General features: G+C 41.9%; 1 protein-coding gene across 11 annotated transcripts; it reads left to right on the plus strand.

Annotated features, from left to right (window-relative positions):
* The first annotated feature begins 14,523 nt into the window (after positions 1-14,523).
* On the plus strand, positions 14,524-98,784 carry CD44 (CD44 molecule (IN blood group)). 11 transcript variants are annotated; one of them, XM_063093595.1, is made up of 18 exons: positions 14,524-14,739; positions 47,425-47,590; positions 52,215-52,348; positions 58,368-58,436; positions 61,506-61,739; positions 67,946-68,071; positions 69,317-69,442; positions 71,981-72,094; positions 72,500-72,616; positions 75,301-75,429; positions 76,882-77,007; positions 79,889-79,990; positions 81,763-81,852; positions 82,735-82,926; positions 85,679-85,750; positions 89,687-89,758; positions 91,855-91,933; positions 97,886-98,784. In XM_063093595.1, the coding sequence occupies exons 1-18, from the start codon at positions 14,673-14,675 to the stop codon at positions 98,088-98,090; spliced, it is 2,220 nt and encodes a 739-aa protein (XP_062949665.1). In that variant the 5' UTR covers positions 14,524-14,672; the 3' UTR covers positions 98,091-98,784. The 11 variants fall into 11 exon arrangements, with proteins under 11 accessions (XP_062949665.1, XP_062949667.1, XP_062949669.1 ...); XM_063093597.1 differs by lacking the exon at positions 81,763-81,852; XM_063093599.1 differs by lacking the exon at positions 76,882-77,007.
* Positions 98,785-129,042: the final 30,258 nt, after the last annotated feature.

Raw genomic sequence — 129,042 nt, forward strand, 5'->3', positions numbered from 1 at the left:
CGTTTAAACTTGAAGCAGACACTGAAGTCAGGAGCACAAGTTCATCCCTCGGAGAAGGGCAACTTTGGCACTGACTCCAGACAGCTTGGATCCTGGAGCTCCATGTAGCACTGAGGTTTTCTGGAGCTTGCCCAAGATGCTGGTGACATCACCGAGGCAGGGCAGAGAAGCCATGGGCAGGACAAGGGAGCGGTAGAGGCGTACTGTACACACCATAACTTTTCTAGAGGAAATGAGATGCAAATGAGCAAAGGGCAGGAAGACAGAAACAAATGCTGACATGTTGGATGGTAAGAGACTGTCTCAGAAGATTAAGACAGAAAAAGGCTGTGCAATTAGCCATTTTCCTGAGTCCAAGGAGGCCCTCACTGTAGTAGAATGAACAGGGCTTTGGCATGAGACTGGGTTCCTTAGCTGGCTCCACTGCTTGCTGTCTGTGTGAGTGTGGGCAAGCCACTTAACCTCTGTGATACCCATATTCTTCATCTTTAAGTGACACTATCCATTCCTCCAGCACAGAATTGAGTGAAATGTCCTGAGAAAACCCTTCTCCAAATGCCTGTTGATGAATGGCACTTGTGGCGTCCTTCATTGGGCTCTCTGAAACCACCCTTAGTGTAGGCTTAGCCTCCAACTCTGCTCCAGACAGCACAGCATTTCCTATGCCCTCCAGGCCCGCTCTGTGGGATGGCTCCCTGTCACTCTCCCTTCCTTTCCAGCAAGGGACCCGAGAAGCCTGCCACTGCTTCCCTGAAGGAAGAGAAAGACCAAAGCGGGGATGCCCTGAGGGCTGCATCCGCTCTGCTCTGAGTTTCCAGATTGCGTGTGGTGAGTGTGGAAACACATAACAGGCCTGAATCAGGTCGCCAGGAGCTGACACTCCGTGGGTGGGGGAAGAGAAAGGGACATACCCAGGCTGAGGAGGAGGCGGGCAGCAGCAAGACCCAAGGTGGGGAGTAGAGAGTGAATTTAAACCAAGAAAAGAAAAGGGCGTAGATGTGGTTAGTGGGAGGGGCACCAGGTCAAGAGACAGAAATGAAGGGAAGATGAAGAGAGGCTGAGAAAGGAGGAAGTGAGGACAGGGGACAAGAGAAAGGGAGAAAGGCAGGAGATGAGACGGTGGAAATGTCACTGGTGGTTGATTTACCTGTGGGGATATGTGACCGCTGCCCCACAGGGAAAGTCCTCCACCCATGAACAAGGGCAAGCAAGGACTTGGATGGTGCCATCATTGGGACAGCCTCCTCTGGACCAGGAATGGGGACAGCGGTTGCTTCTGAGAAGGCCAGACTTAGGTACGATTGGGACTAATGCCAAATCTGTCTTTCTGGGTTCACCCTACAGTTTTTCCTGAGTGCTCAGAGTTCTCATGCCCTCTCCCATAGCCACCATCCCTGGGCCAAACTTGATGGTGAGGAAAGAGCTAAACCCATTGACCCAAAGGCAAGCAAGGCTTTTAAAGTTCAGATGGTAGCCTTTGGGTACCTGTTAGCTGGTGGAGGAGGGGGCCAGTAGGAGCTTCTCTGAAGGACACTGCGTGGTGGCCCTGCCTCCCACTGCCCAGGCTGTGTCATCCTTCCTACCATCACTTTTCAGTGACCCACTGTGCGGCTCACAACATTTGTGCTGTGGGCTGGGTGCATGTTTGGGACAGATCATATGTGTAAGCACTAGCTAGTTTATTGGTAGGGAGAAGGTCACTGGGCATATTTCCAAGGAGCTTTGTCTCTGCTGAAAAAGGGACATTTCCCCAGCACTGGGGTGAGGAGGAGGACCTCCTTTCCAGTTCTCCTGTAGGAGAATGGGCCCAGCTAGTGTGTGGTGGAGACCACCTGCACCAGGGTGTTCCTTTGAGATGATGTCAGGGCTACTTAACATGCACATGCCTGTGCACTTAATACACCAGTATGTTTACTGTATCTTCATATGTTTTTAAAATAAGATTATTTGATTCAAAAGTAATACATACATTTTTATAAAACCTCTAATGAAAGAAATTTTTAATTACCAATAGTGTAACAATAATATTGTGGTTATGTTATTTTTAAAGAGCCCTGTATTAGTCTGTTTTATGTTGCTATAACAGAATACCTGAGACTGGGTAATTTATAAAGAACAGAAGTTTATTTGGCTTACAGTTCTGGGATAGCTGAGTCTGGTGCAGGCCTCCAATCATGGTGGAAAGTGGCAGGCAGTTGGTGGGTATAAGCAGATCACATGGCAAAAGGAAGAAAGAAATAGCAGAGAGGAGGTGCCAGAGTCTTTTAAACAACCAGCTCTTGCGGGAGCTAATAGAGCAAGAACTCACTCAGAACCCCCTCCCCCAGGGAGAGCATTAATCCATTCATGAAGGATCTGCCTGAAAGACTCAAACAGCTTCCAACACTGCCACATTGGGGATCAGATTTTGTCATGAGTTTTGGAGGGGACAACACATCCAAATTCCGTCAGGCCCTTATGTTTTAGAAATACATACTAAAATGTTTACAGATAAAAAGATAAGATGTCTGGGATTTGTTTCAAAATAACCCAGTGATGCAGAAGGAAGTAGGAGGTGCAGATAAATAAAAATGGGCCATGAATTGGTAATTGTTGAAGCTAGGTGATGGCTACATGGAAATTCATTATAATTTTCCTTCCACCTGTACATATATTTATGATTGAAATTTTCCATAATTAATAGTTTTTTTAAAAAGAAGATTTCCATCTTCCTTTTGTGCCATATGTATCCTTCCATCAAACCTTCACTTATTTTAGAAAAAAATCACCAATAAATTCACCCCATATTTTTCTAGTTTTTTTCCTGTACATAGATATACATAGAGAGAGAGAAATTATACTCCAATTGGGATTTGTAAAAATGTGTTGAAAATAAGACCTATTTGTTTAGCTGATGTGAATACTTTGCACATTCTGTTTCAGGAATTTCAAAATTATGTTTTGCACTAACTTATTGAGATACTTTTCAGAACAGGGAGTGTCTTTGGTCAAATAATTTTGGGAAAAGCTACATACCATGACCCCCTCTTGGAAACTTACAATACATATTGGTGCTGGATTGTTAACTACTGGAGACAGGGACTGTGTGGGCTTGTTCACCACTGATCCACAGCACCTAGCACCATGCCTGGCACTAGAAAACACTCAACAAATGGCTGATAGGTGGAAAAATAAGGAAAAGATCTGCACTAAAGAAACCTGTTAACCTATGTTCAACCTAGTGTTTCCCAAACATAGTTGTCTTTGAAAACCTCTTATTGAGGAACGCTCATATATTAACATCCTCTGGAATTAGTATTTTGGAAAATGGGTCTCAAGGCATTTTATAAGTAGTATTAAAACTAGTCTCACAAGGTCCCAGTGAGCTGGCAGAGAAAGGCACAGGTTTATAGACCAGAACTACACATTCTGTTTCCCTGCCTGTAAACTGTAACCAAGGTCCCAAATGGCTGATCTTGGAATCAAACTCACGCTGGCAGCCCACTCTCTTATTGCCCCAACCCTCTCCTGATGTCTTCTGTTGGACTTAACTATTGTTGCTCAGGTGGAAGATGAAGAAGGAGGGTGAACAGGACCTCTTGGAAGGTGTAGGCATGCACAGTGATGGAGCTAAGTGTCTCCTTTCTTGTCATTGTTTGTGGCATGGTAGATGTAGTGGGCCTTGGGAATAAGTCAAGAAACAGATGCAGACCCAGACATTGACTTGAGCAACCCCACAGTAGGAAAAGGAATAGAGTGAAAGATTCAGAGGAGGAGCCAGGGATGGAGAGAGAACTCAACTCCTTGTTCTCCTGCTCCGGGACTCACAGCTGGACTACATTTCCCAGCTTTCCTTGCAGCTTAGTGTGGCAGTGAGTGGTTCTAGCCAATGGAATGTGAGTGGAAGTGATGGGCCTCGTACCAGGCCTGGCCCATAGAAACCTCACGAAGAGAACTCCATGCCCTTTTCTCCTTCCACCAACTGAATGGAAATGGCTCCAGTGAACTTGGAAGTCATGTTGAAAATTGCAGAGTCTCCATCAGCCTGGACTCTCTATCTCTCCCCACCACCCTCTCTACCCAAAAACCCTGATGAGTGTCACATGACCCCAAAATAAATATGAATGTGTTTAGGCCATTATAAATTGTTGAGTCAATTTATTAGTAGATAAAATTAGACCAAAGTACAGAAAGATAAACCCATCTGAAAGGTGGGATACAAGATGGGCCAGGACAGTATCTATAAAGAGAAGAAAAGATAGAATTAAAGGAAGGGTGGTCAACAGTAACAATAACTACCATTTCTTAGACACTGCTATATTCCAAACCCTATGTTAATATAAATAGATGCATTACTACATTATATATTTTAATTCTCAAAAATAATTATGTAGAGAATTAAGTGAGGAACTTAAGCCAAAAGAGGTTGAGTGAACTGCTCAGGGATACACGGCAAATAAATAATGCTCTTTGGCTTCATCATGTTGCATTCAGAATAAGTCTAAAGAGCCAGTTAAAGGGACTTTAAGAATGATGGATAGGGTTGAGCCAGGGAAAGGGGAGGGTTTAATGAGCTTGGGATGGGGAGGATTGAGGTGGAGGGTGACCATCTAACAAAATTCTATTCACCCATCAAGACCTGGCTCAGGTACCCCCTACTCTTAAAGCCTTTCTGAACTATACTAGTCAACATCGCCACTCTTGGAACTCCTTTATTATTTACTACTCCATACACAGTGCATTACAAACTTCCCTGAAGTATTACTGGACCTACTTTAGGGTTGACTTATGTGTTAGATTTTTACTGCTTACTCGCATTACATTCTCTATCTTTAGGCAAATGGGAGGATTACCCTTCCCCAGTCCTCTTGCAATTAGGTGAGGTCATATGACAGTTTTTGCCAATGGGTTGGGAACAGAAGTGACATATGTTATTTCTGAGCCAAAGCATTTATTTAATCACTGGAATGAAGCCTTCTACTCTTCTCTTTTGCTGCTGCAGCAACTGTGTTAAGATGGAGGTGCCTGCCATAAGACTAAAACCCCCTAAATCAGGGAGCTACTGCATAGAAGATGGTTGCTTTGGAATATTGCCTGGACTCACAGCCAACTTCGCATGGCAAGAAGTCACCTGGATGACTGTGTTAAACCATTGAGATTTTGCTGATGTTGTTATTGCGGCATAATCCAGACTATACTGACTAATACAACTTAATTCTCCAAATATTGATCATTGATGTCAAATATTAATCATTAGATATACCCTTTCCTCTCCTGCAGACATCATGCACATTATCAATCCATCAATGAATTTTTACCCATTGAGCTGTAAGGCCTCAAAATCTTTCTCATCATAGTGACTGAAGCAGTCACTACTAATTGACCAGATCTGGAAAATTAGGGGAAACCCATTAGTCATTCCATTACAGTCAGCATAAAATCCAAACTTCTTACCATGGCCTGCAGGGCTACATGAGAGCTGGGCTTTACTCTCCTCTTCAGTCTCATTTCCTACTATTTGCTTTCTTGTTCACTCTGCTCCAGCCACTTTAACCTTTTCTGTTCATCAAACACATCAAGAACACTCCCACTGCAAGCCTTTGCATTTACTGTGTCCTTTTTTTTTTTTTTAAAAAAAAAGCTCTTCTCTCATATTTGTACAAGTTTGGCTCCAATCTCACCTCTTCAGACAGACCTTCCCTGACCACCTTATTAAAGTCACCCTGTACCGCCCTCCCACTTCCTCAATGATAATAACATGCTATTCTGTCTTTTTATGCTGTTGTGTTCCTAGTACTCAGGGTAGTACCTGGAACTTAGACATGTTTACCAAATATTTCTTGAACTAATAAAGGTGATTGATCTGCCAAATTAATCTAGACCATAATCTCTTTGAGGAGAGAGGGCAGGTCCTGTTTATCTTTGGCTTTTCCTCAATGCTTAGTTCTTGTAGTGTATACAGGTGTCCATTAAATTCTTGTCTGATAATGAGAAGACTTTTGTTTTCCTTCATATCATGATGAATTCACGTCTGTGCCTTTTGTCCTTCTTTCACCTTCATACACTCTCTCAAGACGTCTCTTCCTTCTTCCTTCCTCCCTCCCCACATCCTCTCCTAATAAAGTTCAGTTCAGCATGTCTCTTTCTCACCCACGCCATGCCTTCTAGAGCAGCAGGCTTGTGCAGCTGGAGACCAGTATCCAGCAATCAAATGGGTTTTGGCCTGGCTTCCCATCCATGTTCTGTACCTATTCCCTTTCTGCAGGAGTTGATGCTGAACCTAGTCAGGACTTGGCTGGACCGTTATGCTTGCACATTGGAGCCCAAAAGTTTTACCTTTTGGGTGTTTTGAAGAGAAGCAACTGCTATCACCTGCCAGTTGAAAGGTTTTACCTTTGACATAGACTATGAGGCATGTTCAGGCAGAAAGGGGCTTTCTGGGAAAAGCCTGGGAAGACAGGACTCAGAAGACCTGCCACTTGTTTGGATCACCATACAACAGGGGGCAAATCATCAGGGATGTCAAGTTTCTGTCACAGTGAAGGAGAGATAATTACATTCTTTGGGTACAATGGGATGATGTGGAGGAGAGGTTGTAGGTGAGCCCAAGTGGTGAAAAGAGCATGGAACTTAGAATCAGTAGACCTGAGATTCAGAGTCCAAGTCCTGAATTCAAGATCCAGTAATAGGCTCATCTACCATCCATTTGATCCTCTGTTTACTCTTTTGTGTGGGTTTTTTGTTTGTTTTGGCAGCTGGCCAGTTCGGGGATCCAAACCCATGACCTTGGTGTTATAAGACCGCACTCTAACCAGCTGTGCTAACTGGCCAGCTCTATGTTTACTCTTTTGTAAAATGGAGTGATGTCCTCCTATATTCATCAAGTCTCTTTGGTTGCAAGGAATGGAAACCAGCTTAAGCTAACATAAGCAGAATAAAAGGGATTTATCGTAAGGACACAAAAGTGCCTCACAGAAACCAAGGGCAAGAATGCAGTCAGGTATCAAGAGTGGACTAGAACCTGGAACCTGAGAAGTGTCAGAACTCAAGAAGTATTTTCTGCTTTTCTCTGAGCTTCTGCCTTATTCTTCTCTTGCCTCTCCATGCACATGAAGATATATGGCTATCCCACCACAGCTTCCAAATTTGTGTCTTACACTTTAAGCCACAATCTAATCCCAAATTTCAAGAACAAAGACTCTGATTAGCTGGGCTTGCATGAGGTTTCTACCACTGGATCCAATCAGCCATGGGCATGGGAGGTGGGGGTCACATATAAAATTAAGGCTGCCAGGAGCTACTTTTCAGGATCTGGATGTAATATTTAGAGAAAGAACTATAATTTGTGGGTCGGCCCAATAATCCAAAAAATGTCTTGTGTGGAGTATAGTCACTGAAGAAACTCTTAGATGCTATAAATAGAGAATGGTGTTTGTTTCTAGTCAGAACGTACAGCTATCTCACGTTGATACTATAAGGAATCAAGGCATAGTCCTATGCAAATCTAAAATTGTCTGGTGAGTAAAATCAAAGCCTGAGTCTATGCTTTCAAAGTTGCTTTATTCTCAAGTTGCAATTTTTCAAAGAGCTGTGAGAATCAACCTTCTCCATCCTCTACCTTAGCAACCCCATTCTCACCTCCCCAACTCCAACAAAAGCTTCCAAAAGAGCTCTTCTTTCTTAAAAGAAACTGACTAGAATACAATTCAGAGAGAGTAATTAATTAGAATTCCATGGATTTAGTATTTTTGCTAGAACAAAAATCAGGAAGGGATCAAAATTTTCTATTTCTATATCCTATAATGACAGGAAAGATTTGCTAAGTAAAATTAAAATGAGACTTTGGACAAGTCACCTAAACTTTCTAAGCCTCAGTTTCTTTATCTGTAAAATAGAAATTAACTTTTCATAGAATTATTGTTACAAATGACATTAGGGTTGACATGTAGTAAATACTGGCTGTTAGCTATAATGTTCAAAATAATTGTGGTTATGGTGATAGTCGTGGTAATGCTAGTGGTAGTGGTGGTGGTGGTGATGATAGTAGTGTTCAAGGTAGTAACGATGGTTGTGGTAGAGATGATGGTGGTGATGGTGGTGGTGATGATGGTGGTGGTGATGGTGATGATGGTGGTGGTGATGGTGGTGGTGATGGTAATGATGGTGGTGACTATGGTGGTAATGATAATGGTCATGGTGATGGTGGTAATAATGGTGGTGGTGGTGATGATGGTGGTGGTGATGGTGATGATGGTGGTGGTGATGGTGATGATGGTGGTGATGATGGTGGTGGTGATGATGGTGGTGATGATGATGGTGGTGATGATGGTAGTGATGGTGATGATGGTGATGATGGTGGTGGTGATGATGGTGGTGGTGATGATGGTGGTGGTGATGATGATGGTGGTGATGATAGTGGTGGTGATGGTGATGATGGTGGTGGTGATGATGGTGATGATTGTAGTAATGATGGTGGTGGTGGTGGTGGTGGTGGTGATGGTGGTGATGATAATGATGGTGGTGGTGATGATAGTGATGATTGTGGTGGTGATGGTGGTGATGATGGTGGTGATGGTGGTGGTGATGATGGTGATGATTGTGGTAATGATGGTGGTGGTGATGGTGGTGATGATGGTGGTGATGGTGGTGGTGATGATGGTGATGATGGTAGTAATGATGATGGTGGTGGTGGTGTTGGTAATGGTTGCAGTGGTGGAGTGGAGATGATTAATTATGACAGAACCAAGAATGCGTAAATTCTGCTCAGCACATAGAAGTCACATAGTTAAAATGAATGAAGAGAAGAAACAATTTCAGACAACCGAATGGTATTCATCATCATTTACACACCAACCATGGATGTGACCAGCACAAATCATACTTAAATGCTCATTAAAGCAGATCCCTTAAAGCCTTCCAATATATGTTTAACCATCTACTTGGAATGAAGTGAGGAGAAGATAAATACATGAGAATTTTATTTACTACATATACTTAAAAATACAATTGTATTTCTTTTAAATAATAGTGCATAGACTTCTACTTGTCTTCCTTCCAATTAGCTTGCTTTATAATATCACACACCATTAATTCAGATTTTATCCTCAAATATTCACATTTCTAAATTTGTTACCATCCAGCTGTAGGATTTGGTCCTATCTGTGTACTATTTTAACCTCCACAGGTCTGCATAAAACCCACTTTGTGACTAACATGGACATGTCTAGAATCTAGAGGCACCTGTCCCCGGGCATTTCCAGGGTGCGACAGCCACACCGGCTACTTTATTTGCCATAATTTGAAAACCTTCCTAATCCTAAAGGCTCAGGTCTGTCATCACACTTGATTAGCTTGAGACTAGCCATTCAGGGTTATTTATTTATTTTGTGTGTTTGTATGTTTTTTAAATTTTATTTTATCAATATACAATGTAGCTGATTTTCATGTCCCTTTACCGAATCCTCCCTCCCCTGTCCCTCTCCCTCCTCCAGCCCATCAACATCATATCCATTCACTTGCCTTAACACGTTCAAGGAATTGTGATTGTTGTGTCTTCTTTCCCACCCCCACCATTTGTTTGTGTATTTATTTATTTATTTATAGCTCCCACAAATAAGTGAGAACATGTGGTATTTCTTTTTCTGTGCCTGACTTATTCCGCTTAATATAATTTTTTCTAAGTCCATCCACATTGCTGCAAACATAGTATTTCATTCCTTTTTATAGCAGAGTAGTATTCCATTGTGTAGATATACCACATTTTCCATATCCACTCATCTGACGATGGACATTTGGGCTGGTTCCAACTCTTGGCTATTGTAAAGAGTGCTGCGATGAACATTGGGGAACAGGTATACCTTTGACATGATGATTTCCATTCCTCTGGGTATATTCCCAGCAGTGGGATAGCTGGGTCGTATGGCAGATCTATCTGCAATTGTTTGAGGAACCTCCATACCATTTTCCATAAAGGCTGCACCATTTTGCAGTCCCACCAACAGTGTATGAGAGTTCCTTTTTCTCCACAACCTTGCCAGCATTTGTCATTCTCAGTCTTTTGGATATTAGCCATCCTAACTGGAGTGAGATGGTATCTCAGTGTGGTTTTGATTTGCATTTATTTATCACGAAGATTGCTTCTCAGTTACTTGTTAATTTAGACTTTTTCATGACAGCTTTTTTCACTGCTGCTCATTTGCATATGTAGAATTCACATTATAAGTACGAACTAAGAATGGATTTCTTTAAGAGTTAGATTGAACTGGAATGACATTTTTTCTTTACCTTGACAAATTGCTCTTTTGCTAGGAAGCAGCTCCATGAAAAAAAAATGTTGAATATTGTCCTTTTAAAAGAATCTGTGACCCGCTGTGTTTATGATCTAGAATTCCATGATTTAGCCCCAGATCTCCCGGCCTTTCTCTTCATACTCCTGCTCACATTTGGTTTAAATCTGACTTTTCTTTGCTTAAGCAGAAGAATTGTTATTATTAAGAAGATTTATTACTGCTAGCCAGAAGCCATCAGGCCCCAATATTTCAGCAAAATCCTAGTCTGCCAGAGTGGGCAATGCTGAGGCTCTAGTCACCCAGATATGACACTCCTGCTTGCATTTATTTAGAAACTGTTGCATTGTCTAAGTGTTTCCACCTATTACTCATGTGATTCCTGAGACACCCCTACATGCCATGATGGGAGGGAGAAGAATGCCATTCACTCATGCATTCATGTCATACATATTTCTGGAGTACGGTACATATGCCAGAGACTGGGACATGTCAGGTACCGAGAGCTATGTACTCATGCCCAAGACAGCCGTACCCCTGTTCTCAGGTAGCTTAGAAGTTGGGGGGTCATGGAGGCAGACATCTCATGAGGTAGGCACCCCAGCAAAGGGTCTTGATGCCTTCTTTCACTTACTGCTCATAACAAACTATGGGAAAGGTCTTATTACCCTCATTTTGTAGCTGGGATAACTGAAACTCCCAGAGGTTAAGTCACCCGGCTGATAAGGGGAGAGCCTCTGTTCATACTCATAGGTCAGACTTGGTCTTTCTCAGTTCAAGGCTGCTGATTGCATTCTGGACTCGAATAGTGTGATCTCATGTCAGCCCAGATCAACTCAAGCTCCCTTTGCCAGTTTCCCACATCCCATGGTTTGGCTTAGAAAGGTAGCTGGTACAACACACAACCGATATTGAGCATCTAAAATTAATCACTTTAAGGATTTTAACCTTTACAGAGGTTCAAGTGAGAGTACAGAAAAGGCTTTGTGTGACCAATGGTGTGGCTGGGGCGTGTCTGGAGTAGAAAGAAGATGAAGGGAGAGCTCAGAGAGGTGCTCCAGGAATTCCCGAAAGGCCAGTAAGTCACCAGGCCAGTTATTTGAAATGAATCATTGATGGCATGGGGGTAGATAACCTCAGTCCCTCCCTCAACTATCAGGAAGCAGGCAGACAAAATATTTCCCCCCGGGAGAGTAATTCTAATTACAATCCCTAGAATTTGCATGCCATTCTACAGTTTTCAAAGCACTTTCAAACCCATTTCCCGCCTCCCATTGGCAGTACTGTCTACTGCACTAATGCAGAAAGAACCAGGATTTGAAATGACTTAGTTCGGTGGTTTTTATATATTTTTTTAAGAGTAAAATCCTTTGTCAAAATGAAATCTCATGCAGTACTCTAGTATATGAAGCGGATGCAAATGGAAATTCTGTGGTTGGGATGGAGATGGGGAAGGCAGAGGCACAGCCCACACTTAAGCCCTTGCTCTGACCTCTGTGTTTCTCAGGGATCTTCAAGGAACCTCCAGGCTCCATGAAATACAGTAAGACAAACTTGTTCCTAGTGAAAACCCACTTCACTCCTCTCCTCCAAGAAAAGAAATTTGAAATCCGAGGTAACATGAGGTGTTCGAGGCCAACCTGTGTCCAGTGTTCTTGACCATGACACTCTCCAGAGCTGGTTTCTCACGTGGTTAGGGCCAGAAGCTCTACCTGGGAACTAGTTTGCTGCCAGTTGTTTCAGGAAAGTGTCCTCTTGGTCACAGACAACAGCAGGGACAACTCTTCCTTGCTACTGGCAGCATTTTCAAAGTGCCTGCTCTTCAGGTGGGGGCTCAGAGGCACTATCTTCATTTCAGACAGGCAACCCCTTGAGTGGCAGGCCAGCCATTGAGTGATTGGGGAGTAGGTCCAAACATTGATTTTTTCAGCCCCAAACACTCTCCTTGAAAATGCAAAAGGTGCAGCCTATACCCAAACGGGATCTTCCCAACTGAAAAACAACACTGGACTAGCTAAGTAGTGGTGGTTGCACTATATTGTGAAGACCACTGAATCGTACACTTTAAAATGGGTGAAATGATAAATTTTATATTATGTGCATTTTAATATAATAATAATAATTTTTCAAACTTACATTGGCTTCTTATTTCTTACAGGATCCAGTTTAGACTCAGTATAGTTTACAACCTAGCCCCTGCCCACCTCTCCAGCCTCACATCTTGCTGTCCCTCTCGCAACCTCGTCATCTGATCTAACGCTCAAGGCAAACTGCTCTCCATTCTCTGAACAAGCCATGTTCTTTCACTTTTCTACACTCACACACAATTTTGCTTTAGTAATAATGGCAAACACTTACATATAGTGCTTACTATATGCATATATAAGTATGTATACACATGTATCTAGTCACTAATATACGCAGGACTTTCAAGTCACTTAATTCTCACCAGTTCTATGAAGTAGATACTATTATTAAGTTCATTTTGTACTTGAAGGAATCAAGGGACATAAAGACTAACTGCCTTAGTCAAGGTCACACAGCTAGTAAGTAGCCAAGACAGGGGTTATACCTAAGTGTTCTGGCTCCTGAATCCTTGCTATTCATCCCTACAGAGTACTGACCGCCTGTGGATAACTTGTCCCTGCAATTTCATGTAAAGAATTCTTCGTTCTCCTCCAAGACTGGTTCAAATATCACCTCCCTGTGAAGTCTCCCTTGTGTTCCCTAGGAAAGAGTTTGACTCCCTTCTCTAGGACTGAACACACACATTTTGCAGCACATTTTATGTTGTGTGGTAACATCCTGCTTGGGAATCTGATTCCTTACAAAGTGTGAAGCCCTGAACAGGGCTGGCACTTATTATCTTAACACCCTCGGTCACTCACTACATGTTTGATGAATGAATGAGTGGGTGGATGGCTGGGTGTATTTCTCTCAATTTTTAAATGTCTTTCAGTGAATAACAAAATCTTATCCTCCCTCAGGAATTCTGGCATGGTTCCTCAGGGTCTTGCCATAGCCACTGACAACTACTTTCATTTTCTGTGTATCTCATCAGGCAAGAAATCCATTCAGATTTATTTTCAGTAGTTCACATTAAAAACAAATACTGCTTCCCATTTCCAAGTACTAAGTCATAGTATATTACAGAGAGATATGGAATTATTACTCAAAGTATGGTTTTTCATACTCAGAACATCTCCACTGTAGATGATTACAATCTCCTCCCCTCTTTGAGATTTACTGGGTGGTATAGATGGGGAAAAGCAGATTAATGCTTGCATTGAAAGGAATATACTTGGAAGCAAGCAAGAATGAATGAATGTGTGAGTGGATGAGAGGATGCAGGGAATGATGAGTGGATATGTCGAGGATGGATAGGTGGGAGATGAGTGGATACATTAAGGAACAGACATATGGGTGGATGGGTGCAGAAGAGGACAGTGGACGGATGTGGGTGTCTAAAGAGATGTGAAAAAGGATGTATGGAGTGATGGATGAAAAGTTGTACGGGAGGAAGAACGGAAGAATAGATGGTTGGATAAATGGGTAGATGAAAGGACGTGTGGCTGGATAATGGATGAATGGGAAGATGGATGGACTTGAGTGGATAATGGATGGAGAGGAGGATGAATGAGTGTGTGGGTGGGTACATGGACTAGAGGGACCAGCCTGGGGCTGCTGGCCATCGTGAGCTTTCCCTAAGCAGCCCTGACAAGAAGCAAAAGTCCACCTGAGCCCTGCGGACTCGACTTCTCCTTCAGCAGGAAGAACGAGCAATCCCTGCCTCCCCCGGGAAGAACCACCGGCTCCCCCTCCCCACCCCGGAGGGCGGGAAAGCACCACCAGCCAGTGCGGGACCCCGCGCCTGTCCCAGCTCCTCTCCCGGGACACCAGCTGCCTGTGACGCCCAGAGAATCATTCCCCAGCCGGATTCAGAGGGAAACTTAGCGCGAAAGGAGAAGCCTGAAGCTGATCCCAAAGGGGCGAGGTTTTAGGACTCGGTCACCCGCGGTCCTGAGGCCGCTCTCCCGGCGCGGGCGGGTGGGCGCTGGACTCGCGGGCACCCCCCGGGTCGTCCCGGCCCCGCGCGGGCAGCCCCGGTGACCGTCCCCCACGGAGCACGGCGCGGGGGCGGCGGGCAGCGCAGAGGAAGGGCTGGTACGTCTTTAAACCTCTGCCTGCTGCTTAGTCACAGCCCCTCTCTTGGGTGTGTCCTTCGCTCGCTGGCTCCCTCCCTCCCTCTTAGGTCACTCTTTCAACCCCTCGAATAAAAACTGCAGCCAACTTCCGAGGCGGCCTCATTGCCCGGCGGACCCCAGCCTGTGACAGGTTCGGCCCGCCCTCGTCGCCCCGTCCTCCGTCGGCCCCCGCCCCGCCGCTCTCTCGGTTCGCTGTGACACCATGGACAAGTTGTGGTGGCGCGCAGCTTGGGGACTCTGCCTAGTGCATCTGAGCCTGGCGCAGATCGGTGAGTGCTCGCCGCAACCGGGCCAGCGGGAGGGGGTGCCAGGAGTGCCCAGGACTGGCCCCCCCAGTCCCCTTCCCCAGGCTGAGTCGGCCCCGGGGGACTGGAGTCAAGTGGGCGGCCAGCGACTTGGATTGGATTCGGGAAAGCAGGGCTAGGATTCGCGCTAAACTGTTGGTCGGCGGGAGGCACCGTTTTGTTGAAAGGAAAAGAGAAAGAGAAGAAAGTTTGCTGGTCAGGGTGCCTGCGCGCAGTTTTGGGTGAGGTCGCTAGAGCTGGAGCACATGGCAGAAAGTAACTGTACTCCTGGATGAGCGCAGCCGGCGTCTGGTCTAACAGGCTCCGGTGCCCAAGGGCTCTCCAAGCCCCACCGCGCTGTGGCGGGGCAGGGCGGGGACAGGGGCAGGGACTGGGGCAGGAGTTAGGGCAGGAGCTGAGGCTGAGATGGGGTAGGCGCTGGTGGCAAGGTGGCTACAGAGGTGCTCACAGTTGCATGTGTGAGAGCTGGTGACAATGAGCTTTCCAGAAAGGGGTCCTAGGACCTCGCAGCTCCCCACTGAGTTTGGGTTCCAAAGTGCACAGTGTGTGCCAGTCACTAACCACCTGAGCACTTGTGGGAACTTCCACCAGCTCTGTGGGGAGGTCCTGGTCTCCATGAGGTTGCAGCCTGGGGCGCGAACTGGGCCAGCTGCTCGATCCTTGCAAGCTCCCGTTTCTGCCAATCAGTTTGGGAAACTCCAAACAGTAATGTGGCTCCTATTCCCCTCCTGGCAGCCTCAGAGAGGGGAGCAGAGTCTGGATACCTGGGTAACCTCAGGGACCCTGGACCTGGGGCTCTAAAATCCTATCCAAACAGGGTCGGTGCCTTTAGGTGGCTGTGGAGGGGAGGGGCTGTGTGTGAGGTATTCTAGTGTGGCTCAGCTCCAAGTGTTCCCTTTCTTTGTCTGTATGTGTACAGATAATTACATGGCCGATTTGCTTATCGCGAGCAAAATTAATTTTTCTTTTAAGAAGTGCCAGCTGGGTCATTAAGACAGCTCAGCCTACGGTTAATTCTACTCAGCAGGTATTTATTAAACCCAGTTCTGGGAGGTACCAAGAAAGTAAAACACACAGTCCTACCTGGGTATTTTAGACTGAGGATAGGTGGGGAGCTGGGGATCTAGGGTTTAGACCTCTGAAGCAGAAATTATAATAATAATAGCAATAACAGCACTAGTTACCATTTGTGGCACACTGTCACTGTGCCAGGTGCGATGTTAAATCCTTTACAAGTGTTGTGTCATTTTACCCTCGCTATGGCCTAGTGAGAAGTGTCCTGTTATTCCACCTGTTTTACAGGAGGGAAGCTGAGGCTCAGAGAGGTTAAGTGACTTGCCGGGAGTGGTGCTGGATGGTAACCCAGCCAGGTCCATTGAGTTCCAAAGCCTGGGCTTAGTCAGAATATGTCACAGGCTTAGTCAGAATATGTCACACTGTGTAAGACGGACAAACTCAGAAAGGATTTCGGGGAAGGAAGGGTTGTGATAGACCAGAGGCCGGAGAGGTGGCTTCTGAAGGTAACAGGAGCTTGAACTGGCCTTTGAAAGGCAAAAAATGAGAAGAGGGACACTTGAGGGCAGAAAGAGCTTGGGCCTGGCCGTGGTGGTTTCCCTGTGGCCTCTAAAGGGAAGTTTATTTGTATGTTACCTACCTGTTACTCTTCTGCTTTGTCTCTGAGGATTCTGATTCCTGACTCCTTCCAACTTATCTCCCTGTTTCTTCTAAGGGGCCCCACCCCCAAATATGCAGTGCTGCCCTGACCTTTGGGTTCTCCTGGAGACAAGCAGGGTCACTGCTGCCTCATCCACAGTCCCTTTGAGCAGCGTCATTTGGAGGCAGCGCAATGGAGTGCCCGTAGCAATAACTGCCTGGGCCCCAGCTTTCATGTGCTTGTAAAGTTGTTTGGAAACAACTGAGGCTTAGAAAGGAGACATGACTTCACAGAGGGCTTGCGGCTGGGCAGGCAGAGGGGCAAGGAGGAAAGGAAGGGAAAGGAGAGTCACGCTGTGACCCCATTCTGGGGAGTGGTGGGTTCCAGAAGCCCATGAGGAAACAGAAAGGAACAATGCTTGGGGGGGGGGGGGGAGAAAGTGTCCAATCTTTGTATCAGAAAGCAAAAAGTAGAGAAATGGCCACATGTAATTAAGCAATATTGGATCCAGAAACTCTGAGCTGGAGAACAAGTATCACGAATTAGGTGTCCTGTGTGGGAGGCAGCAAGTGGCTGTAGGTGGCGGGTAGGGGAGATGAGCCCTCAGTGGCCACACATCTCCTTTTCTCTGTGGGCGAGAGGTCGTTGCTAGGGAACTGCACCCTGGTGTTGAGAAAGAAGGGTGCATCTGACAGCCCTGGGGCTTGAGGGCGGCATGTACCTTTCTGCTCGCCCCTCCCAGCACTCCAGACTCCGCCCCTTGCTGGGAGTTAGAGCTTTGGCTATGTTTTCCCACGTGAAGAAGCGAGGAATCAAAGCTCCATCCCTGCTGAGGTTAGCATCAATTAATTCAGTTATTCCCCAGCTACACATTAGACATCTACTTCCTGCAAAGGCATAGTGACAACTGCGTGTGTTGGAAGCTGGCAGCCAGCAGGAAAAGATTCCGTTTTCTTCCAGATTACCCCACACAGGAGGCCATGCTGGACAGCATGAAATTCCTAGTTTATGACAGATTCCCTTCCATTCATTCAAGAAATATTTCCTGACTCAATGCCATCGACTAAGAGACGGGGACTTTAAGGATCATTTAGAAAAAACCCTTTTTTTTTCCCAAAGGAGGAAACAGACTTTGAAAGAGAGTGACTTCCCCTCTCCGAGACTTGTTAGGGCATTATGGCAGGGCAGTTTTCATACATTTGGCCTCTGATATACCCCTATCACAGAAGACTGTAGGAGCCCCACTCCCACCCCTGCTGTGGGTGGGGAGGGTGCTGTCTCCTGGTAATGACATTTGCTTCACGCCTTAAATACTATCTTACACACTCATTATAATTTTATATTTTACTCCACGGTCAATTTAATGTTTGAATTTAATGTAAAAATATTTTTTATGTGTATATATATATATGTATCTTACTATAAAGCATAAAGCAAAGTTGATGCTTGAGAAAGATTCTCTGTATCGTCCTGGGGCTTCTAGCACCTTCTGGAACATCACAGGATGGTTAGGAACACCTTAGTTTTAAAAGCCTGACACTCTGCGTATGTAGTCCTGTGTAAAGCAGGATCCTAATGCCCTTGGAAATATACTTGCTGATCACTGACTCCATGCTAAGCACTAACTAAACCAGAAGGTTGGCTGCATGCTAGGTGCTAACTAAACCAGACAGGTTATCTTATATAAGCCTCACAACAGCACTATGCATTTAGTACTCTCTTAAGTCCATTTTCTAGATAAAGAAATTGAGGGTCAGGGAGACAGTTTGATTTGCCCAAGGACCCAGGAATTGGGGTTCCCCCACTGTCTCACATCCCCCTGTGTTAGACTCCAGCACCTGTGCTCCTTCCATTCATTCCTTTGCCTCTAGAGGACTCTGGAAATCGCATGTGGTTCTCCTCTCCTCCCCGTTCCCTGTGGCCAGCACAGGTGAAGCCCAGCATGAGTGGCTCCTTTCCCTGCCCACTGGCAAGCTGTGGACTCTTGGCTGCCCTGCCCTGCCCTGATCTGACTCTCTCCAGGCTTGGCCACAGCTGTCAAAGATGCCAACATATTTATTTGTTACTGAAACAAGTCAATTCCCTTATCAGAGTCCAGCTGCCTTTCTAGACATGCTCTCATTTGCAGGCTTGGAGAAAAGGGAGAGGCTGCTGCTCCCTTCTTCTAAGAGACAAGTCAGGGCAATGCCCTCTGCCTGAAAGTTAAGACAGGGGCCCTGCAGAGGCTCTCATGCTGACCCTGCAAGAACTCAGATGCATTGACCCAGACAACCCCCTCGTCACACGCTCCTTAGCAGGTCATGTGTGCTCCCATGGAGGGAAAATCTTGAGGACCCCATGAAAGGCTGTCATAGTTCTCTACAAAAGTCAAGAATCTTGAACTGAAACCCAGTATGCAGCTCCAGGTGACACATGGCCACGCAAAGGGAGTTTGGGATCAGCCAGCGGTGTTAGAGCCTTGCAGGCTGGGATCCCCTGATGGAGAGGAGGTGGTGGGAGGTGACCCGGACCTCTCCAGCAGTCCATCATGACAGGAGCTGGAGCTGGGGACAACATACCCGCTGCAGTTGTGTCTCTCCAGCACCTCCATTTTAGCCGGCTCTACCCATACCCTGAAAAGGAAGTGGTTCTTGTGAAAGCATGAGCCAAAGCAGGTGGCAGATGCTGCCAGCCACAGTGTAGTTTTCAAAGGGGATGTTTTCTACCTCAGAGAGAAATTCTGCGGGGTTGCACAGCAGGAAGCTGATGACTCAATTTTTTGTGTGTCCTTGATCGAATGGGTGTGGAACAAGCATTCTTAGAATGACCAGGGTAAGCTTAAATTGAACGCCACACTCTTCACTCACCTAGCAGGTTGACATTTTTCTTAAAAGGCGTACTGTACTCCCCTGGCCAGCAAGGGTCTGGGAAGACAGCCCAATATGCCAGAGTTAGGGAAGGGGTGTTCTCTAAAGCATGTGGTTCTGGAGTCTGGCTTGGCGTGGATACAGTGATTGTGTGACACAGATTTTCCCAGAGAGTCCAGATCCCAACTATGCAAATACTCTACTAATTGACTCATAGTATATATTTTAACTACAGTCGTCCCTCGGTTTTTTTTGGGGGGGTTGGTTCAAGGACCCCCATGCATACCAAAATCCTGAGGTACTCAAAGTTCCACAGTCAGCCACATGGAACGCACGGAGGTAAAAAGTCAGGTTCTGCATCCCCAAATTTCTGTATTTTCGATCTGAGGTTGGTTGAAAAAAATCCATGTATAAGCAGGCCTGCACAATTCAAATCCATGTTGTTTAAGAGTCAACTGTAAATGCTTATGTACTTGTATACAAATAAACACATGGCTTTATGTGTTAGAAGTCAAACACACTGTAAGGCGTTTTCATAAAGAAATTCACATCTTTACCACTTAATCAGTCTAGTCTGATTAAATCGATGTTTGGTTCAGAAAATGTGTGCTTTAGAGAGAAATATTTAATATTCCTCTGCTGTCGATTTTTTGCTCACCCCAGTGTGTGAAGTACCAGGACAAGTCACATATCTGCTTCTCGTTTGCTAGAAGTGGCCATATACACGCTGCTGGTGCAGCTATATGTACATATGCATCTGCACATATATATGTGTGTGCTGGGGATTGGGGGTGCCAAGGAGTGCTAAAGACTTTCACACCCCTCAAAGGGGAAAATAGCCACAGCAAAACAAAACCCAACCTATCTTCTCTTATCTGTCTGTCTTCTGCAGTCCGGCACTGTGGGAGCCCCTGACATCAGGGACCTTATCTCTCTCTCTATATATATATATCTTTTTTTTTTTTTTTTTGTGGTCCCAGATGCCAGTGCTGCCAAGTTGTGACTAGTAACTGTTGAACTGAAATGAATGTATAGAATGCCTAGAATATGGAAGCTTGCTGGCCTGCCAGCCAGTATACCTAAGATGTGAATACGTTTGTGTGTATGATAACAGCAGTGATGGCTGTGTCACTTGGGGCAGGGCCGAGAAGGGCTCTTGGCTGGCCAACTGCCCATCACAGGGCTCATGCATGGTCTGCCCAAAGAGGGAGCTCAGCCATCAGTTTGTGGCTTTGGTGGCTGATTGCTGTGGCTTGGGATGTCTGTTTAAGGACAGGTTTACCACATAATTGGATCAAGAAGGGAGTGATAGCCAGGTGGAACAATAACACAAAAATTTAAGCCTTAAAATAAAGCACTCCCCAGCAGCAAGCCCACCCCCTCCAGCCCACATGCCTACTTCTGGAAGATGGTAGCACTGGGAGAGTAGAAGCATCTCACAGGAGATTCCTGCCTTCTCTGTGTGTAATTATCAAGCTGCTATCCTCCCCATTGCTATTGCATCCTTGAAAGTGCAGGTCCGTGGGGAAGACTGGTATCCAACAGAAAGCCACACTGGCAACGGTAAACCGTGTCTCCTCTCCACAGAGCTTGTCAAGTCTGAAATTACCCATGACTGGTGTAGGTCCCGCCTTCCCAAGGACTGTCTGTCCAGCGAGACTTGAGAGACAGGGAGACAAACACAGAATGAGGGGATAGGTGTTGTGGGGGGGGGGAGGACAGAAACTCACAGAGCAAGATCTCCATAAGTTTGGGGTGCACTGGCTGCCTGGGTGTGTCCTCCTGAGGCGAATGTCCCTCCTAAGTGCAAGTGTGGGCAGACAAATCACAGGTGGGTGGGGAGGAGCTGAGTCACCAAGGAGGTGATTTGCAAAACTCAGGTCCCAAAAACCGTTCTCAAGTCTTCAGCTTTTGAGAGTAAAGGTTAATTGCAAAACTCTAGGGAGGAGAGAGATTATTCCCACAGACCAGTACTTTTGAGCATTTGCTACGGTGTCATCACAAGTCTCCTTTGCCAGTGCCTCAAGTTCATGTTTGTCTTAGAGCTCTTGTTTTGCAACTCTTTGTAGCTGGTATGTTTCTGAGATGCCATCAGCACTAATAGTGATAATAGGACACTCGGAGTGCTGTGTGCCTGAACCATCCTCATCGTTTCCTGCATACCAATTTGTTAATCTGTACACCCACCTCATGAAGGTGGTGCTATTATTATCCCTCTTTTACATAAAAGGAAACTGAGGCATAGAGCATTTAAGTAACTTGTCCAAGGCCACACAGCTGTTAAATGAGGGAGCTGGGATTCAAACCCAGATGATCTAGCTACAGAGTTCCTGCTCTTACTGACAGTGCTTCTCTTGGTATAGTAAGATGTCAGGGCACCCCAGAAACCCAAATGATTACAGCTGGTAGTACTGTGGTTGTTTGCAAAAACTTCTTTTGGGAATCTGGTTGTGGGTGGGGCCAAAATGTCTATAAAGCTGGTTTTGCCTTTCCTTTTTAAACACAATGTCAGAAGAGGGGGCTGAAATTGCAAACATAAAGGAGAAAGAAGCTGTCATGGAAACTTCTTCCCATTCATGCTCTGAGCAGCTCATTCATTCAATCCCTGAATAGAGAAGTTCTACTCTCTTCTATGTGACGGGAAGTTAGAGAGTGCTAGGGCTGAAGTTAAGGCTGGTGAACTGAGTTGTTTGTTCATTATCGCTTTGTTATTTGTCACCTGGATGAAAGGTGAAGGTTGCTGATTGGTATTTCTCTGTCATCTAGGACTCTGACTCATGTGTGGACAAAGCTGGGAAGTGAGCCAATCAGATAACAGCAAAACATTTGCCCTCAGCTTAAGAGTCCTTGGTTCGGGACCTTCTCTCTACCAGGCAGGACTGATGAGGGACGGAGGGCCATCTGAGAAAGGAGGCAGGCAGAAGTCAGGCTACACACATCCATGGCACAAGGAATTTAGGCAAAGCTAGAACTGTGCTGTAGCCCATCTTCCCAGCTCTAGCCCAAACCAGATGACCAGGCTTCTGTTTGGCCCAGCAGGTGGCCATTACATCAATGAGAAAGAGAGTTTCCTTTGGGTAGCCCTGGCTGAGAAACAAGCCACCCAGGAAGGAAGGAGGCAAAGTCCCCTGGGGACATCTGACTCAGTTTACAGGCGGGGACCCAGGCCTCTGGTCTGGAGACAGGGACACATCCCATATTCCCCAACTATTTCAATGTCAGTGCATCACTTTGTACTTAAGCAGGTCTGCAGTGCCTTCCAGAAGGACTCACACACCAATCATAGAACCAGACAGCATCTTTTTCTGCCTCATCTCCAAGATATCAGAGCGATGTCAGTAAAGCCTCTTCAAAAGTGTTTACCATTATGCACAGTAAGATGCCAGGGAGAAACGAACAATTTCATGCAGCCAATACCTAGTCTCCTGCCTTTGACTTAGAAGGTAGTTTCTTCCCAGGCCCCTGGCCCTAGTCTTTGTACACTCCAAAAGTATTTAATGTGTATTTACTATATGCTGGTCACAAATGTTGCCATTGCTGAGTGTGTCCAGTCCAAAAAGCAGAGGCCAACAGAGCAGAGCACCATTGTGTAGCCTACAGGAGATCAGCTGATGTCACCGAGTCAGCCCTGTAGCCACCCATGAGTCACAGGGCCCACACCTGCCTGAGAGGGGAGGAAAAGGGTTCAGGTAACCCACAAGAGTGCTGGTCGTGCAGATGAGGATAAAAGTTTGGAGAAGAAAGCTCCTACCCAGAAGTTTGTCTTTGTGATGGATGCTCTATAGTAGAGCTAGTTGTCTTCACAACATCAGCCTTGGAGGTCTGGTACATCACTTTAGACTCCCCTATGTGACTTTCATTTGCTCTTATTGTTTACTAATTTTTCTCTCTAACAATTCATAAAGATCTCACAAACATATCTCCATTTAAAAAGAGGAAGTTTAAGGGATGCCTCTGAGCTGTGTAATGGCTATCTGTTCTCTTCGCATATAAGCTCCATAGAGAAAAGCCCATGACTTATGTACATTTTTATATCTACTATAGCCCCCAGCTGTCAGCACAGATCCCCAATTATAGTAGTTGCTCAATAACTACTTGAATGGCTGGCTGAATAAATTAAATTTCTATACTTGGCCAGCAAAGCCATCTCCACCATATATTTTTTGTGATTTTTATAGTTTCTGGCCTATCCTTTTTCATCTTTTTTTTTTTTTTTGGCCTATACAAATCTTTTTCTCTCTCTCTCTCTATTACCTCTTGTAATGATGCTCAAACCCTCTTAAAATTTCTTTTCTCTGCACTCTTTCTGGTTTGAATGGATTTTTCTTGAGGTTTGAAATGTCAGGCAAGGCAGGGGAAGTTTAGAGCTCATTAGGTTTTATCCAGTAGAAAAGGGATCTGCATTTGTTATAGGTCTGGCTGCCTCTATGCCTCAACCATTAATTCCAAATCTAGCCTCATATATAAAAACCCCCAAGCCTCAAAATCATGCTCTCAGCAATACTTGAGAAAAGATGTCAGCTTTTTGTTCACTACCTTAAGAGAAAACATGGGAGATTGTTTCTTTCAGTCAATGGTTTAAAAACCTTCCAGACTAAAGATCACCTTCATATGATTAGATGTTTAGTGTGGCATAATGGGAATGAAAAGGTTTGGCTTTGGAGGGTAACGTAAAAGGTGTAGGGGCTGAGAAACAAGGCAGACTTCCAGTTGATTTTCTTCTTTGCCACGAAGAGCAGTTGCACAAGTTAAGTGCCTAGAACAATGTTTAGCACATAATGTCTAAAGCTAAATGTCTAGCACATAAAGGTGCTATGAGAATAGAAATGATTGTTATATTTTAGTTCCTCTCTATTACTGATTTGCTATGTACTGCTGACCAAATCATTTCACCCCTATTTGCCTCCATTTTTCCATATGTAAAATGAGAGGTTTGGTTTCTAGTGGATTTATAAAGTCCTTTCCAAACCTCATGTTCTATAAATCCACCACTCTCTGGGCCTACGAATACCTGAGCCTCATAAAACTTAATGGAAAGAAAAACCCAAAACGACTATAATATAGTGTCAAAAAAATGTGATGCCTGGTTTGTACTAAATGTCAGAAGTAAATTACTAATCCATGCCAGAAACAAGCATATGGACCCAATTATGTTATAAACTCCAGTGGGCAAGAGTGACTCCTAGGGACAAGGTGCTTTGCCCATAGGACTCCAACAAGTCTTCTCGACCATGGAATGGGCTTGGGGGGTGGACAGATGAAGAAGCTGGACCAGAGAAGCTAGCAACATGTCGCAGTCACACAGCTAAAACGATAGGAGGCCAGTCCTGATCCCTTCAGGATCTGAATGTTATGCTCTTTATTTTGAACTGTACTTTAAAAAGCATTGCTTCAAGTGGCCAGAGAAGCCAACCCTAGAGAAAAGGTTGTGTCCTTCACTCAAAGCTTCATGAGCATCTTGGATTTCTCAGACTTCCTCAAGGAACTCCTGAAACATGAAACCATGGTATGCAGCCAAAGAAGTACTTAGAGGGTGAGCTCTAGTGGCCTGTGGAAAGCAACTGTGATAGCTACGGGAATCGGAAAAAAAAAAAAAAAAAAGAAAGAAAGAAAAAAAGAAAAACAGAACATATGTACACACACACACACACACACACACACACACACACACACACACACACACACACACACACAAACCCAAACTCAGTCAGGGCAGAGTAAGGCAGGCCTGTAAGATGGGTGTTGCTTCTACTGAGAGCTTTCCAGACTCTCACTAAGATTTTTTTTTTTCATAAAACCAGAGAAAATCTTGCTTGCGTGGGGTGGGGGGGGGGGGGGAGGAAGTCCCAAAGACTACGGTACTTAGAAGTTTGTCAAAGTGGGTCAGAGGCTAAATCCCCTGTCTGGGTGCTGGCCTTCTACCAGTCACTGAAAGTCCTTAGTCAGGTCACAGCCCATTCTGGTTGTGCCCATGTCATACCCATCTGGAATCCACTGACCATGAGTTGACATAAAATCCCAGATGGGTTCAGGTATCATGTCATATGCAGTGCCCTCAATCATTGCTGAAATATGGCTCAGGCATCTGTATCTGCAGCTAATCATACAGGGACAGTATCTAAGAGAAGTGGGAACCCACATGTAACCAGAAGAGGTTTAGCATTTCTGCTTCTTCGTCACAGGATGACTGTGGCAATGTCCTTTCCTCATTGGTTGCTTCTCTTTCCCTAGTTATAAAAAGATGACAAATTGACCAATTCAATTCATTAAAATGTATTGTGCAGTTGGCACTATAGAAAGAAGCAAAGGAAGTAATAGATGTAGTTTCTGTCCTCGGAGAGCTTACAGTTTGGTGGAAGAAAAGCTAAACAGGTGAAGGAATTATACAGAGGGCATATGACCAAGTGTAGAAGATCAGGAAAAACAGACATCTCTGTTTGCTGCAATTATATGGGAAGACTTCAGGGAAATCGAGAACGAGATGAGTGTGAAAAAGAAGATGGACAGAGAGAGGAGAGAGGAGAGAAACCCAGAGAAGAGTAAAGCATGAGCCAGAAGCTTAAAGCAGGGGAAGTAACTGTGGCTTGGTTGGGGTCAGAAGAGGGGTCAGCCGGCCTGGATGAGGAGTCCAGCTTGAAAACAGTGAGGGACAAGGTTATGCAGATTCCAGGCGATCAATTAACACTGGCACTGTCTAAAGACCCAATTCTTCTGCCCCAGAGACTCAGAAGAAGCCCTCGTGACTCACCCTCTCAGACAATGCTAGGCAGAGTTCAGAAGCAGGCTGGCTCCAGTATTGAGAGAGAACTTTGGCAATGTTTCCTGGGTTGGAGAGTGGCACATTAAATTAAGTGAATCCCAGACGAGCCCTATAGCAGCAATAGGAAATAGCTTTCAGCTCATGTGACATTTCCTATTGATTACTAGAGGCTACCCAGAGTGCTTTGCTAAGAAGCCAAACCCTGGCTCAGCTACAAAGAGTGCCGTGATCCATTAGTGATGTCTGCCGTGGGCACCATATGGAGGATCTGACCCTGTATATCACATGGATATCGCTGTGTTCTGATAGTTGGGTTTAGAATCTTCTGGGAGTTTAGCCATTCCTGAATCTAGCCAGCTAGCCACACCATAGACTCCACCTCCTTCCAGAACAGTATAAAAGCAGTCTCTTACCCAGAGGACAGAGTTTAGTTGCTTGAGCCTTCTGTTATGATTCATTCCCATTCTCTTTTCCCATTACCCAAATGCAGTTAGATGCTGGGAGCCAGGAATCTCCTCTGTTTGAACAAGGGCCAGACTTCCTGGCAAAGGGCCCCTTCTCCACATCAGCTTCGCCATCTGCAAACTGAGAAGACAAAAGTGATGCCTCACCCATGGGGGTGATAGGAGGAATAACTAGCTAATGTGAGTAAAGCCTTTGAAGATGAAAGGGTTGTATGCACACGTTAATTACAACTTTTATCAGCCCTGGAGCCTCTGCATTCTCAGCTGCTGCTGGGAGCTGTTCTGTGCCTCCCAAATGCAAACAGGAGCAGCATTCCATGGACTGGCCCCACAGGTCCTGCTTATAGCATCCAAGTCCAAAGGCTGGATTCTGAAGGCAGGCTGGCCAGCCCACTCTGGGCCACTCAAGTTTCCTACTGCTCATCCCCAGGGGAAAAAGTAGGCTCACTACCTGAGCAGGTAAGATAAGATAGAACCAAGGTATAAACAAAAGGCTCTATCAAGAGTCTACTAGAAATAGCCCCTGGGTAAGATTAGGACACTCTGCTCTAATTCCCACCCTGTGAAAGCCTAATTGTTTGACCTTGGGCTATTGGCTTTATCTGTCTACTACTTCAATATACTATGTGAACCACCAGGTGATAGTAATCCCTCTGCCTCCCCTAGACCTCTCCACCTTTGCTTGCTGGTGCGAAAGTGTTTTGTGCTGGTAGGCAGAAGCACGTGATATAAAATTACAAGGTCCTATTATTGCCTGAGGTAACTTTCACCTTTATCTGTGTCTCCTGTTGCTGGTGACCCCAATCATTGAAACTGTATTCTTCGGAATGCTCACCAGTCTCCTCGGAGCTGCCATCCCCTCCTTATCTAGGAGGGCCCAGTATTGGTCAGGCTTCTTTGGTTGTGCCGTTTCCTGAGGCATGCAAATGCATTCAGCTGGCGGGGGACTGGGTCCAAGAGGGGTCTTAATGCCCTTGCTGGAGTAACTCAATAAAAGTGCTAGGGACAGGAGTGGGGTGGTTATCAGATGCTTTGCTAAGGCAGATGGGTTGGCTTAGAAGGTGCAGCCTGAGCTGGGCCCATGCAGGACCACCAAAGTATGGCTCCAGAGAGGAGAAAGAGAGAAAAGACCTAAAGTGGGAAGTTATCACAGGCTAGTGACAAAAAGCCAAAGATGATGGCATGTCAGAATGGAAAAGGGTGTTAGGAATTAAGTAGCCCACTTGTTTTATTGGACAGATAAGGGAAGGAAGCTTCAAGTACTGCAAATGACTTGCCTAAGGTCACACAACTAGTTAGTAGCAAAACCCTGGTCTTCTGATTTGTCCAGCACCCTTTACATTTCCCCTTCGAGACAATGGAGGAGAGGACACTAAATAAAAGGACAGTGGACTGGTCAGGACAAGAAGACTTGGAGTGCAAAAAGAGAGTAAGACCAAGGGTCCTGGTTTTTTAGAGGCACAATGGTGCAGGTGTTTGCCCTTGGTTCTTGTTCCCCATGCACTGTCTTGCCTGTGAGTATTTGGTATTTGTCTTGATCCTTTTGACTTAATGAATATTTAGAAACCAGAAGGCCCAGAGCAACCAGCCCTGGCCTTTGCCCAGCCTCTCTGCACAATTCTACAAGTGGAGTCAACAATCAATGGTTTTCAAGTGATTCAACTGTTCACTCCACACAAATTAAATGAACACCAATATGTGCTCTCCTCTGCTAAGCATTGGGGATACAACTTTAAACAAGAGAAGCACAGTGTCCTCTTTCATGGAAGACAGAAGTAAACAACTAATAGCGCCCCTATTTAATTATACTAGTGCCCAGGTTTTTTCCTCCAACTTTTCACTCTGCCACTGCCAGCGTCTTCCCGCAGTTTATCCCTGCTCATGTTCTGAAACTGGCTCTGATGTTTCCAGTCATCCTATGAAAACAATCTATATCCAGCAGCAGGGGAAGGAATGCTTATTCACAAACATCGCTTCTTAATATGCAGGAATGGCTTTTCCAGAAGTCCCAAAGGGTGTCTATCCACCTGGTAGAGTTGTGGCTTGAGACTCTAGCGGGGCTACAGAAAAAAGGCAAAGCCAAGCCCTTGTGTTCCTGAGCCACACCCTTAACCTTTTGAGAAGACACACCTCATGGGTAGAGTTCACACAGGGGACACACAACAGTTTGAGGCTTAGATGGTCTGTGACTTATACTCAATTATAATAGCTACAACTTTATCCTTTCCTCTCCCTCACAAAAGGGGATTATATTAGGTAATAACCTTAATTCTGTAATAATTTACAAGAAATAGTCTTTTCCACACTTGAGCACTTTATTATTAGAAACTCATTACGTGCAGCCCATCTCAGTGCTGTTGGAGCTGCACCATGCATGAGGACCACTGCTCTGTAGTGATCCATTAAAAAAGACTTACAATGCCCTGATGACACCCAAAGGAAATGACCAGCTTCCCTTTTCTACTCTACTCCTAGAGTGTTTTAATGTGTGCAAAGTGTTTTTAGCTCCATTATCTAATCCAGCCCTCACATTAACTTCGTGGTTAGGATTATTTCCTCCTGTACGGGAGGGAAGTTTGATGTCTTTGTCAAGGTCACTAAAAGTCAAGGTCATAGATAATTAGTGCCAGTTTATTATTTGAACCTTAGTTTTCTACTCCCAGAGCGGATGTCCATGTATCACACTATATTGGCTCTCAGTGGACCTGATTTGTTTCAAGGAGTCTGGAATTGACTGCTGAATTTTATATTAATAATTATTCTTTCATAGGCAGGAAAAGGCCTTTCTAATAGTTTCATTGAGTCCAAAGCTCAAGGGTTCAACATCTCAGCTTTTTAATAAAACCAAAGATGGATAGGAGGGTTTTCTGGGCCAGTCCCCTGATTCCATGCCATTAGCCCAAGAATCTAACATCATAGAGGAAGGCTTTGGGATTTTTTATTTGTTTATTTGTTTTCATTTCTTTCTTTAATCACCTTTATAATTAAAGAATTTATAATCATGGCATCCAGGGATATTTAAAGATGGACCCCAAGTATGTGATTATTTCTCACAAAGGAAGGAGGCTGATTGTTTTTGGTATCTAATGATGGAAGAGCTAGAGAAAATGGATTCTATTAAACCAAAATGATTTATGCTTTATTTTGAGGGTGAATCTGACTGTGAGCCTTGTCCATCATTAGACTGGCTGGCTGGTTCTTAATAGATCCTTCAGTTCTCAGATGAAGCGGCATCTTCTCGGGGAGGCTCACCTTGGGAACAGCGAAGGCCTTGGAGAGCAAAGGCTTCCCTTTAGACTAAACTCTTGCTTCCCACAGCATCTCGCATTTCTGTTATAACATTTGTCATGCTGTGTTGTTGACCTGTTTAATGTCTGCCTTCCCCATTGAACCATAACCTCCATTGGGATAGTGACCTTATCTGCCTTATTCAATGCCTTGATCCCGGTGCTCAGCACAGCGCCCAACACATAGAGGCACTGAATGAAACCTGTTGAATGACTGAGGTTGGTCCTGGGAGTCTCTTTTCTGAAGACCTGTATCCACTTCAGTGTTGGGGTGGTTTTAGTGGGATTGTGGCTTCCCACGGTGGATTCAGACTGTGAGTTCCAAATTCAACTTTTTAAAAACTGTGCCTATCGATCTGTCTCTCTGTCTCTCTGTCTGTCTTCTATGACCTGTCTCTATCTATTTATATCTGTCATCTATCTATATCTGTTTATATCTACCTGTCACCTATCTATTATCTGTTTCTATTGGAGTAAAGACAAGTGCTTAAAAAATGAAAGAGGGTCGGCAAGAGGCCACATCTTCCCTCACTCTGTCCTTTCTCTTTGTGTCTGTGTGCCACCCCAATTCCCTCACCCCCTTCCTTAGCTGACGTCATTTAAGAAACAGTCTCTTTCCTGATTTCCTGCAAGGGCACCACCGGGGAAGCTGAATATATGCGACATCGGACCACTCAGGATGGATTTGAGAGACAGCAGGGAGGCATTTTCCTTTTAGAGATGGAGCAGCTGGGGCAAAGTTTGGGGAAGCAAGCCTTGGAAACTCCAGACTCCTTTTTGCTGGGGGCAGAGGGAGGGACTCCTTGTGGCTCCCTTCTGGGACTTGTGTGGGGAAGTTCCCTCTCCTTTCATACAAGTATCATCAGATAATCCCCAGGCTTCCTTTGGGACTGTTTCTCCTGGTATAGGAAAGAGCCCTGTTATCTTTTTGAGCTTCCTGTTCTTTATATTGTTTAGAAAGCTAAAGTCAACAGCCACTTTTGTATTTTGCATTGTTTACATTGTTAAAAACTTTGGAGAATTCATTTGCTTTCTTTACCAGATGAGCTTTCCAGACCCCCTGGACTCTCTTCAAATAGGCTGGCAAGGAATATTCTCAAAGCCAGGTTTCCCATCTTCTTCTAAAGGCTAGAATTGAGAATGTATACTCCAACCCACATAGTTGGGTCTTGGGGCTGTCACAGATGCATGACGGGGATTTGAGTCTGGGGTCCTGGGTGCTCAGAAATCAATGTGTGTCTTGGAGTTAGAGCTGTGTGTTAAGTCCTGCCACTCACTAATTATATGGATATAAGCAATTTACTTTTTTTTAAAAAAATAGAGTTTTAATACCTACAGCTTAGGATTGTGTAAGGACTGATGTGATCTTGTACATGAAGCCCTTGATAAAATGACTGGCATAGAGGAAGCGCTCAACTGTAAGTTATTTATGATCATTGTTATGATTAGACCTGTGACCTCTTCCTTCACCATTAAGCCCTCACTGTGCTCCTGCCACACTTGAGAAATGCTTCCAGCAGCCTTTGGAAGAGTTTCATTCCATTTCTGGGCAAAACATTAACTAATGAAATCTCATTTAATTTGGCGAGGAGGGCACAGCAGAGAGCTGACGCCACGTATGTGCTTACTGGAAGGACTCAGGGCTGACCGGATGAGGCAGCATGGGATGTTCTGGGAACCTTGCTTATTGCTGGAGCTGGTGAAAGCGATCAAGGGAATGCACTCCGGGTCCTGTCTTTACTTGCACAATTACAGTCAGTCTCCCAGGCTGCTTGTCTCAGCAGGACCCACCTCTCCTGCCCTCTGTCCTGGCATTGGTGTTGGAGCCGGAGGAAGAGATAGAGTTTTCCTCCCTCTCAGATGGAAGTGTTTCTGTACAGTGCTGTTCCCTGGCCTCAGAGGACAGAAGGACCCACAGAGACAGTTTAACACAGTAGCTTCCTTCTCATTCTGGAAATTTTGGAGTTTTTCAGAGCCCACTTCCTCCCCAGAAGCCTAAGCTTGGAATTTCTTGATTGCAGATGGGGAGCTAGCTTCTGAGTGTATAAAGTGCCCACCCACCAGTCGTTGGGGTGTTCAATTCTCTCATCCCCCCAAATAGCTTTAATTACCTTTAACTGCTTAGTTCTGCTCTCCTCTTAGGAAAGCGAGATCTGGCCACTCCCGGCCACACCTCTGAAGTGAGTAAGGCCTTTCACTTTTTAATAGGAGTGTTTGCATTTGTCTCGGGCCCTCACCTTGCTTTTAATTTCAAGAGAGTGTGGCATCGGACTGTCATTGAACAGATTATTAAAGCACGAACGATTTGTTCATGTTGTAAACACATTGTGAATTAAAACCTGAGTCCCCTCAGTATCAGGGAGAGCAGAGGCCAGTCATCCAAGATTTTAGCTTCCTGTGGAAGAAGAAAAGATTGACATTTAATAACTAGCTATGTCCAGTCTCTGTGCTCGTGCATAAATAGACTGTGGTCCAGTCTCTGTGTTGGTGCTTTACATATATTTATTATCTAACTCCCATCCACTTCTGTTTGAGGTAGGCAGCGAATATCTACAAAATAAGCGAATGACTGAATTTCATCAGAGCCACCTTGTGGGCTGAGAAACTGAGGCTCGTAAAGGGAAATCACTTGCCTAAAGTGGCTCAGCTCATGTGATGGGGCTGGAATTCAACTCATAGCCCCCTCTCTCTTTACACACTACACCTCAAGTTCCTATTCAGCTTTATGGGGTTTATCCTGTTCTTCCATCTCCAGAATTGGAAGCATTGAAAATTCAAGCCTTCTCCTTTTCCTAAGAATTTGGATTTTTTCTGGCTTCTTAAGAATTAAGGGGCTCCAGACAATTCAGAACTGTTGGGAGACATCTTCAGGAAAGGAGCGGGTGGGAACTTCCCTCTCCCAACTCTTCCCAAGGGCAGTGGGGCCCCCAAGACCACCAAAGATCAGGGAGCCAGGCGGGGGTGTGTCCGGACTTCCCACTGTTCAGGCTGCTCAGCAGCTCCTCAGGAGAAGATTGTCTCACCAGGCGAGGATTGTCTCAGGACTGAAGAATGGTTTGAATTGGCCCACAATGCCGAAATTCACTGCAGGGAGCGCTGGGGCTGTTTGCAGTGATTTAGAAGGAGTCTCTCTAAGGAAATTAGCAAGTCTGCTGCGTGTCTCTTAATTGAAACCACTCTTTCCCTTTAGCTTCTACGGGGCAAGTTGTAGTCTCTGTGTGCTGAAAGGCATCTATTTGGTGTAATCTGAGAGCAGGATGCTGGTTACACTCTCTTTCTTGTTTAGTCTATTGTTTCTTTTTACTGGCCAGTCCACCCTGCCTGACACATTCATTGCACCACAGCCGCCTTGGCACCACAGTGAAATGCCACTACTCTGCAGGCAGGAGGGAGTCACTCGGGTTTCTGGAGTGTTAGAGAGTGAGTGAGAAAGAAATGTAAACTTCTAGAGGCAGAGGGCTGGGATGGCTGGGGCCTGATCCAACTCCTTCCTTGTTTGATAAAGAAAAGGAGGCCGAGGGAGATGAAGTGAGCTCTCCGGGTACTCACGACTTACCGGGAAGAAGCCTGGGGCTAAACTCCAGGTCACTGACATTCAACCTAATGCTTTTCCTACTAAACTAAAGAAACATTTATTGAGCACCAGCTGTATGTCAGACACTGTAGAGATGTAGGGGTGAGTAAGGCATGGTCCCAATGGAACCCACTTTGATTACATCAATTAGTACCATTTGAGGCAGGCTTCTTCCTGGAATCATGTTTGATAGGTGGACTCTTTCTAATCTATCCTATCCTACCCCATCATCTATCATTTGTCATCCAGCTATCTATCTCTCTCCCAAATCTATCCTATCTATCCTATCATCTATCTATCTATTTATCAAGAGAGAACACATATTATCTACAGTAAGAGCCTACATGTCTAGATAAGCAGGCTCCTGGCTGTTAATTAAATAGAGGTCTGGAGGTCTTCAGTGGCTGTGACCGAGTATATAGTGAGTGGCTAAACAGTTAATCAAGCATTAAGTTAAAGCAAGAGGCACTTGACACACGCTTTAATCTTTAAGGTGATCGGCTAGTATCTATCAAATACCAGGCACTTTGCTAAGAGTCAGTTCCTTTGATAAGTGCTTTAGGTGCATTTCCTCATTTAATCCTTAAAAGCATCCCATGAGGAAGGCCTGACTTTCAATTTCCCGATGAAAAACTGAGGCTTAAAGGTTCAGAAAACATGGCACTCAGAACATCCCACAAGAGCTCAAGCTGGGACTTGGACTCAAGTCTTCCTGCTATGAAGGACTATGAGCGTGGCCACTGTGATCTCACATTACCATGGGGGTAAACCCTTGTAGTAACTAGTTACCCGTATCTGTGAAGTAATGGATGGCGTAGATGTCCAGGGGGTGGGGGACAGGAGAGTTTTGGAGCCCTGAGGGCTTGGGAGTGGACACATCACACTTGCACTCTGCTGGACTGCCCTGCAGCTCTCTGTTTGGTTTGCCTTGAATTTCTGCCCAAGACCCAGAAGGGGCAGATGCAGTCCCAGTTACCAACTCTGTACCCTGCTTATGACTTAAATGGAACTCTTTTCCTCAAAGCCAGGTCACTCACTTGCTGTAGCCTTTGCCTTCCAAGTCTAACCCATTAAGCACAAATTCTAGGGACTTCTTATGGACACTGGAAGGCAAAGATGAATTCTAAATCTGATTTAATCTTTGGGGGCGGGAGTCGAAGGGGGTGTAGTTTATTTCTTTTTGCCAGTTATCTGATCCAACCAAAAGCTCCATAATCAATAACATATGCCCATAAGTTTGTAGAAAAGTGGGCATCAGGTCACACTGGCCACCTGTCAAAGCAGCCCCTGTCATTCTCTATTCTAATATCCTCTTTTAGTTTCTGTATAGCTCTATCGGTACCTGAAATTACCTGACTCATGTGTTAATGGTTTACCTGCACACTGTCTCCTCACATTGGAAGGTAAGCTCTTTCAGGGCAGGGATCTTGTCTGTCTCCCCAGCACCCAGGATCACATCTGGCACATTTATCCACATCTTATAGAAGGTGCTATTAATCGACACCTTGCGCCATATGCCTTAGGGACCAATGGTGCTTTGGGAGGCACAGATTTCATAGAAGAGGTCCACTTATCCTCACCTGTTGTTTCTGAGCTCCTCTCCAATGTCTGTGATGAAAGAATGGGCTTCCATCAGGTGTGGACGCTTGTCATGTTCAGTGGTCGTCTGTTTGAAGGAAAATCAAGACCACATTTTTTTGAAAACTTCATAGAAGAGTCATTTGTAACTTCTCTGTTTCCAAGCCTCTGGATCTCTGGCTGGGTCATGCTCCTTAAAATCAGGAAGTTGTGTTTGGCCCACTCCAGCTGAGCATGAAGTGGTAAAGATTTCGGTCCAAACCCTGTGACTTGTCAGAAATGACTTCTCTGGAGCTTGGCCTTTGAGGCTGGCATCTGTTGTTACAGATGAGATTTCACAGACTGAAAGCATAGGAAGAGGTGTGAATTACAAGCTAATAGTTCACAGGGTGATTAGAACTGTACTAATCCTGAAAATCTTTTGGCCTAGTTCTTAAAAATATCCCCACAATTCAGTCTATCCCTCTGTTGGGCTTCTGCTTAGAAATGTTGTATCGCTCTCAAAAGCATCTGAAGAACTAATAGTAAGTAGGGTTCTGGGACTGGGACGGAGACCCCACCTCTGGAAAGCATACACACACACGCACACACACACACACACCCATGTTCACTTTAGCACTTGAGAGTAAAAGAGAGAGAGAATAAAAAGAGAGACTGAGTTGTTAAAATGTGGCCTTGCAATTCATGAGCCCTCTGAATTTGGAGTCAGTGGAAATCTAGAACTCTACTTAGTAATGTGCAGTGTTTTGTTGTTGTAAATAAATATTTTTGCAGCTATGTCATTTTGCTGCTGTTGAGTTTGAAAGGAAAAGGCTAACTTAAAGGCATGAATCTTGTTCTGTTTCAGTCCACCTATAAGTCAGTATTGGTTGAAAGGTGAATTATAGGGAAAGGGCTACTGGCAACCAAGCATCAGGGTTTATGAATGACTGAAGTTTCTCATAAACTGTAGCATACTCATGGTTATTCCTAGAAAAGCACGCACACTCACTCACTTACATTCTGATAAGCTTTTCTGAATGACAGGGAAAGAGGCCACTAGGGATTATGAGGCACCTAGTGCCCACTGAAATGTGTCTGGTTATCCCCACTATGAATCGAAGTGGTGATATGGGGGGAAGGGGTAAAAAACCATTAGTCTATGGAGTATCTGAACTGGAGACCATCTGTTAAGGGAATAATAGACGTCCAGGCAGAAGGTCAGCCCAGTTTAGGCACAGGCCTCTTAAGTCCCAGTTCAGGGATAATTTTTCCAGGAAATTCTCTTTTGGTCTGTTAGCTACCTCCTAGGAGGAGAAAGTGGTAATCAGCTTCCATCCACCAGCTCTATTTGCATGGCATTAGCAAATATTAACCTAGTGGGGTTCAAATGATCTGGGAAGAGGCATGGTTCTGCTTCTCACCTAGAACTTCCTGAAGTTAAAGTGCATCAGAGAAGGAGGCATTTGCATGTGGTGGCTAAGAAAGAAAGGATCAGTCTGTCTGACCCCCTAATAGTGCAACCTTGGACCTCTCTCAGCCTCAGCTTTCCTATTTGTGTAAAGGTTTGATGACAATAATAGTACTTATTTCATACGACTATTGTGTGGTTTGAATGAGCTGGTCTGTGTGAAGCACCTGGCACAGAGCCCAACACATAGTAGGTGTTGTATTAGTGTTAATATTACCCAGAGGCCCAGCCAGGGGCTCAGCAGTAGGAGCTGTTGGATCTTGAGTATCGTAACCACACACTTCACCCCACAATGCACTTGCATTTCAAGCCACCAGTATGAGAATCTGCATGTCAGAGAGGTGTGGCTTTGGTAAACTGAGTCTTGGCTAACTCCATGTCAGAGACCAGTTGTTGTCCAAAGGTTAGACTCCTGGCTCTTGCCACATTCGTAGTAGAATGTTGGGTTGGCTATCCACTCAGCCTCACTTATTTCATCTGTAAAATGGGGGTGATCATTTGACCTCTCAAGCTGCTCTGAGAATCACATGGTATAACATCGGTTAAGGCACGTAGACTAATATCGGACACAGAATAGCAGCTCCATATATTCCAGAATCTTTTCCTTCTCACTTGAGAAGATGCTGAAAAGGTGGGCAAGAGGAAAGAGCATTTAAGCTGGTCTCTGTGGGAGCTGGTGGTGGCATTTTGCTCCTCTGCATCTGGATGGCTCTGCCTTGAAGGACAGCAATCTTCACTTCAGTTTCTGATTTTATAAATCTTGTTGAGTCCACTGTGTACCCAGTCCTGGTCCCTGTAGAATAGGATTGGAAGTTCTGACTTTGCTATCTCCTCTCTGCAGGGTGAACTGGGGACAATCTTTATGAAGAACTTTAAGTTGCAGGGTACTTTTATTCTTGATAGAGAGGGGGAAAATACAAAAAATAACAACACTAATCATGTATGACTTAGAAAGCATTTTTACATAGTGCATTTCACTGGGGCTGCAACCTTTGTTAACTAACACTCTGATTCTCTATTTTCACAGCTATCACTTGCCCTCCCGGGACATTGAAGGACTTACTAAAGAGTGGTTATCATTGCTTTGATTGGGTCCTACCACAGTGCTTTCCACGCTGGTCCACCAAGCCTCCTAGGGCATTGTGGAGGGGGCCAGGACCATTGGTGGGGTGGGGTGGGTGCTGGACAAGAATGAACAGCTGGTGGATTGAGGCTCTGCCTGTGCCCTTGCATCCTCACTCCAGCTCCCACTGGGACCGCTCTACTTTTAGCTGTCTTAAATATTGTGGTCTGACAAGACATCACGGTGAGGAGGGGAAGAAGAGTCTAAAAACCATCACTCTCCTCTCTGAGTGCTACTACCACTGGTCGCCTTTGCCTGTGGAAAACCCAAGTTGAAAGGGCAGTACCATGGGGTAATGGAGAAAATCAGTAGCCATGGAAAATTTGAGTTGAGGTCTGGGTTTATCAAACACTTCATAAGACTTTGAGTCTCTGAATCCTTTGTTCCTCAATTCCTTCGTCTGTAAAATGGGTCTGTAGTACTTACCGTCTGGGTCTCACAGGGCTACCTTAGGGTGTGGAACTGCTTCATAATTGGTGAAGGAAACTCCTACATGGCAAGATTATCAAAGCCTGCTGTAACAGAATGCTGATCCACTCTTCTGAGAGTGGAGCCTAAATGTGTCATAATTCATATGGGATTTTTGAGAAGCTTTCTGAGATTTTAATACTTTCTCAGGTATGCATATCAGCCCTCCTCCTTTTACCCCACAAGCTTGAAGGATTTCCTAACTTCTTATTTCATCCTGGGAGGTAGGAAGGCTAGGCTGTATCCTGAAGATAGAATGCTACAGTGAATTATTCAAGGTCACATAGTTTATAATTAACAGGATTTAGTCTAGAACCAGTGCATCCTACTCCCACATGGGGACCTCTCACTCATCAGCATGTCAGTGACCCATTCATCACCCCTGAAATACCAATGTTACCTGTGAATAACAGTTTCTCAGCCCACCTCAACTCTCAAAAGGTACTTCCCACAAACTAAAGTTAACCAGTTTCTCAAAGTGCCAGCTACAGACCAGGGCAGAAACTGTACACAAATTAGGTGATGTAACAGTAATTGTAACTACCCAGAAAAATAAATGTAATTACAAAACAAAGTGGAGCCATCTTTGTTCCTCCTTATAACAGGAAAAACCCTATGTGGGCCCCTGAGATGCTTTTTGACTGTATTTACCACATCCTGAGTTTGTGCTAGTCAATCTGCTAAATCAATAAGATCCAGAAAAGAAGAAAACAAAGGTTTTGAGGCCAGAGAATTTCCTGATCGTCATGGTAACACACAGGTGTACACACTGTGGTTTCTCTCCCTGGAGACTTGCTCCCCAAAGACCGTTTGGCCTTACTGAGTTCTTGGGCAGAGAATCAACAGTTCTGGGGCACACACTCTCCTTTGCCAGAAAGACTTGGTTGAACCCAGGACTAGGAGTGGGGGGGTCTAAACAGATTCTCCATACCCTCTCTCACCCCAAATCCCCATCATTGAAAGGAGGAAGGGACAGGGCCTCTCCTCAAACTCTGAGAACAACCCAAGAGCTCTCTACACTGTACATTGGTTGGTTGTTTGGGGGCCTTGGCTGAAGGGCCAGAGAAACAGCTGAGAGAACCCTTTAGATTCTTCTCCAATAGAATGGCTGTGATGAGCTCCTGTTGGTTCAGTGTTGGCTGCCACGACAGGCTCCATGCTCCACAGACAAGAGGCTGAGAGGTCAGGGGGTCCATCCAGGCGCCAAGAAGTTGGGGTACATTTCCTTTCTCAGTGCCAAGAGATGAATAGCTCAGTTGAAAGCAACCCAGAACACATTCTGGAGGAAGTTCTCTGGGTATGATTGGGTATGACTGTTTTCCCTGCTCATTAAATGCTCAGCTGCCTCCAGGGTAATTCCAGGAGAGACTGAGTCACTCAAGACTCATGGTCTGCACTGGGCAGCCAAAGGCGATTCGGCCACCAAGTGTGATTTTGGCCTCATTCAGAAGTGGATGCTGAACAATACTCCCTTTCACTGGGTGCCTATCACATGGGCATCAGGAGATGGGGGTGAGTGATGTGGGGGCAAGGGGAGGGCTGCCAGGACTGGCGGGCCTGGGTGGCAACAGGGGCTATAATAGCTAGAAGGACTTCCAGATGGAAACTTCCAAATGGAAATGGGCTTTGAAGACATCAAACAGATGAAGAGCAGGAAGATTTCTTCATGTCCTGTTAAGACAGTGGGTTGCGGCTTTATTGAGAACAGCTTGCTCAGACCTCTTATAAAAGACCATTCGGTAGTAAGAGCACTGAACTGAGAGTCAGGAATCTGCAGTTACAGACCCAGGAGGTTCTGCTTTTCTCATGAACTGGCTGGGAGATCAGTCCTTTGTGATTTTATTTTCTCTTGTGTCACAAGAGAATTTGGTTAGAAGCTTTCCATTGTCCCTCGTGGCTTTAAACATGGATGATCCAATTAGCAATAATGCTTAAAAATAAATGAATAAAATAAAACCCCAAATTGGCCTGTCTCCTCCCTATTTCTGATTAGAATCAGCTCAGTTAGGTTTATGAATTGCATAATCTGTTTTGGACATGAGCTCAGCGAATCAGAGGACAGAAATAGAATCCTGGCTTTTTAATTATAAACACTCTTATATGAAAAATGTGGAGAGCTCACCAATGCTTTTGGCTGCCTTTGCCCAAGAAGTTTGCATGTGGCTGGCTCCCAGGAGCTCAGTCAATGGGGAAGCAACTAGTCTAAGTGCCTTGCTCCAGCTGCATCAACCTGGGGTCTTAGCTTGGTCTGTTTAGCTCTTTGGATTTGCCAATAGACATATCAAAATGTCACAAGGACAGCCTATGGTGTGGCAACCTGGCCTTGGGCCAACCCTTAGTCCCAAGGTCCTCTCCTCATTAGCCCTACCTGATGGTGGCCAGAGCATTGAGACTATAAAGGGCTGGAAGAGTGCTATAGCTAGGGTTGGATTCTCTAAATTCTCAAGGGTATCATGAGAAGACCAACAGGTAGAATCAGAGAGAGCTAGGTAGCCAACCCACAGCTTGGGAAAGCCAGTGAACATCGAGACTTTAGAGTGTTCTCTGACTGAGGGGACAGGGTGGGAGATCCATTAGTGAGATGTTTTTCACTGAAGCCTTACCAAGCCCTTGGGCAAAGGGTCTGGGTGGCAGCAGGGGCCGTTATAAGCCCTGTGGTCCGGTATCAAGGGACCTCTGATCTTCAAATAATATTCAATAAGCTCAAATTCTTCTCTTTAGAGCTCTATTTTAATGACCGCCTCTCCATACTTTAAAAACCATATGGAGAGTAAGTGGGTCTCCTGTAGTTTTAGTATCCATCCTGTGCATATACTACACATTAACACTGTGAGGGGGTCAGCCAGACTGCCCGGTCTGAAACCTGGGTTCACCCGTGACCACCTCAATTACTTACGTCTTCTCAATGAATCAATTATGTCACATGTAAGATGGGGCTAATAAAAGTGCTTACCACATAGATTCAATGAAGTATTAGTTGTAAAATGTTGAAAACCTTGAAGCCGGAAGAGATGCTGAGTAACTGCTCACTGTTCTCACAGCCTGTGGTACGTGAGCTGTGGGAATCAGACAGGTCACCCGCCTTGTTCCCATCTGCAAGATAAAGCAACTTCTCCATACACCTAGCCTCCTCTGGGACCAAATCAGTAGGAAAAAAACCTAATTCTGCCTCTTCTCTTCTGAGGAGATGACAGATAGGGACCAGGCACATCTGGGTGGCTCATGTTACAGAACAAATTAATTTATTTTGGACCATTTGGGGAAGTCTGGTTTGTAGAACTGACAGTCCTCTCTTCGTGTCCACAGCGTGATTGTAGTTTGTCTTCTGGTGGTCTTCATGTGGGATACAGTGTGTACGCCATCCTCAGAAGATCTGGCCTCAGAAATGGCCCTGGGGCCGTGTGAACAGGCTGTGCCCATTGCTGTGATGACAGCTTGAGAGTTCAAAAGAATTAAGCCAGTTACAAAATGGGAAGATCGTCTCTGAAATATTTGCTCCCAGAGAAAACAGCAAATGTTCACAGAAGCAAAGCTTCAGGTCAAAGACATTTTACGAGTCCAGTAGGGAATTCTTAACAAAGCCCAGCAGGTGATTCTTCAGATATGATGTGGAGAAGGGACCTGACTGATGACCTGTTTTGCATCCTGTAAGTCTGGTTGTCCTGTAGGTAGGCCAGAAAGAGAACATTCATTTATTTGTTCATTCATTTTTTCATTCATTCATTTATTCAACATTTGCCCACCATGTGCAGCTATACTAGATACTGGGATACAGTGGTGGGGAAGAGAGACACAGTTCCAGCTGTCATGAAGTCCACAGGGAAGTTCCAAAATTCCAGAATGCTGGAATTTCTTTTCTTTTCTTTCTTTCTTTCTTTTTCTTTTTTTTCTTTTCTTTTCTTTCCTTTTTTTTTTTTTTTGTCAGCTGGCCAGTACAGGGATCTAACCCTGGACCTTGGTGTTATAGCACCACACTGTAACCAACTGAGCTAACTGGCCATCCCTGAATGGTGGAATTTCTGATTACTAAAGAGACCTTGGAGATAACAATTTCTTGTAATTCTTCACCTGGTTGTGTCACAGACTTCTTTGAGAAACCTAGTGAAATCCAAGGACACTGCTCCACCCAAACACCTGCACATGTGCACACATGCACACACACACACGTACACACACACATAGTTTCACATGCAATCTCACAGGTTCACAGACCCCTTGAAGAGCAGCTCCTGGATTCTAGGTTGAAAACCTCTTGTCACCCAGCTCCATCACTAGCCTGCTGTGTGATCCACCCTACTCACCTCTCAGGAAAGTTTGGGAACGTAGATAATGGCACCTTGGGTGAAAATTACACATTGCTCTGCTCCCAGCAGTCTATTGTGATTTTCTACAATTTGGGAAATGACTGGGAGGATCAAGAAGCTATTCCTTTCAGGCCCTATGATCTAGGCAAAGTTTTGAAAGGCGTTGGGGTGATTTTATTAGAGAGGTCTATTTTCCTTAATCTGAGGCTTAGGGCAAACTGTAGATAAGATTAATGATGTTCTGGGTTGGCTATGTTTTATCTAAGTGAGAATGAATTTAATCAGCAGCCTGTATGGCAGACAGCATAGCACAGAGGTTAGACCCCTGGCTCTCCACTTGAATGACTTTGGGCAAGTTACTTCATGGCTTTGTGCCTCAGTTTCCTCATCTCTAAAATGGGTTTGATGATAGTGCCTACCTCAAATAGTTTGGTTTTTTTTTTTTTTTTTTTTTGCATCTGGCCAGTATAGGCTTCTGAACCCTTGACATTTGTGTTACATATAACACTACACTCTAACCAACTGAGCTAACACGCCAGCCCTCATATAATTTTTATGAGAATTAAATCAGCAGAAATATGTAAGGCACGTAATAAGTGTGTAATAATGCTTGGCTCTCATTATGAAGTATCAAACACCATATCTTATCAAGTGGGATAAGATTTGACACATCTTATCTCATTTAATAGTCCCATAAATCCTGACGGAGTGGTATAGTCATTCTATTAAGGAGGAGGCTGAGTGTCAGAGAGGTTAAGTAACTAACTAGCTGTGTAACCTGGAGCAAGTGGCAGGGGTGGGATTTGAACCAGCACTGGTCAGGTCCAAACTGGGCTGAGTTACCAACTTTCATATGAGTTTGGTGCTACAGACTAGCTTTATAGAACAAAGAAACTCTCTTGGAGCACTTGTCTCTCCATGTGTGCAGACAAGGTCCCTGGACGCTGGGCCCCTGTCCCCTCTGTCCTGCCCATGGCCTTATGGCAACGAGCACCCTAAAGGCCTGCTGGCCTTCCTTCCTCAGGGAGGCTGTCTCTGAGTTTGGAAGTGGCCTCAACAAACAGTCAGTATTTTCCGTTGGGTCCATTCCATCTCTCAGAGGGAGGGACTTGGGACAGTTTAGTCATTACATGATACAGAGATTTATTGGGGACCAGAGGGCTCAATGGAAAACGTTCTTGATTCCTTTCCAGTTGGAAAGGCTTGTTTGAGGGATGCAATTGGCCGTTTAATATTAGCCTCTTCAGTCAAAGTGGATCCATAGTCACAGAGGTGTGTGTTTCTCAGGAGAGACACACAGACATCTTGGGAGTCCTGCCCCTCGGCAGTGGTTTGCAGCATTGCCAGGCACTGGCCCCCGTCCAGCGATGTGCCAGGGTCCATGGCTACTCACACCTCAACCTTACTTTAATTCTACTTACATCTTGGGAATATTGTCAGCTATGCCTGGGAGGGTTGAAAGGTCATAGAAATTTACCTAAATTGGGGTTAGAAGTAGTAGACTTGTGGATAAGCCGATGGGCTCTTGGTGCTCAGATTGGGTTTGAATCTTGGCTTTACCATTACTACCTCTGTGAAGCTGGGCATAATTCTTCATTTCTTCCGTTCTATGTGCTTTAGTTTCTATATATGGAAAGTGTGAATAATAATTTAACTTGCTTCATAGGATTGTCTTAAGGACAAAATGAATTAATACCTGTAAAGTGCTTAGAAGAGTGCCTGGCATATTTATAATAAATGCACGATAAGTATTAGCTACTATTATTGCTGTTAGTATTATTAACTAATACCAGCAATTAATAATTTGGGTTTGCATAAGTGTCAAAGAAGCCTATTGGAATGTCTTCATAAATTATCAGGGCTGAAATGATACAGAGCCCTGAAAGCTTGGGTACCCTTTACAGTAAGAGGGACCAGAGGAGAGGGACTGTGAAAATTCATAGGATAGTTGACCTGAAATGAAGTATTGGGCTCCATCTTTAAAATTTCTAAATGGCTAGATGCCATCAGAGTTAGGATTTGGACCTTTTTCATGGATTAAGATCAATGTAAACTGTGGAGTTTTCACTTTGCCTAGAATTTCTTCAAAGCAGCCCTTTGCAAGATGCCTACAATATGCCACACCCTGTTTAAGCCTCCAAGTCAAGAAAGGCTGAAAGTTGAATTTATCTGTTTCATCCTGCCTTGGCTGACCACAAGCAGGCACTCACTTGCAATCACACATACAGACATGCACAGTGCCCCCATGTATTGTCTACAAAGTTATGTTGGCCTCTGCACGTGAAACTCAAGGAATTTTACTGAAAAGTCTCAGCCTGAATTGGTTTCTTTTGCATTTGCATATTCTGTATGTCAGGTGGCAAGTTGGAATTGATTGCGATAAGAAAGAAACTGCCATTCAGCTCCAAACCACCGTGCATGCCTCAGACTTTATTTTTAACCTGGAAGCAGCCACCTGGCCCAGGAGCAGACAGGTAGTTTTCCTCTCTTGGCATCCCACCGAGTCTCCCCTTTTGGCCTTACCTCCAAGAAGCTCCTCCTTTGTATGCTGGACAAGGAGAGCCCCTGGAAGGGCTGTCACTCAGAGTGACAGTTTCCCTTTATGAGATTGGCCAACCGAGCTCAAAACTGAAAATGTCAGTAAAAACAAACAGAATTGCAAAAGGGCCTTGTGCATTTCCTCTTCTGTGCTCTCATCACCTCATCAGTCAAGTGTTGCACATAGACTCCCCCCAAATTAACTGCACAGAAACACGGTCCTGATTTTTTTTTTAAAAGCACCCACGTGCTAGTGAAACAAACAGAAGAAAAATAACTGTCATTGGTTTATGTCTTTTCAAGCTCCACTTCTTGTTTCTGCTTTTACTATTCTCAGAATCAAGGAGGATACTACAGAATTTTAACAGTTCTCTTATCTGATTTTGCATTTGTCAGATACTGTTTTCTAGTGGTTGGAACCTGCTTCCCGTTCAGAAAGGAGAATGCAGTTGTTGCCTGTACAATTCAGTAATAGTAATCCTATCTTTGTCCACTTAACCATTGTTTAGGTGTGCCTCTCCTTTTTTTCTTCACCTGCTGTAATGAGGTGAAAGGATCCTTGGGCACAGAGCAAAGTGGTTCACATCATGGGTTTTGGTGTTAAAGAGACCTGAGATGGATTTCCGTCTCTGCCACTCACTAGCGGGGTGACTTTGGGAATTCTTCTAATTTTTCTGAGTTTCAGTTTCTTCACCTATAAATAATACACACATACATAAAATTCACCTCTCAGGGTTCTGGTGAAGATGATGCAACAAGAACCCCAAAGGTGCTGGGTACCCAGGGACACTGCAGTAATAGGTCTCCATTCCCACTGCTGTCAGCTCAGAAATGTAGAACAAAGAAACTGGGATTTAGAAAGGAGATGATAGGCTCTAGACAGAAATTCTCACTCCTTGGGCAGCTCACTTCTCTGAGCCTCAATTTTCTCATTGGTTAATAAGTATAATCCTACCAGCCTCCTTTGAATCTGCCCAAGGGAGAGAGATGGAGTCTGGATTACAGCCAGTGATCTGATTCCCGACCCGGCTCTTAATAAAATGGTACTTGGCTTGGCAGCTGGGCCATGTGGTGAGCCCAGGAAAATGTCGACATCTCCTTAGAGAGGTACTGTCATTAAGGCCCAAGGAAGTGCTCGAGAGGAATCAAGCTTCACCAGGACAGTTTCAATGGCTTAACCTTTCTGTGTGGAGTTTACTCAAGTACAAAACAGAATAATATAATCCCAGAAGAATAATGAGTTTTTAATTAAGGTCTTTGAAGTCTTTTGAGATTGTTACACAAGATCAGGTAGGACAGGGTGATTTCCAGATCCCTCTCAAGATTTCAGATTAATGTCTGCAAAATGCACAAAAGGCCTTGTATTAAATAATTCTACCCAGTTTTTAGCAGTTGGGCTTCATTTTCCATGCCACTAACTCTTGGGAGCAAGCAGCAGCTCTTAGATCTGTCAATATATTAAAAGTGTGTTTTTAAGGAGATTTGAATGCATCATTCATTTATTTGACAAATACTTGTTGAGCATCTACTGTCTGTCGGGCACTGTTGGTGTTAGAGATACAGCAGCAAACAAGGAAAAGGCCCTTACTTTCTCAGAGCTTTCCTTGCAGGAATGGGACACAAACAATAACCTAATGCACAGAAAGATTTTTTTAAAAAGGTGTGAAGACACAAAAACCAGGTGAGATGAAGTAGAAGCTAGGTATTGGATAAGGGTGTTCAGGAAAGGACTCTAGGAGGAGGTGATATGGAGTTGAAATTCTGAGTGACAGAATGAGCCACCCATGTGACTGTCTGAGGATGGAACATTCCAGATAGAGGGGAAGGCAGATAAAAACGTTGTAAGTTGGGAAGGAGCTCAGTGTCTGAGGGAATTGAAGGAAAGCTTTGTGCTTAGAGCACTGCAAGCTACTTTGAAGACAGAGAGGGAGACAGGAGCCAGATCACGTTGGTCTTGGCCATGAGAAGAAAATTTATTCTGGGTGCATCTAGAAGCCATTGGAGGTTGTAAGCCACAGAGTGACACCATCTGATTGTGGGAAAATGCTTATGCTCATAATACAAGATTAAATGGAAGATTCCCAAATCTAGAACTGTATATTTATTGTTTCACCTATGCAAGCATTTTATATCATGTGTGTGTGTGTGTGTGTGTGTGTGTGTGTGTGTGTGTGTGTGTGTGTGTGTGTGTGTGTGTGTGTGTATTCAGTAAACAAACCAGAAGAACATACAGCAAAATGTTTGCTGTAGTTTTCTTAGTGGTAGAATTGTTTTCCTTTATTACCTCCCTGCATTTTGTAAGTTTTCCATGTGTTTGTATTACTTCAATAATCAGAAATAAATCATATGCTTTTTCAAAACTTTGTTTTAGTGCAACAACACATTTCCAATGGAAAGAATGTAAGAGTGATGCTACTTTTCCATGTCTTATCTCAGATTTGAGCTCAATGTAATGGTGCATTGGAATGCTGGAGTGAATTTTGAAGGCTCTGGCCAGTAGAGAAGTTTATTTGCTTTTTTAATGAGTCTACCCTAAAACAAATTTCTTACAGTTCTCAAATTATTTATACAAAAGAATCTAACATTTCTGTTTCATTCTATAGATCTGAATATAACCTGCCGCTATGCAGGTGTATTCCATGTGGAGAAAAATGGTCGCTACAGCATCTCTCGGACGGAGGCACCTGACCTCTGCAAGGCTTTCAATAGCACCCTGCCCACGATGGAGCAGATGGAGGTAGCCCTGAAACATGGGTTTGAGACCTGCAGGTAAGAGACCAGCACCGCCCACTGGGGAGAGTTGGTGGCCTGGGCCCAGGGGGTGGGGCTTAGAACTGGAAGGCTCCTCCCTGGCAAACAAAAATAGGACAGTTCACCACCACATGACCAGCCCTACAAGAAACCCTCAAGGGAGTACTTCATCTGGAGTAATCCAAAAAATGAGAACTACTTCCATGAATACACAAGAACAAAATACATAAAAATGCAAATGAGAAACAGAAACTGTATCTTACCACCTCAAAAAACCAAACACACCAAAGAAAAAACAATAAAAGGGGAAGAAAGAAACATAAGATGAATAGTTTATTGCCTAAAGAGTTGGCCGCACCTATTAATTTGGCCAAGTCAATCTGGAATCTGTGTGACAACTGGAATTTAAAGTCAACTAAAGACACCTTTGTGAATCACAGAGGGGGAGCCCAGAAGAAGCCATTAAGGGTCATATCAGTTGGAATCCTCTTGCCAAACATGCTTCCACAGTGCTTTCCTGGCTTTGAAGAAGCTGCAATATCATTGTCGGAACCACAAGAAAATGCAAACCAAATAACAGTGTTTAAAATAAATATGTGGCTGGTAGAGACTTGGCCCTGCAGACTTGGCTCAAAGCAGATTTTTCAAACAACTCTCTCTCACTCTTTTGTTTCGCATCTGTGTTGCTCTAGTTTGAGAAAGTAAATAAAATGGCATGAAAGTTATTAAGATATACTATTTTAAGATATATTACTATTAGGATCCCCGACAGGGCTCTTCTCAAATATCTCAGTGCTCCATAAAGCCTTCCTCAAACCTCTTTGCTTCGTGATAATCACAACAGGGAAGAGTCTTAGTTTTTGAATTTCTGATGGCTCTCTGGCCAGTGGTGCACATGAACAACAAGCAGTAACAACAAAAATGAAGAGTTTTGGTTTGGTTTATTTTCACTAGAAGAGGTCTGGGTAATCATAACTGCTCTGAAGTTTCCACCTCAGACTGCAGCTACCCCTCTGTGTTTTTGCAATATCCTTAGGTGACTGGTTCCCCTTTCTCTTTGAAGAGAAACAAATCCATACACAGACTGCTTTGAAAAGTCAAGCTGCAGAACTGTTTATGGAAAACATTAAATGTAGTTTAGATGCATCTGTCCCTCATTGTTGGTTATAGAGGCATGCACTCACATTTTAAGTGGTGGCTGAGACTCTTGCTGAAAGGGAAAAGGAAAATCTCTTGTCTAAAATTGCGTTGTCTGAAAATAACAAATGCTGGTGAGGATGTGGAGAAAGGGGAACCCTTCTACATTTTTGGTGGGATTGTAAATTAGTGCAGCCATGATGGAAAACAGTACAGAGGTTTCTCAAACAATCATGGATAGAACTACTGCAAGACCCAGCAATTCCACTACTGGGTGTATACCCAAAGGAATGGAAAGCATCATGTTGAAGGGATACCTGCACCCCCATGTTTATCACAGCTCTATTTCCAATAGCCAAGATGTGGAACCAACCTAAGTGTCCATCATCAGACGACTGGATAAGGAAAATATGGTCCATATTTACAATGGAATACTACTCAGCCCTAAAGAAGAATGAAATTCTGCCATTTGCAGTAACATGGATGAACTTGGAGAAAATTATGTCAAGTGAAATAAGCCAGGCACAGAAAGAGAAATACTGCATACTCTCACTTATTTGTGAGAGCTAAAAAAGAGAACAAAACCAAAATAAACAATAAATAAATAATAATAAGTTGGACTATTAACAGGAGAAAGAAGCACTGTGGTTATTAAAGGCAGGAGGTGGGGGAGATAGTGAGAGGCTGGCTAATGGACACAAAATTATAGCTAGATAGGAAAAATAAGTCCTATTGGTGTAGAGTCAGACCAGAAATCTATAATTAACAATGATTTACTGCATGCTACCAAACAGCTAGAAGAGATCAAATATATACAACACTAAGAAATGATTACGTTTTGCAATGATGAATATGCTAATTACCCTGAATAGATGATCACACATCGTATACATGTATTGAAATATAACTTTGTATCCTATGAATATGTACACTCAGTGAATTTCAATAAGAAATTTTAAAAAATAAAAAATAAATAAAATTGCATTGTCTAGAATGGTAGCCATTAGCCACATATGGCGATTTACACTTAAAATAACTAAAATTAATAAAATTAAAACTTTAGTTCTTCACTTACAGTAGCTGCATTTCAAGTGCTCAGTTTGTCACAAATGGCCAGTGGCTACTGTATTGAACAACACAGACTACAGAACATTTCCATCATTGAAGAAAGTTCTGTGGACCAGCACCGACCTAACACAAAGAGCAGATGTACGCAGCCCTCTGTATGTGTTCAGAGCTAGCTCTGGGAGAATATAAAAGGAGCAGAGAAAGGGAGAGAGCTCTGGTAGCTAGTGAACCTGACGATAGGCTGCGGTGGAGAAAGGCCAATGAGGAAATCCATTTATTTTATCCCTAAGGCTAATCATTTAAATATGGCTTTGACTAGGCCACTAGCCTAAGAAAGTGGACTCAGTAAGCTGAATTTTGATTATGAAATACAGACAAGGCATACTTGCAACATAGAAAGATGTTCTCATCTGCTGAGAACCAGCAAGCTCTTATCACTGCCTCTGGCCAATCATCAAGCCCTTAGATGCTGGGAGCCCTGCTGTCCCCTTGGCCACATCACCTCACTTAATCCTTCAACTGTACTATGGGTCTATAGTGTGACCCCACTTTATGGATGAAGCAAATGAGGCTAAGAGAAGCTCTGCAGCTCACCCAGGGCCACACAACTCGCCCATGGAGGAGTCAGGATTCTGGTCCTACTTAGTCTGACCCCAGGACAAGATTTTAATGACCAAGCCCTCCCAAGGGACTAAAAGCAAAAGAGGAGGGAAGTATGCTTCAGGGATTTGCTGAATAAAGTCCCCCTCCTTGTGAACAGTAACTTACTCATGCCATATACACACATATAAATTTTAATATCCCCAACTCACTTTTTGTGTGACATGTAAAACTGACACGATGAGGCAAAAACTCAGTAATAACTTACAAAGGAAACGTATTAGATATACTTGTTGATGCGATGTGGTGGGGCGGGGGTGGGTGAGAGTGGGGTCACCGAAGAGTATTATTTAGAAAAAAAAAGAAAAGAAAAACTGTGCCAAAGAAATTTATCTTTCCACCCATCCTGGTATTAAGTGTTGCAACATCATTTGCGTAATTTCACTCAGGTAGCTATGAATCAGGTATCTGCTGGAGGACAGATGGCAGAGTTGCACAGGCTAGGGTGAAACCTTCGCAGCTAGCCTCTTTTGTCTGCCCCACCCTTTTAGTAGCAACTCTCAGATATATGGAAACTTATTAACATTTAACTATGCCCCCTCCCCCCACCAAGCTAAAGAGACTTTGGGAAACCAGTCTGTCTGTTCAGATGAGGAATTAGTCATGCGAGCTACAGTTGCAACAGAGACATAAAGAGTTCTGTGTGTTTAGAAACGTCAAGCTCACGGACATGCCCATGGGTCTTCCAGGGCGATGTAGTCTGTACTGTTGCCCCTGGCAGGAAAGATGAAAAGGATCTACACGGTGCACTTTTTAGCCAGCAATGCATTTTCAAAAACCTGTTGGATTTAGCTTCTCCCTCTCTGCCTTCGCAATGCCACCAGGCTTCCCCTGCAGATAGTACTTTCTCAGCCCACATCTCATTTTCTGAAGCATTTTATATTTGAGGGAAAAGTGTGTGATAAGGAAGTATGCAGTCACCAGGATGCTGTGCACTGAGGCTGGGCTGTGTATGTTGTATCTGAAGGGCCTCCAGGCGGAACATGCTCCCAGAAACACCTTGGTGGGAAAGAGGGACTCAGCGTCTCTCTGGCCGAGCTGCTTCTGGAAAGTTCCTAAGCTAAATGAGCCATTGCTATCTACTTACTTAATTGTTATCACTCCCATTTTAAGGATGGTCAATTTATTTTCACTGGCAAGAGAGTTATGCCTGAGGTGCTTAGGAGGCAAATGTGCTGCTGCATGCTTGCATATGAACAAGGCTTCATGCTTAGAATAATGGAGTGTGGAGTGAGGGACTTGCAGGAAAAGGTGAGGCCAGCAAGGAAGAGTGGGTTTGGGAAACAAGGCAGCTCTGAAATTTGTGGACTGAAATGAAGAACCACTTCTTCCTATCTTATGGGAGCCAGTCATTTTATGTATTTTCCAAAAAATAGGAAGGTAACTGAGAGCCAGAGTGAATCTCACATCATAACCTGGCTTCCTTCTGCTTGTTCAAACCGATACCACGCTGCTGGCCACAAATTTTATTTGATACTAATTTTTTTCTTTCGTGATCCTTCTTTATCTTATTGTTTTTTGTTTGTTTGTTTGTCTTAAAAAAGCTCTTCGTAGGTCTGTATATAAAATCACTTTGTTTCTATCAGCCTTGTTGATCTCTCTTGCACTCTCTCTGCTGTTATTCTTGGATTTCTCATCTCTCAGTTGTTGAAATCCCTACTATCCCCAGGGGTGAGTTGAATGAAGTGTTGCATTGCATTAAATGTCAGTTGACAGGATGTGATGAAATTTCCATCACAGTCTTGCAGGTAGATAACCTCTTGTTTTTCTTTTGCAGGTACGGGTTCATAGAAGGGCACGTGGTGATCCCCCGGATCCACCCCAACTCCATTTGTGCAGCAAACAACACAGGGGTGTACATCCTCACATCCAACACCTCCCAGTATGACACGTACTGCTTCAATGCTTCAGGTTGGTTCTCCATCTGTTGTCCTTGTGTTGCGGTTGGCATGCAAGCCTTCAGGAGCATGGCAGTTTGATCTGGACTGAAGTGGGGGATTCACATAGCTTCTGTTCTGTTATAACAAATGCTCCCGGAATATCTCTATAGCAGAGACAAGATTCTTGTCTCCATGATGCTTGCATGCTAAATCAAGGAGGCAAACAATAAACAAACAAATATTAAATACCTTATATGAAGCCAGACAGTGATGTAAGTGCTATACAAAAGAAAGCAGAATGAGAGGCCAAAGAGTGCCAGGGATGCTTTTTTCTGAGAAGGTGGTCAGGGAAGTGCCTCTGAGGAGGTGCATTTAGGAGAGCCCTGATGGAAGTGAGGGAGGGACGCCATGGCAGAGGGACAGCAGCCACTGCGAAGCCAGGCACGTGGGAGCATCTCAGGCTGTTGGGAGAACATCAGGGAGCCAAAGGTGGCTAATGTTCGGTGAGCAGAGGAGAGAATGCCAAGCAATGAGATCAGAGAGGTAAGCAGGGGCCAGATCACACAGCGGCTTGTAGACAGTGGTAAAGAGTTTGGATTTTATTCTCAGTGCGATGGGAAGTCATTGTAGGTTTAACATAGGGGAGTGGCATGAATCTAATGATAGCTTTGGGGTGTAAGCCAAATAGCTTAGCTGAGAGGTATGTTTTTATATGTGGGAGCCAGAGATAAGGTTATGAGGACATATAGTAGGCTCCTGACATTTCTGAATGTCCCTTACCCAAGAGCTGAGACAACTAGAGAGTAAGAAAGTCAAGATGCAGATGCTGGCCGGGCTCCATTCCTGTCTATGGGATTTTCTTCCAGCCTCTAGCCTAGAAACTCATGCTTCCAAGTCTAATTCAAGCTCCAGCAAAATTAAAGAATTCTATACATCATGAATTTTCAGGGTCTTTTGAGATGAATCGAAACCATAAATGTACCATTTTTGAATGCCAATGGTGAAGAGTCTCACTTCTTAAACTGATCCTTCTGTCTCCCCTGGATGTTTGAAGTTGTGGGAAAGGGAAAGATCAGGCTTCCAGGCAAACTTGGCACATTTTCCTGGAGTTTCAGTTCTCCTTAAAGATGGAAGGGGGAGGTGAGATTAGCTGGAAAGTGATTTAAGACATTATATGCACGAGAAAAATATATTTAGTAGAATATAAAATTTGCATCGATTTTTAAGCTACAGAAGGGACATCAAAGAAGTTGTGAGATTACATCAACTGGCTTTAGGCAATGCCACCTACATATTGTTGTGTGAGCAGTAGGGAACAGAGTGCAAATTCAAAGGAAATCTGGAGTGTAGGAGAAAGGAAAAGCAGCAGGGCTGGCGAGTAGAAATGGAGTGTGTGAAGCTGGTAAGTTATGGCAAATATATACAGGTCCCTAAAGCTTGGACAGACACACAAAACAGGGAGGAGGAAATGGTAGAATGTTTCCTCCTCCTCATTATATGAGCAAAGAGCACAAATGGAGTTTGACTTAAAGAATGAGAATCTGACCAAGGCTAAACAGTACCTGGCCCACATCCAGTTCCCATTCCCATACCCGGAACATCCATTCTAATGACTTTACAGAAAAACCACATACAAGTAAACAGGAAATAGACCCAGGGTGACATGTTGTGCATTTTGGTGCAAGAAGTCAGAGGGAGACCTTGGGAAGTATTTGTGGGTTAGATGAAGGATGGATCCGATGCAAAAGGGCTGGTGTGAGACTGCATACTCCCGAGGGTCTCTGAGCACTGCTTGTTTCTTCTCCCGCTAAATCTTGTCCAGTGAATGTATGCACTGAATTATGTAGCTGACTACCCACATTGTCTCATCTGTTTTACAAGTTGGAGTCACTTGCTGGAAAGAACCTTAGCTCAAAAAGGTAGAGCTCACACTGTGTTATGACCTGGAATTGAATCCATCTAGGAAGACTGCTACTGACGCTTTTCTTCTCCCTGCCCTTGATTTTGCCCATGAGATTGGGCCCATCCCTGGAGTAGGGATCAGACACATTGACTAAGTTTCCTCTCTTTTGTAGGGGGTTACTTCGGTTGAAAAGTTTGAGAAGTATTGGGGGTGTATTGCAATCCAAAATAGCTAAATGAAAATTAGTAAAGTTAGGAATAATGTTTTTCCAGGCCGAGCCCGTGGCGCACTCGGGAGAGTGCAGCGCTGGGAGAGCGGCGACCCTCCCACCACGGGTTCGGATCCTATGTAGGAATGGCCGGTGCACTCACTGGCTGAGTGCCGGTCCCGAAAAAGACAAAAAAAAAAAAAAAAAAGAAATAATGTTTTTCCTTTTCTGTTTCCCAAATTTACTCAATGTCAATAGGCTGCTTTTATGTTTTACTTCACATATAAAGAGAATACTTATTGTTCAACTATATGTGCTCAGTACTGAGCTAGTCAAAGTGGGGTAAGAAAGAACCAGCGGCTATATGTCTTGTTTTAAAGGAGTTTACAATATTGTTGAAGCAACAAAACAAACAAACAACAAAAAAATAAAGAACTAGGAAAGAGGATAAATGTGTCTAAGGATAAATGAATTCTAAATTTCTTGGTTTAGAGTTAGATGATAAGGGCATTAAGTGAGCTAAAGATCTTGATGACCTTCTGTTCCATGCAAATATCTCATTCAAAAGGTCTTTGAATCTAATTTAGCTTGAGAACTGCGAGCAGGTTGTCAGGTCCCAGTGATGTGATCGCCCCATAAACTGGCTACAGGGATGACACCCAATTCTGTCTTAGCAGGTAGCTTCTGTATAGTATCACAGAATGGTAGCTTAGTATGGTAGCTTCTGTAATAGTGCTAAAGCTTAAATTTTTAGCACTATTATTGGAAAATATGGACTGTGGCTTATAAATGAAAATGAGATAAATCCTGAAAAGGCTTTGTGATTTTTGCTGCCTCATCTCTCAGTGCTTATGGCCCAGCCTAAGCCTGGTGGCTTCTGTGTTAACAACCCAGAGAACTAACTTGAATTAGCTCATTTTTAAAGCTTGCTTTCGGTAAAATGCCTCATTCTCTTTTGAAGGCAGAATTATGAGGCAGATTCTACATTTGTTTGTTTATCCATTCACTCATTTATTCAACAACTATAGGACACCTAGAACATATCAAGCACTAAAGATGGTGGCTTTCTATCTGGTACCCAGCGATTAGTAGCTCCATTGAATAACTCATGTTTCTCTTGGCTGTTTTTGTGGGGGAGGAGCCAAGGTTTCTGAGAACGCAGCCCACCAGGAAGCCCACCCCCAGAGTCTTTCTAACAAATTCTCGGGTTCAGGGACTAACTCTCCCAGCAGTGCAATGCTCATTAAACAGAATGAAGGGCTGTCTAATGAGGGCCTGTGATCTGGCATGGGAGCGTGGGTATATTATTGCACATTTGGGTCACCATCCGTCTCAGTATTCTTGCCAGATTTGATGTTCTTTATAAAAGTTAAGGTGAAATGGAGCATGAACAGGGTCCATTGGAACAAACGCTCTAATCATTCATAAAACTGTCCTAGTATTTTCCACGTGCCCTCTTCTATTACAACTTACCTCCTGGAAATTCCCAGCACACTACTGTTATCTGCAGGTGTGTCTGAATTTGGGGGAGATTGTTCCATCCTGACATCAAGGAGCCATCATGCACAACATTTCTGAGGAGGCGCAACATGTGAATATCAGAAGCATCTCCTAGGTTAGGCCATTCTCTCCTGGTGTCCCCAAGACAAACGGGGTGGATACTGCCCCAAATTCCCCGGGTTAGCTATACGCTCTTATTTTCAAGTGAGAGAATTTTGAGGAATATTTTTGAAAACTGTAAAAAGATAAAGAAATATTAATTATTATTGCCTCCCCATGACCTTGTGAATTTCTCAGGAGCAGGAACAGAGACATGCATATCTTTTTTTTTTTTTTTTACTTTTTTCTTATGGGGTCTGGCATATAAGTTTTGGGTAAATGCTTAAAAGGAATAAATGACAAGCCATATAACTATAACTTACTTTAATGATTTCTTATGGCATTACTGTTCAGGGTTTATCTAAATGCTTCTAGACCTGTTTATACATGCAGACCATTTGGAGGGTTAAACTCTTAGGTATGCTTACTGAAAGAATGGACCCATGGGAAATTACGTTAGTACTATTTTACTTTTTCATTCATTCAACAGATATTTACTGGGTGCCTCTCTGTCTACATCACACATATAAATGTCCTGGCAACACAGACAAGATTACTGCTCATTCTTTGGGGCTTACATATTTCTGTGGAGGAGATGGTTAGCAAGAGGTGGGGGCTGGCAGATGCGCCACGAACAGCTATCAAGTAAAATGAACAAGATAATTTTAGGCAGTGGTAACTGTGAAGAAAAAATGAGGACAAGGTGATGCATGGTGGTGATGGGTATGCGGAGTAATGAAGGGCTGGCTTAGATTGATTGCTGGTCAGTGGCCTCACCAACCAAAGGAGGTGACCTTTCTCTTTGAAGAGCCTCTTTTTGAAAAATCTTTTAGATCAGCCTTTGCAAGAATGGATTGCCCTAAACCCTGCTTTTCTCCAGCTGCATGTGTAAAGCTGCCAGTTAGTTTCATATGAGGCCAAAGAAATAAGCAGGTAAAGAACATTCATTGCCTTTATCTGTGGGAAAAGATGCTCCCAGGTCCTGAGAAGCAGCCAAAACCTGTTTCATTCAACTTGTTTGGGTCCATTGTTATGAGCACCTGACAATTTATGGCAGGATATTTAAAATACTTGTGATAACAGCCCTCCTTGTTAGAGCAGTCTGCCTGCCTCCACCCATCCATCCATCCACCCATCCATTTCTTTTTTCCTTCCTCTTTGCTAAGAAGCAACTCTGGGAGAAACTAACCTAACAAATAAATTGTCATTTTATATCTAAGCGTGCACATGCACACGCTCAGTATGGAAGCTGCAATGTACAAATGGATCCAACCTTCCTATAACAGCAAAACCAGCATAAAGCTTTCTGACTCTTCAGAGCTCAACACAAGGTCTAGCCACTGAATGTAGCATTTTGGTGTGAATGGAATGGTTGGTTAAACTACTTGCCAGGCTGCTGTTAAGACCCAGGATGGTAGGCAGGGTGGAATTTTCAGGACCTATGTTCAGAGGTCTTCCTTCAGGCAGTGCTGCTCAGAACGTCTGTGGGTGATCGGGCAGGCCCAAGGTACAGCCAGAAATTTTTATTTCCGAGGAAGGGGATGGAGGAGTAGAAGATGAAAGGAGAACAAAAGAAAAAGAAGCTAGAGGTACCCATGATGAAGTATAACGAAACAGTAGCTTGGGGGAATATTCTGAGCACCAAGACCTAAGGTGGCCGATCTCAGGAGCTACACGTTAAGAAGCGATCTGTACAAAGTAGGCACTTGGAGAGATCAACTACATTAATATATAAATCAAGACATTAACTAAGGATTAATGATTATCTGTTTTTAAATAGCTTGATTAAGTAAATTATTTAACTATGTTATTTTAATCTTCAGATTGTCATGCTGTTCATGTTGGTGCACATTTGATTGTGTGTGTGTGTCTGCCATGTCTTCCCATCAATTCTGTAGGTTTCTGAGGTTACAAGTTATTTTCCCAGGCTAGCTCATACCTTGCTTTATTTAAAAAAAAATTTACAATGTGCCCACGTTTCTTTTATAACAGTAAATTTTAAAAACGCTCTCTAATGTACGCTTCATTGGAGGATCCAGATCTAACTTATTCACAACAGTAGCCCCAGGCTTTCGCAGTGTCTGATGTAGAACATATATATTTGTTAATAAATAAATTTGCTGGTGTGGGGGTGATAAGTAAGTTTCCAGAAATGTATGAAGTTAAATAAAAATGGAAAATGCCTTCCAAAGGGCAGAGAAGTTTCTAGCAGACTTACCAAGTTTCAGAAAAAGAAAATTATTTGGGATACGTCAACTCTATCCTCATTACTAAGAGACATGAGGATAAATTTTGCTCATATATTTTTGAGTTCTCACGCTTTTCTTCACTACTCCATAGCTCCACTTGAAGAAGACTGCGCATCCGTCACAGACCTGCCCAATACCTTTGAAGGACGAGTTACCATAAGTATGTATCTCTTCTAATGTGGATTGAGTTTTCTCATTCTTGGGAAAGGCGTCAGATGTGCTGTCTGTGGTTTATGTTTGAATAGAGTATCAGTCACTTCCTTCAGGCTGGGGATGGTCAGCTGTGATTCGATGTCTCTTCCTCTTTTTTCTGCCGATGGCTTGAAATTGTTCTCTGGTTTACCTTCATGTATTGTTCCTCAAACTTAGGTTATTTAAAAACCACTTTCAATTTTTTTGGCATATCTTTGTACACAGCACTATCATTTACTTGGTATTTTTCATTTAATTGACCCATTCTTTTTTTACCTAAAATACATTTACTTTTAAAAAGAAATTGCAGCTGGAGACCCAGCTTTATTGGTCATGAATAGAAGGTAATCTTAAAAATAAATTTAAACGTAAGAAAAATTAAATAATGTTCTTAACGTCTAGCTGCTGATGGCTCTGATTCTGAGCCATGCTCTTTCTTGCAGAGAGGTATTGATAAGGGTCAGGGGTAGGCATTCCAGCCACAAATAGGAATTTTCTGTTTGATATAGCTTAAGTATTGAGAGATAATTTTGAAGCATGGAAACTGCCTGACATGTGTTTCCACATTATTTATAACACATCCAGCTAAAAATCATCTCGATTATTTTCAGAAGTATGCACCTGGCACTTCAGCAAGCAGAAAATCTCAATCAGAGCTTTCAAATAGGTCAAACTATTAACCCTGATTCTGCAAGGGGTCTTCAAAAAGTTCATGAAAAGATTCATATTATCATTTAATTCCATTTTTTGAAGTACTTTATATATAAATATTTTTTTTTATTGTTGAAATGGAGTTGATGATACATATCTGTGGGGTACAGTGTTGTAAATTTAAATATTTGAAGAGCCATGGTATAGAAAGGATTATGTTGATTCTTCCTAGTTCCAGAGTAGTTAAAAGTAATGTCAGTGTATGGAAAATTCTATGGGTAGATTTAGGTCTGGGTGTAAACAACTTAGAAATGTATTTAGCTTGTTTAAAGTCAAGATGAGCTGCGCTTTTTTTTATTGGTTATGAATATTCATGAGATACAAAGCTGATTGTCACCCCTCATCCCCATGATGTGGGGGCCAGATTCATACTGGCTGTATACCCATTACCACAAATTGCACTTGTACCCCGTGTCCCCCACCCAATTATCCCCAACCTCCCTCCCCCTCCCCGCTTCCCCACCACTTCACTTTGCAGCCCTTTTGAAAGTACCTTCAGGTTGCCTCTGAGTCTCATTTCTTTGGGAAGTAGCACAGTGTTGAGGACATCTGATTTCTGCTTCCTCAGAACCAGATGCTGACAGTTCATAGGCATAAGTGTGGTGGAGAGAATCTTCTGAGGCCATACGAATCCAGCCTCCTGCCGTCCCTGGCCTGTGCCTTGCAATAGAAAGAAAGGGCAGGCCTCACACAACAATGGCTACAATGTGAGATGTGATGTCTCAGACAAGCCTGGTTTGAAATCTTAGTTCCTTACTACCTATGGGATCTTAGAGGGATGACTTTCTTTTTCTGAGCCTCAGTTTTCTCACATATATAATGGAACAACATATGAGAATTGTCATGAAACTTGAGAAACATAACATGTCTAATAAATGCCTGGCCCATAGTAGATACTTAATAAATGCCCCATTTCCTGAGTCCCCATAAATCTCTTTTATAGTCCAGATATGTACAAGTTTGGTCAATAATATTTCCTTATCAGATCTTCATCTGCAGAGATTATCAGGGTGAATGAGACTTTGGAAATTCATTTTTTCATTTGGGTTTTATTAATAATTCTACTTGGTTAAGCTAGCTAGGTGGATAAAAGGAATCTTTAGTCCCACCAATGCAAAACAGCAGAAAGTAATTTTAGCTAAATGCACACTTGTGTAGTAAGTGGCTGTGACCTGAAGGCAACAATACTTTTAAGGAGGAACAATGAACAAATTCATTCTTACTCTTTCTCTTCTGGTCCATTCTAGTCATTTACTTGTTTAAACAAAAGATTTCGTTCTTTATATACATCTGTGTTTATAAATTTTGAGGTTGAATTTCACAGAGGACCACAGAGGCTCTGTCACTATTTAGACACACTGATTTCCTAGCTTGGAGTGGGGGTTGAGTTAAATTGATGAAATTTGCCCCTGAGAAAGGAAATTGAATTCTTCATGGATTTGCAGATATATCTTCCCTACTGAGGCCATTAGTCTGCCACTTCAAGTCTTTTCTGGAAATAGATGGAATTAATAGCAATAAATATTACATGTGCTTCAGGAGGGAGAGTAGGGAACCAGGTAGGAAAATTATCATTTACTGAGCATCCGCTGTATTTTAAATACTGTGCTGAGCACTTTCCTTACAATGTATATCATAATGATCATAATAATCCCATCCAGAAGGTAGTATAGTTGTCCCTTGGTATCCACAGGGGATTGGTTCCAGAAACCCCCCACAGACATCAAAATCCACAAATGCTCAAGTACCTTATATAAAGTGGCATTGTACTTGCATATAACCTACACGTATCCTCTTTTATACTTTAAATCTTCTCTAAATTACTTATAATACCTAATACAATGTAAATGCTGTATAAATAGTTGTTATACTATATTTTTAATTTGTATTTTTTTATTGTTGTATTGCTATTTTTATAATGTAGTTTTTTGGGGTTATTTTTTCCCCCAAATATTTTCCATCTGCAAATGTGGAACCTATGGATACAGAGGGCTGACTGTATTATACCCCATCTCATAAATAAGGAGACTGAAGCTCAGATTTACGTTGTCTAGAGTTTTATGAAGCTGGGATTTAAATATTGGGGACTCCCCAGTACATCCTCTTTCCCTTCCCCATTTCCAGGGTGTGTGTGGGGGGGCTAGAGAGGGTGCACTTTGTTGGTGCAGTAGACACTGTATCTCACCACTAGACACATAGATGTTGTTTTTATTAATACAAAAGAAAATAGCTTCGAAGTTGCTGTGTCATATGACTATCCACAGTCTTTCCTGTATTCAGAAAATATCAGCTGTGAAGTTCTGAAAGTGCCTTCTCTCTCTCCCAGCTATTGTCAACCGTGATGGTACTCGTTACAGCAAGAAAGGAGAATACAGAACAAACCCTGAAGACCTCAACCCCAGCAACTCTACTGATGAGGATGTGAGCAGCGGGGCCTCCAGTGAAAGGAGCACATCCAGAGATTACAGCATCTTCCGCACCCACCTCCCAACTGCACACCCCTCCCCAGACCAAGACAGTTTCTGGGTCCCTGACAACACAGAGAGTCCCTCTACTACCAGTAAGGAGAATGAATCAGTGTGCTTTCCAATAGCAATTCCTTGGCAAAACGTCCCCAATTTTCCTGAGTGATATGCACTCATGTGTTGATTTTCTCCTGTCTCTAGAGGTCTAGATGTAGGTGACATCATCTGGGGATGTGGGATATTGTGGTTGTCAGTGCTCTGTATGTATTGACTACTACTGCCTACAATTTTTTTTTCATCTACAACTCTGTTTTCTAACCTTGGGATAAGAAGTGCCATATGAGAAGTTTTTTTTTATTTAAAGAGCTCCCCTTATTTTTTTGTCCCTGGGGATATGGTGCCAAGTCAAGCCTGATACAGAAACTGTTTTCATTTTTGCATGTTTCCTTCTTGTTCTTATCTGCTGTGGGTAGGATTGTTTTCATGAAGTCAGGACCACAGAGTATGCATACAATTCCATTGACTCCGTTCTTCACTTAACTTTATGTTTTAACCTGATTTATACACATGTGATTGATTGCAGAATATCATCATACTCATCAACCATGATTTACTTAACAATTCCTTCATTTTTGGTCCAAAGAAACATATTTGGAGGAGTTTTCTGATCGGATTAAATCAGCTTAAGAGCTCTATATTTTAGCCTCTTGGGGAAGGTTCTCAATACCTATTCGGTGTGTGTGGGTAATTCATTGCTTGACACTGCAAGAATGGAAACATGAGATTTCTTCAGATTTTTTGCCCTTTGTGCTTCAGTTGCATTGGAAAGTGCTTGTGTCTCTTTCCTGTCTCTTTCTTTGCTTCCCTGTTTGCTTTTCCCCTATGGTGTGTTTTAAAACAGATTTCCAGATTGGCCGTGTTCCTTCTATGGATGATTCAAACTCAAATAGGGCATCTGTGTCTAGAGTGATTTTCCTAGTATGGTGTGGATTTTCTCTTTTCTTGGCTACAGCTCTGGAGGGGTGGAACTCTGGCTTCTAAACAAGTGTGGCAGAAATTTATTGATTTGTGAATACTCAAAACAAAGCCCCCCCCCCCTTTTTTTTTTATCTCTTGTCACCCAGAAGCCAGGGAAACCTCCACAGCACTCCAATTTAATTTAAGGTGACTTGCTCAACAGAATTTTTAATTTCTGTTAGCAGCTTGCCAAGGGGGTGATACAATTAGGCTTGGGATTCCAGTCATTCCCTGCAGATTCTTTGAAGTATTTTGGAAAGCAGATATCTTCAAGCTGCACTTGTTTTCCTGGGTTCTCGACTCTCTGGAGATAGCCTCTCCTTATAGTTTATAGTCTCATGGGCAACCCTTCCTGTGAGAGCCTTCTGCAAACCAAGCAGGCTGTACCGCTGGCTACTCACTGCCTCTTGGGTTCTCTGCCTTTTAAAAGTAACCATGTTGAAGGTGCTTATCATGAAGGCATGCAATTTTGTTAGATGTTGGCAAACATGATAATGAATGGTGCCAGCAGGAAGCAAAACAGGTCTCCCCTAAAGTACCATTTCCTACCATAGAAGAAAATCCTGACAAAACATATCTTGTGGGGTCTAGATGAAGTTAACATTCAGGTGGCCAATACTATATAAACACTATATATAAAATGGTATTTCACATGTGCTTTAGAAAAGGAAATTAGCACATTTCATTAATATCCATAGCACATCTCCTAAAAACTGCACTTTTCCTGCCTGTGTTAGTTAGACAGCAAATATGTTTTGAGAACCTGCTATCTACCAGGACTGTTCTAAAGCTTGGGATCCAGTGGTAAACACTGTTAAAAAGTAATAATGAAGAGAAGTAAGGATTAGTGAGATACTCATTTATGTGATCCATGTTTGAGGTCATCTCTGTGCCAGACACTGCTCTAGTTTCTGGGAATTCAGAGTTGAACTTACCTTAATGAAGACTACATGCTAGTTTGGAAATCAAGGAAAAGAAGTGCCATGAGACTTACCTACAACATAGTTCAGGATTTGGGTTGAGAAAAGAATAGTGCTTTCCTCCTGTCACAGCACTTTGCTAAGTTTCTTTTAGCAGTTAAGGAAGAGAGAGTCCAATTGGTCCACCAGGTGAGTCCAGATCTAATGTGAGAGCCACTGAAGTACTGTAATATCCAATAAGGCCAATGGCAGATCCAAGATGATCAATTCATGCAAAGAAAAGTGTCAAAGAAAATAATCAGGTAGAAACTTGAACATAGCATATGGCATACTAGAAAAAGGTAGCACTGATAAGTTCCTGAATAAAATTGTATTTTCTAAGTCCGGTGAGGAGATTCCCAAATGGTTATCACTGTTGGACTGAGAGTTCGGACATAGTAGGAGGGAGAGATTGCAAATCCTCCCTAGTGCATGCAGGAGGGCAGAGGTCAAGAGGAGGGCTGGCTGAGTACACAGAAGAAGCCAGTCTTTGGCTTGGCTGGCTCATTCCTTCCTCAAGGGTCCTTAGTGGGTGGCAAGAGGGTAAGCTAGTAAGAACAACCATTTGGGTAGGTGTGGCTGTTTATTCTAACTGTTATTTTTGCAAGAGCACTCCTGGAAGCGTGTCATCAGCCTCTTCTTACTGGTGATCTGGAACTTGCTGGAATCAAGAAACCTAAACTAATTCAGGAAGCAGACTCCTGCCTTGGAACACTCTATTTCCTTGTCTTCTGGGTGTCAAAGCAATAATTTTTTTTTTTTTTTTGGCATGGCCTACTTGGGTGGGGAAAACTGGAAACTCGCTGGCGAGGCAGTAGCTTTTTCTATTTTCTCCTCTCATAGAACTCCTTTTAGGAAGACAGAAATAACTCCTATTTCTATCTTGCTCTTGTAGGTTTATTTCCTGTTGTACTATTTTTTCCTGGTGTCCAGGGAAAAAATAGGGTGTGGGTGGCAGGAACTGTGCATCTTTAATGAAGTTTCTGAGGTGAAAATGGGATGTCTATGGATTTTCCAGGAGATGCTCGGGTATATCTGGGGCATCGTGGGTGAAACTGGCTCCTATCGCTCTACTCTCTGTTCTGAATTAATGTGTCCTTTATAGCATGGAACAGATTGTGCCGGTTGTTGGCATTTGGTGTGTATACAGTCAAAGTTTAAAACCTAGGGTTTGTGGACTTTCAGTAGGTTCACTGATAAGCCATAAGATATTCAAAATTTTGAGAGTGTATATGTGTAAGTTAACTTTTTTGAGAAGAGAGGCCATAACTTAGATTGTTAAAGGGGTATATGACTTAAAATGTTTTTTTTAAATCTCAACTGGCTTAAATATTTATCCTGATCATTTTTGCCATTCTGCTTCTATAGGGAAACATTCTGTACTCAAGTCCAACTTGAGAGTCAAATGAGAGATTTTAAATTGCAAAATGTTGCTGATTGTTTTTTCTCTAATTAGAGTCCAGAATTTCTCTAATTTTGGCAGTTTTGTTTCTTTTCTGGAAACGCATTCTGAATTAACATCAAAAGTGACAAAAAGTGATAGATGGCTCCTTGAGAAAGCTTTATCTAATTTCAACACTTTGAACAGACATCCTTTGCAAAGTTCCTGATTAAACAGAAAGTTTGACTTGAGGTTGATGAGTGTGGGTGGGACTTTGAAATGCCAGTTGTCATCTTAAGCTACCCGGGTACAATGCTAGATGGACCCAAAAGACACAGGCAAGCAACTCCAAAGGTACTCCAAAGAAAAATGAATGAAAACAACTTTATGAAATGGTGCTTCAAAGACCTTCAGTTCATGGCTGAGCCATCCAATTAAGTCGGTAGAAAATCTCTTTCTCTCACAGGTTATTAAGTTACTGCTTGATTTTGCTTTGATTGTGAATTCAAGGCGTTCAGCTCAAAGAATGAGTAGCATTGAATTGATACTCCTACAGAATTTGCATTTCTGATGTTGTCCTAAGATTCTGGGACACTTTAGAAAGCTCAGAAAGGTAAAACCAGGCCTCAATTTTTCTTTTCTAATCTTTATTAAGTAATAGGTACAGACACTTACATAAACAGAATTGAGAATAAAGGTTTTATAGAGGGAATCTCACTAAATGATATTTTCATAATTGATCCAGTTATCGCAACTGTGCCCTCAAACAGCCACACAGCAGCTCAGAAGCAAAATAATTGGATATGGGCCTGGTTTGTTAATTCACAACCTAAGACTCAGGATCTCACAACAACAGCAATGACCGGTAAACTGCTATGTCTTTTGCTTATCAGTTGTCCTGAATGCCAGGTCTTTTAGTGTTAAGGAAAAGGATATCCATTACCATGCCAAAGTTTTCTACTCCTGCTCCTTCACCATCCTTAATGAAAGCAGGGTCTAGTACCAATTCATTTATCAGAAATGCCTAAGGATCTGGGGATATGACTGGATATTCCTAAACGTTTACTGTACATAGAATCAGAATTATCTTTCCTTCAGAGGCTTTCACTATGCAATGTATTCAGAAAATATCCTCCAGAAAGAACTTTATTAGAAAATGAACAGTCCTCCTTTCTGCTGATCTAATTACCACAGTTAATAATAATTCAAGAAAATGCTGATTTACAGATGGGAAGTGTAGGCCCCGGACACTTGTTTGGACACTGAAAACCTCAACTGTAAAGTGTAAGAAGTGACCTGTTGCTCTACATCAAAATCTAGGCCTCTAACAAGCTCCCTGGATGTTTGGCTCTAAATCCCTGCAAAGTATTTCTGTTTGGGAGCTTTAGAAAGAAAAGGGTCAAAGTCTATAACAACAGGATATTAAAAGCAAATCTACATTTATTAACTTTCATTGATGGAGGATTTCAAACCACATTTCAAAATAAGTGGTCATTTTTTTTTTCTGCAAAAAAGAGTAATAAAAATGGAAAAATGGTCCTTTACATTTGCTTAGTTTGTAAGACACTGGATAAACTTTATCCTTTAACTTTACAAATAATCATGGAAGGAAAATAGTGCTGATGTTATGGTTGCCTTATCACGGTGACTAAGTTTATGCTGGGTGGGAAGGGAGAATAAGGAAAATACTATTTAAAATGTTTCTAATGTTTATCTTCACAGGACAAACTGTACGGAAAAGGTCTTCTTGGCAGTGTTTCATCTTGGGTCATTTCTGGGCTTTCTAGAGAGCTGAAAAAAAAAACTAACTAAGCTTGTTTTTGTATTTGGGGATTTAACAATGATTTCAGCCTCTCTGCTTGAAATTGTTCTTAGTTTTTCGTCTGCTGTTATCTAATGTTTTTCTGATACACATTTTAGTTGCAGAAATGGCAGTCTTTGGAAGTTCTCAAGTCAAGACTCTTGCTTCTGGTTTTATTAGTGGAATCATTGGGTCACTTTATCTCTGTCTGTCTTTCCTGATTAATCATCCTATTTTCAAAAAAAGGGGGGAGGGACTCAAAATGTCCTGTTCTATTTTGCAAAATACAATGTTGTTATAAAAAATGACTTGGGCAAGGTTGCTAGAGGAGTTGGACTCTAAATAGAGAAAAGTGAAAAGATGTCTTTTTCAATCTTCTATTTCATGTGTCATTCTTTCCTGCATTTGGATTGCTGAGATTATGTCTGTGATTGCCGGCAGAAATATCATATCTTAAATTCTTAGAGAATGATATTGATTGGCCAAGGTAGATTATGTACAAGATCAGGGAGCTAAGACTCTGAAGAGCTGGGTTTTAGGATTATAAACTCAGATTTGGAGAGGATTGTAAATGATCTGGTTCAATCAACACTTCCAATGATTTAATCTCTTACACAACTTTTCTGCCAAGCGATCCTCCCAATGATGGGGAGCATAGTACTTTATGAAGTTCATTCTTGGATAGTTCAGATTATTGCTTTTTTAAATCCAATATTTGGAAGAACATCCATCTCCCTGAAATTTTTACCACAGGTCCTAGTTTGGCCTCATGGGTCCAGAGACAAAAATTTACATTGCAGACTTTCAAAATTCTAAGACAGCTCTCATGATCTCCTAGAGACCTCTCTGTTGCTAATTAGCCTTCTGACTTCAGAAGCTCAGTTCAGCACAATTTTTTCATCTTTAAGATGAGGAGCATAAACCAGATGATATTTAAGGTCCCTCCATCCCTGAAATTCTATGAACTTCAGTTTGGGCCTCTAAAACAAATGGAATATCCTTGCTTTTTCTCTTCCTTTCCACCGTCCGTATCAAATATAGATGATACTCTCAAGTAGTAAAAGAATAAAAGCATATGCAATGCTATTTCTTAGGAACTGATAACTAACCTTTCAACAATTAATTCAATCATGCTTACAACAGCTTTGATGAGCAGTAGTGGTACTTCTGAAACAGCAACCAAGAGGCAAGAAACCCAGGATTGGCTTTCATGGTGGTTTCAACCATCAGAGTCCAAGAACTATCTTCACACAACAACAAAAATGGCTGGTAATGAGTTATAATTATCATATCATATGCTTTCTTGACAGTCTCTAATAATTCTCATTGACCTATGGGATGTTGTTAAAGTTTAAAGTACAGTTTGATCTCACAAAAGCTTGTGATAACTTTAGAAGGATCATGAGCTCTGAGATATGGATGATTGGTTTCATAGCACTAATAAGCAGATTTCTTTTCACTCTGTAGGATTAATAAACTCCAGGAGTAGGCTAATATGGAGATTGAAAAGGGAACAGGTCTTTCTTGATGACAGTCAAAATTTCTTAATGACAGACAGGGTTTCTCATATATATTCTAAAACTACCAAAGTCATAAAAAGTTTTTGACTTTTCATGAGAAAATAAAATAGCCTAGCTAGATCTGACAAAATATAGAAAATCTGCATCAGTGGAGATATTCTTGGGGTAGACACTAATAGTATGAAAAGACAAATAGTCATTCCTTAAGACAGCATGAATCTCTGAATCTCCTTCAAAATGTCGAAATCCCCTTTTCAGTAAAGAGACATCTTCTACAGTATCCACTAAGAAGATGTGGAAAATTTCCATCTCTTTTTCTATGCTTGCATCGAAAACAAAAATGTGAGAATTTCTCAAAATCTCAACTACAGTGCACTCTAGTTAACCCTTTTGGTTGGCTAATAAATGCCAGCAATGATTTATCTGTTAATTGACTTCACTTATTTTGCTCCATGCTAAAGTATTTTGGGGAACTGCATTTGCATTTAGAGTTACAATGAACTGATGCTAGAGAAAATTTAAAAAATGAATTAGCAAATTGTGAAAACAACTGTGGAATTTTAGAAATGACTGACATGGGTTTAGATTCCAAGGTTTTTCTGAAGGTGTCTTGACAAAGAAAATAGGTACGCGTGAAACCTTTCCTTTCTATTCTTGGCATCCTAGATTAAATGGCATATGCTTAGTGAGTTAGTAATAAATGCATCTGAAAGCCTGGGGGAGTTTTCACTAGTTTTTTTTTTTTTTATTTGTTGTTGGGGTTATGTCCATATTTATTCTTTTAGCTTTCTTGAAAAGAATGTTCAGGTGTAAAGATCACAGCCAATTGCTTTGAGATCTAATATTAGCTTCAGAGACATAAGAATTCAGGGTATAAGAGGCAACTCTCACTTTCTTCTTAAAATCTTGGGAAATCCATTCTACTTTTTGTGCTTGATTTCCTTCCTTTGCAAATGGCATCCAGCTCAACCACTAATGCAAGTCACCACAACAGGTACGGATTCAAATACCATCTCAGCAGGCTGGGAGCCAAATGAAGAAAATGAAGATGAAAGAGACAAACACGTCAGTTTTTCTGGATCAGGCATTGATGATGATGAAGATTTTATCTCCAGTACCAGTAAGAACAATCAATTACAGTAGATCCATTTATGCAAGGCTGACTAATCTGAGTGATGCCCAGTACTATCATTCTTGGGGAAATAGTTAATGTGAAAAATAAGTAAACCTGTGATTATATCTGAGTTATACTATGATGAGATTATGGAGGAAGAAATAGAATTTTTTTGAATGGAATCCAAAACATATTTGGAGGAGAAATGGGAAAAATATCTCTTATAAAATTTCTAATGCTTCATGTTCTTGTCTTGTTATGAGGTCTGCTGCTACAGATTCTCTTTGAATTATCAAGCTTTGTCAGAGAATGGCATTAACACATTACGAAAAAATATTCATTGTGTACCTACTACGCTAGGTACTGGGAACAAAGGATGAAAAAAGCCAGAGCTCATGGTCTGTTGGAGAAACAGACTTGGAGAATGTAATTGGGAGGTTAATTAAATTACAGTTAATTAAAAAACTGTAGATGATCCTAAAGTGAAAGCTTAGAAGACCTAGGAAAGGCATAAAAGATAGGAACTAGAACTAAAGAATGGTCTTAGTTAATCAAAACCTGGTTGATGTCAAAGGAACAAATCCAGAGTTTTAACAAACGAGCTGGTCACCAATATAAAAGAAAGCCATCGAAAGGAAGGGCACATGCCAGCTCAGCTTTAACAAGACTTCCAATTATTAAAAGCAAATAGTGAAACCACTACATAATAGTATCCAAATTTGTGCTAATTATCAAACTTTTTGAGACATTTTCCATCTCTTTAGATGGAAATTGAACTGAAAAATGTCCTTAAAAGTTTTTTAAATTATGCAAAAGCTGATCTAATGTTCTGCCAGAAGACTGAGTTTCCTACGCATACGTAGTGATCCAAGATTTTGCTGAACAGATCTGAGAATCCTGAATCTGACTCCATCACAGCTCTGTTTTTCCGTAGAGAAAAGGCTCTCAGGGTGCTATATGAGCTCCGTCAGGTCACTGAAGTTCTGTCTGTCCCATTGAAACTTGAGAGTTTCATCCCTAAATGGGTAGCACTCAGGGAAGGAGGGTCCAAAAACATAATAGCTTAGGCCTTGAAGGCATCCGAGTGATAACAGCTACTTGAGATAAACTGGATTTTTCGTAACCAAATTTTAAGTGGTGCATTCCTTAGACTGGACACCTCTGCAGAGCTTAGTCTACAGAAATAGGAAATTCTTTGTAGTAACTTCAGGAAGAAAACAAAATAACTAAAAACACTGGAGTTTTACTGTTAGCACTATTTCTGGGTTGAGGATGTGGCCCCGCCTTGCAGGTGGGCCTATCAATAAAGATGTGGTCTTGATACTTGAGAAACTAAGATCCCCTGGGTGGCAACCCAAACAAATCAATCAGAAAATAAGTTGTATGGTCAGGCTGTAGGGAAAAATTTTTCATGGTGTTTATCATTTCTATGCTACATTTTCCAATTTGAGTGCACTTTGCTTAGCACCTATGTACATAACTAGACAGGATACCCTCTTTCTTCTGGAGGGGTATAAATAACTGCTGTTTTTTTTAAATGCATATTGAGAATGTGGTTACTAATTCTTAACTTGATTTTATTAACTTGTGAAATAGACTTGATAGTATTATCAGTCTGAAAAGAGTTTTGTATTATTCGGGTATCAAGATAAAGTTTGAAAGAATTATGATGAGTTTGCAAATAACCTTTTCACAGAAGACATTGATTCTGATTTTGTCATGATCCTTCTGTTAGGTGCATCTCCTAACAGCTCGAACATTTTGGGTGACGATATCAGGGCACTGATGGATGTACACCTCTTATTTTTCTGGTGAACTGCTATGATGGTGGTTGGTTATCTGTGGCCTTTTTCTACTGAATGTGTGTGCATTGTTTTTCTTTCACTGGCTATGAATGGCTTGCTCATGGTATGTTTCGTACTTGATGAAAATACCATAGGTGTCTGATAAATATTCAGAAATGTATAGCTAAATCATAGCATATTCTACATAGATATTCTTTCTCGGAATCATCTATAGGAAAGCTCTGGCTGCTCAGGTGTTTCTTTCCCCACCAAAATTACTAACAAAATACGGTGATGGTCATGGCATAACTTTCAGTTATCTACCTCTTCAGCCTAAGGATCTACAGGTGGCACACTTGCCAGTGATGCAAATTCCTTGGGCTTTCAAGTGCAGAGGGCTGCTACAGACTACATGGATGGGCAAGAATCTGACGTCTTTGGTTATCCTCGGTGGAGGGCTGGTGTTTTCAAAGCTGTTTTCCTGCTGCTGCAGCTTCTTTGGCTGCTTTCTCCAGAAGATCTCATGTTCTGAACCCCAAGGTATTCTATGACAGAATGCAAAGGACATTGAGATGCTTAACAGTATGGCTGAATTAAGATGAAGGCACTTTCTGCTTTTCCTCCATTTACACACAACAGTCTATACAACCTGGTATAGATGATTCACTGTGTAGGCTACAGAAGGGAGAAATGTGCAGAACAAGTAGTGAAAGCTCAAGAAATAACATTTTCCTAATTGCTTCAATCATCATTATCACAGTTCCAACCGCACCAGGGATTTCTGACCACACAAAACAGAACCAGGATTGGACTCAGCGGATCCCAAGCCCTTCAAATCCAGAAGTACTACTTCAGACAACCACAAGGATGACTGGTAATGGGTTATGCATATTTAAAGGGTTTTTTTCCCCACTCAAAGCCGATGATGCTGCAAAGGTCAATCATCAGGACACAATGGGAAATTAAGTTGATATCTCATCACAAATTCTTAGTGAACTTTGGAGGGTACTCAATTCCACTTAGGAGTCATTTATTAATCATACCATCTGGGCACGAGATATTTTATATTACTTCATTATAAAAATGAATATGTCCAAATGGTTTATGGTGCTGCCTTTGCCTTTGACTTTGGTGAAGTCACTCGAAATTATTGAGAGTAGATGCTCAGAGGTACTATTTAGGCACAGAATTGTTAGATAGCATGTGCTACAATGGAAGAACAGAATCATTAAAGGTTGGTTGATAAAAAGTCACAGTATATTTAACCATCATCAAACAGATGTAGACAGAAGTGGCACCAGTGCTCATGGAGAAAACTGGACCCAGGAACCACACCCTCCTGTCATTCACCATGAGCATCACGACGAAGAGGAAACCCAGCATTCTACAAGCACAAGTAAGAAGGATGGCAGTCCGCAGCTCTGGTTTTGACGAGTTAGTGAAGACATTCCAGAGAATAGGGAAGACATTGTTTAGACATTGGCCACATCTTCTGTTTCTACACAGTAATTTCTTTTATACTCAGAGCCTAAAATGCTGCCAAATCTGCACATAATTGATAGAAATTGGAGAAAAAAAAACCCGCTAATTTGTCAGGTTGCCCCAAAGGCCAAAATGTTTACAAAGTGGATCTGAGATACAGTTTTTGTGTTAATGATTCCTAGAGGTTCTATCTGTGTGATTTGTGAGTGTTTATGGAAATGTATGAAGAGTGTGTTCTCTTGGTGCTTAATAGTGGGATCTGGAAAGAAAGTTTGACACGTGAAATAATCTTTGGAATTCTTATTTTCTATGAAGATCTTTGATGAATATGGGTTCTTTTTTGCATTCTGTTCCTCTCTGTGTTGTAGAAAGGCATCCTTGTACTCTTTGGAGGGAAGTCAGTAGTTCATGGGGTCTATATTTGAATTCTACACCTGTTCTTTTTCTGTTTTTAAACCCTAGGTAACTTGGGGAAGGTTTTGATCTACTTGTTATTTTTACTTATGAGCAAACATCTTGAGTTTTCTAAAATAGGAACCCCCCCCCACACCAAAAGTAAGGAGTCTGTGCTCTTGTTCCTTCATCTATCCCTCTAAGAGATGCCTATCTTATTTGGAATAAAATAAACTTTTATTTGCAATAACAGCTTTAGCATTTTTAAAACCATGGTTCAACCGTAATTCTGACAGACTCGAATACTCCTAAAGAGAAAATGTAAGAAACAGCTATTTAGAAGCCAAAGGGGCTTGGAAACCCATGGTTTGAGGGATGTTTTCAGACAAGAAAAGAAAAGCTTTAGGCATTGAATAGCACATACGTTAATAAGTCCTGGGCATTGTACTGAATATATCCAACAGGCCTACCTCCCATTGCACACCCCAGTCGACTTGATAGATGCATGAGGACTTACAGGCTGTATTAATAAATAAATCTTCTGGTAGAAAAAGGGAATAGAGAGAAAACAGAATTTTCTTTGGACTAAGATTTTGTACCAGTCCACTTTGGGTCCTGGCAGTATATTTTAGAAATTATTTTGGAAAGTTTGTACTTAAAAAGCAGAAAGCTACTTAAGAGGCTTGGAATTAATGAGCCTATTGTCAAAAGGTGGTGGTTGGGGGGCATCATTACTAGCTGTTGAGGAAGGTTGTTGAAAAACCAGACTTAATGAAACTCGACAAAGAGAAAACAGCAAGAACGACTACAATTCTCTTATCAATACTTGCAAAACTTAAAGGGACTCTGGTGACCTCTGGGCTTTATCAAATGAACATTACAACTTCCAGAAGAGAATCAGCCTTCACGTATTACTATGGAAATTCTATATTCTGTTAACCCATTCCTATTTACACTAAAAACAACAGGAATTTACGGGATACTAAAAGGATCATCATGTTTATACAAGTAGGGATGGAAGGAATGTATGTTGTGTGAGTGTGTGTGTATTTTTCTTTCTTTTTTAAAAATTTTGAGTAAAGTGGCAGTCTGTGTTTGGGTCAATTTTTCCTTTTTTGTGATTACATTCAGTGTTTTCTAAACTTCCTTATTTGTCTGGGGGTAGAGATTTAGTCAGAGAGAGGTAAAACTTAAGATTTTGGCTTTTTTTTTTTCCTCCTTCTGGATAACCAGTTAACCCCAGAAATGGCTTGGCCAAAGTAAGGGTGAAATGATGACAATAAACTTTATTTTTTAAATGTCTTTGCTATTATCAAATCACACATATCATCTTCTAAGGTGATGAAATACAACCGGTTTTACAAGTTGCAAAAAATACTTTGGCTTGGCAAATTTATAGGCTCTCTTTTTTTTTTTGATAAATTAGATATTTTCTATAGACGAAAATGTCAGTGGCTTTCTGGCTTTTCCTGAAGTCACCCTAATGGAATTTTATTCCATTCATTTTGTCCTTTTTAAACCAGTGGTTGAAATTTTAAGGCTATCACACACTGCTGTTGTTTATGTAATGCCCCAAACAGGCTAGAATAATTTTTCTTCCACTGAATTAATTTTGTTAAAAAGTGGTTTTAGCAATTTTAAATGCCACGTGGACATACCATGTAATGTGTCAGTGGAGCAGCATTCCAGTCATCCCAACACCTTTCATGCTGGGCAAATCCACTGCTGGTGCATTTCCAGTGTGTGTATTATGGGTTACGTGACCAGCATTTAAGTCCTCCTACTACACTGATCTTGTCATAAATTGTTGTACAATATATTTCTTCCCCCTGAATCACTGGGGCAAAGAGATTGTTCCTTGAACAAACAGTTCTCTCAGACAGCATATGGGAGGCCATAGACTAGAGGAAATTAAGAATAATACTGGGAATTCATAGGTTATGGTGTAGTCCTAATTTTGCGCCAATCTGGCTATATGATTTTGAGCAAATCAAAACTTCTTTGGGCCCCAGTTTTCCCATCTGAAAAATGAAAGAATGTGCCATTTGATTTCTGATATCCCTTTCAGAATATCACTGGCCTATCTCCTGCTGCCTTGATTTTCTATTTTCTCTCCCTGGGTGTCTGTCCCCTTCAAGTTGAAAGATATGTAATGGCTGTTAGAAACTGGACAGTCATGGCTCACAACTGACATTCTTCTCGCAGCCCGTGCAACTCCTACTAGTACAATGGAAGAAACAGCTACCCAGAAAGAACAGTGGTTTGGGAATGGAGGGCCTGGGGAGTACCCCCACACGCCAAGAGAAGACTCTCAGTCAACAGCAGGGACAGCTGGTAATGGACGGTTTGGCAAGCAAACTTGGGTGGACACTTCCTTTTGGGTGAAATGTTGGGCATGGAGGACACTGAACAAAAGGACACTGAACAAAAGGACACTGAAGGAATTGTCACAGGATATTAGGTTCCTTAATAAATTATGCTGTAGGTAAACCAGAGCCAAACCTTAAATGCTCAGAACAGATCACATGAACAGGAACAGATAGAAACACATAAAGGAAACACAGGAGTATGCCCTAAAGCATGTCACTTTCAGATCTAGTTTGGAGCTGAGATTGTAGCAGAGACTTTGCTCCTATAAAATACTCGCTTTTGATTTGTAAAGGAACGTACTCTATATTGTGGGTCCAGGCTCTACAATATGGTTCTATGAAACAGTGGGCTTGTAAGAAAGTATTTTATCAGAATGCCCATGTTTGAAGAGATAGAGCCACATTATGAAAAAAAATGACACCCGTCTGATGTCATTTAGCCTTTTGGTCATGTCTGGATGGTAAGTTCTCTTTGAGAGTACAACGTTTTTCCTTAGATTTTAAAAAATGCACCTTCTCTATTCTTGAACTGTGAGATTGTGGAAATTGAACTCAATCCTTGTCATCATCTCTAAGTGATATCAGAAAACTTGGCTCTGCAAAGCTCTTATGCATGATTATTTTGTCTGTGTGACGTAAGTATTGAAATGCATCCCGCCTTGGGAAGAACATGAATTCTGTATTTCATTTGGTACCAGTGAGAAATATTCCCATTTCCATTTGCAGTACAGAATATAACACATAATGTCCTTCCAGTGCACGGCAACTTCTGAATGAATTCCTGACAAAGGAATGGGTTCAGTGACTGCCTCTATGGTGTGGTTAATTTCTACCTGTACTTCTCAGAATGAAGCAAAGGCATATGCTACATTCTTATATGTCATTTATGCTATAAATCCTATTGCTAGAAGCAATGCTTCGAATGGATCCCATTCATGCTTTTGAGATGAAAGGCATTGACTTTCAAGTTTATCACATGGGAAGCTGTTACCTGATTCCTTCCATAGATCACTGCCAGCCTAATGTGCATTTTGCTGGGATGTGGTTGCCTCAGAAGGACATCATGAGCTCGGGCTCTTCTACTTCCCCCTTCAGGGGGCTGTGGCAGCATGGCATGGGTCAAGATTTACTCCTTTATCTTCCCTTGATGTCTATAATTCATCCTCTATCCACTGCAGAAGTTGTTAATGCTTTGGTGTCCTTCAGTTCACATGCTGATTGCTAAGAAAATGAGCATAAATGAACCCAAACCTGCTAAAACATTCTGCTTTTATGCAACCTCCTTGACCTCTATACCAGGAACAAGGTTTCACTGTCTTATCTAGAGGATAAAGTCTTTAAAAAAAAAAATCAGTGTGTCCCTGGCCAAATGTCAATTAACACTTTGACAATTGCTTGAACTTCATGGTCACAACAGCCTCAGCCCGCAACAGCCATCCAAGTCAGAGAAGGACAACACACAGTCAAGAAGAGAGTTCCTGGTCTGATTTCTTCTACCCAGTCTCACATCCAATGGGACGAGGTCACCAAACAGAAAGAATGGGTAATAGCCTCTGAGCGTTTGCATATATTAAATATAATGTTTTTGAAATCCACTAAGTGACTATTTTCTACCTTCTGAAGGAACTTGAAGTTCCTCCAAAAATTAGTTTTCTTGGTAGAAGTGATATGCACGTTCATCTAAATATAAGTCCTGGGCTGAGCATGAAGAATTTGGCAGGAGGGTTAAAAAAGAATTAGACCTAGGCTGATAGGAGTGGAAGTCATTTCCTCTGAGGAAGGGGAATTCTCAAGATTCCTTTTCCACTTACTTCTAAGTGCAAGGTTTTCAAAAGAGTAAGGTGATGGATTTAGTGACTATTTCCATTGTAAAAGCAAAGATATAACTTGCCTTTGGGAGAGAAATCTGAGGGGTCTGAAATTGGTGAGTAGTTTTTCCAAACAGGTGACTAAACGGTTCAGAATAGGGGGCTGGCAGTTAGCTCAGTTGGTTAGAGCACAGCCTTATAACACCAAGGTCATAGGCTCAGATCTTCCTACCGACTAGCTGCCAAAAAAAAGGTCCAGAAATTGCATAATGTCCTTCCAATGCATGGCAATTTTATTATTTACTTTTGCCACATTTAGACAGTACCTAGTGATTTAGGATGTGGGCCACTCTGACCAATTTTTAAATTTCAAAGGAATTTTCCTGTATCGTAACAGTTGACAGCTTACCTGAGTATCTGCAAGAATTGGTAGCAGGAGGTGCCTCTCTTTTCTCCGTCCTACTAATAACTTAAAGAATCTATATTCCTTACTATACCCATGAATATGAGGGTATTTCAAAAAGTTCATGGCAAAATAGAATTAAAAGATAGTATAAATCTTTCCATGAACTGTTTGAAGCCCTCTTATAAAGTTACTTAAGTTTTCTTTCTTTATTTAAGAAGATGTTCTCATCACAGAAATGTAACTTTCCAAAAAGGGTGATAAATTATAATAGCCAACATAGGGGTGTGACTTTTCAGTCATGGAATTCTGCATGTTTATCTGGATCCAAATTGCCAAGGATATGCATAACACAACCCTATTGAAATGAGCTCTAAGAACACAATGACTATGTCTCTTGGTATTGAATAAGTACAAAGTTGCCTCCAAAATAAAACCAACAGTTTTTATAGTTTCATTTCCTTAGAACACCTAGCTATGTCTTACCCAAATGTTAGTGATCAGATACCCTTAAACTACAATGTGCTCTAAATATCTGCCAATGTGCAAGGCATTGCGGGGATACAAAGATGTGCAATTCATGGTCCATGCTCTTAAGGAACTTAGAACTTAGCTGGCCAAGGAAAACATTTAGCATCAAAATATTTCTAACAACATGAGGCAGTGAGTAATAGATGTGAAATTAATGTCATGAATAATAAACACTAAAGAAATTCAGAGTATCCTCTCCAACTCCGGAGATGGTCAAAGAAAAGCAGATTGAATCTGGTTTTTGAAAAATGAAAAAAAACCTGGGTAGTCAGAGAAAGGAAGTGGGGGGAGGTTTTTCTAGGAAGGATTCTCATGTAAGGAGAGACATAAATGAAAAAAACAAGGAATGAATATGTCAGAGTGAGTGCATTCGTTTGTCATAAAGGTAGATGAGTTTGAATGGCTAAGTTGGGGCCATTACATTGAGTGACCAAAGTGCCAAATGCAGACCCAGCACATGTGTTTATGCATATGGCTGCTGGGGGCTCTGGTGACATCCATGGGGGAAACTAAGCAGATAAAAGAACTTGAGAATCAGTATTAAGTCTCCATCTTCATGAAGAGAAAGAGATTCCATTAAACTGATGAACATGTCAAGGACAATTGTCTTCAATTCTACAGTGATGCCTCTGGAAAGATTTTACTTATGAAAGAGAAGGTGAACAAAAGTGTCTAGAGCCCATTAACAGGCAAGACTTTTTCTAGAATATCCACTTGGGGTTTTGATTTGGGTTAGCTGGCCTTTTCTCTTTTTTGAAATCTAATATAGAGAGTCAGACACATTTTTACCTACAAAGATCTTGATTCTCTTTTCTTTTTGCATGCATAGGCTGCAGTGAAGATGTGGGTGCCCAATGTTCTAGGGCTTTCCTTTGGTACCATTTGGAACCAGAGGCAGTGGTGCAGGTAGACTTTGACTGAATTGGAGAGCCAGCGATATTGATGGTGTTTGTGGATTGTTTGGCCCCTGTTTTACTCAGGACTTGTTATTTCAGTGGAATAGATTTGTGATAACTATGAAAGACAGCATTTATAAATATTCCAGTGAAATTTCTGCACCACTTAGCATTGTGCACATTAAATTAAAAAGATACCTCATACCTTCGTGTATGGGAAGAATGACTCAGTGACATCCACTGCTTCTTATTTCTTACCCCTGTGTACATCCTGTGGCCTCCACCTAAGTAGCATTGGATGATGATTTTACTTTTTTATTTACACATTTGCTTTGTGAAGCAAAAAAGGACCAAGTGAGGGAAGAGGGTTATAAAAAAAAAGTTCTTTTGCCCGGTAAGGGGTAGGTGTCAAAATGGTGTACTTGGTCTTTTCTCCATGTGTCGGATAAGAATGACGCTGTGTATGGAATGAAACAAGTCACACATGGGTTATGTTTCTGTGTCTGCAAGGTTTGGGAATCCCATCATGTGCTTGTGTAAAGAACTTCCAGACTCAGCAAAACTAAACAAAAATGATAGCTTTCATACAACTCGGACCTTAAATGAAAGCCAGTTATTTCTTTTGAAGAAACAATAATCTATCCCAATTCTGGAGACATGAATCTGTATGTGCTTTCTTTCCTTTTATCCAGGTTTGAATATAAAAATAACTTAGCAGTAGACCATAAACCACCCTCAGGTAGTGGTTTAGGAAATTAAGCAATAACACTGATTTAATTCCTTCAGATACGGACTCCAGTCATAGTACAACGCTCCAGTCCACTGCAGATCCAAACGCAGGTTTGGTGGAAGACTTGGACAGGACAGGACCTCTTTCAATGACAACTCGTAAGGATAACAACACTCAGCACCTTTATTGCCCTATCTTCCTGCTTCAGCTCTTGCTTACGTTGACCAAGGTGTAGAGCCTGGTGGTGGAATGGTGCATTTAGTGCTAGATGGCTCAGCTCAACCCAGAGTGTAAAACTATCTTTATTATCTGTATTTCTTGTGGGGTTCTTTAAACCTGATATTGTCTTCATTCTTGGTGCCTTCCAGATTCAGTGGCTTTGTGTTTTAAAAAAAAAGAGGTGTAGGTCTCCATTCAACTCAATTTTCAAACCACAGCTACTCCTCAAAACCACAGCTACTCGTAGGACAGTGGTTTCTTTATGTTTTAACTGATCATCTCCTCTTGATTCCTATCTTTCCTTCAGTCAGACCAGAAGATGGGTAGGATTGCTTTCATGGTTGTGGAGAAGCGATTTTGGGGTCAGATAATCATAGATAGTAGGGAGATCACATCAACCTACAGAGGAAGGGCAAGGTATGTTGTTGATAGTTGACAAAGGTGGCAGGATCCCTGGAGCAAAAAAAGAGAAACATTTGCTAATATCCCTATCTCTAAACATCTGATAAGAAGCAATGTTAAACTTCTAGTAGCCCCGATTTCCACTATATGTGCAGGGATATCCTAGAGATTAGCCTAAAGCCATTCATAATTTCTTGACAGAATATGAAACAAATCCTGAATTAAGAAGGCCTCATCTCACTTCTTGCTACACATAATGAGCAGAGTCCTTCTTAGGAGCACTGTGAGCAAAGAAAGAAATCTGCAAGCGGCTGCTGATGGTCAGTAATGCAAATAGCAGTGTTAAGCATCAAAGGAGATGCGAATAAGCCTGTGATTGGTCCCTGACCTGCCAAGGAGGGACTTGTATTTCCATTTTATGTCACTGCTGGCTTATGTTCTGACATTGTGTTTGGGATTTGGAAAATGTTTCTCTCCTGGTTGTAATATTTCTTTGGCAGTGGACATGGGTTATGGTGTGCTTTATGGAGTGCTTGTACCTGCAACTCAAAGGTCGATAACTTTCTTAGGAGAACACAAAAGAAATGAGCTCAAAACAGTCCAAGTGATTTCAGATATGGGCAATGGTTCAACCCCAAATTGATATATGTCACTGAGGGCCCTGCGATTGTCCAGGCAAGCGTTTCCTTGGTGCAGGGATGAGAATCCCTATCCACAGATGAGATCAAAAACCTGATAATAGAGTAAAATGGTAACTTTAATTTAACGGTCTTTAGAAGTATTTCCTTGTATAAATTTGGTCTGAGTTACTTAAGCAGGTTATTTCAGATGGGTTTGTTCCTCTTTTGTGTTTATAGGTATACTCCCTGATCTCACGGTGTTTATTTTCCCTACAGTCTTGATTCTTGACCCACAGTTAGGTGCTCTTGATTGTTGATAAGAACACTGGGATTCAAACATTCCTCTTTTCACGTCTCTATGTTCTCTGGTTTTCCTGAGTGACAGGAAGCAATGCTTCCTCTGGGCCAGGATGATCCAGGCAAGGCAAACTTTTGGTTCAAGCTTTACTTTGCCACTTTACCTTTATTGATTATACCAAGAAACAAAGGGTCCTAGGGGCCAACTAGGGGCAAAACAGAATTCTAACATATATTTCTATCAATCAGAGGAGAATGGTCTACACAAACCTCAGTTTCCTATGCACCTACCCATCTGACACTACTGCAGCTAGACCCTCTCTGTCAGCAGATAACAGAGGATTTGTGTTATAACTCCAAATTAACACTGAATTCATCCCTCATTGAAACAGAGCACAGTCGTTCTCAGAGCTTCTCTCCATCCCATGGAGGCTTGGAAGAAGATAAAGACCATCTAACAACTTCTACTCCAACATCTAGCAGTAAGGATTATAAAGCCCAGTTGGCTTCTGCTGTTGATAAAAACCGATAAATTGCGGGTGCTTTGGCAGTGTCTTTGGTGGAGGTACATCGATTGGCTGCTGTTATGCTGTTACTTTTGATCGAAAGGTGCGTCTGGTGATGGTTCTCTGGTTCTTCTGCTTTGTAGACCTCTTAGAAGCCATTGCAAATGAAGTGCAAATTATATTTCTTAATCTTAAAGGTCGGGTTTCTTAAACTCTAGAGTAAGTGTCTTGGTTTAAAAATAATGGATTGCTTACGTGTGATTTATAATTGATGTAAAAGTCTGATTATATCACTTTATATATTCCTTGCATTAATGATATTATTTTGCCATTTACCCTCTGGACCATAACTCTGTGTTGCTGGTAACTCAGAAGCAGTGCCCTTCTGACAAAGGAAAGAATAATTACATTAGTAGTTTCAGGTCTCTGAAACCTTGCATTTGTTATTCCAATTGCAGGCAGCATTTTACCTTTCAATCCAATGGTGTGTCTCCTCCACTTCATCAAAAGTGAATACGATTAAGAAACAGTTAAAGATTAGGTAATACCTGAGTTGACTTCCAAGTCACAGTTGTAGCAGCGTAAGCCTTACCTTAATAAGCCAGGCAGATATTACAACAAATGCCTCTTCTGAGTATTAGGATCACCAGAATCTCTTCTGTTGAGTGATGTCCAGGTGGTGTCTATTGCAAAATATTGATTCTATTCAATAGTATGACAAAATTCATCATCTTTCGCTCCACGTTTATGCATACCAAGTGGAAAGCTTTTGTAGCAATTGCACATTCTGAAGATAAGCACGTGGTGGGTGGTGGACCTAACAAATGTGGGTTCATCACTGATTACACCTCCACACAGACAGGAATGGTGGCAGAGGTGGAAAACTTTCTGAAGACTCTACTTTACTAGAAGGTTATACCCCTCATTACCCAGACACAAAGGAAAACAGGACCCTCATGCCAGTGACTCCTGCTAAGACTGGGTCCTTTGGAGTTACCGACGTTACTGTTGCTGAAGATTCCAACTCTAATGTTGATCGTTCCTTATCAGGTAATTCGGGCATTTGTCATTTGGTTTGCTTTCTCTATGGAGAGAAATAGCGTGTAGTGTGAAGGTACTTTGAAAAATTAGTGGAAAAATTGAATTGAAAGACAATATGAAATACAAACCCTTCCATGAACTTTTTGAAGACTCAGTGTATACTCTATATTACAGGGGACATTTTCTGTGTAGGCTAGGATTAGATGAGTGTGTGGTGGCTTTCACCACAGGTCATCAATTCTAGTGCAAGTAAACTTGGATTTATTTTAGATAAAATAATACTTTCATTTACCAGCACAGTTTCAACTTATTTTTGTGACTTGGCTGTTATGGTGGAATTTCTTTCTCTGTCTCGTTACTGATCTTGTGATATATCAAGTTGAACCGTATGAAATTGATGTTTTTCTGGGTCAAAAGAGTTGAATATTAGCAATTTAATTTGATTCAACTAATCTACGCTGCCTATTTAGTAAGGTTTTATCCAACATGTGAATATTTCTATATACTAGTATCTTTGCTTTGAATTTATTATCTTTTCTTGGTGATGGGTTGATCAGTTTTACTTTTGGTGATGGGCTGGTTCTGGTTATGAGGAGCACTTAAAACCTCATGGTTTATCTGCTATTAAGGGATAGCGACCCTTTCTCTTATTGTAGTGGCTAAGAGACTGAAGATGATTTATTCAATTAAGCTTGACATGAACCCAGAATGAGACTTTTTTTCTCAAATAAGTCATCTGTACTTCTATTCTTTGTTTCTTTATTTGCATTAAGAAACTAACACTGAATGAAGGGAAACTGGAAAATGCCTACTTTGGCTAAGAAACTAAAAAAGGATTCTCTCCTCATACTATCAGCTATTTTAGTACTTAATCACTAAGTCATATTAAAGATGAGTGACTTTAAACTCTATAATTTTTGTAGCAGAGACCCTACCTCCCCTCCCACACCCACCCCCCCAAAAAAAGAAGAAGAAAAGATATCTTTTGAGAACCCAGTATATAAAACAGATGAGTGCTGTGATGCTCTGATTGATGTGAAGACAGAAAATCCAGAATGGCACATGCTCGGTTTCTTTCCTCTGGGCTGCTCACCCCAGAGCTTCAAGTGAAACAGTTTCAGAAAATACTGACCTCAGCAATATTGGCAATGCAAAGCCCCTTGCACTCCTTAGTTCTTGATTCAGCATAGTTCTGTTCTCACTTATAAAAATTCCAAGTTCCCTTGTCAGTGTTCCTCTGGAGGAATGAATCGTAGAGTGCTGCCTGGTTTCTCTTGGCAACATAAGGCCTGTTGTGCAAGCTAATGGATTTAAATTTTAAATGGCAATTTCAATAGTTGCAGAGTATCCTAGAAGGCTTACATGGCTTAATTGTTAGTAATAAAATACTTTCTACAAAATTGGCATTCACATACGCTGATTCCTTGTACATTCCATGGTGGTATGGATGGATTTTCCATGGTTCTCCATGGATTAAATGGTTAGTAAACAATTCTATTCTCATTCTTGGTTTTCTTCCAAAAAGTTTCATTTCTGTTCCTACATTCTTCTCAGCCTTTATGCTTAATATTAAAATTAAACATTTAGAATTGTGGTGGTGGTGATGGCGGTGACGGTGATGGTGACGGGGTTGGTGGTGGTGATGGTAATTCTGGTGTTAGGGATGTTGGTGTGGCATTTCAGCAAATGCTGTTTTCTTTTATTCTAACCATCAGCCAAGGAACAAAACAGTCTCTTCAGTGTGATTTCGTGAGTGATTACAGGTCAACCACCTCCACCTTCTCTAATCAAGGGAATGGTGATAATCAGGTTCCTGTGTACTCCTTATAGGAATCTTCATAATAGATGACTGTAACATTTTATGAAACCTTTGTCCTCTGATTTTTGAAAATTATTTTTTATTCTTTATGTATTTTTGGTGTGTGTGATTAAAAAAAAAAAGATTCCAGTATACTTTTGAAAAATGGGAGAGGGAGGGTGGGAAGAAGAGAGGGGAGTTTGCATATTCTGAATCCAAGAGTTGACTTGTGGGTTTAGATTTTAGCAATTCATGAGCTTTGTCTCAATTTAAAGCCTTTTGGTGATAGATGTTTGAGAAAACAGGATTACATTAACTATTGGTGTTGAAAATACAGACTAACTTTGGAAACATATTATTTTAAATTGTTTCTAATACTCAGGTACACATTAGTCCCACGTTAGTTATCATCTTGCCATTTCTTCTTTCATTTATTTTCAAACTCTCTTCTCTTTGAATCTTTATGTTATTCAATCTCAAGATCCTTTATTGCAGACAAATTTCCTGCCTCAGAGAAATCTCTGTAAATGTCTCATGCCCTGAGCCAGGGTATACCCATGTCCAGTGATCACATTCATCGTAATACAATTCATATTGTCTTTATTTAAAATATAGTGTCCAGTGCCAACCTTAGACCTGCAAAGACTTCGTCATATTTTTGTTAAAATGTTCCTCTCCACAGTTCTTGGATTTCTATCAAAACCACATTTCCTACGGTCATCCTTCATTGCATGTGCCACTCCAGGGTCTTAATTTTGATTAAAGCTCTAGCCCTCTCATCAGTGAATTAGCAAGGAGCTGTAATTAACATTGTGGACTCATTCAAGGCTCTTTTGTCATTATTTTTGGTTGCCTTTACAAGACTCAACTCATAAATTGTATGAAAAAGCACACATAGGGAAATGCAGATGGCAGTGTAAGTGGAAACACACAGGACTGACCTTCCCTGATTGCTCATTACAGGAGACCATAACCAAAAGGACTTCCTTGACCCCAGCAGGGGGTTCCATCCCACTCGTGGATCAGAATCACCCGGTGAGTTTGGAACTGCTTTAGTCATTTCCTCATGTAATCGTTGAACCTGATGATTATTAATGAAGTATGAGCCAGAATTTGTAGAGAAGAGGTTCTCAATCTCTCTTAGTATGCATCACAAACACAGGGAAGGCTTATTAAATCACATTGCTGGGTCCCACCCTTAAAGTTTCCAATTCAGTAGGTCTGGGGTGAAGCCTGAGCATTTGTATTTCTTGTAAGTTCCTTGGTAATGCTGATACTGCTGGGACAGGGATTACACTGAGAACTACTGCTGTGGAGAAAAGTCTTCCATCTCAAAGGATCAGGAAGAATTCAAGCAAGGTCCCAATCATACATGGCTCTGTACCAGCATGATTAAGAGCATGAGTTTTGGAGTAAGAACGGCCTGAGTTTGATCCCAGCTCCTCCACATATTAACTAAGCAAGATGCTTAAAGGCTCTGAGATTCAATTTCCTAACTAATAAACTTGGGATAATAATTGTCACAGGGCACTGTTTTAAAAACTAAATGATGGAAGACATCATTAGCATAACGCCCGATGCATGATACAATAGCTGGCATTTATTGAGAATGTGCTGTGTGCCAGCAACTTTGTTCTCAACATGTTACCTGTATCAGGTTAGACTGTATGAAACTACCGTTTTGTAGGTCAAGAGCAGTAAATACCAGTGAATACATACAGTTCATCTAATATTAACTGATTTAATCATACTACAAACCCTGTGATGTATGGTAAGTGCTATTATTATTCCCATATTACAGATGAGGAAACTGAGCCTCAGAAAGGGTAAGTAACTCGGCCAAGTTGATGAAACCAGTGAGTTATGGAGCTGGGTTTCATGCCCAGTGGTCTCGTGTTGCCTCTCATAAGCACAGCCTGGAGAAAGCATTTTATAATGACCATAGTTACTGCCAGGCATGCATTATTAAATAGATTCTTATTTGCAGTGACTCAGATCACACCCCTGGAACACATAACTGCAGGCAGCAAAAGTCTAACAGGAGGCAGGTTTACCTGTGATCTCTAGTGCTGGGGCTGCTAAAAAGTTCTGCCAGTGCTGCCTTCCTGTGGCCTCCCTGAGCATCACAGATCCAGGTGACCCCATGCAGACCAGTTTACCTATATAAATTATTGTTTTCCCCTTCATGCCCAAATTAGGGTGAGGGTCGTCTTTAGGTAAATGTTCACACATTTAAAGCAAATATGAAGATGGATATTTACATGGTGGCTTTAATAATAACCCTTTATGTAGGAGCACTGGGAGGTACGGGACTCAGAAATGCCTCTGAGATAGAAGTCTGGTGCTCACTGGGGACCTCGGGCACGACACGTAAACTTACCCAGCCTTGGTTTCTTTACTAGTAAAAAGGAGATTGGATCACCTGCCTCGGTTACCTCCTAGAATTCTTGTCAGGAACACAAGGTATCAGGAATGCCAAAGTATTTTAGAAACAGTAGGGAGTTATTATTAAAAAGCATACTTTATAAAACAAAGAGAACCCAGCTACTCCAAGTGTGGTCTCTGGACCAGCATCACCTAGGCATCACCTAGGAGCTGGTCAGAAATGCAGAATCTCAGGCCAACCCAGACCTAATGAATCAGGATCTGCATTTTAACCAAACCCCCCATGCCCCACCCTCCAGGTTGTTTTTATGCACATGAAAGTTTGAGAAATTCTGTCCAAGACTGCTTTTCTCACAGCTGGAGTCAGTTGAATGATCTCTGTGCACATGTCTCAGAGATTGTTTCTCCTCTCCCAACTGGGGTGTCCAGAACCCCTCTTTGTAGAACTTGCTCTTGTGGCCAGTCCTACCACGCCTGGATGTGTGGGCTTCCGGTGCACCAGGCGAGGCCACTGTCTTCTCCATCTTCTTTGGCTTTTGTTTGAAAAGAGAATCAGGGGCGGGAGCTGGTCTTTTGTTTGGCTCCTGTGCAGATGTCTATTTTTCAAATGGGAAGTTTCATCTTGTACACACACCCAGATCTTTCCTTGCTGGGAGCACTTTTTGGAAAATCAAAATAAAGAGATTACGATCCATTAATAGTCTGTCTTTCAAATATCAAAGGCTACTGTGAGTCAGAAAAAAGACCAGTGAGAGTGACTATACCTCTTAGGTGGTTTTCAAGGCCATAGATCTTCAGTTTAGTTGGCCAATATCCCATGATTTATGTAGGAGAAAACCTACCAACAACCATAAACACTGAAAGGTAGTACCTTGGGCTCTTCTGAGGTTTGTGATGTAAAAGGCCACTGTCAAATGGGATGGGGTATGTTGAAAGGGCCAGAAATCTGGTAAGAACTTGTTTATCTCCCTTTTGAGTTTTAAGAAAAACATCAAATTGTATGAACAGGAGCCATTCTACCCAAAACAGCCATTGTAATCAAGATTTCAGCAGTGTCCACTGTACACAGTCTAAAGTTTGGTTCCGAGGAAAGCTTTTCATGTAAAGCCCAGCCATCATTGCCCATTGATTAGCAAGACCTCCCTGGGTTTTTCCTCCCCTTGAAGGCCTTCAGGATTCTATAGTTCAAGGTCGCATTTGGTACGAAAAAAAGTCCATTTTAGTGGGACATTTTCAAATTTTGTTTTGAAGCAATGGAAGAAGCATTTTTTAAAAAATCCATGAAACTTTAATTTAGGTGAATCTCTTCACAAGATAGCTCAGAGGTTTCTTTAGAAACGTGCTGTCTCCCTCGTTTCAATGAGAGTCCTGTTCTGACTTGTGGATTCTCTGTGTTGCAATGCTTCCTTCCAGTTTGAGGGTTTCTGTTTATTTCCTTACTTTGTTTTTTACCAGTAGAAAATTTCCCTTCTTTTAACAAGGTGTGTTTCAGTAATATATCTGCAGGAACTCTAATCGGGTGGTTTTTCATAGGCAGAAAGGGTCATTGCCCCCAATCCTTTATTTTTTAATGTTTATGTTGGCTTCTATGATAACATTGGGTGAGATTTTTAGATTCGTTTTGGACTGTCTGGGGCATATGAACCCCCTAGGGATCTTGTAAAAAATAAAGATTTTGAAGGTGTGAGGCCTGAGATTTCTGCATTCCTAGCAAGCTCCCAAGGGATGCCTGTGCTGCTGGTCCAGAGACCACACTTTGTACTCAAGGTCCTTAATTAAAAGTAGAAATTATTATTATTATTATTATTATTATTATTATCGGTGGCTGGTCAGTGTGGGGATCCAAACACTTAACCAAAAAAAAAAAACACCCCAGAGTAATAGCAGAAACATCTGATTTACGATAGATAATAGGGGAGGACTTGATCACACCTGTCTCAGTACTAGACAGATCGTCTAGGCAGCAACCAACAGATGAGCAGTTAATCTGTCAGATGGAGAGAACAAATCTATGGTTATTAGAAGGGGGAGAGAAAGAGGGGATTGGATACAGGGCATAAAGAATAAGTATGATTTGTAACAACAAATATGCTAATAAAAAATTTAAAAATTAAAAAAAATAAAAATGGAAAATAACTATACACTACTATCATTAATGTGTACTTTAAGCTTTGTAAAATTACAAGGAAGTGGATTCTATTATTATCCCCATTTTATGGGTGAGAAAGTGGAGACCCGGAGAGGGTGGCTGGACCCCCATGCATAGCTAGCAAGAAACAGAGACAGGACTCCACTCCAGGGCTGTCCAGCTCCAGATCCTGAGGTCTTAAATACTGCACAACTCTGCTGCCGAGAATTCTCACATTCCCGGGTATGAACTTAACACTTCCAAACCTTAGCCTTAATCAACTCAAAGTTTTCAGGGAGGATATTTTTTGTGTGACCCTTTATACACATTCTGTCTTGCATCTATAAGTAGCTTCTCAGCAATGCCGAATGTGAATGGTGGCCCTGTGTCTGCTCTGCGAGGAACTTGGGGTCATGCATTCCACACTTTGGTTGAGAGATGTTGTTTTTCTTCCGTAGGACACTCAAGTGGGAGCCAAGAAGGTGGAGCACACACAACCTCTGGCCCTATCAGGAAACCCCAAATTCCAGGTGAGTTTCACGCTGTGAAGCTGAAGGAGATGCTTAAAGCAGGTTTCTCAGAATGTCCCAAGAAGCAAGAGACCCATTCAAAAGCACATTGCGCTAAATGCTCATGCTAAATGTAGATGGGGTGAGCTCATACTGAGACCTGTTCTTGGCCTGTCCCAGAGAAGTGTTGTGTTTCTAAAGCTCCCTTCCCAGATGAGTGAGCACCCAGCGACTCCATGTCATACTCAAGTCCTTCCTATCCCAGTCCAGTCTCCCATTTATTTCTGGGGTCGGGGCGAAGGGTGTGATATTCCTCTCACATTGCAGATGGGGGGAGATACAAGAACCATTTGTGTTGGGTGGAATAAAAACATTTTTCTGGTTCCCAAACTACCTTTTCTCCAGGGACAGTCTTTACTGATCCGGACAGCAGAAACTTTCAGAAAATGTTATAGGTGTAGAGAGGGGGCTGGGACCCCTTGCTCTCCTGAGTGGCAAGATTTAAGGCATTTGATGCAAGTGCATTATCTAGCTTGGGCTCAAAATTGAGCATTTGTGAAGGGGGATGACAAAAAGGAAGGGTTTTTTCTAGGGTTGTAAATTACCCTTTCTCTTCTCCCCTCCTGAGAGGTCTCCAAACTGATCCTCTCTTGGGGAAAGGGAAGAATGTGTTGTGCACCTCGCTCCTTTGCCTCGACTTGCCTGAGCACACCTGAAGGGAGAAAACATGGAGAGAGGGGGTGGGCTGCAGGTAGGAGGGGGAGGCAGGAAGGGGACAGGCAATTAGCTGTCATCAGGCAGCAGGATTCTTTCCAGCTCTTGTGAGAGTGAATGTGGGATGTCTCCGGGGCTGGAGACCATGGCCGGGGTTGGGGAGGAGGAAGAGCAGAAATGTACCCTCCTGCCAGCCTCCCCGTTGAGCCCAGCTGACTGTACCTCCCTCCCCAGACACATCTAAACCAGGTAGAGGTGAGGCAGAGGTAGTGCCAAGTAGGAAATAGCAATAAAACCAAGACTTCCAGAGAAATGGACAATGAGTGACTTTCCATCTTTCTTCTCTCTCAAGCCCTGCTTTATTGCACAAGATACACAACCCACTTTGCAACTGAATTGATTCATGTTGTCAAGACATATTTTCATCCTATTAAAGACTGACTTTAAACCACATGTATAATAATTTATTAGTCCACAAGTGACACCTAATTATTGAAGACAATTTAGAAAATACAACTAAACAAAAAATAAAAATCACTTTTTATTATCTATCTCACCATCCAGAAATACCAGGGTTACCATTTTAATATGTGTCCTTCCTGTCATTTTTCACTGTAATGTATATACAAGAATGTGATTATACCAGACATGCTGTTTAGCAAACATTCCCTACTGGTTGACCACAGCTTTCCAAGTCATTAAATATTTTCCCTCTGTATTGTAATATGTAATACAATGGATGTACCCTAATTTATTTAACCAATTCCTTTCCGTTGGGTGCTAGGTTGTTTCCAACTTTTACTATTATAAATGACATAGTAATGAACATCTTTACAGCTAATTCTGAGGTCCTATGGATTCTGGAAGTGTGACTGCTGGATCAAAAGCATGAATATTTTGAAGGCTATTGCCAAGTGTTGCCAATAACTGTGCCCAAGTTCTCCATCCCTCCACCCTCAACCGAAGTGTCCTTTGCCCCACACACTAGAATTTGGCCTCTATTTTTGTTTTAATAAAATGTAGGGTGGATGCTTTTATATAGGAAAAGATTGTTCCTTTCAAAAGAAGCATAAATTTCCTTAATCTATTTAATAATATTGCACCAAAGGCATCTACAAGTTTCAACAAGTCATTCTACACTTTTTTGGAAACATGATTCTCCTGGAGGGGCTTGAAAATCCTGACTGATAACAAAAGGTTAAAACAACAAGCCTGCTGGTCAAACACCTGTAGCAAAGTTGCTCTTCCAGAATTATCTGCCTATTGGCTGGACCTTTTGGACCGACCCCCTGCAGTACTGACTGTGGTTCTCGTTTGGACCAGGTCAATTTATAAAGTGCATTTTTGTTTGTACAAACCGTATTTCTAAAGCTCACACATGTCTTTTGGTTTACTCTCCCCAGAATGGCTGATCATCTTGGCTTCCCTCTTGGCCTTGGCTTTGATTCTTGCAGTTTGCATCGCTGTCAATAGTCGGAGAAGGTAAGGGGATGCCCCACGGGCCTTCAACTTTGAAAGGGCATCATTTAAACTTAGGCTTTATATCCTTGCTGCTCAGAGTGTAGCCCCTGGAACCAGCAGCCTTGGCACCCTGGGAGCTTGTTAGAAGTGCAGAATCTCAGACCCTATCCAGAACCTCCTGTATCAGACTCTGCATTCTAACAAGCTCCCAGGGATTCGTGTGCATGGCCCAGTTTAAGAAACGCTTCTCTGTCTCATTCTTTAAAGAAAGGAGACACCTGTGATTATTTATAACACCACTTTTAAATAGTGGTTGGATCTTTTGTGGTTCTTAATTTTTTCATGGTTATACCCCCTGAGGCCTCTATTTGATGAACCTTATGAAATATCTCACTAGGAAGGCATATAGAAGTATATACTCATTCGTTGATCCATTAAACAAGTATTTGTTAAGCGCATTCACAGCACATAAAATGTTGTGTAAAAAAATTCAGGGATTGGTTGTCCCCTGTAGCCTATCCGAGGCCCATGAAACCTGTAAGAATTCTTACCCAAAGCAGGCATTATTACTTTTGGGTTTTTCTTTGCTGTTTGTAGTGATGTTACGTTCTATTTTCTGGAAGCTGCAGTTGAAAGGATTCAGGTGATAGTTTAAGAAGAGCTTCCTAACAGTGAGGTCTATGAAACAATGCAGAATTTCTCCTAAGAAAGTCCAAATGAAGACAGTCACCTCCCTGGAACTGGCATGTGGGGCGTTTCCATGTCCTTAAAGGTCTCTCTCTCTCTCTTCCTACCTCAAACAAGGCCTATCATTTTGGAAGTAGTTTACATGATCCATATACCAGGTTGAACCATGACCAGGCTTTAGAAGTAACATAAAATGAAGTGAAGGAAAATAGTAATTCTAGCAACAGAAGAAATGACCTTTAACAGGGGCACTCCGAAAATATAAGTTTAAGTTTCCTACCCAAGATGCTTTAAAGATGCATGATTTTTCTCCAAGTACTTGTATAATAACGTTAAATCTTTTGTAAATGTCCTTTGAGATTGCTTCTTATAAGGTTAAAGAATCTTATTTCCAAGGAGGGCCACATTTGTTGTGTCCCTAGATCATCTCCCAGGCCAGAAAATGCCCCTCAGTTTGGGAGAAGACCTGGAGAGAATGATAGAATCTTTCTTGTTGGCTCTGGAAAGCAGCAAACGGCTAATTCCAGTGTCGTGCACAGCTCAGGCAGTGTCTCTAGTGATCTGAGGAAATCAAATAGTGCTGTTTAAGGCTGGTACAATTTAATAAAAGTGCTATATTAAAGTTAAATAACTGTGTTGCTACCTAAACCTTTGAGAGCATTAAAAATGAGTCATGACAGCTGATTGTATAAGGAACAAAAACAAGAGGAAAAAAATCTAAAAGACCTACTAAAGGGCTCCTACGCCTAAATGGAAAGTGATTTTTTGTTTTTAGTTGAATTTAAATAATGCGACTTGGGGGAGCCTTACAAAGAGTCTTTATACTTCCCTCAGCTTCCTTGTTTCCCCTTGGATTATTTTTGCTCAATTAAATATGAATTTCCTATTGTTTGAAATCAGCCTTTTTGTTCCAGGCACTAGAATGCACCACTTTGCTCACATATACAGTCCATAAGCTTTGCACATGTCACCATAGAAACATTGGCCCTGAATGCTGTCGATGTGGGAGAGACCTCAGAGAAGCATCTCAGCTGTCCCCAGGAGCAGCTGGAGTCCATGTACTGTGGCTGCTTAGCTCCCACGTCGTCCCCTGTCTTGTGAGCAGCAGAGAAGGGGCCTCATTTCAGGCCCCTCCCCAACTCCCTCCCAAGACCAGCAGTCACCCTAGCAACAGGCAAACAGGGACACGCAGGATCCGGCACAGCGAGTATCTCACCGGGAAAGTAGCTGCTTGGATGCCATAAATTACCATGTCCTGATTTGATAATTGAAAACAGATTTGCCACGCAGTTAAAGGGTGGTTAGCAGCTGCACAGGCCCCTTAATGTACACTGTGTTCCTAAGGCTCCTGGCCCATTTTTAATCCTCTTAAAAGGCTGGTGCCTTTCTGCCTTGAGTGTTATGTTTAAGAGAGATACAGAATCCTATTTTCATCAAAGAAAATTGGCTGAAGATGGGGCGATTCATTTCTCAGCAAAATCTTTCGAATGGCCCCTGTGATGATCAGCCCTGGTGAGAAGAGAAGATAAAAAATGAAAAGAGAACAATCCCTTCCATAAAAGAATCTTGAGGTTTAGTGGCAGTACTGGCTTGTTGAATTTAAATTGGCTGATGTTTATTAAGAACATACTCTGTGCCAGGCTTAAAAGACGAAAGTGCAGAATCATTGAAGTTGACCTACAAGGGTTGACCAAGGGCTTCCGTGATGAAGGGATCTGTGAGTCACGTCATCTTAAAGACACTGGTTTAGGGGGTTCTATTATTTCTTTAGCTTTTCCCATCTCTGCATAATCCACAACAGCTCTCCTTGCTGTTCTTGCATTAGACCTGTCCAATGCAAACCATACTTTACACACTCTGGTTGAGAGAGTGTTTTAGGAGTCAGCTGGGTTGGAAGATTTTGGATGAGGCCCAAGAGAAGAAACCTTTAGACACCTTTCCCTTAGAGAATTGATCTGGTTTGTCTGAAGAGGAGAAAAAACACGAGGACCTCACCAGAGAAGGCATCAAAAAACAGGAATGATTTAAGAATGTTTCTATGCCGATTGTGCAGAAAAAGCTTTCACCAGCCTTCACTTTCATGGGAATAATCATCTTTTATATAAACCCCAGCAGGTGGTCATCCATCCTCTGCTTGGTAGGTCTCCTCTATAAATCTCCAGGATTTAGAAATGTCTTTCTTCTCTTATGCTACATTCTAGCTCACTGTAAGCTATGTTCACCTGACCTTGCTTTGCCCTGTAGAACAGCACTGTCCAATTGAACTTTCTGAGATGGTAGAAATGTTCATATGTGCACTGTCCAATAAATAATCATGAAAAATGGGCTAGCTCGACTAAAGAAGTGAAGTTTTAATTTTATTTAATTTCAATTAATTTAAATTTAAATAGCTAAATGTGGCTGGTGACTACTTATTGGATGGCATAGCTCTAAAACAATGTGAAATAAATCTAAATATATTTAAGGATTGTCAAGTAGAAGAGACATAAGATCATTTAAGTTACCCACTTAAATCTTTTAAGGCAAATTCTACCATGCCCGAAAAGTAGGTTACCTGATTTCTAAGCCCCACCGAGCCTGCCCACCCTCTCCTGGCAAGAACCCAGTCTGGCTCCTTCCACACTGTGTGGTTGCTGTGTGCTCAGCTAATGCCTGAAATTTAAGGGAAGAGGTGATAAAGACAAGATGCAGTGCAGCGAGGGGCTCTGATCTTTGGAGTCAGAAGATGCAAGTTGTGATTCTGGCAGTGCTGTAACCAGAGGTGTGGCTTTGGTCACTACCCTTGACTTCTTGGATTCTGTGTCTGGTTGACATCATGCAGAGGTTGGACTGGCTAGTCTCTGAAGCCCCTTGAGCTCTAATATCTCTTCTGGAATTCCTATAACTAAGAAAAATGAAAAACCTAGAATTTTTCTTTTAAAGGTACTTTTTAAATCTCTAGAGCTCTAATATTGGACTGAGTTATTTATGAGAATTGTCCTACCCTCCTGCAAGAACTCAGGTAATAGAGAGACATAAATCCAAAGAGAAGTGGGGGTGAGCCAAAGCACAAGTGCAATATTCCCATGTTCTACAGGTCAGACAGTATCCACTTTCAGAATCAGCTTAATTTAGATTAATAACATTAATCCCCGCCCCACCCCCATGCACAGACTTATTTTTTATGCTTATAAATCACTTTCCCACAGTATTTCATTCCACCTCTCAACCACTCATTGGGTAGACAAATGGGAATTACTTTAATTAGACAATTTTCCTTCAAAGAACACAGGGCACCATCTGAGAATTTAAAATAATACAAGCAGTATGCTACCTTCCTCCTTTTAAGTAATCTACGTAATAAATATAACAAGATAGGTGGAGGCAGGCAGAAGAAACACGCAAAATGCACTTCATATGGCTCTTGTTCTGTTGACAATTATAACCAGCATGCTGTGTTCCAGATACTGTCCTAAGTGCTTATCCAAGGCCTTAGTTTCCTCACCCCACATCATTCATAAGAGCAACAAGTAATAGCAATAATAGACTCATTTATTGAGTACTAAGCTCTGTTTCAAGAGCTTTTTACCATCCTATGAGACTGGTGCTCTTGATAGCCTGATATGAAAACTGAGGCTCAGAGAGGTTAAGTGAGTTGCCCCATGTCATACAGCAATAAGGTCTCAAAACAAGGTCTTCCAAGGCTCTGCTCTTGACCACGCACCTTATTGTCTATATGGGCTCCATCCATATTTCCAGGCTGGACAAATCTGCTCCACAATTCAAGCATGCTTCCCCGCACACTCGTCAGCTCACGCCAGAGGAGACAGGATCTACCTCCTGTTGAGGAGGTATAATTTCTATTTCCCCAAACAAGAGATTAAAGTTTATGGCTTTGGCAGTCCCACATGGAATGGCTCATGATCATGAATAATAGAGGCTTTGTCTCTATAACTCCAAATATCCAGCGGCAAAGTGAACAATTCCGACTTCATACTGTTTCCAAATCTCCAGATGGTTGGCAGCATTGATAGACACAGCCCAAGCTTTTGGTTATAAAGGCTTAGATTTGAATATCGACTCTGTCAGTCTTACCCCCTATATCGCCTCAAACAAGTTATTAAACCTCTCTGGGCCTCAGTTTCCACTGCTGTATAAAGGGGATAATAGCTACTTTGCAGGATTATTGAAAGGATTACAGGAAATTACAGATAAAGTGTCAGACATTTATTGAAGGTGTCTAATAAATGCTAGTCCATTCCCTCTTCCCCACTTCACTCGTAGTCGTGAGGCTGTGCAACCTTGCTTTCGTTTATCTGAGTCCTGTGTGTTAACAGTGATCACGTTACAGGAAAGAGGAAGTGTTGTGTCAGTCTGGGTAGGGTGAGGCAATGCTATGGCAGCACCTAGGGACGCAATCAAGGTCATACCCTTCCATAGAAGACTTTCTTCTGCATTTGAATCTTAAGTAGTATTACTGAGAAATCTTAAAGTAACAGTGAGTAATTTGTCTCGTGTTGTTAAATTATGTCCAGGGTTATATAGACATTAACCAATGTTATGGGAAAAATCAATATGGCCTTATTCTTCTAGAAAAATGTTGTCTTATTCTTCCCAATACATGCAGTAATAACACTGACAAAGCCTATAAAGTGTTGACTGAGAGAGGAAGCAGTGGGACTTTCTTAAATACAACAATGAGAATGATTTATAGTCATCACGTTGGTGGTTTGTCTCAGTCTGAAGAAACAGCTGAGTGCTTGCAAGAGGCAAACATTTCCATTACGCAGCATGGTGGAAGGAGAATTAGAACTTAAGAGTTAGACAGACCAGGGTGTGAATCCTGACTCTTTTATCATTTGCTGAGTAACTTGCAGGTAAATTACTGAATTTTCTGATCCCCAGGGTTTCTTCATCTTTAGTGGGAATAATAACAGCACCAGCTTCCCAAAGTTGTGGTCGCTGCTTCTCAAACTTGTCTGTGCCTCAGAAGGGCTTGTTAAACCACAAATCCTGCGCCCACCCCTATAGTTTTCTGATCCAATAGGTCTGAAGTGGGGTGGAGAATTTGCATTTCTAACAATTTTCTGATGACGCTTTTGCTGCTGGTCAGGGACCTCACTTTGAGAAGTGCTGGTTGTTAGGAGTCAATGAGATAAAGCAGAGAAAGCCTAAGCACAGTGCTTGGCACATCCTAAGACCATCATAAGCTGCAGTGATGATGATGACGATCCACAATGATGAGGATCATAATGATATGATTGAGTCACCACCCTCTTTCTCATATGATTTCTTAAAAATTATCAGGTGTGGGCAGAAGAAGAAGCTGGTGATCAACAGTGGCAATGGAGCTGTGGACGACAGAAAACCAAGTGGGCTCAACGGAGAAGCCAGCAAGTCCCAGGAAATGGTGCATTTGGTGAACAAGGAGTCATCAGAGACCCCAGACCAGATTATGACAGCGGATGAGACACGGAACCTGCAGAATGTGGACATGAAGATTGGGGTGTAACACCTATCTTTGAAAAAAAAAAATTAGATACGTAACAATTACAGGGAACTGGGACACTTAAAAAATGCAATGTGCTACTGATTGTTTTACTGAGGTTTTTTTAGCATAAAATTTTCTACTCTTTTATGATTTTGTGTTTCATTTTTTTAAAGTCAGTTCCAATGTATAAAAACAGCATTGCTTTCTGAAATGAGGGCCCAGTTAATAATCAGCAAGAATTTGACTGTTCCAGTTCCTGCCAAGAGGTCTTTCATCCCCTGGGATGTGCTATGGATCGTTTCTAACAAACGCCACAAATACATATTCCTGATCCCCATTCTTCCCCCACCCTACCTCCCAAGTAACGCTCACCATCTAAGGACATTCCTCAGGGCTAAGAGGATTGGTCCCTGGGAGGAAACTCAAATGGTTCCATGTTGCCCCTCCAGCAGTCCAATCCCTGGACATTGCTTTCCAGAAGAGTAGGGGATTGGGGGGTACGGGTTACAAATCCCCTTCTACAGACCCCTGGAAACTTCTCAGATGCTTCTGGGAGACACCCAAAGGGTGAATCTATTTATCTGTAGTAAGCTATTTATCTGTTTTGGAAATATTAAACCCTGGAGGTCCTTTGATCAGTATGATTTTTTTAAGTCACTTTGTCAAAAGCATAAAGGGGTTTAAGCTGATTCATAATAAACATCTGTACATCTTCCATCTTGACGCTTTGTGCTGTGATCTTTCAGTCTGTAAACCAGCAAGGTCTGGCTCCCTACAGCTCATCAGGAAGATCTGAGAATTGTCCTCCTTAAAGTCTTTATCTCAAAACCTCTAAACTCCCATTCAGGATTCCTCACCCCAAACTCATAGAAGATCAAGGAAGGCACCCTATGTTATTTCTGTCCCGGAATCACACCTGTGAGCGGAGGAGTTCCAGCCACTTTTGTGTTTTAGTAGCCAGCTCTTCTTTCCCACGAAAGGCTTTGAAAAGTCACATTAAGTTTGCATGACCTACCATAGTGGGATCCCATTTCATAGATGCTGAACCTATTAATGATCTCCAAAAGACATATGGAGAAGCCAGTGGAGGTAAAAGAATGTAGTCAGTGGCCAACTGATTGGCACAGGTTGGCAAGGTGGGGGTGAGGGGATGTGGTATAGACCCTGCTCAACTATTTTTATGGCTATATTTGTATTTACCTTAATAAGCCCGTTGTTTATCCCAGATGCAGTTGCTAATCAGGATGAGTTAAGCACTCAGGATATTCCTCAAAATTTACAGGGCTTCCCACCATTGGAGTCTTATCACCAGATAGGCAAGTTTATGGCCAAACAAGAGAATAATGGCTATAACCTCTGATCTCATATCTTACCCCACTTGGCAAGTCCTATGTGGCATTTATTCATCAGTCAGGATGTCCCATTAATTCTGGAACTTCCAAAGGGTACTTGTAATAGAAGAGATTGAATCTAATAAGTAAGGGTTTCTATAAAGTAGGACATCCTTTCTTAGGCTACCATAAAAAGTCACTTGTTGCCTAAATTGATATGCTTAACTGGCAATGCTTCTCAGGCCAAAAAGCAAAAAGGAGAAGAAAAACTCCCACCTAAATCAGGGCTGGGTTTATATAAAGAGTTGATTTGAAGGATATATTTAAAGGAGAGATGCCAGTTTTTTGCACTCACTCCCAGTCTCTGCTCTTTCATATCCCCCCTCTTCTCCTTCCAATCCTCTCCCCACCATGATCCCGGAAAACTTCCTTTCTCTTCTTCTCTGAACATCATTGGCCAGTTCCATATTCTGCTTTCTAGATTTTTTTAATTTTATTTTCAAGTTGAAAGAAGTGACATTAGGCCACTCTATGTTGTTACTGAAACTAGTGTTAATGTGCCTCTTGTTTTCCAAGAGCTTCCCTAGGTCTGCTGCAGACCCAGACAGGCTCACTCAGGCTCTTTAACACGAATACAACAAGCCACTCTAGGATCAGGTCCAAGAGATCAGGCTCTACCTGCCACCCAAATTCTCTTTGGGACTGTGGATAGTTGTACAAGTTGGGATGGTTTTCCATTCCTTCTAGACATTCCAAACAAATAGGCTGGAATAGAAGTTTGTTTTCAATTTTATTTTGGAATTAAATATGATCTTTTCTTTTGTTATCGTTGTGCTCCCCCACTTGAATATACTTCTGTGTTCTCAAGATAGAAATAGGGGAGATCTAGAGTTTCCATCCGTTGGCCACCATCAGTGGAGAGCTGTCCAAGTCTTTGCAGTATCCCTGCAATCTCACCTGAAGTTCATGGTATAGGACGTGTTCTCACCCATTTGACATAACTCTGGAAGCACAACTTGAGTATGTGTCATTCCTACCAGTTACTTGCCAGGTGACCCGGGCTAAGTGGTTAAACTGGGCCTTGTTGATAAAAGTAAGAGGCCCAGTATTCAATTATTTTGCAAAGCAACCTGAGAGCTTACGATGTAATTTTTTTCTGCAATTGTGAACATTTTATGTCTTTTGACTTCTCTTAAGTTAGCTCTGGGTGAAATATCAAATGTGGCAAAAGACACCCTCAGAACCATCTTTTGCAGGTTCTAGCCTGCAGAATGGATTCTTCCAGCAGAACCTCTCAAAAGTTTTACGCTGAGATCTATATAAGATCAAGAATCTATTCTGTAGCCAGCATTCATTTAATACTGGTACAGCAGAAGAGTAGAAGAGAGGAAATACCCAACATCTCTGGAAGACTAAAATGTACTTCAGAACAAGAATCACACAGTCTTTCCACCTTTATCTCATAGATGTGTCTTTTTGTAAATCATTCATGTGAATTTTCAAAGAATAACTCATTGTTCATGCACGTACAATAACCATTGTTATCGTGACTTGGATTTCTCAGAGTACACCCTTCCTCTTATTTTTGTATATTTATTGATGGACCAATAATAATGAAGAAAGCATGATATATATATATCCCAGTAAAAGCACTTACTGAAACTTTAAAAGGCTAACATTAAAAGGCTAAAGGAAATGGACTCAGGAGTCTCTAATTTAAGGGGGTCGAGAGGTTGAGAGGGGCAGAACTGTGATTATCTGGCCATCTGGGCAATTTAGAAGCACAAAGTCAAAGGTTGCTGAGGTGCCTGAAGCCTCACACTCATCAAATTTTTTCTAAAAGGAAACGTTACGTTGATTTCCATCACTTGAGAGTCTTCTTTTAGAGAAATGTCGGTTTTCCCCAGGAAGTATGTAGTTCACATTTTTCGAACTCCTGGAGTTCCAGTTAAAGAGAGGAGAATGAACATATTTCACTTCCATTCCATCCTGCAAGCCTCTAACAAGACATTGAAAAGAGATTTCCAAAAGGAATAAACCAATAGGGTTGAAGAGATTAGAAAAAGAGACAATAGCAACAAAAATTTGGATCTGGAAAGTGGCAGTTAATTGGTAACTGGCTGAACAAATTTGGAAAAGCTGAACCCTAAGCCAGCAGTGGGGTTTGTTGAGGAAGCATCCAGATTTATGTGGCAGAACCTCCAAAAGGCTCAGGAATTGGCAGCATTAGCTACTCTTGGGGTGGTGGGGAAGTTGGATTTAAAATTAGGAGGATAGTCTATTCAAGAGGTCTATTCAAGAAGCGGTTAGAACACCAAGTCTTCTTTCCCACTCTATATGGCTGAGTACTGTCCTTTCCCAATCCCAGCAAAAGACCGGATGTTTATTCTCTGGAGAGGGCAAAATAGAGAACATCTGGTTGAAGAGCAATAAGACATAGACAGTTGACATTGTATTGCTTTGCCTCCCATGGATTTGTCACCCTTTTTCCCCAGGGTGATGGAGCCACCAAAGATTACTTAAAGCCCATCTCTTCTGAGCAGTGAGAAGCCCCCAAAAGAGGTTAATCTCCCAGAACCCTCAAGATAGAGGCATTCCTTCCATATGGGAAATTAACCACAAATTGGGGTTCTCTTCCTGCATTTATTCTCCAGACCAGGAAGTTACAGGAAGAGAACATAGGTGGGGTTTTTGCTAAGTACAGTTTAACAAGTTTAACAATAGAAGCTGGTAACATTCAGTAAGACAGGCAAGGTCACATTCCATAATGCAATTTGCAACAAAAGCTTGATTTTAGCAAACATGCTCTTCTTATAGCAATTTCTCAGTATCTTTACATATCAACCAGTAACCTACCTGTCTTTGAGCCAGCAACCTTGCTGGGTTACAATTCTTTATCTTACAACAGAAACTTTATAGTCTGGGGAAAATTTCCTGTCCGTTGCAAGGTCAACATTTGAAACTGCAAGGCTTTGGAAAACCAGACCCTGTGGAAAATTTCACAACATTGGAAATACCATACTGAAAAAGCAAAACCATACATAAGGAATGTTGAGGCTCCTTAGCCTTATCCCCCAACCTGGCTCCCAGAATGCTGCCAGATTGACATATGTTCTTCAGACAGAAGCTCAGTCTTTCTGGGGAATTTTATAAGCCTGAGAGAAAATCCCAAAGATACTAACATGGTACTTCCCCAAGGAAATGGCCCAGCATGGCAATCTACAGAAAAACTTACATCTCAAGCCCCACTAGACACACTGGACTCACAGTCAGCTTTTTGTGACACACTCTCACACATGAGCGATGAAAGAAAGTAAGCCGAGATGCCAGGTACTGTTCAAGCTTTATTAAAGAAAGAAATCTGCTGGGATGTGCTCAAAGTGGCAGGCGGCCCAGGGCTGCCCTAAAAAGAGGACAGCATCAGGTGTGGGGCTGGTATAGCTTATGTAGTGCGCCAAGGGCTGGCTGATACCATCAAGGAGGGTCATTATGCTAATGTCGATTGGGGTGGTGACCTGCTTCCCTGAAGAAGCAAAAGGGCTTTCTGTTTAACTCAGGAGGCTTCTTGTAAAGAGAAGCGGGGAAGGGAGGGAAGGAGGTGGGCGGCACCATTTTGTACTTGGGCTTGTCTAAAGTGGTGCTGGTTATATTGCAAATCTATTAAGTGACAGCCAAGGAGCACCAGATATTTGAAGATAGCACCTAATATTCAAAACAGGGACCAAAGCAAACAGGAAAAACCAACTGGGAAGAGACAGAGACAATGCATAGAGAAGGCAACTTTTTTTAAAAAAATCATTAATACTGTTAATAAGATAAGAGAAGGCACTGTATCTATGAAGCAAGAACCCAATGCTAAAATAAAAAGAAACATTTAGAGAACACCTCTAAAAAAATGCTATTTAAAATTTATACATGAAAGCACATATTGAAAAATAAACTCAATAGAAAGTTTGGAAGATAAAGTTGAAGAAATACCCCAGAAAACAGAGTAATGACCAAAAAAAAAAAAAAAAAAAAGAAAAGAAAAGGAAACAGAGGACACAATGCATTAGAAAGATTGAGACCCAGTCCAGGAAATTTAACATACAATTAGTAGGAGTCACAGAAAAAGAAAACAAAGAAAATGGAGAGAAAGAAATCATCTAAGAAGTAAATTAAGATAATTTCCCAGAATTTAAGAACATAAATGTTTTCATTAAGGATAAAGTGAGCACTTAACACAATGAACGATTACAGACTCACACTGAGGCACAGCGTCTTAATCATTCATAACACTTGGAAACATAGGAATCATATAGAGACTTGAGTCAAAATAGAATCGAATTCTCAACAGTTCCATTGGAAGACAGAAGACTGTGAAACAGTGACTTCAAAATTTGGAGGGAATTATTTCCGAGTTAGAACCCTAACTTAGCTAGGCCACAAATTAAGTATAAGGATAGAATGAAGACATTTCAGATATGCAGTCTCCAAATCCATTCACCCATTCTCAGGCAACCCCCAAAGCAAGGCAGTTACTAAGAAAGGATAGGGTGTGAGTTTCAGACAACAAAGTAAAGGGAACTCCTAAAATGATGATAAAGGGAGATCCTGAGATGACAGCTGTATAGAAACTCTAGGAAACAGTTAGTACAAACTGGAGTACTAACCAGTGATTAAAACTATAAATGTGTTGCCTTTATTGACCTCTAAGTAAAAAGAAAATTACTTTTTGGTTATACCAGTTAACTACCGGTGCATTAAAACCACTGCAAAATTAGTAGCTTAAAACAACAAAGGTGTATTTATTCCTCAGGAGTCTACCAGGTGAACGGGTGCTTTTGCTGATCTGGGCAGGGCTCAGTTGAATGTGATTGGACTCATGCATGTGTCTTGATTAACAGGTCAGCTAGAATCTGTCCGATCTAGGATGGCTTCATCAGGGGTGACTAGAGCCTCTGTCCAGGTGTTTTTCACGTGCCTCCAGCTGGTTTCTCCAGGCCTGGCAGGGCTCCACATGACAGCAGATGCTGCCAAGGCTTCTTGAGGCCTACACCCAGAACTAGCACTCTGTCATTCCACCATATCCTATTGGGCAAAGCAAGTCATGAAAGCAGCCCAGATTTAAAGGAAGGGAAATAGATTCTGCCTCCTGCTGGGAGGAGCTGCAAAGTTAAATTGCAAAGAGCATGGCCACAAGAAAGCTAATTATCAGGGCCACAAGTGCAATATGTCCAAAGATTCCTGTGCTCAAAGGCACCTGTCATGTTTATGCTTAAGACACATTCACCATTTGAGCCATGTTGGAAATAGCATTAATTTAGAAAACCATAAACACCTTCATAAATGCTATGCTTATTGGAAAAAGAAGGAGCAGAGTCATGTGTAAATACATGTTTGGGAGATTGCCTGTTACAGTAGAAAGAGCATGAGCTGTGGAATCACACAGTCCTGGGTTTTAATACTGATTCAACCACTTACTTAACTGTGTGACCCTGTTCACACATCTTAAATACCTTGAGCCTTAATTTTCTCATCTGTAAAAGAAGGGCAGTCAAACCTTTGTCGAGTTGCTATGAGGATTAAATGAGATAATAAGTGCATGGCAGTGCCTGGTGTGTATTAGTTCTTCAAAAATATTAATTCTTACCTGCTGTCTCCCACGTATACACAGTAGGTATTTACCTTTTCCCTTTACCATCCCCTCCGATTTCCTGAACGCTAATCAGCTTTGAAATGTGTGTTACTATTAGCTTAGGGTGACTAGAACCAGATTATTTCAGAATCCAGGGTTCCTCATGAGGGAAGCCCTTTGATTTTAACAGAAAGGCTTTTGCTTTCAAAGCAAGGCTAAAGAGCAAGGAAATAGCCGGCACCCCTTGATGAAGTCATAGCCATCCAAGTTGTGGCTGCAGATTAACCAAAACTGGGCATCCACCCACGGCTTTGATTGTCACCTCCAGGAAGTTGTCTCACCCCACCCCTACCCAGGCTGAGAGATCATTTACCCCTTCTCAGTGCTACCTGCTACCCTGTCCACGTGTCATTGACGCAGTTCTTACCCTGCAATTTTATGAGTGTGCCCACAGACCTATCTCTTCCACTACACGGTGAGCCTCTTGAGAGTGAGATCTGCCTTTTGCTCTCCAATGCACAACACAAGGCCCAGCTCAATAATAGCCTCAAAAGTCACCATCTACTGAGCATTTATGATGTTTGGGTTTACACATCTTCCCTACAATCCACGAGGAAGAAATTCTTTTCTCATTTTTTAACAGGAGGTGCCTGGGGTGCAGAGAAATTAATTATGGTCCTCAAACCATGCAAGTAGAAAGTGGTAGAACCTGGAATGAAGCTCAGCTCTGTCCAAAGTCTCTGACTTAATGTGCTTTGTTGCCTATTGTCAGAAGCTTGGTAAGCTGAATTTGTTGAAGTTAAGGGATCATTCTCCAAATGCTGCAAACCAAGTCGGCACACTAGATCTCCCTGTGCCTGGTGAGGCCATAGGAGGCTTCCAGAAACTATTTGAAAGGTTTGGTGATGAGTAAGTGAAGATACACTCATCATTTAGGCCATATTGGCAGTGAAATTAATTTAGAAAACCATAAGCAACCTCATAGACAATGTACATCTACTATGTTCCATCATCTGACATAATTATCTCATTTAATCACCCAGCAGTCTTCCTAGTAGAATAATTTCTACTAGGAAGACTGCTGGAATGGGGTTGGAAGGGGAAGAATCAGATCATTAAATATGATTTCTGCCATAGTGCCCTGGGCAAAGGGTGAGGGGAGAAGGAAGTCTGGCTGAGCACACTAGCCTCGAGCCTCGTTGCTTTCCTGTGTTGATATCTGGTCTTCAGTACCAGTAGTTTGCCTGTCAGGGCTCCCCATAACCCACCTCCTCAATCCCACCTCCACAGGCTCCCAGACGTCTTATCTCATCATGTGGTTACTACTATTTTCTAGAAGTCTTGTCCAAACTACTTTCTCCTTCCTCACTCCCTAAAGAGAAATGGCAAGAACCTCAGAAAAGGTAGCTACAGTTTACTTCAAAAAATGGTGGTCTTCACCGAGCCACCACAGGAAGCACCCTGGGCTCTCCTGAGCTTGGGGCAGTGGGAGGCTGAGGGCCTTGGCCATGCCCCCCGATACCTGCAACCAGCCCTGCGATGACCACCAAGCTGACACAGGAAGTGCCCTAGGCTCCCAAGTTGGGGCAGTGGGGGGGGCAAGGGCTTTAGCCACACCCCTCTGACATCTGCATCCAGCCCAGTAATGACCAAGCCACTGCTGGAAGCTCCCTGGTCTCCCCTGCAGGAGTGAGCAGGTGCCACAGGCCTCAACCCAGCCCCTCTGCCTTCCTCTTTCTCCCACCCTATTTCCTTCCCCTTTCCTCTCTCCCCCTCCCGCTACCTGCTCCGCAACATCACAGAATGTAAAAAAAAAAAAAAAGTAATATTAATAAATAAATAAACAAAAAAATTTGTTTAAATTTTTTTTAAATGGTGGTCTTTAAAATAAGACTCTTAGTTCAAATCCAACCCTTGCCACTTGTTTATGTATCACTTTACATAAGTTACTAAACAATTCTGTGTCTCAGTTTTCTCATCTGTGTGTTGGGAATAATACTTTCTACTAGGAAGACTCCTGGGGGATTAAATGAGATAATCATGTCAGATGATGGAACATAGTAGATGTATATGTTTTCCTCCCTCATTCCCGCTATCTTTAACATTTTTCTTGTGTGAATGCATAGTAGGCTCCTAGATAGAATATGAACCATGTTTTAGGGGAAGTCAGAAGTATTTCAAGAATTTCTGAGCATCTCTCAAGCCCTTCCAAAAATTTGAGTCCTAAAAACCTATCCCATTTCACTCTGAGATTTCCAAATAGACGTCAGAAAGGAAAAGAGAATCCCCTCCTGTTTTCTGGTGAAGGACAGAATATGCAGGTTTATTATTACCAGCATCTTGTTACACAAAGGCCCTGCCAGAGCCAAGCCTCAGGGTGGCTCCTAGATAAAGAGAGAAAGGAAATAGGGTTGCAACTCCAGTGCCCTACCTCGGGAGATCCTGAGGATCCAAGGCCAGCACCTTGGGAACTCATCCATGCTGAAGTAGAGAGACAGGTTTTCCACAATCAAGGCTTAAGGGCAATTCAAACTTCAGGTAGGGTTACTGTAGTTCAGTGAGGTTTTACCTTTTATTTTCTCCTCCTCCCAGGATTCTTTAAATCTCATTAAGAAATGAAGAAAGAAATGTCTGTAAAAGCTGTCAGAAGGGTAAAAATAGAGCAATGCGAGGAAGAGCAAGACTTCAACAATTATTCTGAAAGAAATAAACTTACTAGCTATTTATTAAGGACCATCTATGCATATGGCAGATATATAAATCGTAATAGGTATAACGTAATCCCAAAAGAGTCTCACTAAGCACGGGATCTCTCCTCTAATTCTCAGTGGGGTTTGCCGGCTGCATTTCCAGGGCAGGTTGGATTGGCCAGTCTTGGCGTCTCTTCTCTTCCACCCTCTGAAGCCACTTTCACAGGGTTTGGGAAGCACAAAGTCTGGCCTGGGCTGCAGAGTCATCAGCAATGCTGGGACCTCTTTCAGTAGGCAAGCAAATACTGATCCCCTTGGACAAAATTTAAAGCTGAGAAAAGTCTTACATGTTCATCCGGCGAGCCAAGGGGGAGATCAATGGGAATTTTCCCATCTAGGTCCTTGCCCTTTCCAGAAACTGATGTTTTCTCTGCTGTGTTCAACCATGTTGCTGGCCTTCTCCGGCCTGTTGATAATGCGCCCCCTAGTGGATGCTTCAGAACATCCCCTTGGTCTGTGTCCCACTCCCTGACAAAACCAGAAAGAAGGTGAAGGTGGGTATCGCTGCACTAAAGGCTTAGCGTGGAATGGGAGTGGCACTGAGTTGCCTGGATGCGACAAAGAGTCAGGGTACAACTGATAGTCCACGCTTTCTTTGTGATCAACATCTTGTGTTTTGAAAAGGATTCCTGGATCATGAACAGAAGAAAACATTAATTAGTTTCAATTTAATCATCATTTACAGACTACTGTGTGTTGGGGGCTATGCTGTATGCTACACTACCCATCCTTGTCTGAGACACAGACAATTGCAGCCAAATGCCTGCCATGACAGTGGGATGTATAGGAGGGTATTGATTTATGATGGCTGACACTGGACATTTATATCTACCAGGCACCGTCTTAAACATGTTGTATGTACTAATTCAATTGCGCTTATGTCACTGTGGTTAAATGGATAATAGATAATAACACATAGTTTACTGAGTTATCAGAACTAAACACGTTAATGTCTTAAAGGTCTTAGAACAGTTCCTGGCATAAGTATATGGTAAATTATGAAAACTGAAATGCGACTCTGCCCAATCTTGTGAGATAAAGTACCATATTATGTTGGATCTACAGATGGGGAAATCAAGGCACAGGGAACAAAGTCACTCTGCTAGTGAGTGGTAGAGACAGGATGCTAACATAAACCCAGAGCCAGAATATGCTCTCCTAACTCCTACACCACACTGCTTCTGCCTGAACATATCGATCCTTTTAGCAGGAATCATTTTCAGTACAGTTCCTAGAGAGGGATGGTGTCAGTGCTGATGAGCTATTAAACGAGTTTCAAAATTATCAGGGACTCTAAAACAGTTTATGTCTATCAGTTGGTTCTGAGTGTAGCACAGATTACTTGTCCATTTGGTGTTTTAGGAAAAGATCAATACTATGCCAATCTTTGGCTCTCAATTTTCATTTGTAATTTTTTAGGGGCTAAATTGATTTGCTAAAAGAATCAAGAATTCCTTGAAGAAGAGATAGGCTTATTTGCTGTCTTTTATTGTTCCTTAAAAAGAATTAAAATTTTGGAAACAGATGGAGATAGTGGTTACACAGCATTGTGAATGTAATTAATTCCATGCAATTTTATGCTTTAAAATGCTTAAAATGGTAGTCCTTATGTTATGTATCTCTTATCACAACAAAAAAGAATTTAACATTAAAAATACAAAAGTAGCAGTCTACTCCATTTCTACAGAAAGGTAAATAAAGAACCAAACATCTCTTTTCTGGTCAGTTCTTTATTTCCAGAAATTTTATTCTAGAAGTGTTTTCTGTTCCAAAAAGTATCCTGTAATCTTTTTGACAAATTACACAAATGCATTACATTTCAAATAGTATCAGTGTGACTGGATCAACTGAGATTCCCCTCTGCCTCTAGGGTCTAGGGAAACGTGATTCAGATTAGATATTCTTCATTGTCAAATAACAGTAAGGTGTCTGATAAGTTACCTCAGAGGCAAGGTGGGAGTGAATGCATAATAAGTCCAGGGTATTAATTTTGCCAGGAAGAATGTCAAAATGAGTAGAAGACAATTATATTTGTCACATAGGTCAGAACCGGTGGTTTCTGAAAGGAATCCTGGAGGTGGTGAGACATGTTTGATTTTAGGTAATCTAGGGGAATCTCAGCCACAACCCAAAGTGGCAATTTCTTCCCAAATTTCTTCTCCCATCCCTCCAGTTCCCAGAGATGAGCACTCACCCCTGAGTAATCCAGAGTGAGAGCCCACTCTTTGTAATTTGAAGGAGGAGAAAAGAAATTGACATCGGACTCAGGCTGGGAAAGCTGCAGGAAGCAGAAAGCTGAAATGGGCAGAGATTTGATTATTTCTATGTGAAGGGGTTGTGAGTACTAGGAAAAGGGAGGGTTGCAGGGATACCAGAAATAGATGGAGTTAAAGAAACAGAGATGAGGAACAGTCATTAAAAGATGAAGAATATCTCTTAGCAAGATGCTCCTCACATTGCCCACACCAGGAGGAAACATCACGTACACACGCACGCTGAAACACATGCACATGCAACCCAAGTGCACGTGCGTGTGTGCATGCGTGCACACACACACACCAGCTTGTGTGGCTTAGTGGGAAGGAAACCTGGTCACCTCCCCCATGCCATTCTATTATTATGTAAGGCTCTCAAACAATCGGTAGCTGAGTATATGAGGGTACTTCAAAAAGTTCTTGGAAAAATGGAATTAAAAGATAATACAAAACTTTCTATGAACTTTTTGAAGACCCCTTGTGTAACCTTCCTAATAAGCTTCATGTTCCCTGTAATGTCCTCTGCACCTGGAGAGTGCCTGGCTCATAGATGCACAGTCATGTTGAATACATATGCAAATGAATGACAGTAAGAGACATCCTACATGGCAGAAAAAGATAAACCTAATTCACTAGTTGTATTTTGGCAGTCTTCTAGAGTATTTGAATGGGGATATAGTGTCTCGTTACTTCCGATCCAAGTCATAGTCTACAACTAAGCTGAGAACACATTCCCAGGTCAGCTGCTGAACAGCTAGCAGAATGTCACCAAGATGTTAAAATGGACCTAGGTAGCAGAGCAATGGTGTTACATGAGTTTCTTCTAGTGAGAGGGAGGTATTGGAGGTAGCTTAACATTGGCCTGGAGCCACTAGTTAGGAAGCAACATACACATTTGAGAACAGATATTCCATCTCAGACTTTCAATTAAAGTCAACAGATTGAATGTACTCCTTTATGTATTTTCCTTCCTGGGACTTACTCAAAGGATGGTAAATGTATCCAAAGGGTGTAGACACACAAATGGAAAGAGATCGGAGGAAGTGACTTTAACAGGAAAAGTTTTCAATAGATTTTGGAAGACAAAGTAAAGGGCAGAGAAGTTCCTGTTTAGCTGGTGTAGGAAACCGTAACCTAACAGTCAGCTGGTGTGTCCCTCTGAGAAGAAAGCCAGTTGTTCCAACAGAACCCTAGAGGCACCACGTGGGCAGAGAAAGGGATCCTCCTGCCCAGGACTCTCACTCTTGAGCCAATGACACACAGACAAGTGAGAAGTGAAGAGAGAGTCACAGCTGTAGTGACAAGGTGGCTGTCAGTGGCACTCTGTCAAGTGGTGTTTGTCCAGTGGCAAAGCTGGTGGTTAGAAGCTGTCGTGGCTGCATCCTGGCAAAATTAATCTGCCTTCCAGCCTCCAAATATCCAAGAAGAAAAATAAAGGAGGGGCATCTTCTTCTTCCTGATTATTATTTACTTACCACATATTATGCCTCAGGACATCTTACTTAATACATTTGGGTCTCAGTTTCTTCACCTGTCAAGTGGAGTTAATAAAAGTGCCTATGCCATTAAATCGTGAAGATTCAGTTAACGGATATATATAAAGATATGGACTGGCCAGTTAGCTCAGTTGGTTACAGCATGGTGTTGTTACACCAAGGTCAAGGGTTCAGATCCCCTTTACCAGCCAGCTGCAAAACAGACAAACAAAAAGATATAAGTAGACCAATGACTGACCTAATACATGCACAATAAATGTCGGACAAGAGCATCCTCTATGTGCTCCACTACACGTTTCCCTAGAGCAAGAACCTAGCTGGGGAAAGAAGATTTTCATTTCTGCGGGGGATAGCTGGAGATCCATCCCATGCAGGTGGAAATAAAGGTGTAACATTTGTTTCTGGTTTCTTTTTATCAACCAAACCATCACTTTAACTTCCAATAACATAGGTGTTAAATAAGAATCTCACTTTTAATTTGAAATTGGCACACGTAAAAGATAATCTTTTGTGATTCTGAAACTCTAGCTTCAGTCTTAAGGAAAGCAGCTATTGTTAGAGTCAGACACTGACTTTATCTATCCTACCTTTTCCTTCCCCCTGCCTTTGGAAGGCTTCTTTCTTGATTGAGGTCCCCTTTCTTCGGGGCAGTTACATCATTTGCATAGGCATCATCTGTTATTGGCACATAAGAACTGTTTTGTTTTGTTTCCAAATGAGGCTGCCTCAGAGACAGAACATCTAAGTTGAAACACCAGAGCGGGAGATAAATTTGCCTAATGTATCAGGGGTTGTTTGCAGTACAAGCAACTGCAAACTCTCAGTGGCCTAAAATAACAAAAGTGCATTGCCCACTCCCGCTATATGCTCATCACAGGTCCTGGATAGTCACTGTCATCATAGTCACTCAGAGACCCTAATTCATGGTGCAGTTGCCATCTCAGATGCTTCTATCACCTGCCAGAGGGAAAGAGAGATTCTAGAAATGTAAACACTTGTAGGGCTGGAAAAGGCAATTGCTTCTTAACCCTAAACAATACAATAAATAGAAAATAGGGAGATGCTTTATGCAATTAAAGCCAACTCAGCCTTAGAGGCAAAATCAGTTCAAGGGCATGGTCATCATATCTATTGTGAAAACTCCTGTGTGGACTAATGTGACATCCAGTATATTCTTTCATTTAAAAAATGGCTCAGGGAAAAAATAAATCTGAGGACAATGTAGCTCTCTGCTTCAGGTTTGATTGGCTCAAGGCACCCACAGTTAAGAGAAAGAAGCATGTTTCTGAAAGGGTTGTGGTTTTGGCTATTGGTGTAGGAGGCAGACTGGAGTTGAAAAGGTAGAAGCCAGCAGAGATTTTAAGAGTCGTGATGCCAAAGAAGTGATGGATCTTAACTAGAAAACTTGGTAACTATCCAAGACCTATCATGAACCCCGAACTCTAACTTTCTGTGAGCAGAAAACAGAGGATGTTGCTGAAGGAGAGATTATTCCCTAGTGCTTTCTTCAGATGCAGCAAGGGAGTATCATGGAAATGGAAGGACTTCCTAATAGGTGGAAGGCTATTGGGGGGAAGGGACTGCAGAAACCCTTCAGGATCTAATCCCTTTAGGATCTAATTAAGAAACTTTCCTTCTGCATAGTGTAGGAGCCCTCTAACGTGTGCACATCAGGATTTCTGAAATGCTACGGCTCAGTGATTTGTAAGTCTTCCATTGGTCGCCTTTCCAGATGGGAGTATTTATGATGACTCAGTTGTCCCTGTTCCACCACTGGAGCATGTGTGCAGGAGGTGGAGGGGAGGCAAGAAACTGTAGAAAACTTCTATTTTGTGTTCATAGATTTCTGGGTCAACAGGAGCCACACCTGAACCACATGTAGGAACTTCCATGCATCTTGCCAAGATCCTGGACTTTGAGCTTGATGCCATGACCAAATGAAACTTTCATATGGTCTCCCTTGGGGAGGAGCTGAGCGCATTTTGCATGTGGGGAACAGAGTGCACCAGATATTAGGTGACCAGAGAAGTAGACTGTGGTAATATAATTGGGGGGTTCACCAAATGTTTCTGGGTCTCTCCCTCCACCTTCCATTCCCCATCCCCCATCTCTGTTCTGAGAACACAGTGGGATTGCATTTCATTCTCCCTTGAAGTAGGGTGGGATTACATGGCTAGTTTTAATCAACATGTTGTGAGCTGAGGTGACAGTTAACTGCTCATGTGAAGACCTTCCTAGAGCTCTTTTTCCCCTCTGGCATTGCAAAAAAAAAGCCTGTTTAAGATAGTGGCTGGTTTGTCATCTAGGGTCCCTGAGGAACAGAACCTTCTGCAGAACCTTCTGCAAACCTGCAGTGGAACTCTGAAAAAGATAAGCTTATCTTGTTGATGCCACTGAGATTTGGGTATTGTCTGTCTCTTCAGCACAATTCAGCCCATCCTAACTGATACCTTCAAGGATGGCAGATATAAGGCAAACATCAGTCACTCCCACTCCCTTCTTCCTTGGATAATCAATTTTGATTCTTTCCTAGTGAATCCAGATGGTGCCTGAGAATATTACTCACAGTTACACAGAGTTGGTGCTGAAGACGACACTCGTTGGCCTGTTGACTTAGCAAATGGTTTAGGGAGGAGATCTGTTCTAACTAGCCAGGTTGACTATTACAGGTGCATCTAGGGGCGCCAGGTACACTTTGAGATCTCCCCTTTACCAACCATGGGTTTCACGATTCCAGAAGGCAGCTAAGTAAGTGATACAGGACACTGGCATAACAAGCATGACCAATCTTCTTTGAGTGTCCTAAAGTCTTATGCATAATTGGACTTCAAGATTAGACTTCAAAGAGTGTTGCACTCGGCACAGAGGTTCAAACACCACAAGAAACTGATAATGTGACAATATACTCCACTGGGTAATTGGGAAAATGGAGCTGGCTTAGTGAAATGCATTGAACTAGAAAGAGCTCCAGGCCAGCTTCTTCTTATTAAGTATGTGTGTTTCCATTTCTGGATCTCAATATCCTATCTGTAAAACAGGGAAGGTGACGGCACCTACCTCACAGATTTGCTATAGGGACTAAATAACCCAGTGTACACAAGAGCCTGCCACAGGGTAGGCATGTGCATAACAGAAAATTGAGGAGATGCTGTGGGTACGCTGCCCAGGTCCCCTCCCCAAGTTGGTGCACTGATATCCTACTGCTGTGTTGAGAGCTGACAACTCGCAGCTGGCTCCTTCTCCAGGAACAGCTCTCTGCACACGGGAGCTGCCTCACCCTGGAGGTGAAGCCCCGCTCCCACCAGCCAATGACTGGCTAATATAGTGTGTGAAGATGAGCTTCCCTCCACTCCTCGAGGAAGGAAACTCAGAATTAGACTTCCCTTAGAGTGTCTTCTTGCTCAGCTCTTTTCAGTCCCTGTCGTACCTCCCCCATGCCCCTACAGGGCTTCCTGAAAAGCACTCCCTCAACAAAAACCACGCAAACCTGAATTCTGCCTTAGGCTCCGCTTCTAAGGATCCCTACCTAAGAAAATTGATAATTGTGTTATTATTACTACAATTCTTAATTGATGATCTACTATTAATAATAAAGAGCAGACTCTTAAGACTGTGATGGTGCCCCTGAAGCTGCAAAAAACTGTAGAAGGGAACCATTTTGAGATGGTTCTAGCATAACAGTGATGAGCTTTCCTAACCAAAAAGCTCCCAGAAGTTTCTCCCAAGTTCTGTTCTTGAAACTGTTGGGGGAAAAAGCAAACACCATTTATGATGGGAGACAGGGAAAAGGAGGAAGGGATGACGGGAAGTTAAGCTGCTGGGCATAGACCCAGCCAAGAGAGTTCTGGAAAGTCCTGCTTGATTGGGCACATTCCACAAAAATGGCCTTTCTCATGACATTTGTCTGTACTAGCACACACAAGGCTGTGAGCCGGGGACTCCCTGAGGGAATTCTCCAGTGAAGAAAAGAGTTGCTTCATTTCTGGATGTCCTGTTTCCCGTTGGAAGGGCCAGCTCAGGCTCCCGTCCCAGTGAGAGGCCACTTTGGCCAAGCTGAGACTTACTTCCTTTCCCTGAAGAAATCCAGTGCATTCCCTCACAGCCAAGCATCGGAGCCTTGGCCAGTAACAGAAGGCATCTGGAACATCAGATAACACAACTTGTAACGTCTAAGAAGGTTTTCTAGAGTGAAGGAGGGGTTATTCCAGGCTGGGTCAGGAGAGGTCATGGTCTACCAACAACACTCAGATTTTGGGGAGGGCAACTGAGCTGTGCGTTACATGCTGGTGTCCATGTGATATGGTTGGGGAAAAGGACAAAATGGGAGAGAAGTTGTGATTGATAATGCTAAGGATGATAATAGTGATGATGATGGTGGTGCTGATGGTAGCTGTGTGCCAAGTACTATACTAACTACTCCAGGAAAGTTCTCTCATCAAATCCCCTATATGACAGGCATGACTAGCCCCATTCTGCAGGTGCAGAAAGTATGGCTTAAGTAAACAATTTAACGGCCTATAGCTAGGAAAGGGACAGAACCAGAATTTAACCTCGGTTTGTCACTGAGTTACCTATAGTTCGTTTAAATGAAGGTATCAGTTTTCTCATCTGCAAGAAGGCATGGGTTCAACTTCTACTACTTTCCCTCTAAAGTCTTTTGTAGCTTTACGATCTGGAATGATCTCTGCCCTCCTCACCAAGATAAGAGGAAAGTTTGGGATCAGGTGGAGAAGAAAGACTGTGTTCCAACTGAACTTTTCACTCAGATGAAGACAATTGGGAAATTCCATGGCTCCTCCGTCTGTGAGAAGTATCTTATCCAGCCCTGGAAAACATCTGAGAAGTGACAGAACCTGCTGGAGAATTCCAGGAGACCCAGGTCGTGCAACGAAAAGAGCACAGCATGGACAACTGCAGTTCTGTATTTGCCTATTTTCCTTGACAGGAAGACATTGGATTTTTCCAGACAATATTTGGAAGGCTAAAATCTGATTACCCAGGGAAAAGGGAGAGAGGAACAGTGAAATGGTTTATTTATCTGCTTTATGGAATTCATCAGACTTTAAAAGTCACTGCTTTTGAATGTTTGAGGGTAAAAACAGTACTTGCTTTGGATGGCTCCTTCTTTTAATTCTCTTTTTGGACAAACCTCATGGACTTGATCAGCTCCAGAATTTGAACCTGGCTCTGTGGCTCAGTTTTTCTTACAACAACGTGGGGATTAAATACGGCCTCTCACTGCATCAGTGGGAGGATGAATTAACTAAACTTTAAAAACTACCAGGAAGAAAAAGTATTAAGCTAAAAACATTTGTGTTTTTGGCAGGGAATCCACAGTCCCCTATTCTTGCATGGCCTACGTCAAATGTGTCGGCATCCCCACCCACACCTTCCTGTCTGGGCTGAGAAGTGACAAGTGGGACAAAGGCCTCACGAAAGCTCCCTTGGAGGTACCTGAACCCTCTGTCACCTGTGGTTCTTTAACATACAAAGTCTTGGCTTCCTGTTTATGTCACTATGCCTGGAAGGAGGAACCCACGAGGTTCAATGCCTAGGTGGCAGCAACACAGCTTGTCCTCTTCAGAGACACTGGCCTTTGTGGTTCTATAATCCTCCATCATAAGAAAGGGGGGTGGCAGTGGACTGAATGTTTGTGCCCTCACCCTAAATTCATATATTGAAATCCTAACCCCCAAGGTGATGGTATTAGGAGGTGGGCCTTGGGGGGTGGGGTGGTTAAGTCATGAAGGTGGAGACCTCAAGAATGGGATCAGTGCTCTTGTAAAAGGGACCCCAGAGAGCTTTCTCACCCTCTTTCTACTATGTGGGAACATAAGAGAAGACAGCAGTCTGCAACCTGGAATAGGACCCTCACCAGAACCCAACCATGCTGCCACACTGATCTCAGACTTCCAGCCTCCAGAACTGTGAGAGAGAAATTTCTGTAGTTTACAGTGCACCCAGTCTACGGTACTGTGTTATAGCAGCTAGAACTGATGAAGACAAGGGTGTAGCTGAAAGGGATACTGGCAGTTCTAGGTGGAGGAATTTTTCATGACTTGCTATAAAACTACCTCTATCAAACAAGTCACATCTAGCAAACAGCCTGCTGATGTTGGGTTGAGCCTGCTGGGCATCACACGAAATCGCTCAGAGAAGAAATCAAAGACGATGTGGGCCCTATTCAGCTGCCATCAGATCTGTGCTCAAAGGCCTTACCATGCAAGCCCAAGGAAAGAAGGCCTCAGCTTTTAACCTCAAACTCTCCTCCTAAAAATGGTCTGGTTTTGCTTGCCTCAGTATTCCTGTTGGAGAGATGGACTCCATAAAATTGTCAACAATGTATGAATTATTCAGGGTATCAAAGATGGTCCACAAATGGCACCACTGAAAGGGCCATGGACAAATGGGTAGAGGGTTTGAGTAAAAACTTTTCAGTCATACACGCGCACGCGCGCGCGCGCGCACACACACACACACACACACACACACACACATTTTATTGTATCTAGGAGCTCATGTACCAAAGCTCCCTAGTTTAGACACACTGGAGACATAGACAAGAATGTTTATAGCAGCCTTGTTTGACATATAAAAACAACTAGAAAGAAGGCAAATGTCTATCAGCAGGAAAATAAATGGAAAAAACGTGCTATATTTCACATACTATCATATTATCATACAGCAGTGAAAATGAGTGAACCACAGCTACCCGGAACACCATGAATGGATTGAAAAACAATGTTCAGAAGAAAAAGAAGCATGTAGGAAAAAGAAAAAGACTATATGTGGTATGGTATTCTTTTTATAAAGATCAAAAATAAGCAAAGATGGCTTAGGCATGCATATGTGAGGGGCAAAACTATTTTTTAAAAAGCAGGGGAATGATAAAAACAAAATTCCAAGTAGCAATTTCCTCTAGGGAGTAAAGCAAAAGAATGGGGTAAGGGAGGAGCACAGGGTGAGGGAATGTTATTGCAGATATTCTAGTTCTTGCCCCGGGTAATGGTTTGTGGGCTTGTCCACCATGTGGCATTACAACTTGGATATAGGTTACATATATTATTTTGTAGGTGTGAGATCTTATGTTAAAATAAAAAGATTTAAACATAAAAATATATCTGTAGTCATGATGACTTACCTAGGCAAGAGAACTCAAATTTCAGAATTCAATAACTTAGAAATTATCTAACCCAAACTCCTGATTTTATTTATGACTTCCAAATTATGAAGGGACTTTGTCACATTTGCACAACTCTTTAGTGACAGAGTGGAGAGCAGAACTTCTATGTCACAACTTTCAATCTACAATTGCTTCTTTCATACTCAGGCCCCTCAATTCTTTTTTCTTTTTGCAGTAGTAAATAAAAGTAAATTTGCAATGCTTAACTGTCCTTCATGATGAATGGATTAAACACCTCTGATCCAGAAGAGAGGGGAGCATATTCCCTGAGCAAGCAAAGTCAAGTTTTTCTCTGGCTGTGTCATCTTTGGAAAGAATGGCTGATCTTGGGCCAAGCCCGTGGCGCACTCGGGAGAGTGCGGCGCTGGGAGCGTCACGACGCTCCCGCCGCGGGTTCGGATCCTATATAGGAATGGCCGGTGCACTCACTGGCTGGGTGCCGGTCACGAAAAAGACAAAAAAAAAAAAAAAAAAAAGAATGGCTGATTTTGACCAAAATGTATTCATACTACAACTAATGAAGTTTATCTTAACTCTAATTTGTGGCTCTTTGCTGTCTTAAAATGGCAACCCAGAATTTACTGGTGAGCATATTTTCTGTAATCAGGATTTTGATAACATTTTGAGTGTGGGTGTGATGTAGACTTGACTCCAAGAAAAGGAAAAGTGTCTTTTCAAAAGAAGTGTCCATTTCACCAACAATTTCAATAAATTGCTAACACTGGTGAAAAGAATTGTGATGTATCACATCTATGTATTTTACTTACTTAAAATCGGTTATTTGCCTCCTCACCCCATCCCCAAAATAATGAGAGAGAACAATTGAACAAAGCCAGATCATTTACCAGTGGGTATATGTTTATATACTATCCTTTATAAATAATTTAATGGCCCAATGGTCATTAGAGCAATTCAACAATTATTTCCAGTTTTCTTCCTGCGTATCTGGTAAAGTTCTACTTCCCTGCCTCCTTGAAGTTAGGTGGAGCTATGTGACTTGCTTTGGCCATTGAAATATGAGCAGAACTGAGATATGTAACATTCAGGAGGAAGCTTTAAGAGTCATTTATAAGACGTGCCATATTACTTTTTTCCTGCCTTGGCCACTGCAGAAGCATGGGGATGTAGTCTCCCTTAAGTTCCCTGAGAGAGGACAGCATGGAACAGAGTCAACCAGTCAACTGGTGATGGACATGAGTCAGACACAAATGGTTGTTTTAAGCCTCTGAGATATAGCATTATATACTATATAGTATATAATACTATATAATATTATATACTAGCTGATTCATTGATTATACACCATTTTTTGTCCGACTCACAAACTTTAAATTACAAAATGTGACTCTACTACATATCTAGGCTTTCTAGAAAATATTCGTTTGGATACTGTGTAGCCTTCAGTCTGTGAATTTCCCCAAAAAGGACACTAAAGACCTTTATTATGTAACCAGCAATAGTCTAAAATGGGAATTGAAGAAGAGGCAACAACCAAGAGAAATTTGAATCCACATTTATTGATGAGAGATATATACACAAAAGTTAAAACACTTAGTGAAATATTGGATTCACTGGTTATTTCCAGTATATAAAGAATATCCAGTTATTTTACACATGAAATGTTACAGTTAATCAGTCCACACTGTAAGGAAGCTTAGAAAGCTAAAAGTAAAACCAAAAGACCTCAACTACCCAAAGTGTGCTTCACCAACAAGGCATTTCCTAGTATCATATATAAGAAAACCCCCAAAATTAGTTGAAGTTTTTATGTGTTTGCATTCATTAGTCTTTGAACACTATGTGCTATAGATGCTCTATGCTACATAACTTCAAACCAATGGGGATTGTGAATGTGAGGGAAACAATTATTCTTATCTTTCATTCTGGACATATGAGAATCCTCAAAGAGAATCCTACCTAAAGGCTATTTTCTTTCAGTAACTTTTTCATCCTGAATTTGACAGGAGTTGAAGAAGCCACATTTTCAAGGGAAAATTTGTCTGTCCAACATATCCCCTCACTCCACTCATCTGGAGAAGCCACTGCAAATTAATACACTGTATGCCCTTGGCTGATAGCTTAGGCATCATTCCTCTTGGGAAAAGAGAGGGGCACTCGGTGATCCTACAGCACATGGCTATTTCTTCTCTGTTCTTGGGGAGGAAGAACGGATTACAGAAACTATTGACCTCACAGCACTGCATTTAGTGATAATTAGAACATGTATTTTATGAAGCAAGTGTATAACTGCATTAGTTAATCTCATTTTCAATCATTCAGAGCATAGTAGGTAGAGGAGGTCATACTCCTTTCACATATGTGGGATCTGTGCTTCATCAGCTGCTTCTCTGCAACTCTCAAAGCTGTACTTGACCATTCCTGTGCACTTAGTGCTCTACCTGTCTACAGACAACTGTGCAGTTTACTGCCAGAACTGTGCTTTTGTGGGTTTCATCTGCCTGGCAGTTAGTCAGTGAATGTTTTTCCTGTACCCTGACTCAAGAAGCCAAGGGGGACAAGGCTCTTCAGAACTTTTAAGTCATGAGCATCATGATGAGTATTTGGCAATCAGAGAGGCTGACCCTTCCCTACAGACATGATGCTAACATGCACAGGGGCAGACTAACCTTTTGTTTCTCTGAGCCCAATCCACCATGCAAAGGAGGACTGTAGATGAATGTCATCATTCTAAATCTACCTAAGCCTACATAATAAAAAGTTCCACATTTGCATTCACCATGTATTATACAGACATCAAACGACCTTTTGCAATGAACCAGGACACACACCCAACTTATCCCTGCTGTGAATTGTGTATTTACAAAGGTGCGAAAAACACATAGACTTTCAAACAATCATTGGTACAAAGGATTCATAGATAAGTTCTTCACTCATAAACATCCCCAAATCACAGTAAGGAAGAGGAGAAATGATTCATGTCTAGGTATCTAAGAAGGAAAAGAAGGGATTGCAAAACATTGACTTGTCTACTGCATTTAGATGAACAGCCAAAAATAACTTTTAAATTACAATACATCTATACACCATTTCACTGAAATTACACATAGGTATCTACATTATAGCTACACAAAGTGCATAGGCACTGTTCTTCATGCATGAACCAAGTGTCAGTTTGTACACATAAGAACTTCATGCTTTGACAGCTAGCTGTACTTGAAAACAGATGCAGTCATTGCCAGTTGAGGGCACATCTAATCTGTTTGCTTGATGAGGAGCAGGTTCAAATACATACCAGTATGATTTCTATGTAACCAACTACTTTTTAAAACATGGTAAAAATACAAACCTTATCACCATATCAGAAAGTATGTTTGGCAGAAGGAAGACACCTTGTCTTTGCAGTGGTTGTTGATTTACATTGTGGGAGGTTACATAGTTTGTTATTCGCCTGAGGACAGAATCTACTTGGGCTTCTTCTAAACAATTTCAGGGTGACTCTAAACCCCCACCTCCAGCCTCCAGTGATTCAGTATTGCTTTACAGCTGGTGCCAAAAAAAAAAAGTTTTTATTTTTGCAAAAATACATGCTCAATTCACATAACAATGTGACATTTTCTACCAATCTGCTTGGCAAGAGTTAACTGCAACAAATCTTTCCTGATTTCCTTCCTAGCACATGTCCTCAATCTCTGCTACTCAAAGTTTTCCTGAGCCAGTTTTCACATAAACATTTAGGAAGATATGGGACATTCTGATATAAAAATGATCTCACTATTATCATCATGTCTTTGATCATCTTAAAGAAAATCAAAATTAGAATTCTTAGCTGGAAAAACAAGGCCTAGTGTCAAAAAAATAATAAGAAAATGATAAGAAATCAGCACCATTCCTCAAGTTAAAAAGACTAATTGTTTAGATGTATATCCTAACCAGCTAATGGATTTAAGCAATTTCTTGTTCTTAATTAGTCATTTCATTCATTGCATCACTAAGGACTGGGTTTTTAAGTTTTTCCAATGTGACTTTATGCTCAGGAAACAATTGATCGCTCTAAATTACTGTAGAAACTTCTTGTGCTCTAATTAGTCATAATGCTACATATGTGGTTATATAGAAAATGCTATAAGAAAATATCTGTCTGCAAAATTACAGATACTAAATAGATGAATTCAGTCTATACTGAGTTCTTTATGAATTCTGAAGAGTAGATACAAACCTATAACAATATTAAAGGCTAAGTTAATATTAAACATATAATATCCAGGGCTATAGATACATTTTCTCATGTGCTTTATAAATAATAGCAAAGAGGCTTGGGGATTTGCTTTAAAAATACGTAAGACTGGGCTGGAGAAATCTGTGGATTTGGGGTGCAATACTGATCGGAGAACAATATATTGTCCCTGGTAACATAGATTCTTACCAGGAAACCAAAATATATCTGCTGGCAGCAAGATCAAATTAGATTCATAGATTGCCAGCTCTCTCCTCAAACTGTAGAAAAGAAATAGAAAAACAATATACAAAAATCCTCCAAAAAGTAGTCTTTTTATATACAAATCTCTAGAGTGACCAGATAATCTGATCTGTGCTGTGCAACATGGAGATGCAATGCTGAGGTTTTCCAGGGGAAGGAGGAAGGAAGGGAGTGAAGATGATTTGCAGAAAAGTCTAGATGCCAAAGGATGAGTTCCTAGTAAGGAAAGTAACTCGTGGAATAGTAAGCCACCAGCCATCAGAGTCTTGACTCCATGTGGGAGAAACCTCAGAGATGTGCTGGACTAAGCTCCTCAGCTAGTATGTGTATTTGTCTCCTACCAAAGGCTGTTTCCAAGCAGGCCAAATGGTTGCCATGAGAAGCAATGGAGCCCCAGAAGGAACAAGGCTCTGACTGCATCATCCCCAGCTCCACAGGGGACAATGACAGGGTAACAGTGGGTTGTTAGGTTCCAACACTCACCCTGGGATTGGGGTGTCTGCAGAGGAACTGGGCTCCTGTTGCTACCCATTCCCTGGGTCAACTGCTGACTCTGCAGAACAGTGAGTTCTATTCCAGTGGTAAGTTTTATTCTTAGCACTAAAGGGCCCCACATAACCACCAGAAGGACTTTTTAAAATATCAAAATGGATACTTGGTCGAAAGTTTGGAAGGTGAAGCAAGGCTGGACATAGAAAAAAACTGATCAGTAATTATTCATGATATTATTTAGAGTGAATAAAATAGGAACTTAGGGGTGTCTCTCACTATTCTACAGGTTCTTATATGGAGAATTATGAAATCACGTTTATCTTGCTGCTCTTGCATCAGGTATTCTGTACTAATGGAAAAAACAAAGAAACCAATCCTTCTAGTCCTAGTTTTACACCTCTCTTCTCCAAATATAAAGAGCCAAAGTCTTCTCTGGCAATAAAGTTACTAACAACACAGTAAATACCAACTCCACTCTGTATTTAGCAGAAGTTTGGACAAAGAGCAAAGATGTAAGCAATGGCCCATTGCAGCAGTACCGGAAAGTGCAAGAGGTTGTTTCAAGGTCATGGCTGGTGGCATGCACCTTGCAGACTGTGCATTGTATCTCACCTACCCTAGAAACTCCTCCAGCATTGAAGAGGAAAAGGACAGTCAGCAAAACTCCATTCTTGTAAGAGCTTCTCTACCTGTGATGTGGTGCCCACGACAAAAGCAAACCAAGAGGAAAATTTGAAAATTAATTCAATCAAGTATCCCTGCATACCCCTCCTGAGACAGGACTTCGCCTGACCTGTAAATGGATGTGTGTGTGTGTCTGCAGATGGGCAGAGGAGGGAAGGTATTAACACAGAGTTGCTGTGATTGTGTAAGTCTTGCACCAAATTTCATAAGAGTGTTCAAGTTTATTTGCCAAAGCCTCCCACATTCCCATACTGGGTTGGCAATTAAGACTGTTTGGAGAAAACTGTGTGTTTTGGGTATTCAGAGTGGGCTCTGTTGCTGCAGCAGGAATGATACAAGACCTTGAGAGAGGCTGCAGACCTGTCTGTCCCCTCATGGTGACACTGGCAGCATTTTCCCTGAACTGAATCACTACTTCTACTAGGAGTGTGAGTTTAAGTAAAGGGAACTTTTACAAAAGGATGTTTGTTGTCCCAAAACACCAAGCTGCAGATCAACATGGCTACCTTCCAAGCTCGCTGTAAAACATCAGATGAATAGAGGTTTTGGTTTAATTTCCTCCAAAGGGAGTGAGAAAAATATAAATTGATTATTCATTATTGTGGGCTCTTCTGACTAAAGATATAAATGAGTAATATTTTATAGTAGTAAGCCTCTTAAGAAAGAAGAAACTAAAGCAGAGATCATAATACCATGGATTCGTAGAGCTGGAAGGGGATTTTAATCATTCAATCTAGCCCCTCCACTTTTCATATGGGAGAAAATGAGGCTTGGACATAAAGTGACTTGTGTAAGTCATACAGCTAAAAATGGGCAGAGTCTGAATCAAATGTACCCTCTACCAAACCATGCTGTTTCTCATCATCTCTATGTCATTGTCTGAATAAGCTGTTATGCTCTGAAATTAGATACTATTCAGTTAAGATTCCCTATTACCTATTCTAAAACCAATCCTTGCATTAAATTGTATGATCATTTACTAAGTTGTCTCTTTAGCAGCAACAGTAAGTGGAATGAGAGAAAGGAGGAAGAGTGGGAAATTGGTTTTCCTTTAGGGAAAATCATAAGTAAATGTTTCATGAGCGGCTTTGAACTCACTCCACCCAAGGAGAACAATTTGCCTCTAGTGCCACCTGAATGGGCTGGCACTCAGTGACCTTTCTTCTAGGTTTAGCCAGAAATTACTGCAGATACTGAGACCATGAATCTTCTCTGACAACTAGAGAATTCTTTCAGGCTCTTTGCTTCATTCTTAATCTTCTTATGTCCCCAGAATCCAATATCCTTACTCAAAGAGCAAGTATTACAATAACTGAAAATCACATTTGGTCCTTTTTCTTGGCTTGGAATGAATTCAGATAGAGAACAGGCAAAGCAGAACCAGCAATCCAGACAATTGGATGGCCCCAAGAGTTAAGGAGCAGCTGTGTGGGAAGAACCATCTCCACCAGGGTGTAATTGCTGTGCACTTTTGGTCATCAAACCATATGAGAGCTGCTGAGACTTGTCTTTCTAGAGCCAGAACTACGAGAATTTTCTCTGAGCATGTACATACTTAGATTTACTGCTGTATTTCGTGGGAAAACATTGCATAGGCAGAAGCCTTGATTCTGACAAAAGTGAAAAATTAAAACATAACTTTGGCTGTTGAGAGCAAAGGGAAGTGTGGTATTTGCAAAAACATGGCAGGATTGGGTTTCCTTTTGGGGACCCATTAGATGAGTTACCCAGCCACTCACTCTGAACGGGCTTCTTGACTAGATATACTTGCAAAGGACGTCTTTCTCCATACACAGTGGAAATGATCTGAGACTTAATGAACTGGTCATTGGGATTCCTGGCATCACCTACCAGGAATCTTCCCATGAACAGAATTTCCCCTAAGCCTTACTCAGCTTCCATGAGTCTAAATTCAGGAGCTAGACATTTTGGCACCCTTTCTTTAAGCTTTCGTGATTACCCAGGCGGTCTAGTGGCTACAGAAGAGAAATAAACATTTGTCTTTTACAGGTTATGGTAACTTCTGCAGGCAATGAGACCATACACTGTTTTTACACCCAGTAGGAAGTAAATATTGAACCTGATAGTTGTTTGGTTCAAATTTCATTACCCAAGTCCTTTATTGAGGATCTGTGTGATCTGAATGGTTGCCTTGATTCTCTGATGCTTTTTGTGTGGGAGGCACATCCTCAAAGATCTAAGGTAAAGCATTATCTCGAGAGATAAGCCATTCTTCTCACTTACTGGATTTGATTTGCTAAATTTTAGTACACAGTTAAATGATGATGCCAGTTGGGTTTCCCAAAAGGCAAGACTCAGAAAGGGAAGGATTAAAGTCTACTTAGTTGGTTTTCTCCTGAAATGATTCTGAGTCCTAAAAAAAATGGATGAACCTATAACAAAATGGTGTTGCCAAAGCCCTGACTTACAGAACTTACAGAACACAATGTATGTATCCAGCCTGCTGTGTCTGAATATAAATATAACATTTATGCATCATCAGATATTAATGGACTATTACAAGCATTCATGTCTCTATTGGGCCTATTAGGATAAATCTATACACATAACTGACAGGCTATACTTATCCTATTTAGATAGAGGTTGTTAAAGGTATACTCTGGATCCATTTGTTCTGTTTATGGCACATATGCTGAGCAAAGAAATTCCCAGTGGGCATGGCATGGGAGGAATGAACAAGGCTTGAAAAAGCCAAAGGACATAGTCATATGTCAGCTCTACATACATCCTGGATTTTCGGGCTAGTCCTGAACTAGAGAAATTGTCATTTTAATATGATTTATTAAATTTCCAGATAAATGCGATTTCCTAAGTATATTCTCATGAGACTTATTGCATAGTCTCAAACCAGAAAAACCTGCTTTGTTAAGCTGTGCACCTTGGTTCTTCTGAACACATCGTTCCCTTATATATTTATAGGCTAACAGGATAGCTAGGAAAAAGCTAAAGACAAAACAAACCAGAAAGACAAAAAGCTGAAGACAAAACAAACCAAGGAAGAGTCTTGAGAAGAGTTCCTGTGATCACTCTTCTGAGAAACACGTCACATGAGCAGGCTGAGAAGTCAGCCTTCCACAGCAGAAAACAACAAGCTTGTAGATGCCTTGCCTACATCCTTCTACTCACCTTAAAAAAGCTCTTGGGAGCCTCCCTTGAAGACAATCCTAAACAGCTTCACTGCTAAGCCCAGGAACTGTCTTCTTGGCCCACAATGTCTACTGTAAAAAATGCATTTTCCACTACTGTATTTGAGCATGACCTTGGCCACTCTGCTAAATGTTTATCTAATGAAAGTAAAAACCAATGTTATTTTTTTAAGTGCAAAACATTATTTAATACTGCTTAAAGGTGATTCTTATCCCAAAATAACTAGTGTTTAAGAGACAAAAACAACTGGAATCCCATGTCTCTTTTATGTTCCAAAGGTGTCTGATTTGGAAGAGAGAAGTCACAAGGAGTAAGTAATAAAGGGTATGTGATGTTCATAAATACCCTCTTCTCAGAGAATTCAGATTCTATAGCTATTAATGAATATCTCAGCACCACATAATGAATATCTTTGCTGGACTCATATGACAAACCCTACTCCTGCCTGTGGACCAAGGTTTATATACTCCTTAGAGTCGAATGTGCTTGTGTGTCTCAATGATTCAAGTCCCCAGCTAACTCCTAAACCCAGCAACCTTACAAAAAAACTGTCAGCTATTCCACAGAAAATGGTAGTACAGACATTTAAAAATTTAGCTTGCATAACCAATCATTAAGGATTCATTGGCTGCCTACTGCATACAAGGCACTGTGCTATGCCAATTATATCATTTATTCCTTCAACTTTTCACAGCCTTGAAGAAGAGTCCATCTGTGAAATTGTGTGGAGCCATCCCTCCCACTTCATGGTTCAAGGCTGCCTGGACTCTGCCACAGGAATATCATCTTTATAGAATTTTGCACAGATGTTTGTTTTCTGTTCCTTTCCGCAGAGAAGATTGGGAAGAAAGACTGGCTCTGCTTCCAACTGTATTCTGTAACTGGTTTTATGTGCTTTGATATAATATAACAAAAAGCTTTCTACATATTAGATAAATATTTTTGTTTGTTTGTTTTGTTTTAACAAGGGATGTTATTAAAGAGGCACAGCCAACATAAATGTCCAGCATGTGTGAGGAGGGTAAAATGATCAGGCCTTCTAGGTTGATTGAGAATATGACCGAAGTAATTTGGGGATTAAAAATGTCTTTGTTAGAAATCCAAACAAGAATGTTATGGGTGAAGCAAAGAAAGCAAAACATAGATCAAATAATCCCACTTGGTTTCACTCTCAAGGTGAATGCAAAACAAACAAATTTGAATATTTATATCTGGTTAAAATTTATGTTGACTGTTCTCCCTTACTTTTGTCAATACATACAGTGGTTATATGTAAAATACTTCCTAATCCATTATCAAATTTAGAGGTAATTATGGGACATACTTTGATATTTCAATCATTATTCACACAGACTACACAGGGGAGGGCAGAGACGCAATGGGTTCAATAATCAGCTGCTTTTAAGAGCATGGCTCCCACTAATCTCCTCTTTGAAACATTTAACTTAAAGAGTACACAGAAGATAAATTGTCAGAGTTCCCTAAGACAGGTACTTGCTTTTAATCGATGCATGTGCAAACTCTGTAAGACCTTTAAGGGGAATTACTTCTAGAGGTTT

The sequence above is a fragment of the Cynocephalus volans genome, chromosome 4 (assembly GCF_027409185.1).
Source record: "Cynocephalus volans isolate mCynVol1 chromosome 4, mCynVol1.pri, whole genome shotgun sequence".
NCBI classification, from domain to species: Eukaryota; Metazoa; Chordata; class Mammalia; order Dermoptera; family Cynocephalidae; genus Cynocephalus; species Cynocephalus volans.

Excerpts from the sequence above, each read along its gene's own strand:
- CD44 (XM_063093595.1), top strand. The coding sequence starts at position 14,673 with ATGGACAAGTTGTGGTGGCGCGCAGCTTGGGGACTCTGCCTAGTGCAT. Across the intron at positions 68,072-69,316 it reads CACAACAACAAAAATGGCTG|GTACGGATTCAAATACCATC; the intron begins GTAATGAGTTAT and ends TCACCACAACAG. Across the intron at positions 79,991-81,762 it reads ACCTCTTTCAATGACAACTC|AGCACAGTCGTTCTCAGAGC; the intron begins GTAAGGATAACA and ends TCATTGAAACAG.